The sequence below is a fragment of the Miniopterus natalensis genome, chromosome 8 (genome assembly GCF_054644295.1).
Source record: "Miniopterus natalensis isolate mMinNat1 chromosome 8, mMinNat1.hap1, whole genome shotgun sequence".
In the NCBI taxonomy this organism is placed as follows: domain Eukaryota; kingdom Metazoa; phylum Chordata; class Mammalia; order Chiroptera; family Miniopteridae; genus Miniopterus; species Miniopterus natalensis.
The window spans coordinates 48,145,393-48,289,571 of record NC_142088.1 but is presented as its reverse complement, the minus strand read 5'-3'; the positions used below and the strand labels follow the sequence as shown (position 1 = coordinate 48,289,571).

The 144,179-nt window shown below is 37.6% G+C and overlaps 2 protein-coding genes across 3 annotated transcripts; both read right to left on the bottom strand.

Annotated features, from left to right (window-relative positions):
• Window positions 1–49,584: 49,584 nt before the first annotated feature.
• Window positions 49,585–54,885, bottom strand: GCG (glucagon). Its single transcript, XM_016195658.2, has 4 exons — window positions 54,794–54,885; window positions 53,163–53,324; window positions 51,314–51,451; window positions 49,585–49,732 (listed from the first exon to the last, which is right to left on the bottom strand). Exons 1-4 carry the CDS (start codon window positions 54,883–54,885, stop codon window positions 49,585–49,587), a joined length of 540 nt encoding a protein of 179 aa, XP_016051144.1.
• Window positions 54,886–77,763: 22,878 nt separating this feature from the next.
• Window positions 77,764–143,835, bottom strand: FAP (fibroblast activation protein alpha). 2 transcript variants are annotated; one of them, XM_016197143.2, is made up of 26 exons: window positions 143,606–143,835; window positions 143,196–143,280; window positions 130,832–130,927; window positions 129,880–129,974; window positions 128,901–128,975; window positions 127,143–127,195; window positions 122,859–122,931; window positions 122,063–122,183; window positions 121,021–121,175; window positions 118,897–119,000; window positions 118,263–118,398; window positions 114,702–114,746; window positions 108,556–108,660; window positions 108,387–108,457; window positions 105,967–106,020; window positions 104,285–104,409; window positions 100,537–100,584; window positions 95,444–95,542; window positions 94,908–94,977; window positions 93,979–94,173; window positions 89,146–89,200; window positions 81,518–81,617; window positions 80,409–80,473; window positions 79,863–79,935; window positions 79,528–79,601; window positions 77,764–78,158 (listed from the first exon to the last, which is right to left on the bottom strand). In XM_016197143.2, the coding sequence occupies exons 1-26, from the start codon at window positions 143,609–143,611 to the stop codon at window positions 78,057–78,059; spliced, it is 2,280 nt and encodes a 759-aa protein (XP_016052629.2). In that variant the 5' UTR covers window positions 143,612–143,835; the 3' UTR covers window positions 77,764–78,056. The 2 variants fall into 2 exon arrangements, with proteins under 2 accessions (XP_016052629.2, XP_016052778.2); XM_016197292.2 differs by lacking the exons at window positions 130,832–130,927; window positions 143,196–143,280; window positions 143,606–143,835 and having other exon boundaries at window positions 122,859–122,929; window positions 129,880–129,969.
• Between the last annotated feature and the right edge of the window lie 344 nt (window positions 143,836–144,179).

Below are 144,179 nucleotides of genomic sequence, written 5' to 3'. Positions count from 1 at the left end.
CAAACTCCATCTATTCTGATGAACAGACTTGATTGGAAGTTGACAAGATTGAGATATGCATTTTATCTGGACTTTTGGGGCCTTTGTACCAAATACACGCTGCACACACCTCCTTCACTGCCCTTACATTATTATATCAAAATGACTGTTGACTTCCTGTCTCTCTTACCCTGCTTTGAATGTGGCAAAGGTGTTTTATTAATACTTGTATTTCCAGAAACTACAGCGGTGTTGGGCTGGAGTGAACTCACCAAAGCCACGAACACAGAAACAAATGCTTCTTCCAAGCACTCAACACACCACCTGGAAGGCAGCGTGAAGAGGAGGAAAAGGCAGAGATTTTAAAGTCAGACAAGCCTGGGCCCGCCATCCAATTATTACATGCCTGTGGGTCTTTTATTCTAACCTGCTTCACAGGGTTAAGGGGATTTAATGAGATAATAACTTAGTACTCTTTGCACCTCCTTGAAATTTTCAAATGCATCTGTCTGCTGATGACTTCTCCATAGATCTCCTTAGTTGGGACCTCTCTACTGGATTCTGAGCCATCTGGACATCCTGGCCTGGATGACTCAGAGGCCTATCAAAGGCAGTTTAGCCAAGAGTAAGTTAATCATTAATTATTGCTGGCACTACCCCCACTTATATCACCCTCCCCCCACACCCCAAATTTCCTTCTCACTGCTCCTCCCCAACCTTCCATATCTACACTGAGCTACTTGCATTTCTAAGAATTGCTGCCCACTCCTTTGTTTCCAGAATTTCAAACACAATGTTCCCTCTGCCTGGTACTCTATTCCCTTTGTTTGTCTTCTGGCAAAATCCTAGTCAACCTTCTGGACTCGAGTGCTATCTAAGAAGCCTTACCCACCACCTGTCTGAGTGACATGCTTTGCCTCTGCTTTTGCAGAGCATGAACAAATGCTCATTCATTTGTGTCTCTTCCTTCTGAAGGTCAGGGACTGAGTTTTATTCTATTTATTCCCAGCAGCTAGCCTGGCACTTGGCGCATCATAAAATTGTTGTGCGTGTCTCTCTATACATGTTCATAGCCACCCTGTGTTCTAAGATTCCATTTTGACTCTGCGTTTTCTTAAGACCTTGCTTCCACCCTATCATGCATTAACACACTTTGCTGCATGTTGATTTTTAGTGTGTAGAAAAAAGTCTGGTCAGCTGTTGCTTGACAGCTGGAAAAACAGAGCTGCGCTGGAGCCAAATAATTTTGTACCTCAGAGAAGTAGGGAGGAGAGCCTCCTGCCTCATAGGGTTGTGTGGGTGGAGGGATGAATCATCGAGTTCTTTGAGTTTCTTGGCAAAAGGTAATCAAAGGAATATTACACAACATGGAGAAATAGGAGAGTAAGCAGACATGAAAAATGACTAAAATGCTGAAAACTAAAATCTGCAAGGCTAAAAATAGTGGCGATCAAGTTTGAACAAGAAAAAGCTGTGGGTCAATGTTCCAGTGCCCTAGAGAGCCATGCACGAACAGGCTCCAGTTTGAAAGATGTTGAACAGATGTTCACAGTCCTCACGGAGGAGAGGAATGTGCAACAGGCGTAGACAGCCCTTTGAGGAGCTGAGACGGGGAAAGACAGCCTGGGCTTCGGCGAAACATTAGAAAAGAATGTCCTCAAGTTCCATGTGACCCAGGCAGAGGGGAAGGGGGTGCTTAAGTAACGATGGTATTTCTTAGGTAGCAGGTATATTTTGAATTTTTCTTTGCCAGTAGATTTAATATCCCAATAAATTTTTAAAACGCATTGCACAATTTTTCTGGAAATTTTGGAAACCTTGGGTGGAATGGGGCGTGTGGGGGGGGGCAGGCCAGACTTCTGTGGTCATGCAAACAAACAAAAAATTCTCATGCTTCAATCTCTGGCTTATTTGGTAGCTAACACTTGAGAGATAAGTTGGCATAGGAGAGGAAGCGTGGAAGAGTTGCTTACACAGGCAATGCCTCATTCATTGTCTTTTTTGAGCAGCACTTTGCAAGCAGTATTGTAAGGATTAAAGAGGTATACAGAATAAGTAAAACACTTACTGAAGGGTACTTGGTAGGCTCCACAACTGGGCATGGGGCTATCATTAGTATTATTTTTCACTAGCATTATTTTCTTAATTTTCTGGCTAGGATTTCTGAAGGTATTGCTCACCATGAGAAAGATTGATTTAAGTGGATCCCAAAGTCAGAAGAGCTTACGATTAGAATGAAGGGACTGAGCCAGTTCCCAGATAGACTCATTGGCTAAAAGGGAATTGTGGGAGTATTTTCATTCAACAGTTTGTTCCACAGCCCATGTTTGGGCTATTGAAGGAGGTGCTATAAAAGTATATTGTAATTATTAATGCCTTGTGGGAGGAGGGGAACTGTGTAATAGGATGTATGTTAATCTTTTCTGCCCAAGAAGAATATTCACATTTTATAGGCAGGTACCATGTCTTTTTTTTTCCTTTCTTTTTTTCTTTTTTAAATTCTCACCCCAGGCCATTGCTTTTCAGAGAGAGAGAGAGAGAGAGAGAAAGAGAGAGAGAGAGAGAGAGAGACATGGATTAATTGTGACTGGAGCCAGAGATTGAGCCTGCCACCGAGGTATGTGCCCTTGACCAGAATCGAACCCGAGACCCTTCAGTTTGCAGGGTCTGCAAAATTGGCAAGGGCTGGGACCATGTCTTCCTTTCTTTTTTTTAATTTTAATTTATCTTTATTGTTTATAGTATTACAAATGTTCCCTTTTCCCCCAATTGATCCTCTCCACCTTATACCCCTCCCCCCAGGCCTTCACCTCACTATTGTCTGTGTCCATGGGTTATGCATACATGCATATAAGTTCTTAGGTTAATCTCTCCCCACCCACCCACCCACCCCTGCCTTCCCTCTGAGATCCCTCAATCTGTTCCATGCTTCTATGTCTCCGGATCTATTTTGTTCATTGGTTTATTTTGTTCATTAGATTCCACATATGAGTAAGATCATGTGCTACTTCTTTCTCTAACTGGCTTATTTCACTTAACATAATACTCTCCATATCCCACCATGCTGTTTAATAGGGTAAGGGATCCTTCTTTTTTTCAGCTGCATAGTATTCCATGGTATAAATGTCTGAGAAGATGTTTGATATGATTTCAATCTTCTTGAACTTGTAGAGACTTGTTTTGTGTCCTAACATGTGGTCTGTTTTTGAGAATATCCCATGTGCACTTGAGCAGAAGGCCTATTCTGCAGCTTTGGAGTGGAATGTTCTGTAAATGTCAATTAAATCCATCTAATCTAGTGTACCATTTAGAGTCACTGTTTCCTTGTTCATTTTTTGTCTGAAAGACCTAGCCAGTAAAGTCAGTGGGGTGTAAAAGTCCCCTACTATGACTGTATTGCTGTCAATCTTTCTTTTAAAGTCCTCCAGAAGTTTTTTGTTTTTTTACAGCCGGTGTGTCCTTTGTTCTGAGGTGGGTCTCTTGTAGACAGCATATATTTGGGTCTTGTTTTCTTATCCATTCAGCTACCCTATGTCTTTTGATTGGGACATTTAATCCATTTATACTTAAGGTCATTATTGATAAGTACTTATCTGTTGCCATTTTATTTCTTTATGCCTATGTTTCTCATTCTTTCTATTTCAACTTCTTAGTATAACAGTCCCTTTAACATTTCTTGCATTGCTGGTTTGGTGGTGATAAACTCCTTTAGCCATTATTTCACCACCTATTTTGAATGATAGCCTTGCTGGATAGAGTAGTCTTGGTTCCAGATCCTTGTTTTGCATTACCTTAAATACTTCATGCCATTCCATTCTAAACTGTACAGTTTCTGATGAGAAATCAGCTGACTGCCTTATGGGAGCTCCTTTGTAGGTAACAGATTGCTTTTCTCTTGCTGCCTTTAAGATTCTCTCTTTGTCTTGAATTTTTGGCATTTTAATTATGATGTGCCTGGGCATGGAACTCTTTGGATTTTTCTCACTTGGGACTCTGTGCCTCTTGAACTTGTATGACTTTTTCCTTGACCAGGTTAGGTAAGTTTTTTTGCCATTATTTCTTCAAACAAGGTCTCCAACGCTTGCTTACTTTCAACCTGTTCTGGCACTCCTATGATGCAAGTATAGTTACATTTCATGTTGTCCCACATCTCCTTGTTTTTTCTTTTTGGTTCTCTGACTGAGTGATTTTTTTCTACCCTTCCTTCTAATTCGCTGATGCAATCCTTAACTTTCCCTAATCTGCTGTTCATTACTTCCTTTTTTTTCCTTTCTACTATGTGATTCTTAATTTCCTTCATAGTTTCTATATCTTTTTTCATGCTCTTGAACATCCTTATGATCAGTATTCTGAACTCTATATCTGATAGATTGCTTATCTCCATTTCATTTAGTTCTTCTTCTGGAGAATCTTTTGTTCTTTCATTTAGAGCTTGTTTTTTTTGTCTCCCCATTTTGGCTGCTTGTTTGGATTTGTTTCTATGTATTAGGTAGATCTGCGAGGACTCCCAGTCTTTTGGATGGTCTCTGATGCAGGTCAGTATCAGACAGTTTGTGACTGGCCTTGAGTACCCTGTTTGAAGTTTTCCACACTCCACAGCTTCTAGTTCCCTCTGCTGGGTCTGGGTGTGTTTGTACAGGATGTCTTTGGGTGTGTTTGCAAACCAAGATACGCACCAAGGTCTACTTTTCCAAGCTTTGTGTCCAGAAGCAAATCAGGCAAAGACTGAAAGCACCCAGAGGCTTTTATTCAGTCTCTTAATGAGCCTCAGGCTGTAGAAACTCCACAGGGTAGGACCAGAGGTTTTCCAGCAGGGTGGGGCAGTTGCTCCACCCCCAAGGCAAAAGCTGCTTAAAGGGTAAATGTCTGCCCTTTAAGAGGGTGCCTGCATTTCCAGCCATCTCTCCCTGGCAGACAGAAACTCTGCTGCTTTTCACAGCCAGAGGTTATGTGGGCACCTTTCTCAGTTCTGGTGCTCTGGCCTGAGGAGCCCAGCTTGGAGTTTAGACCCCAGAGTTCTCAGTGGGAACCCCCCAACAGCTGAGATATCCCTTCGGACCTTTAGCTGTTGCCTGTGGGAACCCCCCAGCCAGTCCTCATGAGCCTCCACACTTCCTACCAGTCTCTATGTGGTCTCTACTTTTCGTCCTTGGTTATGAGGGTGCTCTCCAGCTCCTCTTCAGTTGCAGGTGATTATTCAGGGTGGTTTTTCTGTATTTTAGTTGTAATTCCATTTTGGTCTTGAGAGAGTGTCAGTGTAGCTTCGACTCAACCCACTGCTATCTTGAATCCCCTTTGGATGTCTTTCAATTTGTATTTATAACCTTTTTTTTCCCCCTCAGAGTTTTCAAGAACTAAGAATGCACATATGGATAAAACAAATCCCTAATTTAAGCTACTTGTATTGCTAAACACATGTAGAATTTCACAAATTTAATTCATAAAAGGTATAAATGGCAAATATTTCTTTCTATCCAATGATTTTGTGTAACACCAGGTATGCTACACATAGTAGCAAAATATGGCAACCCTCTGCCCTGTGAAGACCTCCATCTGGTAGGTCTAACCTCCTTCCTGGATCTCAGAGGCTCAAGGGTGCAATGTGTCTACATCCTTACCCCCTGAGTTCTTGCTGACCTTACAGCTGCTTTGAAGCAGAAGTAAACAAGGCATTCTCACTTTTGAGGGGGAGTGAAATAAAACTGTCTGGACAAACCAGTTTCTCCAAGTAAAGTCCACAATCTTCCTGTTTTCCCAAGAGGAGCCTCTGTTTTTCTTATACTCTATTGAAGGCATTGCTGGTGGACAGTTTTCAGTTGCTTTCTCCTCCCTAGTGTTTTGAAAGGCATTGATTAACAAGTTGGTCATTTATCCTTCGAAATTACCCTTTGAAGTTTTATTCAAATACAGAATTTACTGTAAAACAAACCACTCTTTATTATTTTAGTGAAAATAATAAATTTAACTCAAACATACATAGAATTAGATTTCCAGACCTCTTACCTACCCAGTCATCCCTGTTGGACCTTAATTTTTATGGATGGGTGAACTACTTTTACAAGTGGTGAATGGAATATATGTTATAAAGATGTTCCTTTCTTTAGGCATTCATTTATGATTGGGTGACCATTTACTAATTCCTCCTGATAGTTAGTGGAAAGAGGTAAAAACAAAACAAAACATGTATGCAAAGATTAGATTTGAACAATGTGAAATTACTGATCCTTGAGCATTCTGACTTATTATAGTATGACAACTTAATATAGTACAACCTAATATGTCTGAGCTTTATTCATCAAACAACACATTCTACACTATGTCAATATAAAATTGACATTACAATACTAACAAGGAACACTTAGGAAGATAAGTTCAAAAATTGTTTTAAATACAACTGCAAAATAGGAAATTAATACCATGTTCCATTCTACAGTAGACCAGTGATTGATGAAAGACCCAATTATGTTTTGTGCCCAGTAATTAAATATTAGTTTTATAATGATAAAAAATATATTTGTTTACTATAAACACTAAAGTCCATAACATTTTGTGAAACAACTATTGCCTTGTCAAAGGTGAATTGTGTTGAGGAGGTTTAGGAAATCTTCCTCTATCTCACTGAAGTCTATGTATTTTAATAAGTAGTGCTTCAAAATTTTAAACTACTCTACACATGAATAAACAGTGCTAACATATGAAATTAATTAAAAATAAATTAATAAAATTATCAATAACTTTAATAAAATTATCAATAACTTTTATAATGAGAATTCCAAGAAAGATATGAAACATTTTTGGGTTGAAAAAGTTTTTACTGCTCAGCTGAGCATGGCTCAGCGGTTGAGCATTGACCTATGATCCAGGAGATTGCAGTTCGATTCCTGGTCAGGGCACATGCCCGGGGATGCAGGCTTGATCCTCAGCAGGGGGCAGCCAATCAATGACTCTCATCATTGATGTTTCTATCTCTCTCTCCCTCTCCCTTCCTCTCTCTGAAATCAACAAAGATATATTAAAAAAAGAAAAAGAAAAAGTTTTTACTAATGTCCAAATGTACCCACCCACACACCTCCTTTATATTTTGGCTTCAGGTTCAGTAATAATTCACAAGTCTGAATTACGCAAAAGAGCTAATGCTTCTTTTCAGTTTGTGTGCATGTAATAGTCTTAATAAAGGAGCATGGTGCAGCATAAACACAGGGAGAAAACTAACAAACTCACTAATCATGGAGTAAGTCTTTTTTTTTGGAAGGCAAGAAAATGCAAAATCTTGACTAGAGAGGAAAGAATGGCTTTTCTCCTATTAATTAAAAGAAGTTAGGTTAAGACCCCTAACCCCTTCAAAGATATATATCTTAAAATGCTTGAGTACTTCATTACTAGAGATTTTTCCTCTGGATACTGCAGTTTCAGATTTTTAAAGGAAGAGAGTTATACCTTAGAGCTCATGAGAAGCTTTATTTTCATCAATGGAGAGAATTCATTTATAGTTGTTTCCTATGGAGTTTTGTGTGATAGCATTTGACCAGTACTAATTGTTTCAGTGATTTCCTCTCAATATTCCTGAGAAAAAACAAATCTTATGGACAACCTACAGTGTGCTTTCCCTACCTCACATCCAATCCCTAGCCTTGGCCTTCCCACTTCCCAGCTCCAGGACTCCAGAGTGCAGGCAGGCCACTGCCACTTCTCTTAGTAACCTCCTAGCCTCAGAGTCCTTGCTCTTCTTGACTCCTACCTGTTCATTAGTTCTATATACTCCACTGACAGAGAATGTCCTCAAATGCAGGTGTGGTCTTAATGTTTCTAATCCTTTGGACATATCTGCAAATTCCTTTGAAACATTACCTCCCCTCCCCACCATTCCCATCACCTTCCCAGGGTGCCCTGTTCTTCATCCAAGCCTTTCCCCATTCAGTACCTTTTCTCCCCAGGAGTATTACCCATTTCCTGCACTTGGTTAACTCCTGCTTTGTGAAGTCTCTTAGATGCTGTTTCCTCCAAGTTGTCTTCCCAGACCCTGAAAATCTGAATTCCCTGAGACCTCTGCCCTCTTTCTCAGCATAGCACTGACCATGTTATATTACCATTGCCTTTTTGCTCTCCTGAAACCCTTTATAGTCTATAAGCTGCTCCAGGGCCTGGCTCCTTGCTTGTCTTTTCCTCACTGTATTCTCATGGCTAGCACAATGACTGGTTCAGAGTAGACACTGAATGTATGCTTGTTGAATGAATGAATGAATGAATGAATGAATGAAGTTATTAATACAGACAGAGTCAGACAGGCATACTGATATACAACAGTGCTTTGGGCAGATCTCCTATCTTTGAAAAGCTTATAGTTTGTTTTACTTTCTGTGCATTGGAAACTATATGGAATAATAAAAAGAACACACTTTTTAAATTAGATATGAATTTATATCCCAGCTTCACAATTTACAAGCCTTGTGAATTTGAGTAATTTATCCAACCTCCCTGAGACTTAACATATGAATCAGTATGTGGATAAAAGATGCGTATTCCATGGAGTTCTTCTAAGTGCTAAAATGAGATACATTAAACATGTGCTATAATAGGCACTTGAAAATGTTGGCTTCCTTCCTTTCCCAACATGCAGCTTTGCTTCCACTTAACACGAATCTCTGCTCACCTTTTCAGTGGACTAAAGATGCTCCTCCTTCATGTATGTGATCACAAGCCCATGCAATTATAAAAACATATTGAGAAGAGGTTAAGAGAGTTTATATTTATTAAAAACAATATTCATAAATATTATACATTAATGGGATATATATATCAAGAATTTATAAATCTTTAAAGCATTGTATGTCAAATATTCTATCTTACTATATAAAATAAATAAATTGAAAATTATATTTCAGCCCATCTTGTATGGCTCAGTGGTTGAGTCTTGACCCATGAACAAGAGGTCACTGGTTCAATTCCTAGTCAAGGCGAATGCCAGGGTTGTGGGCTTGATCCCCAGTAGGGGCTGTGCAAGAAGTAGCTGATCAATATTTCTCTCTCATTGATGTTTCTATCTCTATCCCTTTTCCTTCCTCTCTCTCTCTCTCAAATTAATAAAAACATTTAAAAAATATGTATTTAAAACTAGATTTCAATGGACAGAGCTCAGTTTTATGGTGTGAGGTTCAAATTAAATTTTGTAGTGCATTAATTTAAATATTAATTGTTTGCAATCGAATAAACTCAAAATTTAAAAATTTGAATGTATATTAAAAATGCAATATGATTATATTTTTATACTTGGTAATAATATAAATTTTAAATCAAAATTTTCTTTAAATAATTTTAGTAATTATTCATTTTACTTGCTTGCATAATGAGTTAAGAGATATGCAGAAAAAACTAAGAACTACTTAATTGCTATTATTATTATTTTTGTGAAAGTCTATACCCTAAACTAGGACACAACAGAGTGTTGAGATAGCCTTATTTTCACAAAATTTACAACCCATGGCTAGTTTTACATGTTTTCTTTGCCAGCTGAATTGTGGCTGATCATGGCCAAGTGTTTTGATGCTGTTGGTTTGGCTCTTAAATGAAATTGGATCCTGACAACAAAGTTCAAGAAGTATTGTCGGCTTCTCTGCATAACTTAGAAGAATCTCCAAAGGCATATGTACTATTGCCCTGGAAGACATATATACACGAGTACAGTATAACACCTCCATTCGCCTTGCTTGGCAAGTTAATGTGGATGTTCATTTTTATAGCCGCTAACTTATTAGCTGTGGATTAGGTTGTCACTTTGTGTGTTACATTTCCAAGCATAAGAAGTGTGAGTGAGTTCTAAGACATGTGAAATGAAGGATCAGCTCACAAAAGCTGGTCTTGAAGGCGTCAGAGAGTAGGGATAAAACTTCATCATGTTGTTCATAGAGCCTGCCAATTCTTTGATTGACAGCTCTCAGTATGGCAAATCTTGAGGGATTGGGTATTTAAATCTAATTACAAAAAAGTGTGATAGAATATGAAAAGTCATTCAAGGAAACTGGAAGGCTTTTAAGTAATATTTCTCTATTAATCTCATATACAGAATAAAATTTGATTGACAAGATCCATACAAATAGTGTAAAGGAATTTAGGAAATCAGTACAAAACTGAAAGAAAAATTTTAAACCATGTGCCATAAATGTGCCCTACTTTATAAATTAAATTGCCCCACAATCATATACACAAAAATAAAACATTAAAACAAGTTCTAATAAGATAAAATCCTAACCAGCCTAAACACCTAAAATCTCAGTAACAAGATTCAAACAAACAAAATGTAATATAAATAGCTGCTTTCCTTTGGGAAAAAAAATATCACAAGAACTTATTACAGAAAAAAAGGATCAGATTTCAAAAGATATAAATAAAACAGCTGTAGAGATAAATTTTAAAAAGTAAAAATTGAGAGACATTCAAGAACGCAAGTTATTATCTTGGTATTTATATCTTTGTCATTCCCTTATTAAGTTATTAATTCAATATACACATTAAAAGCCTACTGTGATTTAAACCTTTGCCAAGTGCAGAGTTTGAAGATAATGATGGCAAGGTCAGAGTCCAGTGGGAAAGCTCTCATAAAAACAGGTCATAGCAATAGAATGTCATTCAAATATAAATAAAAAGCCTGGATATCTTCTGTTCCCTCAGCCCCCATAGCCATGTTCCACCTTTCTCCACCTTGTTCTTTTCCCTGGATAGGCTGATTTGTATGGACTATATCAATAGGTCCCTTTGGCTCTGGCTGGGTTCAGCCAATGGGGACCTTTGCAGCAGGTCAGAGGGAGGGATAATTATGAGGTAAATTATCGAATCTCCTGGCTCTTTTCACAGGGGACTGCTTGCATATGTTGACCAGTCACAGCTCATTTCAGGAAATGTCTACAAACTACCCATGTGCATGTGCTGTCTGTTTCCTGGCAGCCCCTGATTGATACATTGTGGGAATATATAGGAAGGAATCCTATGGGGAATCTAGAAAGATATCACAAAGCAAATGGTACTTGAGCTGGGTCTTTAAGGAGGAGTAGGAGTTCCTGAGGAGATGGGGGAGAAGTTCAGGGTGGCTGGAACACAGGGCAAATGAATGAAGGCAAGGAAGGAACCAAGACAAACTTTGGGGTGGATTGTGAAGGGACTTTTATTTCCTATAGAGATGTTTAGCCTTAATCTACAGACAATAGGCAACAGGGTATTTTGGTGGGTTTTAAAGTAGAAGGTAGTTGATAATAGTACAAGGCAGTGTTTCACAAATCCAATTATTACATGCATTCTTTCAATGGAAGTATTTTTAAGAACTTTTTAAAGCTACCTTAATGAATATTTATTTGTATTCCGTAAAGTAGCAGTATACAAAATAAATATTCAGAAATCAGTTGCATTTTTATACACCAATAATGAGCTACCAGAAAGGAAAACTAAAAAAACAATCCCATTTGCAATTGCATAAAGAACAACACTCTAGGAATAAATTTAACCAAGGATATGAAAATCTGTACTCAGAAAATTGTAAGGCACCGAAGAAAGAAACTGAAGAAGATACAAATAAGTGGAAGGATATACTCTGTTCATGGATAGGAAGAATGAACATCATTAAAATATCCATTCTACCCCAAACAGTCTATAGATTCAACTCAATTCTTATAATGGCATGAATGGCGTATCATACAGAACTAGAAAAAATATTCCAGAAATTTATTTGGAACCACAAAAAACCCCGAATAGCTACAACAATCTTGAGGAAGAAGAACAAAGTTGGAGGTATCACTTTACCTGATATCAAACTATAATACAAGGCCATAGAAATCAAAACAGCATGGTACTGGCATAGAAACAAACATATAGATCAAGGAACAGAATAGAGAGCCCAGAAATAAACCCATGCCCTTATGATCAATTAATATTTGACAAAGGAGTCAAGAACTTACAATGGGGTAAATAAAGATACTCTATTCAATAAATGGTGTTGGAAAAATTGGACTGATATGTGCAAAAAAAACCCTACACAAAACTAGAAAACTAGACCACCTTTTTACACCACACACAAGAATAAACTCAAAATGGATTAAAGACTTAAAAATGTTGGGCTCGAAATCATAAAAATACTAGAAGAAACAGCCAGTAAAATCTTGGACATTTATTTTTCTGTATATCTCCTTGGACAAAGGAAACAAAAGAAAAAATAAACAACTGAGACTACATCAGACTAAAAAGGTTTTGCACAGCAAAGGAAACCGTCAACGAAATGAAAAAGACAACCCGCCGAATGAGAGAACATATTCGCCAATGATACATCTGATAAGGGTTAATATCCAACATTTATGAAGAACTCAACACCAAACAAACAAGCAAGCCAATTAAAAGTGGGCAAAGGACCTGAATAGACACTTCTCCAGAGGGGACATACAGATGGCCAATAGATATGGGAAAAGATGCTCAGCATCACTAATTATCAGAGAAATGAACATTAAAACCTCAAGGAAATATCACCTCACACCTGTCAGAATGGGTACCATCAATAAATCTGCAAACAAAAAGTGTTGGTGAGGGTGTGGAGAAAAGAGCACCCTTGTGAATGCAGATTGACGCAACCACTGTGAAAACAGTAAGGAGTTTCAGCAAAAAATTAAAAATGGAACTGCCTTATGACCCAGTGATTTCACATCTAGCTGTATATCTGAATAATCCCAAAACACTAATCTGAAAGAATATATGCACCCTTATGTTCATTGCAGCATTATTTATAATAGCCTCGATATGGAAGCAACCCAAGTGTCCGTCACTAGATGAGTGGATGAAAAAGCTCTGGTACATTTACACAATGAAATACTACTCGACAGTAAAAAAGAAAGAAATCTTACCCTTTGCAACAGCATGGATGGACCTGGAGGGTATTATGCTAAGTGAAATAAGCCAGTCAGAGAAAGACAAGCACCATATGATCTCACTTATGTGTGAAATGCAATGAATAAAATAAACTAACAAACAAAATAGAAACACACTCATAGATACAGAGAACAGAATGATAGCTGTCAGAGGGGATGGGGTTTGAAGGGCTGAGTAAAAAAGGTGAAGAAATTAAGAAACACACACACACACACACATACACACACACACAAACTCATAGCTGGGTCAGCGTGGCTCAGAGGTTGGGTATCCACCTAGGATCCAGGAAATCCAGGTTCGATTCCCAGTCAGGGCCCACACCCGGGTTGTGGACTCAATCCACGGTGGGAGCCGTGCAGGCGGCAGCCGATCAATGACTCTTATCATTGCTGTTTCTCTTTCTTTCCCTCTCCCTGAAATCAGTAAAGATATATTTAAAAAAACACACAAAAAACTCATAACACAGACAACAGTATTGTGATGACCAGAGGGAAAGTGGGGTGGGGGAAGATAGAGGACCAAAACTTTTTTCAGGGTGTATTGAAATTATTTTTATTATAATATGTATCCTATATATGTCAGCTTTAGCTAGATATATCTAAATTCCTTTTGCTTATCATTTTTATACAACTGAAGAACACGAATTTACATAATAAATAAAAACAAAACCATATGAATTCTAAAATTCAAATAACATTAACTTACGGATCATGTTTTGCTAAAATAAATTTATGAACAGAATGAATTTCATTAATCATAAAAGGGTGCCACATAACACAATACCTTGTGTTTGTGATGATTTCATTCTTTCACTTCTTTTTGCTGTTCCAACTATTGTGAATCTTTCATCTATACAACATGCTGTGAGGTCATTTGACTTTCATTTAATGTACTAAGTCTCCCTCCAAAGTTAGCTGCTTTAAACAACCATTTTATTATGCCTGCAGATTCTGTGAGTCAGGAATTCAGACTGAGCACAGTGGGGATGGCTTGTCTTTTCTCCAGAATATCTGAGACTCAGTTGAGAAAACTCAATGGCTGGAGGTAACTCAACATCTCCACTTTGGTAATTGATGCTGACTGTTGGCTGGGACCTCAGCTGGAGGGATCAAGCGGAGCTTCAACACATGTTTTTCCAGGCAGCCTCAGCCTCCTCCCTGCACGGGACTCTCAGGGTCATCAGGCTTCTTACATGGCAGCTCAGAGCTCCCAAGTGTTGCAGCTCACAAAGTAGAACTTGCCTCACGTTTTCTAACCTACCTTCGGGAATCAAGAAAGGTCATTTTCACTGTATTATTGGTTACAGGGAGCCACAAGTCCACCAAGATTCAGGGGGAGGGGACATGGACTTCGTGTCTTGATGGGGAAAATGTTAAAGAATTATCAGCTACTTTTTAAAACTACTATGGGCCATAATAATTAATATTAGTGAACACAAACAGATGTTGAACACTAGAAAAGCACTTTTTTTTTTTTTTTTTTTTTGCTTATTTGGTGGTCATCTGGATGATCCAGACAACTCTTATTAATAGAATAATAACTGGGATTTTGTTTTCTCCTTAGGCTCTAAAATTAGCAGTTAAGTTCCAAATCTGAAAACAAATGGGTGATATCTTCCATTTTAAAGGGTTTACTATTAGATATTTGGTACAGCATTTAAGATTTTAAAAATGGCGAAAAGACTCCTTTCCCATGGAAGACAGAGTGCCATGAGGCCCCCATAGAGAAGCATATAGCACTCGTTACTGTGCCACTACAACACATGCTCAGCATAGCGAAAATGGCACTCTGCCATCTGGACATCTACCTATATACTTCACCAGCCAGTTGCAGGCTCCCTAACCTTGGCAAAGGGCTAATATTGAACACCACTCGCGGATCACTCTGAATCTTCTCAGTTCACCACTTCAGCCACTATTGTGGTAAGAAGTTTCCAGACAGATTTACCAGCTTTCTACAGGGGCAACCTGACAGTTCCTTCCTTGAAACTCTCAGTGTCCCTGGCTTATTGACCCAGGGATTCTTAGATGCCATAGCCTTGGGCTCCTGTGAGAACCAGGTTGGCACTTATGCATGCACAACCTGGAGGTGTGGGAAAATGAATGCCCACTGAGCAGTCTTTTACCAAGAGGGTGGGAACTGATGGATCAGTGTTTGTCCTGTTCATTACCTGGCATTGTCCTGATTTGCATTTTTTTCAAAAGGTTCCCCAGAAGGTCCTGTGGGATTGAATGCCAGTTACCCATAATGGTGGCCAATTTACAAACACATCTTTTTATTGTCTTTCCCTCCTTTATTCTTCACTCTCCCAGGCCCTAACCTGAACTTACTTTCCAAATAAACTACCTGCATGCAACCCTTTGTTCCAGGCTCTTTGGGAAGTAAGTCCATGCAAGCCTTCAGAGATCCAGACTATGACAGGGTCCATGGAGCTGCTGGATGAATTCATAATGCAGGTGCCCAAGGAACATTCCCCCAACCCAAGACCAGCACTGGGGAGAAAGAAGGAGTATCAGAGAAGCCAGGCTGGGTGTTCTGTGATCTCGAGGCCCCAATCCCTGTCTATACCTATATTGGTCATCTGTCCATTCCTGGCTGTTGTGCTCTTTAGTGGCATGGAATCTAGACAAGGCATAAATGAGTTCTATAAACTAGAGCTTCATTGTCATTTAAAATACTTGTGTGTGCTGTCCAACTTCCAACATGGATCCTAACGATTCTTGTTTCTTTAAATTCATGCCCCTGCATAGTCCCCTCCCACTTTGCATAGGGCTCACTTGTGTAGCCAGTAGGATATTGCAGAAATGATAGAGTATGAAAGACATTGTGGCGTCCACCTTGTTAATATCTTGGATCACTTGCTGTGAGGGAAACCAGCTTCCATGCAATGAGCAGACATTTGTGGAGATGTCTGTATGGCAAGAAACATGCCTCCTGACAATAGCCGGCATCGACTTTTCACTTGTTTTAGTTTCTTATTGCTACTATAACAAATTACCACAACTGTCGTGGCTTAAACAATCCAAATTTAGTATCCTACAATTACCAGGGTCAGAAGTCCAAAATCAGTTTCACGGGCTGAAGTCAGGGCTCTGGCAGGGCTGGCTCCTTCTAGAGGTTCAGAGGGGAGAGTCTGTTCCTTTGCCTATTTCAGCTTCTCCGGGCCTCCTGCACCCCCTGCAGCCCTTCCTTGCCTCACTCCCACCTCTTCACTTTGTCTACTACTCGCCGTAATCCTTTTGTGATTACATTGGGCCCACGTGGATAATGCAGGATAATTTCCCCATCTCCAGATTCTTAATTTAATTGCAGCTGCAAAGTCTTTTTCTCCATGTAAGGTAACATATTCAGATTCTGGGGAGTTGAACTTGGACATCTTTGGGGGTCATTTTTCAGCCTACCTTACCACTCTGTGAGTGAGCCACCTTGGGAGCCGATCTTCTAACCCTCTCCTGAAAACCTGACTGCAACCTCCTGAGAGGCCTGAGGCACAAATGCCCCACTAAGCCATTCTTAAATTCCAGATTCATGGACACTGTGGGAGATAATACATTTTGGCATAATTTGTTACCCAGCTGTAGGTAATTAATACAAAATGGAAAATTTCAATAACATTTAAAATTCCATTTCCATGGGAGATATTAATATTAGATTTGTTAAGGAAAAATGCCTTTTGGATTCCTTATAATTTTATCTGTTGAAAATACTTGATTAGTTCCAAATAAATGGTTTTTAAATTTCTTATCATCTACTTAAGTGAATAAAGTTTTTGTTGATGTCAACTCCCAAGAATGTAAAGAGATAATCATTTAAAAATCTCACTGGGGAGAAGTGAGGAAGAATAGAAGGTGGCTGCTAATGAGTATGGAGCTTCTTTTTGGACAGAAAAAAAAGGTCTAAAATTAGGTCTTAGTTATGATTGCACAGTGTGTCAATACATTAAAAACCATTGATTATACAGTTTAAATGGACAAATTATGTGGCATGTGAATTATATCTCAGTGAAGCTTTTTAAAAAACAGTATTCAAGCATAACTAATCTATGAGGTTAGAAGTTGGGATAATGATTTCCTGCTAAGAGAAGCAGTGACTAAGAGAAGGCACAAGTGGGGCTCTGATGCTGCTGTTTTTTATCTGGCTTTTGGCAACATGGGTGTACTGACTTGGTGAAAATTTATTGGGCATTTGCAATTTGCGTGCCCTTCTGTGTATTGTACTTCAATAAGTTTTACTTCTTAAAAAGCGCACAAAGGAGCCTAAATGGTATTATGCAAATCCTAGTTCTCAGCGATATGTACAGAAGTACCTAATTGTCACTACTAGGTCAAACAATGAAGGGGATGCCTAGAAATGAGAATTGTAACAGGGACAATGACTTTCAAAGACTAGATAGAGAGTGATTTACTTACCAGTCCCGTAATGAGCCCTATTCTTTCATAATAAAATAATTTATTTTAAAAGGTAAATATATTAATATGACATTTCTAGAAATACATAATTATAATAGTTATTGTGGTAAAGTCTTGTTTAAAAAAAGCATGGGGCTACTTCATTTTAAAAATCTAATCTAAATATCATGTTCAAGGAAGTAAGCTCAAGTTTCTTAAGATTTTGAAAAGATATTTTGACATCTTATGGAAATTTAATATTTGGCATCCCCCCTCATGCACTGTGGTGTGTTTTTGTCACAATACAATGGCATAATATAAAAAAAAACATAATAAATTTTGTATCAATCTCCCAAACTTCTAGAATTCTTTTATGATACCCCTATGACTATATTGGTTTTATGAGTTTATGAAATATTAAGAAACCTCTAGGGCCATGGTTCTCAAAATGTGGATGGCAAGATCTAGGAAGGATTTGAGATTTATCTTACTTCAGGCTAATAAGTTAGCCTACCATGGTTTCATATATGCTGGTGGAAGACATGAGGCACTAGGGTCAGAGGCTAAGAACAATTTATTATTCACAACCATAACAACAGCAAAAGTATCATTGATTTTGTACTGAACTCACCAGACCTCAATTCTCACATGGCAGCATGAAAAGTGTCAGGTGACACATGCACCTGCAATGAACTGTTACAGGGGAGGAAACGAAATCTTTTATAATGGGTATTATACTGTTTTATAATGAACTTTGCCCCAGAGAAAGACATTTCTTTATCATATTTGACACTAAACAAAACTGCTCTTTTCTCTGAAGGGAGACACTGTCTCTATTTTCCAAGGTTTTCCACAATACAAACTTTTTTTAAAAAAAAATGTATTTTTAATGATTTCAAAGAGAAGAAGGAAGAGAGAGAGAGAGATAGAAACATCAATGATGAGAGTGGCATTGATCGGCTGTCTCCTGCACATCCCCCCACTGGGAATTGAGCCCACAACCCAGACATGTGCCCTGACTGGGAATCGAACCGTGATCTCCTGGATCATAGGTTGATGCTGAACCACTGAACCATGGCAGGCTGGGCAATATAAACTTTCTTGAAAAGATAGTGATCAAAGATGATTGCTGTCTATGCTGTAAAGATACAGAAACACAAGAGCCTCATGGAGAAATGTCCTCCAGCAGTTGATGGGAACTCTAAAGTTCCTTGATTCCTTACATGGGGGTGTCAATGAGACCAAAACATTAAATATTATTAGACATTATTTGCCTTTTTCACTCTTATTCTCTCATGAGTGTACAGTGGGGATTTTCAGAGGCAACATGAGATGAGATGATGTCATCACTGTGATGGCTAATAAAAGGTGTGTGTCAGTATTTATGTGTTTTAAAGATTTATTTGTTTCAATTTCAATAGAAGGAACCACATAAGTAAAAGCTCTTTGGAGGTATTTTTTTAAGAGGGAAAGGAGTCCTGAGATCAAAAGGTTTGAGAACTGCTGCCCCAGGAATATCATCAGAAAAACAAGACCTTGGGAGTGCAGTTTGTATATATCAGTCCTCCCCTCTGAGAAGAAAGGAGGCTCCAGGAAAATTGCTTCCAGACATTGAGGATGCCCTAGGAAGGGAAGATCAGTCTTTCCTGAGCTGTATGCCAGTTTAGGCAGTTGATTGCTGAACTGCTACGATCTTAATTTGAGCTAAGAGATCAGAGATTTGGAGAGAGATGACAGAGTAGAGTGAAGAGCCAGCAGTGCGGTTGTTGGCACTAACACCCTTTGGTGTGGCAAAGGCGCATGATTCTCCTCTGAGTCATTTGAACACCCCGTAGTCAGTTTCAACCATCTTGTCAGTACCCCACCCGAAAGGACTGGGGTGAAGAAGTTGCAGCAGCAAGAGGCTCTGGGGTAGATCACCGGGGAAAGAAAATGAAAGCTGTGGACATCTACTAAATACTTGACAACTTGATTGCCAAAAGAAAAGAAAAGAAAAGAAAATAGAACTGATTTGTAATTTTGGCCAATCTGTGTAGTGTGAATTCTCCCACTGTAGCTGATTTCAAGCTATCAATGGATTAACAACCAGCTCACGTAATTTCTGAAAACTTTAACAATTGGCCAATATGGGCTGGCTCCATAGGGACTGGAATAAGTTAAGCTGGATCAGATGTCCTATACCCAGAACTATACAAGAACACACCATGCCCCAAAGTGAATTTACACTGTGCCTCAAAAAAGGCAGTATCTGGGCTCCTGCCACATCCAAGGAATGGATAAATAACCAGTGTAGACAAGAGAGAACCACAACAGCACCCTTTAAGTAAGACCCAATCATCTCTTTCCATAATTCCTATGTCCCCGACTGCCCGCATTCTCACCTGAAATCTGAAAATACTAAGGAAAGGTGAGGATCACACTCCCTGTGCCCTTCAGGTTTCAGGCCATGGGGCAAGCAGCAGGGGCTGGGGAAGGGGAGAAGAACCCCATGAGAGTGAAGTTTTAATTGGATTAAAATGGACTGGACTGGAGGTAACTGAAAGTAACTGGAAATGAAAGGGTTTATCCTAGAACAAATGAATATGGGGATTGGAAAAAAAAATGTTTTAGGTTTAGGCTCCCACCAAGTTCAGATTGTTTAATAAATCATAGTAAATTGATTTGAGGTTTATAAAAATTATTAATCTTCTGGATAACTCACAGAAAGATGCTCTAGGAACAGACTGAAATGTGGAGGTGAATTAGGAAACTAGTAATTGTCCAGAATTCAAGGTTGAAAATCTGATCTAAGGAAGTGGTAGATGGAAGGTTGAGTGGAGACTGGGGACAGATTCAAGAGGCACAGTTGCCCCACTGGGTCATCAGTGTTGTATGATGGGCAGGAACCAAAGTGTTAAGATTGACGTCTATTTTCCAACTTGGAAGGCTAAATATAGTTTTGTGTTTTTGGAACTAAGAGTTTTTAAAATTGGCATGAATTTAGAAGATATTATTCTACATGTATATTGAAGTTGGAAGAATCCTATCTGAATAATAAACTAAGATGAAGATGATGAATGTGTCTCACAGTGTTAACATTTACTAAGAGCCATGCTAATAACATTGTTTTGCTTGTTTTAGAGCTTTATATAAATGGTATAATATTCTGTTTGGTCTTCTGGGACTTAATTATTCCACTCATTATGTTTCTAAGATTTATTCATGCTCAGTTGTGTGTAGCTGTAGTTCATTCATTCCCACTGATGAGTATTCTATGGGGTGAATATATCATAATTGACTTATCTATTCTTTGTTTGAGGGATATTTGTGTTGTTTTCAATAATGTGTACTGCTATAAAGATTCTCCTGGTGCCCACATCAGGGATAAGATGAAGAAGAGGACAGGGTGTTTAAAATATTTTAATTCTTAATTTGTGATGAACTTCATAGGTGTTTATTTGTATGATTTGTAATTTGCATATATTTGTTGTAGATTCTTTTGTGTCCACCAAAGACTACATTGTAAAAGAATAAAACATTGTTGTGGAGAAAGTAAGTGGAAAGGGGTGAGAGGGGATGTCGGGGTGGAGAGGAAGAGCTGCAGTGTTTCATGGGGTGGGCAGAAAAGACTCACTGGAAAGGGGACACTGGGCAAGACCCAAGGGAGGTGAGGGTGTGGTCATGAGGAGACCTGGAGAAACTGTTAAAATATAGATGCCGCGTAAAAAAAGGGAAAAAGACTTTAACAGCTTTTAAAAGGAATCTGTGGGGAGAAGGGAGGGGCATAGAATCAGTTATAACAGCTGTTCCCATCCTTCCTCTTGAGTTTCTCCCCTGGCTGTCCAGTTGGAACAGCTGCTGTTGAGTGGGATTTATGCTTCTAGAAGCAGACCTCTGCAGCTAACTTCATCAAAGTGGGGGAAATCCCCTTTCCTCTTAGCTTTTGGGGCACACACACACAGGCACACTCGCACAGACACACATAGAACTTCATCAGGATATGTAAACATAGAAATGGATCCATTTACAAGATACAATTTGTTCTAAAGAAAGTAAAATAGAGCCCTAACTGACCTCAGTATCACTTCTGTACTGAAAGTCAAACCTGTCTGGCAAACTGTACCCAAAAGTTCCTCCTTTGCATCTTTGAGTAATACCTAATTGAGTAATGTCCTAATTTCTGTTCCTCATTAATCCTCAGGCCTCAGCCTCTTCAGGCAAATGCTTGGGGCAAAGAGCTGAACTGTGGGCTTGCTTAGGTGAACAGATGCTTAGTAAGTTTGCAGAAACTTTTCCGGAGAAGGTATCCTTGTCTTCAAAACACATCAGAAATGTGTCCTGGCTTTCCCTAGATCTCCTCACATCACATGCTCTGTGGGAAAGTTAGTCCTTCCACCCAGTTCACTATGAAAAGTTTGATAATAGACCTTATAATAAGGCAATGAGATTTTTATGTTTTAATTTTTTAACCCTCAACCAACAGCATGTTTTTAAAATTGATTTTAGAGAGAGGAAGGGAAAGTGAGAGAAACATTGATAGTCTGCCTCCCACCCCCACCCTGACAAGGGATTGAACCCTCAACCTAGGTATGTGCCCTGACCAGGAATTGAACCCGCAACCTTTTTGGTATGCCGAACGATGCTCCAACCAACTAAGCGACCCAGTCAGGTGAGATTTTAAAATAAACTTTAAAAGGGGTTACTAAAATTATCATGCCTCTAAAATCAAGCCAAAGAGTTAGTCATTTTCCTTAAAAAGCACTGTAACAGGTACAGTTTCATTTCCTAGTAGATGATAAAAACTTTCCCATTTTTCTCTTATATTAACTAACAATGCTGCTATTGATAATAAGATATGGGAACACTCATGCAAGCAAACTCAAAGTCATCATAAAGGAGCCCAAGCATTTGTTGGTGGTAGAAAGATACTTTTGGCAAGAAAGCACCTGCAGGTCTACGGCAGGGAAAAAGAGGTAGAAGAATCACTCTTAAAGCTTGGGTTTGGAATTGCCACCTGGCCCTCTATTCATATTTCATTAGCCCAACCAAGTCACATTGCCAAGCATGATGTCAAATATGTCACAAGGTTTAATCCCACCATGGTGTGGGGCAGCCAATATTTGGGAACAACAATATAGCTAGTCATATTAAGTGACCTTGAGAGAGGCATTTCACCTTTCTGAGCCTCAGCCTTCTTCTGTGCACAGAAGATGACGTAGCCTTTTACCTCTCAGGGTTGCTTAGAAAGTAAAACGAAGTAATGCATTTAAATGCCATGTAAATGTGAGAGTTAGAGAGCTAAAATACTTCCCCAGAATTGCTATATCTCAAATATTATCATCTCAAAAAGCTGTGAAACTTTTCCCTCTTTACTTTCTTATTCAATACAGGAAATAATCATAAGAAAAAATATATACATTTTCAATAAAGCTGTTTGCACATGTGAAAAATGTATCTTGTCAACATTGAAATTTTATCTTAATTGTTTCACTTCCAAAAAAGTTGTGTGATATGGCAAACCTTAGAAAGGTAGTAGTCTTCTCATAGCTTTTGGCCTCTGACCCCTTCCTCCTGAAGAAAGGCATGGCAGTGACTGCTTGTTTTCTTCCCTTGGGCCTTCCAAAGAGCCTCTGCCATTGCCTACCAGTCTGTGGCATTGTGTTGCAGAATTTGAGAATCGGGACAGGCTGTACCTCAAGGTCATAAGGAAAGCAGAGGGTAGAGTGATCAAAACTCTGTCATGGAGAGGTGAGATGGTTTTCTCTTGGGAATTGAAAGAAAAGCTTTTTGGGACTGAGGTCATAGAGACTACAAGCAGGAGTTTTTCTAGGGGATTTCAGTAAAGGAGGGTACAGAAATGCAGAATGTAAAGGATTTGACTTTGAATCAGTTAAGATGACATTTGTCTGCAAGCACAGAAAAACCTCTGAATTATAGCAGCTTACCTGAGACAGCTTTCCTCAGTCAAGAACCATAGGCAGTTCATCACCATTATGGAAGTTCCATGATCATCAAGGACTCGAGGTCCTTTCCTCTTCTTGTTCCAACATCCTTAGTGCGCTCTCATGGTCCAAAGTTGGTGTTTCAGTTCTAGCCAAATCATCTGTACTTTTGCCAGCATAAAGGAGGAAGGAACAAAGAAGTCCTGCCAACCTCCTTGAAGGAAATTTTCCATGTGTTGCACCCAACACTTGTACTTAAACTATTGCCCAGAACTTAGTCACATGTCTACACTTGGGAAATGGTTTATTTTATTCCAGACATCCAGCAAAATCAGGAGTTCCACTTCTAAGGAAGGGAAGAGAAATGGATATTAGGATAAGTGACTAGCAAGTGTCCCATACAGAAGAGAAAGAGAATTTTAAGGTAGTGTTTTAAACTATATATTTTTATATTTTTAACAGTCCTTAAGAAATGCAGAACTTGAGTTATTTTGAAATAAAATCGTGGTTTCTGTACTATATTTCATTGCCCGTGACATTGATTTGAGGCTGAGCCACATTAGCCATGGCTCAGCACTAATCTGGCCACTAAGTTCTTATTTCTGGGGGCCACCCACGGGTTCCTCCCACTGAAATGCCTTTCTGTTTCCATCTATATAACCATCTGTGAGACAGAAAAGGACTTCCTCCCACCATCATTCTAATTTATTGGATTCCCGATGGATAGCCCTATCTCTTTTTTTCATATACAATGAAGACATATATATTTTATTATATTTAGTCTCTTACTGTCTTTTATTACTATAGTCCTTTTTGAAAACTTGGGACAAAGTCCTTCCGAGCTAGGTCAAATGATATCATAAAAGTATCATGGACAAAAGCATTTCTCTCCTAAGAACTTCTGTGTTCCAGGGCAAAGCCCAGGGACCTTGGACTCTCTCCTATGTGAACTTGTGGTTTCTGCTCATAGGAGAATTTACAAAATATCCTGTCGCCTTGCTCCTCTTATATAAGGTTATTAATGTTGAAGTCCTGTGAACCTCACCTCTAACTACCTTGAAGTCTTTATTTTCATTTTTACCAAGTATCATATTAGGAGTCTATGCGAATTTGCCATTTTCTTATGATAGTCTTGAAAAGCCCAAGTTTCACCAATAAGTACACAGATTAACTGTTTACATTTCTTTTCTCTCAGGATGTTGGTTATAAATACATTATAATACATTTTTTGTTATAAAAATACATGTTCAATGTAGGAAATTTGCAAAAGTATAAAAAAGGAAAAATCCACTCATATTCTAACCATCTTAACCGTGTTCAATGGATTCTTTCTAGTCTCATTTCTATGTGTTTCTATGCGTATATATGTGAGTGTGTATACATATGTGTTTTAAGCAAAACTGGTATAATATTCTACAAATACACTGTTTATGTGTTCTGCTTTCCACTTAACTTGAGCACTTCCCATCCAAAATATTCTTTGAAAGCATATTTTAAATTGCTGCCTAATACTTAGTTATATATACCACTATAAATCCACTTTAGTAGGGATTTTTATTTTTTGTTGTTGTTGGGTCTTTAAAAGTGAAATGACTTTAACAGCCACATGGCAAAGCCAAAATGAGTAGTCAGGATTACAACTCTAGTTTCAGTGTTTATTTAACTACTATAAGCTTCTTGAGGTTAGGAATCATGCTTGCTTATCTTGGCTACTCTCAATAGTTAGCCTCCCACCCCCCAACCCCCAACAAACCTCACCTCCCAACATTCATGGTCTTGGGTAGTCCTCTCCCACAGCGCATCTGGGCTTGTCCTGTGTAACCAATAGGATTCAGTGGAAGTGAGGCCAAATGACTTCTGAGGCTACACCATAAGAAGCCTTGCAGTGTCTGCCTTGGCCTTTTGTGTTCTGGAGGAATTCTTAAGTCTGACTAGCTGGGGCTGCTTGGCAGTAAGGAGGCCCATCTTCACTGTGCATAGGCCATAAGGTGAGAGAGACAAAGAAGACTGAGATAGGAATATAGAGATGGAGATATCAAGAGATATATATGTCTGGCCAAATCCAGCTGTTCCAGTCATCACAGATGTGAGCAAATGAGTCAACTTGGATATCCAGACCAATTAAGCCCCAACCACTATCTGACTGCAACTACATGAGAGACCCTCTGTGAGAACTGCCCACCTGAGCCCAGTCAACCCACTGACCTATGAGAGATCAGAATGAATTTTAATGTTAAGGCATTAAGTTTTGGGGTGGCTTGCTATATAGCAATAGATAATCAAAACTCTGCTATGTTAACTCCTGTATCTTTAGCATCTAGCATGAGTCAGCATACATGGTATATTGTAGATGATTGGAAAACATTTGTTACATAAGTAAATAAGCTTACGATATCACTTGCACACACATACACACACACATACTATAAAAGCAAGTCCCTTTTTCTGTTGTTGTTTCTTGTCTTCGTCTTATTTCTCGCTGGACTGAATCGGTAAGGACTGATAAGGTATTTGAAAACAGAATAAAGCCAAATGTAATAAGTGGTTCATTAGAAAATTTCCTTTCAAAATCATTTATTATTTTGTTTGGGAAGCTTGTTTTTTAGCAAGTACAACTTGGTTTTGCTTTGAAACTCCAAAATTAAAAACAAGAATCAGGCTGTGGAAACAGTGTCATTCCCTTGCTCGTGTTCCCACCACAGTACAAGGAGGACAGGTGAGGTGTGACAGTGGAGGTGTCACAGAGCCAGTGCACCTATAGCAGGTGCTTAGGTGGGTATGTTAAATATGGGGACAATTATGGTTTTACATGATTCTAGGACTTGAAATAAGAAGACAAGAACTTGAATTGTTTTCACTTTCCTTGCTCAACCCTATTCTTTACCCTCTTGTGGCAAAGGATGGGTTTTAGAAAAAGAGCCAAGGAAATAAGGTCAGAAGGGCATAGATATAGAAAGTGGAGGAACAGGACATTCTCCTGCAGTTTGCACTTTCTTTTTTAAAAATATAACCTCATTGATTTCAAAGAGAGGAAGGGAGAGATAGAAACATCAGCGATGAGAGAGTCATTGGTCGGCGGCCTCCTGCATGCTCCCTGCTGGGGATCGAGCCCGAAGCCCGGGCATGTGCCCTGACCGGGAAACGAACCTCGACCTCCTGACTCATAGGTCAATGCACAACCACTGGGCCACGCCCGGCCGGGCAATCAGCACTTTCTCCAAGGAAGAAACAATCACAGGCCTCACATGAAAAGCAGAGCAGTGTTTTTTCTGTTTCTCTTTTCTCCCTCTCCTCTCCCTCTGAAGCTGAAGTACAGGATACACTGCACGGAAAGTTCTACAGAATAAGAAGGGACAGTGGCCTTCCCCTGAGTTGTAGAAAAGAACTAGGACCTTGGCTGGGAGACAGAAGTGTGCTCCTGATGTGTCCTAAGTCAGGGGCTGTGGGAACAAATCTGTAGGCGTGACAATCAGAGTTTTTTTTACTTCAGAATCAGAAAGTCCCACTTCTCTGCCATAATAGGAAATAATTAATGCAAAGAGGTCAGCACAGAACAAATGCTCAACAAATCTTGTTACCCTGTTCACACAGCAGCACGAAGGAGCCTCGGCGCTAACTAGTGCAGCTGCACAGTGTCCAAAGAGGCGAGGTGCAAGCATGAAATATCATCTAAAAGAAGGAGTGTCCTTAGTCAATAACCCTGTAATAACTATGCATGGTACCAGGTGGGGTACTGGAAATATCAGGGGGAACACTTTGTAAAGTATTTGATTGTCTAACCACTATGCCATACACCTGAAACTAATACAAAATAACATTGAATATAAACTGTAATTGAAAAAAATTTTAAAAATTTGAATAAATAAGTAAATGGTAAATAAAATAAGGAACATTCTATGTATTGAATATCAAAGCCCCTTTAGCTCTGAGATAGGCCCATCGTGTCGTAGGGGGCATCCCTGCCACCCTGAACTTGTGCTGTCTTGTTCTAAACATTTAAAAACATAACAAGCGTAATAGAACTCCTAAAGAGTATTCTCATGACTGCAAATTTTATCCTGAGGGAAAATTTTAGTAGAAACTACCAGCAGCCATTTGAGACTTCTATAAAAACAACATGAAACGCCCTGAAAAAGGTGGGCCTGCTTAGGTTGCTGCCAACTTTCTAATTCACAAAGGGGCGTGCTCTTCTCAAGGTTGTTATTGAAGCCTGGCTGCTTGCTGTGTACAACTGGAGACACCTGGAGAGGCTCCTTCTCACTGTGAAATTTTCTAACTAACCCAATTCTGACTTCAGCTTTCAACATTACTCTGCTCGGATTACCCACTTTCAACAAACAACCCTCTGGTTCTCTTCTCCCAGGAAATGTGGGTGCCGAGTGGCTTTCCGAGGTGTGTGTTACTTGGTCTCACCCTGGAATAGAGGCGATTTTTGCCTTGTTCAACTTCAAAAGGCCCTGTTGATAAATTGATTTGGGGTTCTTACTTAAATATTGAACAATCCAGCTCATTATCACTTCTAGTTTGTTTTAAAAATGAATTTTTTTATTACACCCACTAAATTCACACAAAGAACGTCCAATTTCTCCTTAAGCAATTAAGAAAAGCACCCAGATGTAATGTACAGTATAAGATATAGGGTCAATAATATCGTAATAACTAGTTATGGTGACAGATGGTTGCTAAACTTATTGTGGTGATCAGTTTGTAAGGAATATAAATGTTGAATCACTACGTTGTACACCTGAAACTAATATTGTATGTCAACCATAATTAAAAATACATTTTTAAAAAGGATATATTTTCGAGCAAAAAAACACACAAAAACCACTCAGAGCACCAGCTGCAGGAAGGCTGAATATTGTGGCATGATGCAACGTTCAGCAATTGTCCCCTCTGTCTGGGGTCTTGCGCCTTTGTCCTACCAGGTCAGAATATTCAGCTGTCAGGCCACCTGTGGGGTCTTATTGCATAAACGAGCCAGATTATGTCAGACTAACTCTGAGTGATCAAACTCAGCAGGCTCATTTGTGAAACAGTGGGCCAACTTAAATAATTTACAATGAATCAAGTGCCAGGTCAGACCACAGAGCAACTGCTGCTAATTGGAATATTCCGTCATCCACAGAATATTTACTGATATTATGCCAAACATTAGTGTTCCTTCAAGCATAGTTTGAGAAATGCTGAGTTAGACAACATGCATTGAAACAATTTCATTACATTATCTCTACTCTAGGATTCAGCTAAAAATCACTCCCTCCAGGGGCCTTGCCTGACTTCACAACAGTTTACCTCGAGTGTACCACTTACCCTGGAATGCAATATGTGAGTTACCTGTCTCTGTTCCCCCTTGGACTGTGTGCTCTTCAAATGTATTAGCCACAAGTTTGGCTTTGTAGATTAAATGAATGAACAAATGAGTAAATAAATGAATGAATGAGTGTAGCGTCAGATGTGTATAATAATCAAAGAATATTGCACATGGTGAGTAGCTGTATAACCCAGGACTTTCCCTGCGTGGTGGTGATGGTATTACCCATCTTGCAAGGCTGTTGAGGAGAAAAAAACAACATAAGCCTTATTATTTTATTCAACAACCTTATAATTGAGTTGTCCACTGTAAGCCAAATACAGTGAAAACATTCCAAAGTGCTAACAAGTGATGTTTCTATTTATTTCATAATAGAATTTGGTTGGGAATGCCTCTAACTGTACATACACCACTAGGCAGGGCCATTTTCCATCGCTCTCTAACATCCTGTTTTGGGATTTTCCAGCTAGGAATTCACATTTCCTCATAGGTTACTGGTATTATTACTTTGTAGTATTATAACAATATGAATGGTCCTTTAGGGAACCTGGACCGTGAGCATTTTGATGACCTTACTTAGTGATCAAACTTTGTTTAATTTGGACATGACGCAGGAAAAAGAAAAGAGAAAAAAAATTCATAGATTTGTGTTTTAATAATTAAACATAATCATTTAAAGACACAATGCCATTCTATTTTAGTTTTTTTTTTTACTTTAATTTTTATTGCACTTGGTGTGTGCCAATAACCAGAGCTCAGTTTGGGTATGGAAAACAAGTTTCATGGAAATCTGAACTTATATTTTTTTGGCAGCTGCATATCTAAGAGAAATGTAAGAAACATTCTCAAGATTTGAGACTATTTAGATTTTTTTAAAGTATGTATTATGTAAGTTAATGTTTACATGACTTTAAAATGGCACACACACTAATACACGACTGAGGAAAAGTCAAGAAAAAAAGGCACCTTCACTAGGAACAGCTAAATTTTGGAACTAACAAGCATGGAGCAGATAGATAATTTAGTAATTATCGTGTGGAATAAACATACTATGGTAAAAATCCCCTTTACTTTGAGAATATTTCTATGTTTTTTAAAACAACTATAACGTCATTTTGTATAATGGATATGTTTCTTTCAGTGGTCATGGTTTCATAATTTGTAAAACCCAAAAAATGTCTCACCTTCCAGTTAGAATTTTTGTTTTTGTAGTTCTTTTCTAGTGTATTATGTCAGATTAAATTGCTTTTGGTTGAGCGTTTTAAATTTTGATAGATATGGCTCCCAGAGCCACTCACATAAACAGGTGGAAAGACAGAGTCATTGGCCTCAACAGCTACTCAAGTCAAAGCATGGACTTGTGTGTGAGTACAGACTGCTTTGTGGTCCTTCACTGATGAAAAGGCTGGGTTTCAAACACTTTGACCTTTGGGTCTCAAATCCTCATTTTCATAGAAAACCTGATATAAACGATTCATAAGTTCTGAAGGCACTCCATCAGGACAACTGAATGAACAGGGCTGTGGAAGGGTAACCCCAAATCTGAAATCTCACTTGTCTCATTGCTGAGTGTCCCTAAAGGGCAGCCCGTGGTATCAGGGCTGGGCAGTCTCAGTGGCCCTCCTGGCCTGCGGCTGAAGCCCTGTGCAAGGAGCTGCAGAGCCTTATGTGAAGATGGTTAAGGTCTGATGCTGGCAGAGGTGCCAAAGGCTGGGGCTGCTTCAGGCAAGGGGGGAGGTTTCGGGATCTGTCCCTAGGGAGTGGTGCTTGCAGTGCAGAGTTGGAGCTTTCTCAGCAACACTGAGGAGGACTGGTGTCTGAGGGGTCAGATGGTAGGCAGATGCTCATGGTGCTGAGAGAGGGTAGGTGTGACTGAGCTGCATGTCTTTCATAAGCTGTGTCTGTAAATTACACTGTTGTAACAACCACAAAACAGAGTGGCATTAAAAAACCTTCTATTATGTTCATGGATTCTTTGGACAGGGCACAGTTGAGGACAGCTTGTTTCCATGAGGTCTGGGGTCTCATCCAGAAAACTGGAGGCTGAAATTATCTGAAAACTTGCTTGCTATGTCTGGTGGATGACCTGGCTGCTGGCCCAGAGACTTTTCTAGGGCTGCCAGTGGGAAGAGCTACATGTGGCTTCTCCATGTGGCCTGGGCTTTCCCCCAGCATGGTGGCTGGTTGTCTGGGGTGAGCATCTGGAGCAGGGCTGGCTTCGTGGGCATATGACCAGTGTAGTCACACAGGGCCCCACACTCAAAAGGATCCTGAGCTTGGTTTGTGTTTTGTTGTCATTGTCATGAAATGTTTAATTTTTGAATAAGAGGTTACTTGTTCATTTTACACCGGTTTCCACAAATTATGTAGCTGGTCCTGATTGGGGGGGGAGGGGGCCAGGGGCGGGGCGATTGAAAGGGAGAACTGGCTAGAAACTATATTGCCCTTTTAAACCTAGTTAGGAAGTCAGAATTGCACTACACTGTTTTTTGTCAGAAGTGAGTCACTGTTATGTCCCATATTCAAAGACAGAAGAACATATTTCACTGCTTGACGGAAGGACGTCAAGATGCTGGGATAGTACATGGGAACGTGAATATTGCCATGGCAATTTTTCAGAAATACAATCTGTCACAGGTGCAACCTACTGGGTAGAGTTTTTATTTTGGATAATCTTGTGCAATAGAGTGTTAAAATTAAAGATGGAGACAGACACCAGAATCAACTTGGTGTGATAGTCCATAGCCAGATCACAGTATGCAAAATTTACATTCCATGACTTCAATCCCCCAACCCCTTTCAGATGGAAAGCGTTGATATGGAGAATTATAAATGAGTTCTCTGAAAAGAGCAGTTAGTTGCTCCATCCTAGGGAATGGTAGTGGGTATTATCTTTTTTACACCAACTTTACTAAGAGGAGACCCTAAAGGGTCCATGTTCCTTGCAGTTGGAATTCTCAGAGGACTAGTGCCCAACTTATACCTTGGAAAACCAAAGAAGGTAATAACAATAGGATAGACTGCTTATTTTTTATTAAAATCTTATACTATTAAAATGTATTATTTATTACTATTATTTTATTTAAAAGAACATTTTTATTTTTAAATTATGTAATAAAATTATTTTAGATTTTTAAAGGAAATCTAATAAAGTCTTTATGGTCACACTGTATAGAGTAAACAAGTTAGGTGGCTCCAGGTTAGGGCTATTTATGAGCTCACCATACACATCACAGGGGCTACATGCAGACTTGACCATATCCTTGAGGAAATGTATTTTCCTGAGGATCTCTTTAGCCATCACCAAACCCTCTTAGGGGTGATGGGAAGGAATATGTTCAATGGGCTCTGGGTACACTTGATTCTCTCCAGGAAAGGGGAAGGGAGTCATGGGGAGCTGCTTTCTCTGAGCATTTGGAGATGATCACTCCAAATATTTGGATTCAGGCAGGATGGAGGGTTTATACTTCCAGATTTCAAAGGAGCAAAGGAATATTTCCTGTGTACCAGATATGTGGGCAACTTGGGCCAGCAATTCAATGTGGGTTTATCATAGGCTTTGTCTCATAAAGCCCTAAAGGGATAAAGGGCCAGAAGCTAGAAGCTGGAATTGATACCAGATTATTAAGGACTATAGAAGTACCCACAACTAAGGTGACCCACCATTCTGATTTGCCAGGGACTGAGGGGTTTCCCAAGACACAGACTTTCAGTACTAAAATAGGGACATTCCTTGGCAACCCAAGCATAATAGCATGCATCTTCCCTCCTCCTTTCCAAGACCCAGGAATTGCAGGGAGGGGTCCAAGAGAGACCTTATAGACACGTATGAAAGTGTCCATGAAAGAAGGACCCATTTGACTCGGCTGGAGTGCTCAGTGGTTGAGTGTCGACCCATGAGCCAGGAGATCACAGTTCGATTCCCTGTCAGGGAACATGCTCCATTTGGGTTTCGATCCCCAGTAGGGGGCCTGCAGGAGGTAGCTGATCAGTGATTCTCTCTCATCATTGATGTTTCTATCTCTCTCTCCCTCTCCCTTCCTCTCTGAAATCTATAAAAACATTAATAAAGACCCATTTGTAAACATTTTAAACAAAGCCAGTTTCGTGATGGACATTTCCTATCCCTCTATCATTTTTCTCTATTCTCTTGGCTCTGGTTCCAACATGAACCCTGGCTAGCAAGCTGTGGGGAGAACACTGGGAGGGATGAGAGAAAGCACAAGGTGGAGAAAAAGTCATCCACAGAGAAGGAGCCCAAGCAAGGGGCCAAAAGAAGTTTCAGTGCTAAATCAATTCCCGTGTCTGATTGTATAAAATATTCTAATTACTGAATTTAAAAACTATTCGTTACTGTAGTGACAGATTGTGGGATGCCTTTGACCTGACAGACACCTGAGAGGATCTAGAAAAGTCCTGGATGTGTCTGAGTGTTCATCCAGGGGCAAGGGAAGGTCAACTTTACTGAACTCATATATAGGCAGAGGTGCTGTGATCTTGTTATGGTCATGCTAGTTCAATATCTGTTACAGTGAACATTAAAAAACCCCTCCTCTAACAAGAAGTAACAAATTGCATGTCAAGCAAATAATTTATCAGTTATTTTACTCCACTTTTTAAGAATTATGCATTTTCCATGAATTATTTAAAATCCTTAGGATGATGATCTGGTTAGATGCAGAAAAAATTTCCACTCATCCCATCCCTCTCTTAGCCCCCAATAATATCATATCCAATGGCCATCCCACTAATATTTGCTTCTACCTTAGTCCAGAGGTCAAAGAATGCCAGGAAATAAACATCAGATCTTCCACGTGAACTTTGGGTTCGCTTAGTCTCTGATTGTCAGAAATGACTCAGCTTCCTTCCCATCCACCCACCCCACCCCCTCAGTCAGGTGAACCCACCAACCTGCTCCTTCTACCTGTGCTCAGTTCATCTGTTTCTATTTGAGTTCTGGAACCCAGGAAATGCTCTTTCCTGCTGACGTGTCAGTATTTATGCTTATTCCCACCCAATCCCTACACCCACCCGTATCTGGCATGTGGTCTCCAGATGTGATGTTGATTCCTTAGTGTTTCTGGAACAAGCCATCTGAAGCCCAGACTCTGCTGCCTGGGATTTCTGTGTTAGGACGTTGGTTGCTGCTGGCCAGGCACTTCTTGGTTATTTTGGATCTGAATTCTAGCCTCAGTTCTGTTGATAATGCTCAGTATGATTTTAGACAATTGTTTTGACCTCTACAAGCCTATTTCTTCATCCATACAATTGGGATAAAAATAGCTGTATTGCTCAGGGATATTGTGAAGAAACAATAGACATGAGAGCAATTTGGACAAGTTAGGTAGTAAATACATGTATGAATGGTATCATTAGTACAATCTGGTTATCAAGGTGGAGATGGGATTTCCAATACTATTAACTTCTCTTTACCTTACCTATCATTACTGCGTCTCTTGGCCTTTACCTGAATCCCCTTTCCTCAAGACTTGATGTCCTAAATGGCAATATCCACCTGCCCACCTGGACCTTCTCCCTAGGGTCAGTGTCCTCCTATTGCAAGCTGTGGGGAGGACACTGGGAGGGACGAGAGAAAGCACAAGGTGGGAAAAAAGCCACCCACAGAGAAGCCGACTAAGCCAGGGGCCAGGAGAAAGTTCAGGGCTAAATCAATTCCAGTTTCTGATTGTATAAAATATTCTAATTACTGAATTTAAAAACTCTATTTGTTATTGCAAATGTGTCTATTGAAAATGTCAATTTCTTTCTTTCAATTTTCGATGAACCTCTCAAGTTATCTATATTTGACTATTCTCTCTAAACCAGTCTCTTCACAACTATAGATACCTGTGTAACCACCGCCTTCTTCCTTCTGCTCTCGTGGCAGCCAGTCCTACAGAAAAAACCATGACCTTTCTCAGGTCATAACTATTTGCATACTAATATTCAGATGTCATTTGTAGTTTTTGCTTTTTGTCTGATGAAAGCACAGTGGAGTTTTTCTAGAGGCTCCGTGATGTAGACTTAAGAATCCAGCTGTCTTCTATTAAACTAGAAATTAAAGAGATTTCAAAAGATATGAAATTGCCATTTTTAGAACACTTGTTCTGTTTGGGAAAATACTGTCATTTTTTCCATAAAAAATGTTATTTATGTTAATTCGTAAGGGGCTTTTTCTTTTCTTTTCTTTTCTTTTCTTTTCTTTTCTTTTCTTTTCTTTTCTTTTCTTTTCTTTTCTTTTCTTTTCTTTTCTTTTCTTTTCTTTTCTTTTTTCTTTTTTTCTTTTCTTTTCTTTTCTTTTCTTTTCTTTTCTTTTCTTTTCTTTTCTTTTCTTTTCTTTTCTTTTCTTTTCTTTCTCTCTCTCTCTCTCTCTCTCTCTCTCTTTCTCTCTCTCTCTCTCTCTTTCTTTCTTTCTCTCTCTTTCTCTCTTTCTTTCTTTCTCTCTCTCTCTCTCTCTCTCCCTTTCTTTCTTTCTTTCTTTCTTTCTTTCTTTCTTTCTTTCTTTCTTTCTTTCTTTCTTTCTTTCTTTCTTTCTTTCTTTCTTTCTTTCTTTCTTTCTTTCTTTCTTTCTTTCTTTCTTTCTTTCTTTCTTTCTTTCTTTCTTTCTTTCTTTCTTTCTTTCTTTCTTTCTTTCTTTCTTTCTTCTTTCTTTCTTCTTTAGATAATAAAGAAGATTCTGAGATAATTTGTACAGCTTACTGGATGATGGAGAAATCAGACACAGAAACAAAGACAACACACTGGTATAATGGTGTGATGATATCTCCGCCTGTAGGTATAGCTACATTTCCTACTTTCTGTTCCTTCTTCCCAAGATGTGCCTCACCCTCAGCCCCCGTCTTCTCAGAGCTGCTTTCTCACCATTTGAGGTCTCAACGAAAACATCCCCTTCTCAGTAAGGCTTTCCCTCATTCTATCAAATGAATTCTCTGAAGTATCCTGCAGCCAACCCCTTCCATGAACATAACTGAAGACACCAACCAATGGAATATGCCAAAGGTCGTGGGATATAAGTGAATATCTGGTTCTCTTACATATGACAGCAGCGCCCTTTGTACTGGAGCTGATTGTTCTCTCTGGGCAAGTGGCCATGTTAGGAAACCCCAAGGTGGCCTGGAGGAGTTGAGGGCAACCTCCAATCCACAGTCAGGGAGCAACCAAATCCCTGTCTTCACTGAGTTTGCCAACAACCTGAGTCAACCTGAGATTGGACACATATCCTTCCCAAGCAGAACCACAGAGGAGGCTGCAGTCTCAGTCAAAATCTTTCCCCGCGGGGTTATTGAGGTATATTTGACAAATAAAATTGTAAGTCTACAATGGGATGACTTGATATATGTATACATTGTGAGCGGAATCCCTCATGGAGGTAATTAACAATCCAAAACCTCACATGTATTTACTGTTTTGTTTTTGCTGAGAGTATTTAAGTTCTATTATGTTAGCAAATTTCAGTTATACAACACAGTGTTATCAATAATAGTCACCGGGTCATACAGTAGATCCTTAGAGCTTAATCATCCTATAAATGAAACTTTGTACTGTTTTGCCAGCCTCTCCCCATTTTGCCCACACCCTGCCCCCTTGCAATCACTTCTCTACTCTCTGTTTCTAAGGGTTTTATATTTTTTTACTTTTTAAAATTTCACATTAAAGTGACAACATGCAGTGTGTTTGTCTTTCTGTGTCTGGCTTATTTCACTTAGCATAATGCCCTCAAAGTTCACACACGGGGTTGCAAATGACAGGAATTTCATCTCTTTAAAGGTTGAGTAACTATCTATTGTAACATGTGCACCACATTTTCTTGACCCATTCATCTCTCGACAGACACTTAGGTTGTATCCATATGCTGGCTAATGACAAATGCTTCAGTGAGTGTGGAAATACAGATATCTTTTCAAGCTATGGTTTTGTTTACTTTGGACATATACCCAAAGTAGGCTTTGTGGATCATATGGTTGTTCTATTTTTAATTTTGGGGGAAACCTCCATAATGTTTTTCATAGTGGCTGTACCAACTTATATTCCCACCAACAGTATAAAAGAATTCCCTTTTTTCCACATCTTTAACAACATCTGTTGTCTCATTTCTTTTAATAAAGCCATCCTAACAAGTATGAGGTGATATCTCATCGTGATGTTGATTTGCATTTCCCTCATGATCAGTGATGTCGAGCAACTCTTCATGTACATACCTGCTGATGATTTGTATGTCTTTTTTGGAAAAATATTTATTTAGGGCCTTTGCCCATTTTTAAATTGGGTTACTTGTTTTTTGCTGTTGAGTTATATGAGTTTCTAGTATGTTCTGGATATGAAACCCTTATTGGACATGCTGTTTACAATATTTTCTCCCATTCCATGGGTTCCCTTTTCATTTTGTTGATGGTTTCTTGTGCTGAACAGAAACGTTTTAATTTGATGTAGTCCCATTGTTCATTTTAGCTTTAGTCGGTTTTCATTTTGGTGTCAAATCCAAAAAAGTCATTGCCAAGACCAGTTTTAAGGAGCTTACCCCTAGTGTTTTCTTTTAGGAATTTTGTGGTTTCATATCTTACATTCAAGTCATTTATCCATTTTGAGTTGAGTTTTGTGTATGGTGCAAGATAGCGGTCCAGTTTCACTCTTCTGTTTGTGATAATCTAGTTTCCCAACACCATTTATTGAAGAGATTATTCTTTCTCTGTTATATATTTTTGGCTTTTTTGTCAAAAATTAATTGACCATACCTGTATGAGTTTATTCTTGGGCTCTCTGTTCTGTTCCATTGATCTTTGTGTCTGTTTTTCTGTCAATACCATACTGTTTTGATTATTATAGATTTGTAATATAGTTTGAAATCAAGAAGTGTGATTCCTCCGGCTTCGTTCTTCTTTCTAAAGATTGCTATATCTATTTGAGTTTTTGTGTGTGGTTTTATACAAATTTTAGGGTTTTTTTTCTATTTCAGTGAAAAATGCCATTGTCATTTTTACAGGGATGTAGATTGCTTTGGTTATATGCACATTTAAAAAATGTTAATTCTTCTGATCTATGAGCATAAAAAACCTTTCCATTTATTTGCGTTTTCTTCAATTTTTTATCAATATTTTTTATTTTAGTGTATATATATCCTTGGTTAGATTTATTCCTTGGTATCTTACTCTTTTTGATGTTATTGTAAATGGGATTGTTTTCTTAATTTCTCTCTCTGATTGTTGTTAGGGTATAAAAATCCAACTGTTTACTTATTGATTTTGTATCCTGCAACTTGACTGAATTTATTAGCTCTAACAGGTTTTTGGTTGAGTCTTTAGTATTTTATGTATATAATATTATGTCATCTGCAAATAGAGACAATTTTACTTTTTCCTTGCCAATTTGGATGACTTTTATTTCTTTTTCTTGCATAATTGCTCTGGCTAGGATTTCCAATACTGTGTTAAATAAAAGTGGTGAGTGAGAATGGGTAAGCTCCAGAGAAGACTGCAGCCCATCCCTAGGTGTATGATAAATTAGAAGCCTGACCCTCAGGCAGCAGCTTTCAATGTTAGCTGATAGATGCCTTTTAGGGAAAAACTGGGTGGTGGGTGTTTTTCTTTGCTCCCTCTGTGCTGAGCTCTGGGAAGCTAGCTACAGCTAGGGCTTGCCTGCTTGTTAACTGTTGTTTTGTTTTGTTTTGATGTTGTAGTCTTGAGGCTGTCTTGGAAGCAAACCTCTTTGGCTTTTGCAGCAAAGTGCTTGAGGTCCTCAGGTGGGAGTCTTAAAAGTTAGGGCACCAAATGTGGGGTTCAAACCCTTCACTCCTCAGGAAGAAGTGGGAGCTGGGAGTACTCTCTTGATTGTATGTTTTGTGCCGGGAGAGGGCTTTATGGTGAAAGTGTGACTCAGCCTTTCCTATTAATTTTGATGCAAGCATGTTCTTGTTCACCCAGTGCATAGGAGTTACTCAGCTAGTTTCTGTATTTATTTCAGACATTTGCTTCATGTGTAGCTGCACCCTCTGCATGTCCATGGGAGATGAGGAGTTTAGGAGCCTCCAATGTTGCCATCTTGGTCAACCCTCATCTCATTCTTTTATTTTAAATGAATTAAATAAATATTTAGAAAGTTCTGTTTTGATTTTGAATATGTTAAACATTCAGAGATACAGTCTAAATAAATAAAAGCTCTTTATTTAAAACTCAATAATTTTTAATAGAGTAAAAGGACCCTGAAGCCAGAAAGTTTGAGACCCACTGATTTTTATCAGTTACTGGAAGGTGAAAACTTGCTCTCAGGGAAATGTTGAGAAATTGGACATATGCAAAAGAAATCGAGATAGATAGTCTAATAGAAATAAACTTTTGGGTAACTGTGACCTAAACTTGAGATAAGTAGCATCATCTCTCGGAGAGAACAGCAGGAAAAGTATGTAGAAAAAGTATCAGAAAAAGTCTATGGGAGGTGTCTTGATTTTGAATAATACTGAGAGTGTTTATTTAATAAGCAATTTTTATGATATAGATATATATGTCTATATATAAGAAAATTATATCTTTTCAATCCCATGAAACCCATTTGTTTCAAAGATTTAGAAGTTTGTGTTTCTTCTGATTATAAAAGCAATACATGCTCACTGTAGAAAATACAGAAAATTCTAAAAAGTGTTAAGAAAATACAAATTAGTTATAATTCTACCTCCCAGAGATGAGTTAGTGTATAATCTATTTTCTTCTGTCGTCCACTTTTTAAAAAAAGTTGTTATCATGTTGTATATATAATTTTACATCCACTGCTTTTAATTAATGTTTTATTATGAGCACTTTCTAATATAACAATCATTTGAAATGATTATATATAATGAGGTAAATATTCCATTGAGATTATTCAATTTATTTAGCCAGTCTGCTACAGTTGGACATGAGTTTTCCTCCCCATTTTTATAAAGAATATTTGAATGTGTCTTTCTCTGTATACTCATACACATGTCCATGCCAAGAACTCTGAATGTGTTCTTGTCTACATCACTGGTTCAAAAGCAGTTATTTTACTGAGGGAAGTAAATATTTCAAAAGTTTAACATCTTTCCAAATTAATTTATAAATATGTTGTTTTAGTTATAGGCAAGTCCAATAAAAGTGCCAGTGGATTTTTAAAAAAATGTTTAAATGAGTCCTAGGTTATGTGGATAAATTAACAGATAAGAAAGATTTTAAAATTGAAGACATAATTGAGGATGATGTTGGTTATAGTGAATATTAAAATGTATTATAAAACTAAGATAATTAAAACAGCATGGTTTTGGATTGAAAGATAAAATAACAAAATTGCCTGAAAACAGTGTAGCATATATAGAAATTTAGTACACAATTAAAGGCAGTACCACAAATAAGTAGTGACACTGAAGACTAATCAATAAATGGTGCAAAAATGCCATTAACTTTTTGTAAAACAATAAAAACAACAAAAAAAGCAAATCCCGTTGCTAAAAAGCTAGTTTGAAATAAAATTAGAAGGAAAGATGCATGGTGCCATCTAGTGGTTATATAGATAACTGCATAGAGATTGCTTAATGTAGCATCTATTGGCAGACATTTAAAACGGAAGGAGACTCCAGGGAGGTAAATTATTCATAAATTATTAATAAAAAGACTTATACCTCACAGTTCAGCACTAATTTAAGGAAACTTGTTAATACTAATAATATGCTTCTACTGTTTCAGGGAATATTATAAATGGTAGCCTGTATAGGGAGCCTAAGTAACAAAATAAGAAATTACAGTTGCAGATATCCACATAAACAAACATGCCAACCTGTCGTACTTTATAAAATAACACGAGATAAAAGAATAATTTAAGTAAAAAGAATTCTGACTGAAAATTCATGTGTGAGTGGAATGTGCCAGTACTTAGAGTTTAAATGAAAGCACATTCCCAGAAGCTGCCCTCAGGGCTGTGGAGCCTGACGCGGGCCCAGAGCTTGCCCTGGCTTGAGGCTAGTGTGGCTGCATAGTTCCTGGGCCTAGGGAAGGCTTCAGCCCCCTCATGGTCCCCAGAGAGAAGCTCCACCCATGCAGTCATCTCTGCACCGGCTCTGCCTCCAGGCTTCTGTCAGCCATTTCGGTGGCTGCAGGGACACAGGGGCGAATCCACAAAGAAGCCCTTCCTTTCTGGGAATAAGCCTCCTTCCCGGGCAAGTGGCCGAACCACTGGTGTCCTGCACCTCTGCTCCTCTTCCGCCCAGAGGTGAGCTCCTAGACTAAAGCCTGGCCTCGAAATCCCGGCCATTGGCGTTTTGGATTTAGGACTGAGAAAATCGGGCCAGTCTACCGCTGGGTTAGCTTAAAATTCAGGAGCTTTTGGTGACCATGAATAGAACGGGAGAAACAGAAAGAGCAAGTGAAAGAAATAAAGCCCAGGGGGCAGCAATGGGGAAGGAATGAAGAGCCCCCAGGCTCCCATCCCCAGCTCTGTTGCTCCTGACAAGTATTTTTCCGTTTGCTAATCTTTGACCTTCAGTTAGTTGAAGTCCTAACAGTCCTGATATCCTTCTGATAAACTCTTCCTTTGCTGAAGCAAATGTAAGTACACAGGATGTCCCCCAAAATGTATACACATTGTAACAGCTGGTAGCTCATTTTTGAAAATAAAATGTATTTTCATAAACACTGCCTTTATAATTATTCAAAGTGTGTGTATACATTTTGGGGGGGACACCCTGTATTTTTCCCTTGAATTCAAGTGTACTAATACATCTTTTGAAAGACAAAACTGATCGATATCTTTCAATGGCTGCTCATTTCCTTCACATCAAGTCCAAATTCTTCAGCATGGCCTAGGAAGCTTCTCATGAGCTCCCAAGCCTCACTGCTGACTTTACCTTGCTCTCTCCTTCCTCCCATGCACCCTTCACGCTCTTCCTCCACTTTCCATGCTCGAGCCATACCCAAAGACTCTCACCTGCCATACCCTGGCATCCTAGCAGCCTCTCGGACAGGCTGTTTCCTCTCCGAGAAGTACTCTTGCAAGACCCTCCTCCCCCAGCAATTTCTATACATCCTTCAGATCCCAGCTTAGGCATCACCTGCTCCAGAAATCCTCTTAGGTGCCTTCAAGCTGGGTTGGTTGTTCCACCTATGTTAGCTCTAGGTCTCTGACCCCATTATATCTTTTATTGCTCTGTATCAAAATGGTCTGTCTCTCTCAGGAGCCTGAGCTCCATGAGGAAAGGATAGGGATCTTCCCTGTTGCATGCCAATGCTTTGTGCATAACCTAGAATACAGTCAGCACTCAAATATTTGTCAATGAACAAAGAAATACACACAGAGAACTGTATCTGTTAAGTGAAAAACACTAAATCTCAAGTGAACTGCAAATCTTTTCAGAGAAAAGTGTCCAATCAGCCTCATTTCTACCAGGACAAGAGCCTGTAAATCTCTAGTAATGTTTTTGAAAGCTGCTGCCTCAGATTTCAAACCCAGACAAATAATTCTAACATATGTAACTTCCTCTTATGCTAAATCGAAGCTAAAGGCACATGAGTCAATATAAGGATTATCTGTATTTTGTGGACATGGGTGGTCCAGACACCTATGAGGAGATAAATAAATGTTTGAGGTGGGTCCTTCAATGATTTTTACAACTGATGCCAATTTGGCAAGCTTGACCGGTCCCTACCAGTGTGAGGAACCATGATTTTGGTATGATGTTGGGGAATTTGTGGCTTCCATCTGCTGGTTATCTCACAAAATGTGGAGCTGAGAAAAATCACATACTGATTAAATCATAGAATCCCACACTTGGAAGGGACTTCATGAGATGATCTGGGCCCGCCTCCTGAAGGTCAATGCATAAATCATCTTGTGCAGATGGCTGTTTATACTATTTTTAAAGCTCTTTAAGGATGGAGATTACACAGCTTCCCTTGGTAGTTTGATCTTCGTGGTCAAGAACTTCCTTTTTTAAAAGCCCAGCTTCTCACTGCAGTTTGGCCCATTTTCTCTTTTTTCCCCCAGCTCTCTGTGAATATGTTGAGTATATGATCAACCTTTCCTGCTAATTATCTCTGGCCCACACTCCACACTGTTGCAATTAATCATTAAGATTTATGCCATTTCTCTCCCCCTCCCAAACTACACAGTTGTAATTCTTTATTTTCCAGAAGACTTATTTTTTCCCTCTACAAGGATTTTTGTAATTTAAAAATTTTCTCCTTAGAGCCTATTCTATAGCTCACTATATGAAACTTGTAATGGCATTTCTGCTTAATTCCTAATCAGCTGTAAATAAATAGCAACAATTTCTTCTTGTCTTACCCACTATCATATTTGCTGTTTAAATTACAGCATTTCCTTTTTTGTTTCTGGGATAAATTGTGTTCCACAATAAATCTCAAGCATTTCACCTTCAAACTGCTACTTTCTACATGTCATATGTGTGTAATTTATATTGAATTTCAGACCCCCCAAAAGATGTTTACATCTGTACCCCAAGGCTTGTGATTATGTTAACTTATATGGGGGGGAAAGACTTTGCAGATGTGATTAACTTAACTATCTTGAGATGGGGGAGATTATCCTGGATTATCCAGTTTTACTCAAGTATTTATGTGTCCTTAGAAGAGACAGATAGGAGGATTAGGGTCAGAGAGAAAAGAGATATGATGATGGGAGCAGAGATTGGAGACAAACACTTTGAATATAGAAAAAGAGGCTATAAGCCAAGGAATGCAGGCAGCCTCTAAGAGGGTGGAAAAGGCAAGGGAATGGATTTTTCCCTAGGGCCCCTAGAGGGAGTGTAGCCCTGCTCACATTTTTTATTTCAGCCTTTTGAAACCCATTTTGAGCTTCTGACCTGCAGAACTGTAAAGTAATAAATGTGTGTTGCTTTAAACAATAAATTTATAGTGATTTGTTGTAGCAGCGATAAGAAATGAACAAAGCTTGATTCATGAAAATATCTGCACTTGTTTTGAACTTCATGGTTTTATTTAATAGATCATTTTTGGATCTATAAAGGTTTCTTTGTATTATGTTCCCATCATCCTAATTCACAACAAAACCATTGGGGTTTTACTAGACTATTGATAACCTTAACTTTTTATCAATTGTTTTGAAATAGTGTATGTAATAGAGGATTTCATTTATTAAAAGTGTTTTATGTGCCAGGTACTGCCTGATGAGCTTAGAGTGGGCTATCTTACTTAAGTGTCACAATAAAACCATCAGGTAGGAATTATTATCCCCACTTTGCTGGGGCTTGAAGTGAATGTCACTGACAAGCTGACATTCAAGCCTGATTATAAGGCCCATCTTCTCTCTACTCTACGTTGATCTGTCACTGCTCTATGCTCAATTTCTCTAGCTGGGGTATAATATTAAGAATCTGAAGCACCATGAATTTTCAAGGAAAATGTGTTACTATAAATGTATCTTTCTTGGGGGGAAAAAAGAGCTAGTTTCCTAGAAATGTCATGTATTTGTTCCAGATGTCAGATGGAAATTATTTCAAACATCAAAAGTGAAATTGTAATTGTTGGAAAAGTGAGAGGGATCACTCAAAAATATCCAGGGAAAAGCAAAAACTCTCTCTGTCTTGGCAGGAACCTATAATTTCCCTGGGGAAAAAAGTCATCTCTGAAGAGTAAAACTTTTGAATTAGTATCCAGCAAAGTTATGATTTAAACTCATATTCTGCCCATGAAGTTTTCTGAAACTGTAGTATTCTTCAGTTGATTTTTGTTACCTACATAATTAGACATTTAGGCAAGGACTGATGCTATTTTTACTTTTCCTTTGCTACCCTTTTCCTTCTCAGTTCTCTCTGTTTGAAGGAGTGGAGAGTGCAATTTCATTTTGAATACTCACTTTTCCCAACTCTGCGTTTCACGTGGCCTACTCAAGGCCAGGAGGAGATACAAATTTGTTCTCCAGGCATCTCCTCTGAACAAATTCACGGACACATATTAAATCAGCCAGCAACAAACCCCTGGCTTCTACCAATCAGCCCTCTTCTTCCCTCTTTTCCATCTGAACAGTTAGTAAGTTCTCTCGATTTTATATAATACATTTTGCAAATGCAGCGTCAAGTCCTACCCCTCCTCCGACCACACTGTCCTAGGCCCTCCTTATGTGTAGGGGCACTTGTCTTGGGAAAAACTTGAAGGACCACGAAGGCCACAGTGGTCTGGTCTGTGCTTGTTATCTGTACCCCTCATTGTTTTTGTCTCTTCTTAATCCACTAAAGTTGATCTTCATCATTGTTCTGTGGGACAAGCTTTAGTGGGTTCTTGTGGGGTAGGGATGGATATCGAAGCCAACTGGATATTCCTTTTTTATGTCCCAAACTAAACCTTCTGTTTCCCCTCCAGCCTTTAAAACCCCCTTCTCATCCAGCATTTACAGTAAGTTCTTGATTAATGTTGCTTCATCCAATGCTGTTTTGTTATAACATGGATGAGTTGACACAGGAATTTAACTCTTGTTTATATCAGTTAACCTATGGTAAAATTGGTGCTATTGTATGTTTTTTGCTTAAAGGCACAGAGCCTCAATGGCATTAAGTGTGTGTTATATATAATTATATATGTGTATATACACATATACATATATGCAGCATGTGTGGAGGTTATAATAAAAAAATTAGATGTCTTAATATCACATATTTACATCAATCGATTTCTTAATAATGAAGTACCCTTGACAATTTTGAAATAAATTGCATTTGGTCATGGTGTATTAATATTTTTAATATGCTTTTGAATTCTATTTGCTGATTATTTTTTAGGACTTTAAAATCAATATTTATAAGTGAAATTAACCCATAATTTTCTTTTTGTTTCTTCTATCTTTAACAAGTTTATGTTTCAATGTTATACTCACTTTATTAAGAGAATCAAGTCATTCTTCTCTTTTTTACCCCTACCCTCTGAAAGTTTGATAGAAGTTCCATGCAAAACCATCTGGATCTCATATCTTTTTATGAAATAGTTCTTTGATACTTTTGAACATTTCTTCTATGGAAATCAGTTTATTTAAGTGATATTTTTAAAAAAATTATATTTAAAAAGCTTTATTCTTATCTCCTAGATTTTAAAATATTTTTGTTTGGCACTTCCAGTAGTTTCAAATTTGTTTTAATTTCATTTATTTCAATGGTTGTTTCCCAGTTTGACTTATTTTATAAGCAGGGGTGGGCAAAAGTGGGCTTACAGTTGTAATACAAATAAATAATACAATAATTAATAAATGATAATACAAGCATAAATTCTGTGTTTCGTGTACTCACAATTATAAGCCTACTTTTGCCCAGCCCTGTGTTGTCTACTTTTACTCTTTGCTTAGATTGGCTAGTGGTGTTCTATTTTATTACTTTTCATAAAATCGTAATTTTGATTTATTATTCCTATAATAAATAATAAATACAAATTATTTAGTTATTTCTACCCAAAGTAGTTAAAGATTTCAACTTTATTATTTTTTTTCTGAGAGCTTAACAAAATGTTAATGGGTCTTGCATTAGGTGTGTCTGCTACATTTATTGAGAAAGATCATATGAATTTTCTCCTGTTTATTTATGTTAGTGTTGTGAATTACATTGATTTTTTAAAAAAATTGATAAACCACCCAGAAATTCTTAGAATGCACCTTGTTTGTACTGTAATATTTTTCTTATATATTGCTAGATTTGATCATTGATGTTTTGTATAGCATTTTTCACCTCTGTTCATGAATCAGATTGTTCTTTTATTTTCCTTTTCTGTAAAATCTTTGTCAGATTTTTGTATCACTATTATTCTGGTCTCATAAAATGAGCTGGGAAATATTCCTAATTTTCTCCTTATTTTGAAGAGTTTATGTAATATTGGTGTCTTTTCTTCCTTAAATGTTTAGAAGAATTCACCTGGTAAGCCATCTGGGCTTGAAGTTCTTTCTGGAAAATTTTTCAAAATAACACATCTAACTTTCATAATACACAGAGTACTATTAAGATTTTCCTATTATTTGTGTCTATTTTAGTAATATTTTTTAAGGAATTTGTCCATTTCATCTAATTGTCAACTTTATCAGGCATATAGTCTGTTTTCTTTTAAATAAATCTTTACTGACTTCAGAGAGAGGAAGGGGGAGGGAGAGGGAGAGAGAAACATTATTGATGAGAGAGTCATTGATCGGCTGCCTCCTGCACGCCCTCGACTGGAGATCGAGCCTGCAGCCCAGGCATGTGCCCTGACCGGGAATCGAACCCCGATCGCCTGGATCCTAGGTCAATGCTTAACCACTGAGTCATGCCCTGCTGGGCTATAGTTTTATATAATACATTCTTATTTTACTTTTATTATCTGTAAGATGTTTAGAGTTGTCCCCTTTTATTATAGATATTGGTAGTTTTTCTCTTTTTTTTTCTTACCTAGTCTTTCTAGGACTTATTAATTTAATTAACCTGGTCAAAGAACCAACTTCTGTATTTCATTACTTTCTCCTATGTTTTTTCTTTTCATTTTTAGCTTTTTGAGAGTTGTTTTTTTTTTTTCTTCAGTTTTTCTGAGGTAAAAGTTAAGCTATTTATTTTCTATTTTCTTCCTTACTAACAAATACATTTAAAGCTATGTTTTACCTCTAAACACTGCTTCAGTTGTATTTCTAGTTCGTATTTATTATATCTTCGTTATCATAGAATTCAAAACTATTTTTTATATTCTTTGTGATTTCTTTGTTTTTGATTTTTAGCTTAATTCCACTGTGATCAGAGAGCATACTCTGAATAATTTCCGTCATTGAAGTTTATTGAACATTTTTGATCCAGCGTAAAACCAATCTTGGTAAATATTCTATGTGTACTTAGAATATTAAATTTTATTATTATTAGGTGTAATGTACTATGAATGTTAAGTTTATTTTGTTGGGTTCATCAGTTCTTACTGCTTTTTCTGTCTGTTTGCTCTGTTGGCCATGAGAAAGAAGGAAATTCTGCCTTTGATAAAAATGTGAATGAACTCTGAGGGTATTGTACTTAGTGAGAATAGCCAGGCAGAGAATAAGAACCGTTGAATGATATCACTCATGTGTGAAATCTAAAAAAGCCAAACTCATAGAAACAGGGAGTAGAATGGTGGGTATCAGGGCCCAGGGGTGGGGGAACTGGGGAGATGTTGTCAAGGGCACAAGCTTGCAACTAGAAGATAAGTAAAGCCTGGCATCTAATGCACAGCACAGTGATAAACATTCACAAAACTGTATTATATACTTAACATTTGCTAAAAGACTAGATCTAAATGTTCTCATCCTCCCAAAGAAGTAATAGTTATATGACTTGATAGGTTAGCTGAAACTAAGGTGGTAATCATATTGCGATCAATAAATGTATCAAATTGGCTCCTTCTACAACTTAAACTTACACAATGTTATATGTTTATTGTATTTTAATAAAAAAAAAAAAAAAGAGAGGAAGGGAGTTGGCAATGCTGTATATAAAAACGAAAATCTCTGGCATGGCAATCGGCACCAGACTGACAGAAGAGACTGGACTTTGCAGGGTGGGGAGATAAGGGTACAGGGCATGACACTGTCTGCAGGTGCCAGGCAAGTGAGATGTATAAATAAACAAAGTGGGCAAGGAGAAAGTGCCTACAGGTGTGCATGGTGTGAGTGTGGGTGGGTCAACACGTGTGTGTGTGTGTAAGGGGCACAATAGTGACCTGTGACTCTCTAAAAGGAGGCAGCTGATATTCAGCTCCAGAAGAGATTTGTTCTGTGGGTTTAATATTGCCTGATGTCCTAATCTTTCAAGAGAAACCAGAAATCTATACATTTCTATAAAATACCAGGAGTTTTCAATGTTGGCTTCAAATGGTAGCATGGAGCCATTCACAACATGAAGCCATGCCTGGGCCCCAGATTTGGGTTGTGGGCTTCAGGCTCTGGAAGAAGAAGTGTTTGGAAGGAGTAGGGGCACTGCGAAGAGAGAAAACAGACACTGGCAAAGAAGCTTGAAGAGTTTATTTAAGTCTGTCTTTGATATATTGAAAGATGAACATTATTATGACAAAAGTTTCAAGAAGAAAGATCTTGTTTCCAGTTTCACCACTGTGGCTACCAGCCCCACCCTTATTATAATGCACGTATGTTGTGATCGGAATAATTTATATGTACAAATTATATCATAAAAAACAATTTCTTTGCTAACTGTAAGCGGGTTAGGGTACTTCATCCAAAATAAGAAAAAAAGAGATTTTGCACTTTTCTATTTTAAAGCTGACATTTTAGCAATATTTTGACAATGGTTTATTCCATTTATAATCTTTTGGCAACACAACGTTAAAAGATAATCTATTCATTGGCATGCAAAGCAATATGGCTTCAGAATACACCTCTTAAATTTACAGAACTTAACATTTCAAACATCCCACGTGGCTGGCAGGTGACGTTGTGAAGATGATCTTGAATAGTGACATACTTACTTCCTAAAGAAAAAACACACAAAAGACAGTGATGTAACAAAGCTGTAATACTCAGAGGACGTGGTTAAATTATCCAGGAAATATTTTAAACATTTATTAAGATAAAAATTGTTTATTAACCTTTTTATCTTACAAATCCCTTAGTCTTTGGAACTTTAAGATAAATCATCATTCAAAGATGACTTATCCTAAAGTTCCCCCATCGAGAAATATAAAGTGTATAAATAATTATAAAAGGCAATTACAACTCAACAAGATAAGTGGTTAATTTTGGTGTTTAGATTTTTTATTAATATACTGATTACATTAAGTATAAAATTCCAAATATACTGCTATTTCATTTTGTGTTAAAATTTCAACATACACAGCAATTGTAATATGACATTAACATGTGAATGACTTAACATCTCTCGATGTTTTATATATGTTTTAATGCTCTGTCCCTTATTGACATTCAGGAAATGTTTTTGGAGTAAGTGGGTGAATGGATAAAAGCATAATGATCTAAAACAAATATAATAATGTGCTCTTAAACGATTCATAATTTTGTTTATATGCCAAGAGAGTAAAGACTCTCTTCCCCACATAGGGAACAACCTGTAGCAGTATGATAGTATTTATGAAAGTTTTGATGATTTTCAGAACCAGCTAGAATGCAATCACCTGTCAGTAATTTTGGTTTGAATCAACCAGTTTATAAAGTCCCGGGTGGCAAGATTATCAAGAACTGTGTTCATCTCATCAGAGAAAGAGCCGTCGGCGTGTCTGCGGCGGAGTTCTTCAACGATGGTGACTTCATCTGGGAAACTGAGGGAAGGGGGAGAAAATCAGTATTTGGTTAATGCTTTAAATAAATGCTTACTGATTGCCTATCACTGGTAACGTGTGAGGGCCATTGAGAAAACAGTAAGTTTCTATTTACAGAGGGCCTGCTATGAGAGCTGCCTGGAAACCTGCATGAACTGGTGCATGTCTGAGTGGGAATTCTGGAGGCAGGAAAGAGCAGAGCTGGGATGGGAAACTAAGTCTGCATAATTCCATGCCTTTTTCAATGTCCCAGCTGCTTCAAAGATTTTTAGTATGTTGGCAACAGAGAAGTTATTATTGAGACCATTAATTTGTTTATAATTCAGAAAAATATATGATATGCTGTAAAACTAGTGATTATCAGAACAGTCTTGCAAAGTGCAGTTTAAGGGATTAAAACTTAATCTATATTAGATTTTCTCTTTGATCAAGTTAATTAGCAGAATTTTTGGTATCCCTTTAAAATAATATAAAATATCCTTAAGTGTAAGTTACTATTTCACCATTGATTTTGTAAATTGGATCATTAATGTTTAAAAAAAATCAGTGACGCCCGGCCGGGTGTGGTTCAGCGGTTGAGCATCGACCCAAGATTCAGGCGATCGGGGTTCGATTCCTGGTCAGGGCACATGCCCGGGTTGCGGGCTTGATCCCCAGTTGGGGGCATGCAGGAGGCAGCCGATCAATGACTCTCTCATCATTGTTTCTATCTCTCTATCCCTGTCCTTTCCTCTCTCTGAAATCAATAAAGATATATTTGAAAAAAAGAAAAAAGAAAAATCAGTGACAATACCAGTCCCCTTTTATCTCAAGATTTCTTTAAGTCTCAGTAAGTTTGTTTTAAATCTCACTGAAAAATTGAGTTGAACATGAATTTCCTGCTTCTCATAATTCAAATGTAAATCAAAATGGTCAGGAGAAAATGAGATGGTTCAGGGGTGTGTTTGGTTGTGGTAAGATCCAAGAAGGTACCTAAAGGTCCTAGCCTTGTTTTCAATGGTGATAATTTAGTGGTTATTTATATGACAGTCCCATAAAAAATGGGTATGTTGTTAAATATATGGGTGTTTGCACATGTCTCTATTTTGGGTGTCATTTCATTAAACATCTTAAGTTTAGTACCTTTCCGTCTTCATCAGATTTTTACCTAAATACTTAGTAACACAAATATATGTCAATCCCATATGTAAATATTTAAAGTCAAACTATAAGTCTTCAGCATTATTTCTTTTTTTCTTATCCTGTTTTTCTAGTTTAAGCTCATGGTCCTGGTATAGTTCTCAAAAGCAACCTATTCTCAAGTGTCTTAGAGAGACAAATTAATAGCCTAATTATAACAGAGCTCTAACTTGGGATAGAAATGTCACCTGCTTGACTCTATTATTAATACTTGCTACTACAGATAAAACAGATTAGATTCTTATAGACTGTGTCCCACCTATAGGAGTTATTTCCTTACGTTGTGAGATTATACTAATTGCTTCTCTAATTTAAATCTACATATAGATAACTGTAGTCTAACTTTTCAGCATCACACACACATGCACACACACAAAGTTAAATAAGAGTGTACAGACTTACTCTCGCCTTCCTCGGCCTTTCACCAGCCAAGCAATGAATTCCTTGGCAGCTTGGCCTTCCAAATAAGAACTTACATCACTGGTAAAGGTCCCTTCAGCATGTCTCTCAAATTTATCCTGACGTTTGGCAATGTTATTCCTGAAAGAAATGTGAAAGTTAAATTGAAGATCTGTCTCTTTAGCAATATGGTTCTCACCTATAAGTAGTGGCAGCTTGAGGTTGAGGATTCTATGTACAAGGGGCTTAGGGAGATTTGGGAGATGAGGGTAGCTAGGGGACTCATCTTGAAACTACATTAATTATCTGAATTAAAGGTTGATGGGAGAGGGGTGGTAACTATTAAAGGGGGCTAATGCTCCCCCATTCCACTCAGCACACCCACTTTCACCTCTCCTGCCTATCTGTGCTATTGATTATTAGCGCTGCATTTACTTCAGTCTCAGTGTACATGGACTCTCCAATGTGCTGTGCTGCTTGCAGACAAGGCAGCTGTTTGTTATTAGTACACATGGGATCAGAGATAGTTAAATGAGTCAAGGGAAAATGAAAGACCATCTCAAAATATCATCAAAAGGATCACATGATAATGAATGAAAGGAAACGTGTGATGGGACAGCAGTGAGGAAAGCTAAGATGATGACTCCATGTCATCCGCAAGTGGGTGCAGTGTTCTGTGAAGGTGGTTGACCAGCTGCCCGCAGTCTCTCCTGCATCTATTACCCCTGGAAAGTTTTATCGTAAACACACAACAGAAATCGCCTGAAAGCGAGGATTGTTTTATGTTAGTTTACTAAATTGTGGCATTCTCTTTCTAGAAATGAGAACAGTTGTTTTCATTTTTATCAAATTTGTGATTTCTCATATTTCACCAATGGCCACATCTGTAGTCTCTAACAGTGTCTTTGCTCTGACCATGACCACCATCTTTCCTGTCTTGCCCTCCACTTTAAGAACTTTTGGTAAACCACCTGTCTCTCCAGTTCTTCCTACTGACCCATATTCTCTCTCTCTCCCTCCCTCCCTCTCTCTCTCTCTCTCTCTCTGTTTGTCTTTCTCTCTCTCTCTCTCCATTTTATCCAGACAAATCTATGCCCTTATCCTGAATTTTGGATTCCTTCAGCTACTTTGTATGCATAACTCTCTTCCCCCGTGGGCCACCCTCCAAAGAAATTGTGAAATTCCACCATCCCTGTGAAACCCTTGTGGAAGATTTCCTTCAGTAGCCTACATGCATCATAAAACCCAACACTGTCAACAAAAATCCAACATTAAAATGTATGCCTTACAGTAGGCCTGTGTTCTTATTTTCCTTCTTCTCTCTTTATGCGGTAGAGCTAGGCTATAATTTTAAATGTGTATCTTGGATTGTATTCTACAAGAAAAAGACTGCATCTGTTTCCATTCCTTACCATGATTAACTTGGCTAGGGGTTACTTTAAATGTGATCACAGTCATGAGTTTGAACCCTACAGAGGAATGTTGAATTTTCCCTTATCTTTTGGTCAGAGATTAGATTCCTAACTTTGCAGGCCTACAAAAGCCAGCTTTCAATTTTAATAAAAAATGGGCAAGAGAATAAATGTTGCTAAGACCACAGTTGGGAAAATAATTTAAAGTCTAGGTTCCATTAGATGTTGGGGGTGGGGTTAGGCATTTGGTGGGGTGAGAGGTGGGACATTCAGAAGCATAATACAAAGGATAGCATCACCAGCCTTGAAATTCATCAAAACTGAAAAAGCTTATAGGTACCATTTGATGAGCATGATGATGTAAGAAAGTCAGGAGAAATTTTGGACATATTTAAGTAATATATTTGTGTGCACATTTTGAACTATGTTTAGATTCTCACTTGTTCCTCTTGGTGTTCATCAACCACTGCACGAAATCCTGGGCACGCCTGGAGTCCAGGTACTTGCTGTAGTCACTGGTGAACGTGCCCTGGGAATGGCGCTTGTCTTCATTCATCTGATCCGGATTATTGAGCGGGTCTGTCTGAGGAGCTGGGAATGAGCTGTGAAGAACAATGTTTGGTGCAACTAAATTTCTCCTCAAGAGAAGACTCACTCGAGGAGCATCTCCACATAACACAAGACCACAGGAAACTGGAAGGCAGGTGCCTTGAGCATTTCAGTTGGATCAGAGAAACCTTGTTTGCCATGGGAATCTCACAGTTTTATTAGAGTAAAATATACTCTGGTTCTGAATCCTAGTAACAGGTGTTTTAATTGGCTTCTTCTTTACTGAAAAAAGATTAAATAAATCTTTTTAAAACTAATTTATATACTTATGATTATGCTAATAATGATAGAAGAGAGCAATGACTTGACTATTTTAAAGGAGTGAAGAATCACAAATCATTTGGGCAGCTGACCTATGTTCTGAATTTTGTTTTGCATGTGTTAATATAAAAAAGTAGCTCCATTACCTGGTTGTATGATAGCTAATGATGAAAGAGAAAGACAATTAAAAATTCAAAGAATGGTAAGAAAAAGCCCACTTGCTAATTTCAAACTGCATAGTGGATAATCCATATGCCAGCAACCAACAGTTGATTGGCATGGCAAATATAGGGAAATATTCAATGTGATTAATACTCAGAAATAGAACTGAGATACTATTCTCACCTGTCAAAATAGCAAAGATTAAATACGAGGGAGGATATTATGAGAGGAGTATTTCTATAATGCTGATGGGATCGTGCATGTGTATAACTTTTCTGGAAAGCAAGTTGGCAAGATATTATAAAAGATTTAAACTTATTCAAACCCTTTGACACAGTAATTTTAGTACCAGAAATCTAGCCTCAGAAAATAGTAAAAAATGTAGGGAGAAAAGTTATTTGCAGCATTCTTCGTGGGAAAATTTAAAGAACTAAAATGTTCAATAGAAGAGGAATAGCTAAATAAATATTGTACATTTATGAGAGGTAATAGTATGCAACCATTAAATATCACACATTTAATAGATATTTGTAATGCTATAAGAAAAAGCTAACAATACATGCTAAGATAAAAGTCATAATACGAAGCTGTATAATGATCTGAGATATATTCTATATACAGTACATACATAGCATTTTTTGCATATTTTGTATCATGAACATGTATGACTTTTACAATTAGTAAGAAACAGTGTTATTTTTTAAAAGGAATTAAAAAAGAAAAAGTTGGTGTGAATAATTAAAATAATCTACTATGCAGTGTGTGAGTAATGAATGGATAGATAGGATCAGCTGAAGATTTCAACGAGCTATAATTTCCCATGTAACACATTTTTCAACATTGCCTACTCCTTTAGTTGTGAAACAACATACTCTAAACTGTATTCCAGAAACAACTTTATCACAATGATATTTTAAACTTTTGAAAAATTGTGCAGAGTATTTATTCTAAATTACTGAGACCTGCTCACCAATCGTAGTTTTCACAGGCTGTATTATAACCATAGTGCTATGATAATTCAAGTCTAAAGATTTAATACCTGGCTTTCTCCTCTGTGTCCTGGAGGGAACGTTGCCAGCTGCCTTGTACCAGCATTACCAATAATCCAGCCACTAAGTAAATGCTTCTCATTTTTGCTGCCTGTTGGAACCCGGAGTCAAGGAGAGATGGGGGAGGGAGACAGACAACCATATTTAAACATGACAGGCTCGATGAGTTGGATTTTGACTAAGTAAATATTATAAAGAAAAAGAAAAAGCTAGTCATCAATTGTATTCTGAGTATATTTCTAGCTTAGTTTTAAATAGTAGATTATATTTTCCCCCATATTTTTTTTTGGTGGAAAAAAAAAAGAATACCAAAAACGTGTACCACCATTAAGCTTTTTCATTAATGTAGGACACTTCTGTTAATAATTAGAAGGCTCATTTCCAGGCATGGAATTAAAAATGTCCATGATAAACATTTAAAATACCCATTGTAGATGTTATGCTACATATGGTTAGCCTGAATGCCACCTTATCCATAATGCACCCCCTTCACTATCAGTCTGGCTTTCAATTAATAGCCCTTCACTTCCAAGCATTTACATTATACTGCGTTTCAACCATCTTAAAGCAGCCTCGGGCTACAACTTGGCATACCAGCTGTCGGTTCAGATGTATTATTCATTTATATTTTAAATAGTGTAACTTGGTCTAGACTTTGTAATTATAAAGCGGCCAACAGATTTGAGGTATTTTAGGGTGCTTTGACCTGTTCTAAATTAAAGGGAAAAAAAATCATTTTAAAGACAAGCAATTTGCAACAAGAACTAATGCTTCTGGCAACTTGAACAATCACAACTAAGAAACTCAAGAGATCACTGTCATAATGAAAATGAATGCCTGCTTCTGAAGTCTTCGAAGTCCCCAGGTTGTTTTATAATTGGACTTAGTCCAGGACACGTCATTCACTGCTTGTGACACCCTAGGCCTGGCTGTAGGATACACCTGGCTGCGTGTCCTTGAACCGTAAGCAGGTGCCCTGTGAAGCCACGGGACGCCCAGGGCACTATGGCGCAGTGGGCAGGGTGGGGACTAACATGAATCTGGGGCAGAATGCCCCACAGGGCAAGCTCCTCTATTTTCTGAATAGAATCCTCAAGTACAACATTTGTCTTGGACTTCTCTCTGCTACTCAAGCCTGACCAGGCTTTCTTTGAAAAGTGGGGATTTCAATCCAAGTTTGATTATGTTTACCCGTAAATAGTTTCAATGAGTATTTTTAGCAAATGGCATTTGGTTTGAAATAAGGATTTTACAAATATTATCATTTCAAACTATCAATCTTTTCTTTAACATCCTGGCCATATTTACTGTCTATCTCTGGCACTAAAACTTGGAGACTGAACACCAGCAGTGATTTTTTTCTTTTCTTTGAAATATTAAGTCTCTTTAGAATAAATGGTCATTTAGACAAAGCAACACAATAGGAATACATATTCACCCTTCCTCATCTCTCAGCATTCAATTACTAATTTGGCATTTTTTGCTCTATTTCGGTTTACATAGTAGTCAAACTTTGGAAACTTTGCCATTATATGTAGGTAATGTCTTCTGATTGTATGTCTCAGTTATAAATCCATGCCTTAGAAATTTAAAAAACTGAAAGCAAACATTTCTTTTTAGAATTGACCACTGTTGCAAAGTCAATTTAGTCCTACATAATTCCTTCTATGCAAAGTCCCTTAAGGTTTTACAAAATCTTCTATTATATTCGACAGAGGCAGATTTAAAGCATGCTCTTCTGCTGCTGTGGGAACTGATGGAAGAGAAAACAGACATGCAGAAGGGATGTTCAAAGTCCCCTATAGGCAGTGAAATGAGTTCTACTGAAAGAGAAACTGATTTTTTAATCTCACTTATTCATTTGTAAAAGTTACAGAATTGTGAACATTTTTAAGAATAAGTTTAATTGTTTGAACACCACTACCCAGAAAGCAAATGTTTATGTTATTTTAGTTTCAAAATCTTCCTCAATAAGAGGAGAATTTTTTAGTTACTCCCTCCCCCCCACCCCCTTTAGGTAGCCTAAGGAGAGAATGTGTAGTTTTGTAAAAACCATACCTTTCTACTCAATTTAAAGGGAAAATACGGTAACAATAGTATTCCCTGTGTAGGAAGTCTTTTAGAAGGATTAATATTAGACATAGGCACAGTGACATTATATAATATCCCTAAATGTATTGGTGGTGTAGGCCAAGTAAATACTTTTAAACTGGTCAGCTCATTTGCTTTCATATGTCCTTGGCATGGGTGGGAAAACGCACCATTTAATCATACACCTCATTGAGGATCTTTGTAAAATCATTCTCTGTCCTCAAGAGCTTAAATAGGTACTTTAGAAGCAACATCTGATTTTGTTTCTAAAGAGATTTACGAAAATTTCATTTCAGAATGTGGACATTTTAGATATTTTATTTATTGCTATTGGCCCTCAATACATAGTAGATAACTATTAATCTGTGGTTTTACTCAGCTCCAGTCAAAGAATTCCCAATAATCGATATTTGTTCGCTGCTCCAAATGTACTGTCTTATTTACAAAGAGCTGATTTCATGGACTTTGATTTTTTGATAGACTTATCAGAAATTTGAATATTTGAAAGATGATGTTGATCCTGCTCTTTTGGAAAACTATGTTTTCATTGGTAAGGAGCAATTGCTATTATAGCCTGTCTAATGGATTTCAAAGGCGCCTTCTGTTCAAAGTAATATACACATCGATCAAATCCAAGGAAAATATTTATTTTTTTAAAATGTTACTCCTTATTTTAAAAGTGCAGTTTTCATAGCACTTAAAGCTGGTAACAAGTGCACTGATTTGAATCTTTGTTTTTCTTTCAACTTTATATCTTTTCATTGAATTATTTCTCTGACTCATTTTGCGGTTTCACTGTGTTGACCTTTATATAACATACATTTTATATATTTTTTCATCTCAATTCTGCCCTGTATATTATTAGCTATAAATTATAAGTTGAAAGAACAACACTTTAATTCATAATACTTTCCTCCCCTTAAAAATACTTAGCTGTACCCCAAACAGGATACACAGTCTCACTCCAAATGAATCTTACCTTCCGACGGGAGTGGAGCAGAGCAGGTGGAGAGAGCGAGGCCTCTCTGGAGCTGGAGATGCGCTGTGCCCTGAGCCCTGTACTCTTGCACCGACGCACGCTGCCTTTATATCCTCCCCAGTGCTGGTTAGCCGCGCAGATATTACGCTGACAATATAAATTTCTCATCTGTAAATAATGGGCTTTTGTTACAAGCGATTTCACTCACCCACTCACTTTGCTCATCTCATTCTACGCTTATGTTGGGTGGGATCTCAGAGGCCAGGAAACTTTATTTACTTTCGTACCGTTGTTTTTTTTTTCCTTGGGAATGGAGAGGACAGTTTGGAAATTCACCTTTCACTCTCAGTCAGGCATAAAAATCACTGATGCACTCTAAAGTGAATTTTAATGCTCAGGATGTGAAATTAGTTCGTGGCTAATGCCACTTTGAGGGTGACCTCATGCGAGGGTCTTACAAATCTTTCCGTTTTGCTGTATAGTTGTGATGCATTTATATGAATAGAATAATCAATTAATCCTTTTATCTACCCAAATAATAAATCATCCACTTAAAACATGCTTAGTAATCTTCTCATCCCCACTATGGGGGAATAATATTTGATTTTTTTGGTGGGCATGTTTAAAGAATATTAATTAGAACCTGATGTGTTTTGTTGCAATAAATTGGAGTCAGGACAAAGGACAAAGCAACATGAGGATTAAACATCCAAGATAGGTGATGCTAATAAGACAGGGTCTAGTATTTCTTTTTTCTTCTAATGGGTATTTAAAGGCTAAGTGTACTGATAAGAGAGCTGGACACTAACTTAGAAAATGATGAGGCATTATGCACACTGTCACATGTGTTTCCTGAGCTTTGTCATCTGCCACCTACAGCTTTAATGATCTATAGACTTAGCAGATATTAATCTGATCATTTCAGACAAGGAGAAAGTAAGAAGTGATCTGAACTGACAACATCAGGACAGTGTTAAGTGTAATTAGATTTTAGTCTGGCTGATGTCAACACGTTGCCTGACTGTGGTCCAGTCACATATCTCTGTGTGCCTCAGCTTCCCGATTTGTAAAATAAGAGGGTTGCTTAATTGACTCTTCTAAAATAAAAATCTGATTCTATATGACAAAATCACCAGAACATTTTCTAACTAAGTTTCAATCTCCTCATACCATCAGCAGCATGATGAAGCTGATGACCTGTACAGAAGTAAGTCATTGATACAACTGGGGAAACATTCCTAATGACCTTAAATTCTTCAGTTGTGGATTGGACCCATTGTTGGGCATGCAACTACTTAAGTGTCATAGAGATCAATTCTACATGAAATTTGGAAACCTCAGGAAGGGGTTTTTGTGCTGGTGATGACTGATGCTAGAAGGTGGTGCTATTCAAAGAGTGGTCTATGAGCCAGAATCAAAATGCAGACTCTGGGGCCCAAGCCCAGACTTTCTGAATGAGAACCTGCATTTTACCAGTCTGGCTGATGTCAACACATTGCCTGACTGTGGTCCAGTCACATATCTCTGTGTGCCTCAGCTTCCCAATTTTTTACCATTATTCCCAGGCAATTCGTATGCATATTAATGTTTGTGAATCACAGTTGCATAAAATATCCATCTCCTTTCTCCACTTCCTCCCTGGGGCTTGCTACTGTTTTAACCTGAGGACTACTTCTTGACACTACCAGCAGGAGGGGTGAAAGAGCAGAGAACAGTGACACTCAGGGACATCTCCATGAACACTTACTGATGGCTTGAAAGTGTGAATTAGTTGAATATATGATTAAATTGCTTTTCCCCCTCACCCTGATCCTCATGAGTATATTGGCTATATTTTATCGTTTGGCATTTAGTTCTACTTTTTTCCCTTTGCTTATGTGGCAGATGTGTCTTTGCCTCTCTGTGTCTCTTTCCTTTTCAGATGCTACCTGTTTGTGGAGCAGTCCTGAGAAGGGAGCTCTGCAGATGATGTAAAGATATAAGATATAAAGATATTACACCCTTAACACAGCATCTGGCATCTCAGTAAATGTCCTCTCCCAGTATCTCACTAAAACTTGGTTTTCCCTTCACCCCACTTTCTTTCTATTATTCCAAAAGTGACAATCCCAAGTTCTTTCAGAAAATTTCCTCTAGCTTCATTCCAGCCCACTGGCACTGATTCTTGGGGGTCCTCGACACTATAATTATAAGCATTCTGAGAATGCAGAAGCATTAAGAGCCCTACTGTATAGGGCACTGCTCTCCTCCCAGGAAGGGCAAATTTGGTTACTTAATGAACATTGTATTTTGAGAAATTAAGACAAGCATCAAGTGTGTTTTGAACTTATAGATCTTCTTCTAACAACTCTCCCAACACCAGCCTCCATTTGGCTTCCAAGTTCCCACCATAGCAGTTATTTAATTAGATGAAAGACAAGGAAAGTGGTGGCCCTGTATTTATATAACTAGTGTTAAAAAGCTTGTAGAGTTTTCCCATCAGGCTTCCTAAGGGGTGCCTGGTGATATTGTCATCCAGCCAGGATATGCTTTTCTGAAAGGTCAATTAAATTTTATATAAGTAATATAAAGCACAGTTACTATATGGAGTGGAGTGCAAAAATTTACCCGATTTTAGATAAAATAAAGTACTTATTCAGTTTTTTTTTTTTTTTTTTTTGCTTTTATTATGATATTTAGGAACAGGGTCAACACCCACGGGTTTATGACCTCTGTCATTGCATGGGGACACTATGAAGGTCTCCATACTTGATTTAATGCTATACTCTTATCATCTTGAAATTTTAATGAGTTTTGAACAAGGATTTTGCTGTTTTACTTTGTACTTGGCTCCCAAATTATGTAGCCAGTCCTGCTTAGCACCACCTCACAAAATCATGGGTTGTGGGTTTGTTGCATGTTTGTTTTCATTAGCTGTTCAGGATATTTAGGTTGAAATGTTTGAGAACAGCAAAGATCCAGGTACACAGTGCACTCTGGTGGCAAGAATATGGACAAGGGGGACTCTCGTGCATTGCTGATGGGGGCGCAACATGTCACAAATGATTGGAGACACAATTTGACAATAGTTTCAAAATTACAAATACCTATATCCCTTCGCCTACTGAGGCTAAAGCACCATTCTGAAAATTTATCATCCATATATATATGGCGTAGGTACAAGGTTCTTCATTGCACTGTTGTGTATAATAGTAACAGCTTGGAACCAGTCCAAGGGGCCATCAGTAGAGCAGTGTTTAGTAAAAGAATGAGAAATCTCTTTATTCACCAATATGGAAAAACTCCAAGGTATGTTGTTGGGTGATAATAGGGAGGTGCATTATAGAGATATAGTAAGTAGGCTCCCTTTGATTGGAGAAGATGAGAGGGGACAGACATGTTTATTTACTCATAGTTGCATTTAAAAATTGAAAGAATGCACAAGAAACTAATGAAAGTGTTTTCTGTAGTTTGAAGCAGTGGGCTAGACAAGAACAAGGAGACAAGAGTTCTCATTATACACTTGTTATGGTGCTTCGATTCTCTGACCATTTAATTTAATTACCAATTTAAAGCCACCACAAAAAAAACCACAACAATTTAAAAGGGGTGACAGTACAACCACTTTGGGAAAAAGTTAGACTTTAAAGCTAAAGGTACAACTGCACTTTGACTAGTAATTCCACTTTTGGGCATTTCACCCAAGAGAAGTGAAAACACGTACCCACAAAAATATGCACAGCAGCTTTATCTATAATAACTAAAAACTGGAAACGACCAAACTACCCATCAACAAAAGAAAGGACAGACAAATCATGGTATGGAATTTATCCAAAGGGATACTACTAAACAATAATAACAAAAAGGAACCAGTAACTGATACTGGCAGCAACACAGATGAATTTCACAGTGTTATGCTGAGCGAGAGAAACTGGACACAAAAAAACTACACACTGCGTGAACCAATGTATAGAAGTTCAAGGACAGATAGAACTGTGGTAAACAAAACAGAACGGGGGCTGCGTCTTGGGAGAAGAGGGGCAAGGATAGCCTGGGAGGGAACTTCCTAGGGAGACAGAAATACAGTGGTGCCTTGGCTTTTGAACATCTCCTTGATGAACATTTTGGGTTACGAACGCCATAAACCCAGAAGGAAATGCTTCGGTTTCCGAACACGCCTCGGGAGTCGAACCTGCCACGTGGCTTCCGCTGAGGGCAAGACCCTGAGGCCCAGCTGCGGGCTCCTGATCCCTCGGTTTTCGAACATCTCATAGCTCGCACTGGCTTCCAGAATGGATCACATTCCAAAACCGAGGCACCACTGTATTGTGTATTGTGTATTGTGTATTGTGTATTTTGTGTATTGTGAAAGGGGCGTGTGTTACCCAGGTTACCCAGGTTTGTTCGATTGTCAACATACTGTAGCTAAGACTTGTAATTTCAATTTATGTAAATTTTCACTGAAAAAAAAAAGAGTAAAGTAAAAGATGTGGGTGAAGGAACAAATGATACAAGCAGGGCAGAATTATTGAAACTGGCTGATGGATAAACAGGGTTTATTATGAGATCCTGCTTTCTTTATATATATGTTTGAAATTTTCCACCAGAAAGTTAAGACTATAATAAAATACATGTGGGGGTGGCGCATTAGCACCAATTAACCAGTTACTTTGGAAGCTATAGAGTTTGACCCTTCGGGTCCTAAGTATGAGGTAGGTAAATGTAGTCTGAAGACAGCTGGGAGCAACAAAGCTTGGAGGTAAAATAGTAACACAGGGTAGGGCCTGGGTAATAGGGAAACAACTGCAATGAAGAAGGGGTGAGAGTCGCCATTCCTTCCCAGATAACAGGATAATGACCGTTCCTTCGGAGATAACAGGGTCATGATCCCAGCTCCCTCTTTTTAATCTCCCTCCAGGCCTGTCCTGAGGCTGTGCCTGCTCTCTGGTCCAGGAGACTTAGCATGGCCAGTGAAACTCTCCTTATGAGTCTGAGGTCCATTCTTGTTTCTCGGAGGTAATTCTCTCAGAATGACTCGCTCCTCCTAGATTAGAACACTTCTCCATAACAGGGGTCTTCTGAAAATAAGTGTGAGCTTTCAAAAGATTAAAAAAAACACACAACTAATTAAAATTATGTATAGCACATGAGAAAAAAAGTTTACACTGAGATTTTTTTTTTAGCTGTGAATAAAAAAGTATAGAGAGTTATTTAACAATAACCTTTGAAAATTAAAAAATTGAATGCGCAGAATGTAGTGATCAGATGCCCTTTCCTTCTCTACGAGTGACTTGATGGGACCAGGGATCCAAGGGCAATAAAGGAAGAACTTCCAGAAGTTCTGAGTTTGCCAGAGGATGTGAGAAATATCCTGAGTGAGAGATATTTAAGAGACAGTTTGTGACCCACCCATCTGGAATATGGGGATGGGAGGAAGGTTTGGTAATCAGCTCATTGAAAGTCTTTCTGCCTTGAGGCTCTGAGACCCTGTAGAGAGCTCACAAGTCTGAGCCCGGGACTGTGTAGCATCATGGTTTGCATCCGTTGATTTTATCTTTTGCTAGATCCCTGGTATAATGAGATGTTTAAAATTGTTCTAAGTTTCAGTTGTTATTTTTATTCATAAAGGGAACAAGAAAAAGAAAAAAAAACAAAATCACATTTGTACAAAATAATCTTATCTCATAATTTATAACTAGAAAATATATTTATATGTATAAGTACATATATATCATTGAATACATGTGCTATGCTTCTATTTTTCACATATTGTAGCTATAAAAAAACAAGCCTTATGTCATTACATTTATCCAACCTCTTGCTCATCTGGAGAGACTTTTCCTTCTTCAAGCTTCTAAGAGTCTTTAATGTGAACCAATTTAAAAAATTGACATTTTTCAAAGGCTTTTGTAAAAGGAAGTAATTTCAGCCATTAGAAAATTTATAATTTGAAATCTGTATACTAAAAAAATGCAGAAAATGCAAACTGGAGTTATAAACACTTTTCCTTATTCATTATGCCTTGTAATCGGACCTGCCCCCCAACTTGCTCAGTGTTGCCAACTAACATTTTATCAGATGTTTTGTAAAGATATGCTCAGTTTTGTGTATATTGAGATGATATAAGCACAGAGAAAAGGGATAATTTATAAATCCCTATAGGCTATTATTTTATTTTTAAGTAGAGTTTTAAAAATTTATTATAATTCATTGTTTGGTTATTTTATTCTTCACACATAAAGAATTAATTTCTATAATTTCATTTTGTAATAAATTAATAAAGTAATTTGTTTCTACTCAAATACATCTATGGCCAGGAAGTCCTTTGTACTGTGTTCTAATCCTGACTCCTGCTAAAAAGTAAATCATTTCTCTGTTGCCACATTGTCAGAGGAAGTAAACACTGATTTTTCACTTTCATTTTAATAAAAAAAATTTTCTCTTCATAGAGCACAATGGAGTATTAACTGGGAGCCATTTCTAATGCTTAAGAAAGATACATTTTTCCTTTCTTTCTTATGTATCTGGTCCATGATCACCAGCATCCTCCATGAACACAGATCAGCTAAACCCTAGAACTCAGAGAACAAGGCTTGCACTTTTCTTGCGCCCCTTCCTCTCGACATTAGGCATAATGCTTAGCAGGAGATGATTCAACGAATATCTTAAAATTTAGTTTGATTTATTAAGCACCAATTTGCATCTTATGCTTTTATGGACTCTTGCCCTGCATTAATGTATCATTTAGGACAGTTGACGTTGATGAAAACAATCAAGTGTAAGTTATAATTTCAGGGCTGCATCTGACTAAACACCTGGATGAAAGTGTAATAGCTGTTCGTCTGTGGTTAGCACTAGTACCAAGCACCTGAGTAGGTGATTACTTTCTTTCATTTTTTACCTGGAATTTATAGGCAGACTTAATTGTAAGCAAGAGATACAGAAAACAATAATAATTTGAAGGGAATATAGAATACTTCTATTATTTAATTCAGAATTTTTTACTTGTCAGGAATGAGAGGTGAGTCCCCAGGTAATAGAAATAGCTACCATTTATTGAATGCCTGCTAAAGGCAAAACTCTCGAGTATGTTATTGTCTAATCCTCACAATACACAGTAAGTTAAATAGTTCTGCCTCCATTTTACCGATAATGAGATGAGCCTTTAGAACAGGTCACCAAGTTGTTTAAAGCCACAGCTGTATCCGAATCCAGGCCACGTTCCCTTTAGAAAACAAGACTCTGCAAAGCAGTGGTGGGAGTCCTGGCAAAATCCTCTAACCTCCTCAGAATCTGCCGTGACTGCTGTCTGAATCTATTCATAGCTGCCAGATGGGTAAGGTAGCAAAACATCTAAAGATTAAACAATTGGCAATCCCAGATATTTTATAGTTTAGCTTTTCTTTTTAAAGTACATGATTCAGTGGTTTTTAGTATAGTCACCATGTTGTATAACCCTCATCACTGTCTACCTCCTGAATGTTTTCATCGCCTCCAAAAGAAACCCTGTTCGCATCAACAGTCACTACCTGTGGCCCCTTTCCCAGCCCTTTATGACCACCAATCTACTTCCTCTCTATTTATATATTTGCCTAATCTGTACATTTCATATAAATGGACTCAGTCAATATGTATGTGGCCTTTTGCCTCTGATTTCTCTTACTTAGCACAATATTTTCAAGGTTCACCAATGTTGTAGCATAAATCAGTACTTCTTTTCCTTTTTTAAAATTAAATTTATTGGGGTAACATTGATTAATAAGATCACATAAGTTTTTCAGGTGTACATTTCTACGGTACACGCATGATCTGTATATTGTGTTGTGTGCCCACCACCCACAGTCAAGTCGTCTTCTGTCACCATATAGTTGGCCCCCTTTTCCCTTTGCTACTGGCCCCCACCCTCTTCCTTCTGGTAACCACCGTAGTATCGCCTGTGTCTAAGGGTTTCACTTTTACATCCCACATATGATTGAAGTCGCATGGCTTTTAACTTTTTCTCACTGGCTTATTTTGCTTAGCATAATATTCTCAAGGTCCATCCACGATGTCACAAATGGCAGTATTTCATCTTTTCTTACGGCTGAGTGGTATTCCATTATATATGTGTGTGTGTATGTGTGTGTGTATAAAATCACATCTTTATTTAATCTTCTATCCAAAGACACTTTGGTTGTCTCCATGTCTTAGCCACCATGAACAATGCTGTAATGAACATAGGGGTTGCATATATCTTTGTGAATTAATGTTTTTGAGTTTTTTGGGTAGATACCTAGGAGAGGGATTGTTGGGTCATATGATAACTCCGTTCTTAATATCTGAGGAACCACCATACTGTTTTTCATCGTGGTTGTGCCGGTTTACATCCCCACCAGCAGTGAATGAGGGCTCCTTTTTCTCCACGGCCTCTCCAAATTTGCTATTACCTATCTTGTTGATAACAGCCATTCCAACAGGTATGAGGTGGTATCACATTGTAGTTTTGATTTGCATTTCCCTAACTGCTAGTGAAATTGAGCATGTGGTCATATATCTGTTGGTCACTTGTATGTCTTCTTGGGAGAGGTATCTGCCCAGGCCCTCTGCCTAGTTTTTAATTGGATTGTTTGTTTGTTTGGTGTTGAGTTATAGGAACTCTTTATGTATTTTGGATATTAACCCCTTGTCGGAGCTGTTGTTGCAAATATTATCTCCCATTCAGCTGGTTGCCTTTTTGTTTTGTTGGTGGTTTCTTTTTCTGTGCAAAAAATGTTTAGTTTGATACTGTCCTGTTTATATATCTTTTGCCTTAACTTCCCTTGCCTTTAGGATCAAATTCATAAAATGTTCTCTAAGACCAAGGTCCATAAGTTTACTGCCTATTTTTTCTTCTATGTAATTTGTTGTTTCAGATCTTATATTTAGGTCTTTGATCCATTTTGAATTAATTTTTGTACACGAGAACAAACTATAATCTAGTTTCACTCTTTTGCGTGTGGCTTTCCAATTTTCCCAGCACCATTTATTGAAGAGGATCTCTTTTCTCAAGTGTGTGTTTCTGGCTCCTTTGTCAAAAATTGTTTGCCCATGTACATGTGGTTCTATTTCTGGGCTCTCACTTCTGTTTCATTGGTCTGTGTCTGTTTTTTTTGTTTTTTGTTTTGCCAATACCATGCTGTTTTGATTATTGCAGCACTGTAGTATAATTTAAAGTCAGGTAGTGTGATACCTCCAGCTTTGTTCTTTTTTCTCAGGATTGCTTTGGCTCTTAAGGGACTTTTGTGTTTTCATAAAAATCTGATGATTTTTTGTTCTATTTCTTTAAAAAATGATATTGGGATTTTGATGAGGATTGCATGAAATCTGTATACTCCTTTGGGTAATGTGGCTATTTTAACTATGTTCATTTTTCTAATCCATGAACACAGAATACCTTTCCGCTTCAGTGTGCCTTTTTCAATCTCTTTTAATAACGCTTTGTAGTTTTCAGTAGATTGAATAATATTCCATTGTATGTATAAACCACATTTTGTTTACTCAACAGTTGATGGACATTTGGGTTATTTCCATTTTAAGGCTATTATGAATAATGCTGCTATAAATATTTGAGTGCAAGTGTTCACCTGGCCTGTGTTTTTTATTCTCTTAGGCAAAGTAAAATTCTAGAAGAATTCTAAAGCAATAAAAATGAATGAAATCTTGCTATTTGCAACAACATGGGTGGACCTAGAGGGCAATATATACTAAGTGAAATAAGTCAGACAGAGAAAAACAAATACAGTATGGTTTCATTTATATGTGGAATCTCAAAAACAAAACAAATGAACAAATAAAACAAAACAAACCAGATGCATACAAACAGAGACCAAAGGATAGGTGAAAAAGGTGAAAGGGAATATAGTCGATAATACTGTGATAAGTTTGCACGGTGACAGGGGATTCCTAGAATTAGTGGGGTGATCACATTGTAAGGTACAAAAATGTCATTGCACTATATTGTACACCTGAAACTAATATAACTAATATAATATTGTACACCAACTATACTAAAATAAAAATTAAGATAAATAATTCTAGAAGTAGAATTGCTGGGTTATGTGATAAATCTGTTTAATTTTTGAGGGACTGCCAAACTGCCTTCTAAAGTGATGGTGGAGATTCTATTTTTAAAGAATCAGATCTTTGAGTTTTAGATATGTCACACAATGGACTTTTCACCTTTTCAAATGGCTGTAATTTTACTTTCTGCTGATGAAGATGGGAACATTAAAAGGGCATAGAATTCAGAGCAGGACCAAAGAGTGGGACAAGTCTTGGCAAGGAGAGCCCATTCCTACTGTACTGTTTTCTCCAGATTGATGTGAAGATGGAATGGGGAGAACTAAGAAGGAGGCAGCCTGAGTTTGGGTATTTGAAAGTTACTTTGGAGGAGCTGCTGTGCTGAGTGCAGCGGAGCAGGAGTTGGAAGTACAGAATTTGAGAGACAAAGGAATTTCCATATTTGAGAGGTCTGAGTGTTTTGAGTGCTCAGGAGGTATAAGGTTTGGATCTGTAACGATTGAAGGGGTGAATCCTATGGGTTTCTTCTCTTCTATATCCAGAGGTGTGATAGGGTTAACAACAACTGGTTAAAAGAACTGTAACACATTTTAATTTTATCTTTAAGAATAAAAGTATTTCTTTTACTGGAAATGAGGGTGGGTCAAAATAAATATTTATAAAATACCCAAGAGCTTAAGTTCCTGAATATGGTTTTCTCATATCAAAAGCTTAAGTCTACTGATTCTAGAAATAACGCCATAATTATTTATTTATAAGTAATCCAGGCAACTTATACTGAAAATTATTGTCAGTGAAGTTTTCTTAAAACAGATTTAAAAAAAAATTATTGAGATGAAATTTATATAACAAAATCAAACCTTTTTAAATGAACAATTCAGTGGCATTGAGTACATTCACAACGTTGTGCAACAGCCACTCCTCTCTACTCTGAAAACATTTCCTTCACTCCACAATATAACTCCCTATCATCACGCACTCATTTCCCCTTCCTGCATCCTCTGGCAAACACCAATCTGCCTTCTACCTCTGTGGATTTACCTAGTCTGGATATTTCACATAAATGGAATCATACAATAGCATTTTGTGCCTGGTTTCTTTCAGTTAGCGTGTTTTCAAAGTTTATAGACATCGTAGCATGGATCAGTAGCTCATTCCTCTTTCTGGCTGAATAGTAGTCCACTATATGCCTATGCGGCAATTTTTGTATCCACTTATCCTTTGATGGACTTTCGGGTTGTTTTCACCCTTTGGCATGCTTGTGCATGTATTTGATTGAGAGCCTGTTTTTAGTTCTTTCGAGTATGTATCTAGGAGCGGGATTGCTGGGCTCTATGGTAATTCTGTGTTTAACTTTTCGAGGAGCTCCCAAACTGTTTTCCACAGCAGCGGAACCGCTTTGCATTCCCACCAGCAAAGTACAGGCTTCCAATTTACCCACATCTTTGCCAATGCTTCTTTTCTTTTCTTTTTAAAGTAGCCATCTTCATAGGTGTAAATGGGGACCTCAGTGTGGTTTGATTTGCATTTTCCTGAGGACTAAGGATGCTGAGAATTTTTTCATGTGCTTATTGGCCACTTTTATATTTTCATTGGAGAAATGTCCATTCAAGTCCTTTGCCCGTTTTTAAATTGTATGGTTGAATTGTAAGAGTACATTATGTATTCTAGATACTGGGATCCTACAAATAAAATTAAAAATAAACATATATACACATACTTATATATGCATATGTATATGTAAATATGTATATTATACATATAAAACATACAAAATATGAATATGACCTATATGAAATTGTTAAAAAATGAATAAAATTCTAACGAAAAAAGTACATATCTTAATAAGTTACACATCTTAACAATTGCATTCCTTGTTTCCATGACTACTTATTTTCTGGGAAATGTGACACAAGGATCCTGTGACTATTGGTAGCTATTTATAAGGTTTACCACAAAGTTTTTACACTTTGATAATGATAAACTACCAAAATTTGGTAAGAGGAAATACCACTCAAAAGACTCTAAGTCTACGTCAAGAAACTGATATTAGGTTTCTTATTGCAGGTTTCACCGGGCAGGGCTTTTTCACCAAGGAAGATTATGTAAACAATATTTTATGACTCCTGACACTGTAACTTGTAAAAGTAAATAAAAGTACTCTGGATATGTTGCAACTGCTTTGACAACCTGGAGGTACATGAATTTTTTATTTATTTATATTTTTTTACAGAATACATTGACAGCCACTAACTAAAAAGAGGGACGGGATACAAAATACTTATTTTACATGGGGTTAGAATACTTTCCTTTTTGTTTTTCTAAAAAGCTAATCTGGAGGAACGAAACTTCAGGTTTACACGTTCATTGTTCTTTATTTCTGGAGCCTCTGCTTTGGCAGCCTGGGTGCTGTTGGCAAGACTCACCCGCTGCCAATTTAGGGACCATTCTCGTGTGATACCGTCAAAGCTTCCCCCCAGGCTGCCTCCTCCTGAAGCTCCATGGCCATGGTGTAGGCGTTGGCAGGAGAACAGGTGTGGGAAGGCACGGAGTAGGGGTAACATCAGAAAGAAGACTTCGAGAGAAAAATACTGATGAGTGGAGAAAGGTGATGGGAAGATTGGAAAGCTAATGTTATTTTGAGTCTAGTCACGAATTGGATTTACATATTGGATAGCTTGCCTGTACACACACAATAGTTTGCTGGGGACAGAAACAAGATGCAAACCTTGCAGAAGTTGCTAAGTTATGGAGGGAGGCACAAAACTCTGTTTTCAAAGCCACCCTATACATGTTTATTTAAGTAGTCACTTAACGGTTACTTCATTAGCTGTACTTAAATTCTAATAATGACTGATAAGAGCCTGTCACCAGGGTTGTTTGTTTGCACCCTGTATTCAACACTTGATTAATGACGGTAATATGGGACAAAGCCACCCGAAAGGGCATTCCCATACTTCTGGAGTGCCTGGCAAATGGTATTGCCCGCATCACGTGGAGGCCTGGTGGTGCTGGGAACACCACGGGATGACCCTGAACCTGCGGAATCTCAGGTACGTTTCATAACTTACACCTCATTCTCCTCATCAGAAATACACATATTTTCATTTCTAATTTACAGAGTTTGGATAATTAAATGAAACAATGTGTGTGGAATACTTGGTATACAACTGGCATCCAAAATAGAAATTGATAGCCACAGGTTAAATCTGGCACACAGACCAGTTTTATTTACTCATATATTAGCTGTCAAGTGTTCAAAATTGAGAGTTTACATTTTAAATTCCAGTTTTCTGATTTCTCTTGACAAAATTCAGGCCAGCAAACAACAGGCCCATGTTCCCACATGGCAACAATTTGAAGCAGTAGGTGTCTCTTTAGCTGTGCTCACCAGCTTGCCAGTGTCCCGCCCTTAGGTTATGAGAGAACGTGCTGACACCTCCTTGGTTTGTTCCATTTATTCTGATTGCCTGACTGGCCTCAGCAGTTGTTTGAGATTGGGAACTGTACGCTAAGGCATCTGTTACATTTTTCCGATACAGGATTTGCAACCTTTAATTAAATCATATAAAATCAATCTCATTAAGGAAGATGGTAGATGGTGTTGGTGATGACAGTTATTTTGAGAATCTATATCTATACCTATCTATCATCTATCTCTATCTCTATCTATCTATCTATCTATCTATCTATCTATCTATCTATCTATCTATCTATCTATCTAATCTACCATCATCATCTATCTTCTATCGTCTATCCACCCCCTATAATGGCTTATTTTTGACGACTCTAAATTTATAATCTGAATTTAAAAGAACCAACACACCAAACATTCAGGGTCTGAACTTATGACCTACCTGATCCAGAGATTGTGTAAGACATGGGTATCACTGTTTTATAGTGTGAAAGAAACCATTAGTACTTGAAATATATTTATTAAGTAAAATATATTTTTTAAATTACTGGTTTTTAAAAAGATAAAAGCTGCTAGAATAATCGATAGCATTCCTGAGGTTTACCTGGCTTTTTCCAGTCTGAATATTTTTGCCAAACTTTCTCAGGCTGCGGTGTCCTGACAATTCATCCAGAGGCAGTGAGAACTGGAGGCAGGACAGCACAGTGAGCTGTGTTGTCACTTCCAAAGCAAAATTACTTTTGTTGAAAGGACCAACCTCTTTTAGATTTCTGATGAAGATTCATGTCCTAACAATTCTCCTGACTGTGGGTCACTTGCTGCTGAGGAATTGTTCTCTCTCTTTGCTTTGAGGGGGAAGCAGCAAGTTTCTATTACATACTGATTTCCAGGAAGGGTGAGACTTGTTTCCACTGTGAGATCACACATAAGGACTGTAGTTTCATGGCCCCTCGTCCACAGAAGATGGGAATACAGTCAGCAAATATTTATCAAGGACTGTCTCACCTTATTCCAGGACTGTCTAAGCCCTGGATGCAGAGATTTTAAAAGACAGAGAGGGTCACTGCTCATAGGGAGCTTATATTTGAATGGAAGAAACAGGTAACAAATAAGCACATATGTAAGTAAAATAATTTCTGATGCTCATAAGTGCTATCAAGAAAACACAATTAAATACTGTGGTTGGAACCCTCTGGATGTGGTAGAAGACAGTGACCAGAGACGTCCTTTCTAAGATGGTGACACATGAGCTGAGGCCTGGATGACAAGGACATAGCCAAGTGAAAATTTGAGAAAACCACAGTTCAGACCCCTAAACAGAAGTAAGCTTCACACACACACACACACACACACACACACACACACACACACACACACAGAAAAGAGACAGTGTGGCTGGCCCTGGGAGAGTGGTAACCTGGGGCCAGAGCAGAAGGCATGTGTGGTGCTTTGTAGGTTGTGCATGAAGCTGGGCAAGTGAACTGTCCATGTGCTTCAACCACATGTTTCCCTGGCCTCTGTCTTCCCCAAAGGTGTTTCCATCACTACTATCAAATATCTGACTCCTCAGACAGGTATTGGGATCCAAGGACGAACAAACTCATTCAAGATAAAGTATCAAGGTCAATGAGCTTTCTTGGACACTCACTACTTCTATATTGCTTATTCCTAAAAGGCCACATCCTTTCAGAAAAAGATAAAGATTAATTTATAAGTGATTGATGATTCTGATGCTTATATTAAATTCACTGATATGGGAAGGAAACTATTGGCTTCTGAATCAGACTGTTAATCTCTTGAGAATTAATTTACTGAAAATGCTAACTAAAATGTGGTTTACTTTATGCATCTAGCAAACCCTTACAAAATACTTACCATATGCCAAACACTGTTAGTTCTACAAATAACAACTAACTTAAACCTGCAAACAACCCTGTGGGGTAGGAGCTATTATTACCCCCCATTTCACAGATAAGGAAACTGAAGCAGAGAGGTTTGAAAACTGAGCAGTCACACAGCTAGTGTGTTACTGAGCTGGGACATAAACCAGATGGTGTGACTTTAGTATCGTGCCCTTATCTACAATATTCACTACCTCTAAAATGAGCTACAATGAACATACTATATTGAAAAGAATTGACATATAAGCTGTCTTGTATTTCATTTGAAAGGGAGCAATTTGCAATATTGCGAAGTACTACTTTAGTCTTTTGAAAAAAAAACCGAGAGACACATTGTTCCCTGTTAGTATATAAATTACTTGTATATATTAAAGAATCATCACTTTTTATCAACTCTTAAAGCTAGAAATTTAGCTTAGTTCCAGTGTGATATAAGCAAATTTTATGACATATCTAAAATATCTATTATGCCCATGAATATCTAAAGGAACATTTTATTAACAAACTGAAGATGTGTGAATGGATAGTAGTTTTTTTAACAGAAAAATAGTTTTATATCCTTTTAAATGGTTCATTAAGACATTTATCTAAAAAACTCACCTTCTGCAACAGTAAAAAAAAATTCCTGCCCCCCATAATTAATGGCTAGCAAAGATGCTCCTGTCTTTACTTGTCAATTAACAGCAATTATGAAAGAGAGAAAATGAGTTGTCAAACCACTGTGGCATGACCTTGGCTTAATTACCGCTCCCTTACTCACGGGAAACAGACTCTCTGTAACCACAGAGTGAAGGCTGGGATGCCGTACCAATAAATATTTGTGAAAGCAGATACTGTCAAAGCAACTTTTTAAGTAAAGTAAGTAATGGAGTATTAATTAGAGGCTAATAGAATGAAACCATATTGCTCTAACTTGCCAAAGACATTACCTGTTTGTCAGAAAAGAAGTGTTTATGACCAGCATGTTGGAACAGCTAGCCAATAATCTGAGCAGGTGGTCATTAGAGACTTTTGCTAGAGGCCAGATCATTTTCCCCATGAATAGCTTGGTAAGGTTCAGGCACTTATTTCTCTCTGAATTAGAAATTATTACACTTCCAATTGCAAAGGTTCCTGCCCATCACGCCAAGGAAGAGTTTTAGCATTTCTCCTTTCACCGGCTGAGAATGATTTGCTGTGTTCACAATTTTTTGATCTGTTTTATTGGATAAACTCAAAATATCTGCTCTGCTGGATAAATTTCAATTATCTGGTAGGTGCCTGCTTTCTTCTTTACAAACAGCATATTTGAAAGCATTGTTTTGGTAGAATCTTCTCAGAAGACCACATAATCACTATTTAAATTAGCTCTAATTCATTTTACATTTGCTTATTTTACTGTTAACTTTCCCAGAACTGTATTTTTTGTTTTACAATTAGAACATCTGAATTTTAATTACATTACCATCAAGAAGCTCATTAAAGTCACTTAATTGGCAACATTTCCAAAAAAACCTTAGCTGGGTTTAATATATTTTAAAGAGTTACTGTCAAAGTATAATTTCACCATTACAAACAGCTTGGCAACAACATTTGCATAAAGATCTGTCAGTTTCTGAAAAATGCTCAAATGTTGGGAAAATCAGATTCGTTAAGTCGCCTTCACTGAAACAGTCCGGAAATGGAGAAATTGTCACAGAAGTCATCTTTGTGACCCCTGCAGTGTGCAGAGCGCTGCTATGCACAGCATAGATATCCCAAAAAGGTTTCTGAAGAAATAAATCATACATTTTATCCTTTGGGGTAGATTTTTTAGAAAGTTAAAACCTCAAAAAACTTCCTTCGTATGTGTTCAGTTTAACAAAATACCCATTTTCTTGCTGCTTCTTTCTTACTCATTCTAAGAAATCTTATTTTTTTAAAAACGCCCTGGCCAGTGTGACTCAGTTGGTTGAGTGTCACCCTGTGCACTGAAAGGCTGCCGGTTAGATTCCCTGTGAATGCCCAGGTTGGGGGCTCAATCCCGGTCAGGGTGGGTGCGAGGCAACCGATTGATGTTTCTCTCTCTTTCTTTCCCTCTCCCTTCCTCTCTCTAAAAAAATCAATAAAAACATGTTTTAAAAAAAAGAAAAGAAATATTAGGTGGTCACTTAGAATTTTGAAACATTTAAAAATAGCTCTAAGGTCAGCATTGTGGGACTAAGACATGCGATTATTTTGAGGTGGTATAATTTTTTGTGGTTTCCTTATTGCACACACTAGAATCCCACCCCTAGAGTACTGATTTCATTTGAACTCGCATTGTAGTTATATTCATTTCTCACTTTTACAAGACTTTCAGCTCCTGCCTACAGACAGGCATCCTCTTTAATATATGTGTCTTTTGGGGGAAGATGGGGTAAAGCTGCTAAAACAGCAGCTTACAATTGCATTTGTTGAATAAATGAATGAAAATCTCAAGTTTGTAAGAGATGAAGGATCACTGTGCAATAATAGAGTGTTGGGACACCCTGCTCCCCAAACTTCATGTGCAAGAATAAAATGTGATAAACGGTAGTTTTTATGATTTGCTCCCTACAAATATAAAAGGTAAGATGTTTGTCAATCATCCCTTCTAGTTTGGTATTTTCTACTGAAATCTTTCCCCTTTGTAGTTTATGTACCTCTTATCTTCCAAGCCCCCCCCCCCCAATCTAGTAAAGCTCTACAAAATGTGAACATTAAACCAAAAAGAACCCTCCAAAACTCTGCCTCTTAAGTTGCTGCTTTGCTCTCCACTGTATCCTCAAAGTCCTGCAGAGCGTCTGGTACATAGACAGACTCAATAAATGTTTGTTGAATAAATGAATAAATCCGTCCTCACACGTGGACAGTCCTGAGGAGCATCTGGGCGATTCTGCCGCAGGGGGCCAGGGAAGGCTTTATCGACAGTAATGTAGGAAACCCGAGGCCTCCAGGACACAGAGGCATTCAGTGGCCCACCGACTGGTGAGCTTCTGTCCTGGGCTGTGTTCCCGGGTACGGTCTATGAAGATTCCTTGAGGACACAACCATCCAATAGCACTTCTTGTGACAACAGCAATGTTCTGCATCAGAGACCTACACCATGGCTTTGTAGACCCTGGAGAATCACTGGAGGGTTCTCCATGGGAAAACGACACGTTTAGATTTGTGGTCTTTTAGACCTTGCCTCTGTGACAGTGGGAACAAAGGCCCAAGGCTGGAGGCCACTTCCTGCGTGATGAGACCAAATGGCAGGTTTGCAGATCCCACCAGGCAGAATACGCCTGAGAGCAACAAGGTTTTCTATTACTTTGATTGCCCTGTCGTCGTCCTGGATAGAGTTAGGCGTGACTGGTGGTGCTTCTCCTCTCCCCGCTGCTGGAGAGAGGGGATGCTCAGGAGATCTCCCGGGCCTGCTCCGGAGGCTGCTCCGCACTGAACAGAAAGGGACGTAGTAGCTTCTCTCGGACCCTCAGGGCGTCGGCCGTCACCGAGGAGGCGGCCGGCCCTGAACCTGTGAGGCTGTAGCCCAGGCTCCCTGACCGCCACAGGGCACCTGAAGGCGGAGGCTGAGGGCAGAGGTGGGACTCTATGGCTTGGGTAGGAGGTGTGATTTCAGAAAACAGTTGTGGAACGAGTCCTGGGCTGAGAAAGCTGGAACCTCTCGAGGGGTCTGTGTTGTCCGGCCTTCGGGCCCTTCCCGCTGCAGCGTCTCGTGCCCGGATTGCTGTTCGGGCTGCGGGGCTTGAGAGGAGGCACCAGGGTCGCCCACCCGCCGCTGGGCAGTCAAGCTAGGGATGGGGAGATCATCCGGCACAGCCAGGGCTGGGGAGGATGTCCATGAAAAGTGCCCTAGGCCGTGGCTTCAGGGGTGCTTCCAGCATTCAGTTAATAAATAGCTTCTGCTGACCTGCGGTGGCTCCTTTAATTCTGTGGTGATCACAGAGACGGGAGCAGCCCATACATTTCTCATTGATGGGGACGGTTACTGGCAGAGCACTGCCTCTGTGATTTCAGTCATTGTGGCTTTTTTTTTTTTTTTCAAAATGAACTCTATAGTGTAGAAGTCCAACCCCAGAAAATCTCATAGCTAGAACATTTTTCCTTTTCAGCTATTGATGTCCATTTTACTTAATTTTTGGCTTCGCTTAGGTTGGTGTGGTTTAGCAATCTGAAGGCAGTTACTATTGCTAATTCAAAAAAGGGATACAAAATAGGAAGGTTTCCAATTTGGAAGCATTTCTTAAAAGGAGCCTGAATTCAAAATTCTGACTTTATCTTTATCAAATGCTCTTGGCAATGTTGAAGAAATCTTCTGGGGGAAATTTCATAAACATTTCTTGGAGGGAGAGCACGGGTGCAAACATCAGGGTTTCTCTCCGAATGCCTCTCCGACTTGACTTCTGCACAGTGATCCAGCGCTGGAGCTCTAATCACAAAACCTCCCAGCCTGCTTCCGGACCCTCCTTCTTCATGACCAGCCACCCTAATATCATTCGTGTCCTTGCCTAGCAGAATCACTTCTTTGTCCCCCAAAAAACAGAACTTGCAATCAGTGAACACAGACAAAATAACAGCACTTGAACTTCCTTCTTTATTTTTTGCATCATATAAACAGGTGATAAAATACCGTGTACAAAGCAAAAGGCTCGCCCCCTTTTCTCTCCTTTCACAGAGGAACAGGAAAAATGTAAACCATGTTTCCGTTGAACTCCTGAGTCCTCCCAATTTTTTGCCAGCCATTTGAACAACATTCACTTGTTTGTTTATACCAACGTTTAACAGCATAAAGAGTAACACAAGCAAACAGCCTGAGACATTTATCTGACGTGTTCAGATGGCGATACAGGCTCGTATCGGCACCGTTTTCAGTCTGACAAAGAAAAACACTGCTTTAGGAAGTGGGTCATGTGGGTGTACAGGTGCTTCGTGGACAGGCCGGCGATGCCGTGGTTCTGGTCCGAGTACCACTGAAACACAAAGGGAAGAAGCCGCCTTATTCCTGCGGCCTTGGCTTTTTTATTCTCTCAGGACCTACCTAGCTAGCTTTTCTAATATTATAGCTGAAATTCTACCTAAGAACACTCGAGCACACAAATGTAAACATTTAGAATGGGGCAATGTAAAGACCTACTAAGCTTCACCACTGTTTCATGTGCTTGAAACCATTTTTTAGATCATGGTGGCTAAGCTTTGCCCCGGGGATCAGGAGGCGGGCTCAGGTCCCAGGGTTCGTGGCTGGGTCTGTTGCTTTGCTCCTCTGTAGCTTGGTTTCCTCGTTTGTAAAATGAGGGGCCTGGATTTGATTTTCCTTAAGGTTCTTTCTAGCTCAGACATTCCACGAGGCTTTTAGTCTCTGACTCTAAATCTTCTCTGTTGCAGAAAATCCACAACACATAAACATAAACATCCTTTATAGGAGCTAAAAATATCATTAAAAAAACAGAAATATGGTATCATAGATTTAAACTTTATTGTTGGAGAGATGCTGGTAAGATTATTGTTTTCACTGAATAAAGCTGGCTAGTGGTCATGATACAATACTATAGACTTAAACACTGAATTTACTTTGCGGGGGTGGGTCACAATAAAAAAAGACCAGAAAAATCTCACCTCACCCTTTGTACATTATTTAAAAAAAACCCAAACAAATTTCAAAAAGGTGGGGGTTTCCTTTTCTGGATTGTTCGATATATAAGCAAGTGAGAGAGAATTTATGCTTGCTGAAGAGGGGGAAAGATAGGTATTAGAGATTGTCTCCCTTGCCTTGGTTTTTGCTTTTTTCTCTCTGCTTTCATTTCCCATTCCTCATGCAAACTGGATTTTACAGTTAGCTCTTTCATTCATTCACTCAGTAAAAACAGGAGCTCCTGTGGTGGGCCAAGCATATGCCAGGAGCTGAGGACATATAAAAGAAAAGATTTTCTAACTCTGAGTAGAGCTGCATGACTTCAGGAGCCTCCCGGGTCTCTGACAACTTTCCGCAATTGCTTCTTATGGAATAAACAGACCCCCAGGTTTTGCAGGTACTCTCAGCACACGGGATCACAGAACTAATGGATGTGTGAGCTAGAAGATCATCTAATCCTGTGGATGCCTTTATTTTATGCATGATTCAGCTGGGATCACCAGAGGGGCCATGGCTTGCCTAGTGTCCTTCAGGGAATTAATGAAAAAAAATCAAGATTCATTTGCTAATGTTATGATGTTACTCTACCCTCCAAAGTCTTTGTCAGATTTTAGTAAACAAACAAACAAACAAAACAAAACAAAGATAAGATTCCTCCTTTTAGCTGAGGGGTCTAAGGCCCTGAACACGAGTAGAACGAAATTATGTACCATTGCCTGGAAATCCACTTGTGCATTAACCAGAGCTTTAGCAATCTGTGCCGAGTTTTGAAAGTGCACATTATCTGCAACAAAGAGAGAGAGTGAAAGTGCTGTGAAATACCAGGAAGCGCAGAGTGACAATGTACCGCCTGGAAATGAACACCAGCAATTATCTAGTCGTGCCGTTGACACTGTCAGCCGTGCGCAATCGCACGCGTTCATGGAAACGTCCCCGACTCCTAGGTACTGACCCCGCGCACGGGCACAGGAGATGCTTAATGTTTCTTAAACAAAGTGATGCTGGCTCAGTATTTTTATGTGTAAGAGCCTTGCTTAAACCTCACCATCTGCTGTTCCGTGGATGAGAAGATAGTCTACGTTTCTGAAATATTCTGCTCTTGCCATCACGGTTGAATTCTGGAAAGGAGGAAAAATTAACATTTTAGTTGCTGCAAGTTCTAATAGAAAACCAGCTAAATCATTGTGCAATGGACTTCGCACCGATACTGAAATTATGTATTGCTTTGGTTGATAAATATTTAAGAGTCAGAGCAACACATTTCCTTCATCATTTGCATTACTTCCATCTGATTCTTGGTTTGAAAAACTGAAAGTTTATGTGTCATATGTTACATATGAGTGAGACCTTAGGCATAAATGATGCCTGCTCAAGCTGTGTAGGGGTTGGGGGTAGGGAGGGGGAGGGAACAAGAAAGAATACAATCCAAAAGGAGTGAATTCCTTTCTAGTGAGGTGTTTTGCAGCGAACAAAAGATCATCACGTTTGCTTGGGGGACCCAGCAGAAGTGGAAACTCTGTATGACAGCTTTAAAATTATTTTTGCACATTTGCAATAAATCAATAGCCTACATAAAACAAAAAATTCTTACTTTATAGTGCTCGAGATTATCATCCTTTGTTGGGAGACCCATGAATCGCTCCGTGTAGATAGATGCTATAAAATATATAAGAAGATGCTGTTTGCACATGGCATGTATCATTGCATTAACCAACGAGACCCCCTAGTTGGATCGCTGTTCCTCGGCTCTCCTGTGTGCAGCTGCTGGGGAAGGGCCTTGCTCTCCTTTCCTGCAATGCTCCACCCAAGGCTATGGCTCTGCAGTTTGCCTCGATAGGGCCGGAGAGTAATAGAGGAGAAGATTGTGGAAACAGGAGCATCTATCATTAGAAAAGGCTGATGTTTAGTTTTTCCACTTCTACCCAAAGCACGTCAGTGGAGGGAATGTTGAGATAGACATGACCCTTGGAATGACCTCATTATTTTTAAAAGAAATCACAAATGCAGCCACCTGTATTACTTTCCTTAGTGTCTTAAATAATCTGGGATGGAAATACGTGCGACAAATTCTCCTCCCTCAACACACATATACATTATTTTTCTGAATAAAGAGTCCCTGTAAGTCACAATTATCTCATTTCCAAGCCAACACAAGGAAGAAGACCTGATGAAAGCTAATTTTTGTACAATTATTAGAGTTAATTCCAAATAATCATCTTGTATTGATATTAATCATAAAAATAGGCAACCTGGGGAGGTATACTTCTTGAACAGGTATTTATTGCTCTGCTTTCTGGAGCAATGGAGCTGGGAGCTGTAAGTTGTGGTGTGGAGATGAATTAATTGGCCTTGGTCTGACTTGGTATAGGATGTGCTTAAAAGCCAGCTGTGCAGCAACTGTGCGCCTGCAGGAACACAGTTAGCTCTGGCTTTAAAGGTTTGGTTCAGCAGGAGGAACAAGGCTTCTGGAGAAAATAAGATATATTGGATTTTGGAAAAGTCCTTCCTCACTCTAAAATTTCTTTGATTGTTACAACATGATTATAATGAATCCTATAAATAACCTTGTTTATACATTGTATTTCCCCCAGTGATGCTAAGGTGAATTTTACAGCATAATTTGTTTTCCTAGCAACCTCAAATATAGAGTAATTATGTGTTAAATGTTTCCGCAGCAACATTTATGAAATGTTTCCATACCGTAGTATTCCCAGCTGGAGACTGGAGCTACTGCTATCCCACATTTGAAAAGACCAGTTCCGGAGGCAAGGGCCAGTGATGAAACATAACCACCATAGGACTGTAGAGACATTGGTATGAGTTAGTCCTACATTTACTTTCATAAACTCTCCTCTACATTTTTACAGCAACTTTACTCACAATAAGTGCTGATGGGAACTGGGGAACACGGATAAGGTAGATTAAATGTCTACCTTACACCTTTGGCAGCAAGCCCCACCAGACGTGAGGGTAATTTCATCCCCAGTAAATTTTAAATACTTGGTGTGCTGATCAGAACATGGTAAGAGCAGTTTAAAAGATGGATATAATTGCAATTTTTCTGCAAAAATCTCTCTTTTTCCCCCTCTTCTATATTTTTCCAACCAGGGCCTTGCTACAGCAAAAACAGGATTCGACTTCAAAGAAATGCACCAAAAAAGATGCTTCCCAAAATGTAAATGCAAGCTACTTCCCATAGCTTGCAAAAGTCCTTTTGAGGCAGAACTTGTATCTGTGTATTTACTTATTTTCATCACAGAACAGCAAGGGAAGGACATAAGAACCTTCTAGATTGTTTAGGACATGGCCAGGGTTTGTGTATAAGGTCGCGTTGCATATTCCGTTTTAAGGATTTCTGGCAAGGCAGCTGAAAGGAGGGAAAGCCACTGGTGTTTTAAAAATGTTACATACCCTCCCACAAATATAATACAAAACAAAGAAATACACAAGGGAATACACCTTTCAGAGTCGTCAAGAGCAGGTTTAGCTTTCATCACTTTTCTTCCCCCAGGAATCAATAGGTAATTCCGAAATGTGACCCTAATAACATAAGGAGGTGCTTGTTGTTTGGAAAACTGAACCTTTTTCTAAAAATGAAGAAAGAACCAGAGCATCACAATTAGCCTGCATCCCCCTGGACGGCACCTCTGATCTGTGTACACAGCTGGGAGAGGTACTGCTCCTGGAATCACGGACTAAGCAGTATTCTGGGGACTCTCCAACTAGGGACGTACGTATCTTGTTTTTAAAATATTATTACCACACATTTCTGGAAATAATTTCCCTCAGGTCAGGAGAGATCATATCACATTTTGGTGCAGAAAGGTCCATCTTTAGAGAGGGTGAGAGTGAGAGGAGAGCTCTGCAGAGCAAGAGAGACAGACAGACAAACATGACAACTGCAGCAGGTCAGTGGCGGGGGTCTAATCTTAATCCATAAAATACATGAAATGGAGGAAAGAGCTAAACAATCTTGCTGAATTCAACAGTTAAAGGAGGAATTCTCTACCTAATTTACAGTTTGATTCATCCAGCTCTGGGGAGTTTTACTGAGGACCCCGGAGTCTAAAACACAGAATAAAAGAGGCAGTTCTGATTATACCATGGGCTCTTTTTACTACACATGGAGGAAAACGAAAACATGTTTTAATAGGGGAAAATAAATTTTAAAGATAGAAGAAATATTTTGGGCTTCCAAATCATTTTGGTAAGTGAAAATTCACCGTCAGGTCCAAACTTTCACCTACAATACCAAAACAAATTTCTTTTGATGAGTAGGTTAGCCAACAACCATTACTGAGACAGAATATATTTTCTTCCTTCTTAATTTTAGGTTTAAATGAGAGTAGAGTAAGCCTGAGTCCATTAGAAAAATCAGTAATGCTCATGGTTTTACTGCAAATAACAATACCGGGCCCTTCTCCTCTCCTTTGTCCCAGACTAGGAAACAGCATGGAGTGAGATTGGAAGTCAAAAGCGTTTGCATATAGTAAAAAGGTTTTTGAACATTTCTGTTCAAAATCTTAGAAATCCTTGACCTGTACCTACTCGGTGATCAGATAATAGTGCTGCATCGAAATAAAATGTTCATGTTTTCAGGGTGAGTACAAACTGTCTCTAAGACTGTGTAAGAACAACACTGCTGTAGCAGCGGCACAGCGGAAGGTGTACTTTACACTCTCAGGCGGCCTAGCAAAGCTGTTCCTATTGTAGAAAGGAAGAGAGAAAAAAGCACCGGAGTTCACTTTTTTCTGCTCTCCCCTGGGTGGGGCTCCAAGGCAGAGTGGGTGGCTGCCGCGAGAAAGAACCCACGGAGCAGATTGGCCATGAGAATTCTAGAAGTTTGTCCTTTGCACTTAGAAGCTTTGCCATTTTGCTTAGATGAAGGATGTCTTTAAAACATTTTTAGAAGGGCACAGAATTGTGAGGGGTTTATGGAATATTCTTATGCGAGCTCTCCGTGCACATGGGAACATTTTACCTCAGGCGATAACAATGAGCTAATGTTTGTACGGCCACGGTTATTGCAAAGGTCCTTGTGGTCCCACACAATCTGTCTCCCTTCTCTCACCTCCCACCTCCCCCTTGCTCACTGCCCATGTTCATGTTCTTTGAACTCTCCAAGCATGATCTAGCCCCAGGACTTTTGCAAATGATGTCACCCTCTGCTTAGAATGCTCTTCCCCGAGAAATAATCTGCATGGCTTACTTCCTCCCCATTTCAAGTCTGAACTAAAAAAAAAAGCTCACCTTTCCTTCTGATCTAAAAACCTACCAGCGCTGCACACCAAGCTCCTTTCGTGTTTTGTTTTTCTCCAAAGCACTAAACATCCCTTAGCATACTAAACATTTTACTTACTTATCTTTGTTTATTGTCTTTCTCCCAACCATTCCCAACTCCAGAAAGGTAGAGATTTTTGTCTGTCTTGTTAATGATTATATATATCCCCAGCACCGGGAATATGACCTAAAACACAGTAGGGATATATTTTTTAATATACAACTTTCCTATTAACTCCTCTAACCCTCACAGTGACTTGGTGAGAAAATTATTGATGAATTTCCTGAAGAAACTGAGGCTCGAGGTCCACTGAGAGTAGTTACGTAGTCAGTAAGCAGCAGAGCTGGGATCAATCCCAGGACGCCTGGCTCTACAACCCATGCTGTTTCCTCTGCATCCCTACACTTGAGCAAACACCTTGGGGAGCTTTAAGTTTAGAATATAATATAGTCTCGTTAGAGGTGCATTGGTCCTACTTTTACATCGTTGATCACACATAGCAATTCAAATTGCTTATAATTAGTCACTGGAAGAGAAAGGAGCTAAGATTAAATCATGAACTAATGCTTATTCAACACCACCTGGCTAGGCCTATATTAACAAAGCAAAGCCCATAAATGAGGTTGTTATTCTAATAATTTAGGCAAAACCCCCGCTGCTCTTCAATTGTCAGAAAATAATTGCTCCAAGTTTTCTCCGCATAAACCAGGGTTTTGCAACCTCAGTGCTATTGACATTTGGGGCTGGGTAGTTCTTTTTTCGGTGAGATCTGTCCTGTGCATTGTGGGATATTTAACAGCATCCCTGGCATCTCTTCACTAGATGCCAGGAGTACTACCCCAATTGTAGCAACCAAAAATCTCTCCAGACAGTGCCAAATGTCCTCTGAGGGACAGAACTGCCCAGTTAAAACCTCAGTAACAACAGACACTTCCTAGGCACAGTACTAGGGGCATAGTGGATATCTAATAAGCAGCTAAAAATAGGACTGGACTTTGGTTTGTGTGAGCCAGGAAAAATGAAAGGGTAAGATAAAAATTCCTCATCTCGTCTTCATCTGAATAGTGGAGGGAAACATAAGATTTGCAGTTCATTGACCAATTGACTCCAGAAAGTGTTATGTGGTTAGCTATGGTATATTTCTCAGCCCACTAACATGCCTAACACTTCATGGAATCAGAAACTTCCTTCCCAAATATGGAACACAATAATAGCTAAATAGCTCTCATGGCCATTCCCAGTGTCTTCCTCTTACCTCTCTCAGTTTCCCCTAGGTCCCTGATTATTATACTATAAAAGAGCACTCAGAGCTATGACCTCTTCCCACCACCTACTTCACTGCCTAAATTCAGGTCCTTGGTATTTGTTGCTGGCATTATTTGTCTCCTAACTCCTTGGCCCGCTCCCTCCCAGCACCACAGGCCATCTTTTACTTCACAGCCAAGAATATCTTCCTGAGACACCAATTCCACTTCCTGTTGAGTTCAAGAGCACTTCACAAAAAGGTATCCCTGGAATCAAATACTTTTTGGTGACACTGTATTAAAATTTAAATGATTCTTTAACACTGCTTTCCTAGAGCTTATATATAGTATTATACAGAATTTATGATTTACCAATCAGAGGAGAGAATCTTTTCTTGAAAAATTTCTTGGCATTAATAGAACGCATTTGGGGAAACACTGATTTATAAGGTTAAATTCAGTTTAAACAACATCGTAGATGTGTGACATGGCCAAGTATTGTGTTAAACAAAGCTAAAAAAAGACAAAGTCCATTCCCTTGATGAGCTTACATTCCTGTGGGAGAAACCAACAGACAGACAAGATAAAACATTGTAATTCCTATAACAGCCGTATAAAGAGCTATTGGAGCACAAAATGTCATATCTGCGTTGGGTCTTAAAAAACACGTAGGAATTTTCCATTGTGGAGAGAGGAATATGTGGGGAATGGAAGAGAATGGATATTGCAGGTGCAGAGAACAAGACTGACAAAATCACTGGAACGAGGAAACACAGACATAAGTCAAATTATTCAACAGGTGTGAGGAAAAGTAGAGATGAGGCTGGAAAACTAGGTGGCAAACAGCTTGCCAAGAGCCTTGCACACATGGAATTATGTTTGGGTGCTAGATTGAGGTCAGTATGTAACCCTACAAAATATATAAGCAGAAAAGCAACTTGTTAAGAGTTGTTTTGTAACAATAACTTCATTAGAAATATTGGAGCTTGTGAGGACAAAGCAGTGAGGCTAGTTAATAGGCAATTAGAATAGTTAAACTGGTACCACACAATCGATGGTCTGTGGACCAAAAGAATCAGCCTTACCTAGAATCTTGTTAGAAATGCAAATCCTGGGGTTCTACCTGGAGTACTGAATCATAATCTTAGGTAGCAGGACCCTGGAAACTGTGTTTTAACAAGTTCTCCAGGTGATGCTTATGCAGGCCCAAATTTGTGAAGCTCTAGTCTAGATCACATATGAAGAAACTGAACTAAGGCAATGTCAATGGGGATGATGAGAGCAGATTTCGATGTTTGAAGGTAGAATTGACAAAATTTACTAACCAACAGAACACTTGGAGTCAGAGAGCAGGGAAACTCGAAAATAGCTCTGAACTTACTAATTTGGGTGACTATGTGTGTGGTGAGGTCCTTAATAAAGATGAGGACTTGTTTTAAAATAGACTGTAACAAATTTAGCTTGAGAAAGTTAAGCTTGAGGCCCCTCTTACTTGCAAAAGTAAGACATTTGCAAGAGGTCGTCAGCAGGTGTTTGAAAGGTGGAGCTCAGGAGAAAGATGTGGGCTAGTGGTAGGGATCTGGCAGTCATCATTAATCTTGAAACCACATGGTTTTCCCAAGGAAAATGAAAAACAATGAGAGTCAAGGCCCGACCCAGAGAAACACCAACATTTAAAAAATGAATGGAGTGTGATGACCATAGAGCCATAGAAAAATGAGAAGAGAAATATGCCACAGAGCCATGGAGGAAGCCCATTCTTCTTTATGTGGCCCAAAAGGACTCCTGTTACCTGGCTATCTACCTACTCAGACTCACCTATACCTTCTTCATCATATGCCTTATATTTCTGAAACTTCAGACATCCCTAACCAACTCAGAGTCTCCTCCACACCATACTTTTTCTTACCTTAGGACCTGGGCAATGTTTTCTTCACTCTGCCTGGAATGTGCCTTAACTAACCTCTCTTCAACAAGTTCAAACACTAGCTCATTTCTGCATCTCTGCTTAGCTCTCATTCTTCTCCTTGGTATTCTTCACAAGTTTTATTTCACTTAACACTTGGAACATTTCCTGAACAATTCTTTTCTTGCTCTCTGTTTTCTCTACTAGAGGTCCAGGGAAATAACTTACTCATCTTTTCACCCTCTAAAGAGCCTAACAGAAGACCTACTTGAAATCCACTAAAATTCTGGTATATGGAAGAAAGTATGAATGAGTCGATGATAAGATGGATGGATTAATAAATATAGATTGGTCTTAAACTCAAAGAATTGACAAAAACAGTACAGTAATAAGGCCTTTTTCCTTCAGGAACTCCTAGGTCCTCCTGCTGATTAAAGGGCTGCTCAAGTGTTATATCTGTTAGCAGTTCACTCATTTCTTCTCCCACACATGTTCTTAGGGCTTACCCCACAATCACTGCTATGTTGGAAAGTAAGCAATAAAGGGGGCCTAATATACTATTCTAGAAGCATTTGCACAGACATGGTGTGAATCTCTTATTGAAGAATTTCAGACTGATATGGATGTATTTTTGGGTGATGAGTGGGTTCCTCAAATCATCCCACATAGATGGTTCTCTACCAAGCTAATACTTAGAACATTCCGGAAACGAAAAGTTCCACTTTATGGTTATTTCAAACCCTACAATGAAAGCAAAATAAAATTCTAAGAGAAATGTTAATGATTCTATGTAAGTGTGCAGCTTGAAATTTGAATCTTTCAAGGATTTACTTTAGGAAACTTCATCAAAATTGATTGTAGGAAAGGTCTCATCTGAAATATTTCACTATAAAAAATTTTATTTATTTCCACCCTTTGAATCTCATTCTGTTTAGGTATTTAACATATGATAATTTTAAGAAGCACCGAATGGCCTGAAGTAACAACTTTCCATAAATTCATAACAGCTCTTCACCTGGTTACTGAGCTGAGACTTCAGCTGAATTCTGCAGATTCCCTTTGATATTGGGTTTCGTTCCCTGCATCTTGTGCAGGCCGCTCTCGCAGAGAACAGCCAAGAAAAACAACCCAAGCACAAATGGCTGCAAATTGACTTGCAAATGTACAAATTCAGACCAAAAAGTGAAACAGGAAATCTTTCTTGAAAGGTAATTATCATAATTTATAGTGGGCAAATCTAAGTTCTTTCCAATATTTCTCTAAACTTTTCAGTGACTTCATTGCCCATAACCGATAACTTTTACTACCCACTTTTAATGTGTATTTTAAAGACCTGCACAATTCCTCAAACATGGGAATTATTGAGATGACCTATAACTAAGAAACTAATTAATACCTCTCTAATTAGCACAGATTAACAGTAGGTCTGATAAAAAAATGTGATGACCTCTCTGCCCCCTCAAACAAGATATGACTGGGATAGAAAATATACTAGGGAATTGATATTCTTTAGCTTAGCTTTTCATTAAAGTAAAATGATAAAATATAAAATAAAAGATATATATTAACCTAAAAATAATAAAAAGAATTCAACATCTGATGAATATAGTTCAGTTCAGTAAAATATAATCTAATACCAAAAAATTAAATAAAACTGTGTCAATCTTGAGTTAATTTGCTACACAGGGAAAAAAACAAAATGATTGGAAAAAAAAAAAGAAACAAATACTTATAGCCATCACTTTGAAGCCAAGATTATTAAAATTTGACTGTTTTCATTGACAGATTACATTATGTTGTAACATTAACATTTCATGAGAAACCTTATAAGCGAACAATTTAGAAAATGATGATTGCTGAACTGAATCACAGGCATAAAACATATAAAACAACTCACCCAGCCCCATATGGCTATTCTTTTTTCATCAATGAAACCCATTTCTATGAATTTTCTAAAGTAAAAGAAACAAATTTTTAGAATTTTAAGTGTGTACACATGACATTTACTTCATTACACAAGCATATTTAATCCAAAAACTTAATAGAAGTGCTACATTTTCTTTGTTTAAACACATGCATAATCAGGCTCCATTTACAAATAATTAAAAGAATATTATCATGTTTTCTGCAAAGGATAAAAGCACCCTCTAGACTCTGCTGTACTTCTATTGAGTAGTACTTTTTAGGGCTGGAAGGCCTCGTATCTTAATTGTGTAGGTGAGTTACGTGGGACTCAAAGAGGTCAAGATACAGGCTCACAGTAACACAAGAAGTAATAGCACCATGACTAAGAGCATATTTCCAAATCTCCAGCTTTTGAAAAAGAGATTTTTGTTGTTGTTATTTTAAATGTTATTAATTTTTCATGACCTTGTTTGCTTAGATGTGAATAATCACCATCTCATTTTTGGTCACATCCATCCATGGAAAAATATCCACCCTTCTCCCATTTCATACTCAGGTACCCTCAATTTATCATGGTGTGAATGATGATATGTATCTTTTAGGATATGGTCATGATTCAATTGAGCTCCATCACAGATGAGCCTCCATTTGAAAACTATTTTGAAAATAAATCTCTCCTTAGGAGCAAGGGGCATGCTGAAGGGCAACCTTTAAAAGTCATAGGAAGACCTCAGCAATGTAACTTTGCAAGGCTGGCACACAAAAAAGAAAAAAGAATGTTTTAGGCTAATTTATTCCATGCTCCCTTGAGGGCTGGTGTTTGAGCAGCAGTTGTGATTTATTTGGGGAATTATTTGATAAAAACTCAAGAAACTCTCAGAGAATCAGAAGCAATGGAAGAAAAAAGCAAACTGGAGGAGCCATTGCAGAGGTCAGGATGCAACAGTAATGGGAAGGAAGGGAGGAGACAAAGTGGCGTATGGCCCCAGAAATGACAATTTTTTTGTTTCCTTCAGTTAGTTAATGCTCTTCCTGATTTTTCTTCTAAAGCAGGATGGAGTGGTTTCAATAGCTAAAAAACTGTGTTTCTTCACAGTGACCGTTTTGCTCGTTGCATTGATTCGACGTGTACGTCTCCGATGCATAGAGGAGTTGGGCAGATGCCCGGGACAAACAGATGGGAAGAAGCCCCGTCAGTCACAGCTTACCCAACACTGATTTTGAGGGACACAGCCGTGTACAGGGAACAAATACAGTAGCAAATGGAAAGTTGCTACCTGTGTGGATGCCGCTCATGGTAAAGCAGAGAAAACGTGCAGCCAATTGTGGCATTTTGGCAATTATTCCACAAACTTCAAAAACCCAAAGAAAGAAGAAAAGGTCCACTTCCTTTGTTAAAAAAGTAAGCTTGCCACTACAGCTCGAAGACAGTTCTGAGCCATAAAACGAATTGTGATTTTTACGATCTCCCAGAAGCTAGCAATCATATTGCCTTGCATCTGGGGTAAAAGCAAATAACAGGTGATACATGGGAACAGGAAATTCTTAACAGCTCCCTTCCTAGGTGTATTCTGAACCGATGACATTTACAGGAAATGATAGAGCAATAGTTAAAATGGAAATGAAACATTAACACTTAATGTGGCAGGACTAGGTGAAAAGGTTACCTAGATAATGTGAGCACTTTGAGACCAACAAGGTTCTATAAAATTTACCTCAAATTCTGAAGAGCTTCCCGGAGGGTTATCAGAAATACTGTTGATAATGTGGTTAAATCAACAAAATGTTAGTAACAAATGAAAAAACATGTTTTTCTAATTTGGGATGCTGGACTGAACTTTACAACTTTTCTCTCATGAAAATGGCCCTACACCAAAGGTCAACTTGGAATTCTAATCATCAATTATTATTCTCTTTTGGAAATGTTCTTATTGATATCACATATGACAGTATATTTTTATCAGATAATTCTTCTTTAACATTAACCCTCAGGTATATAAAATTTCAAAATTTTGAGAATGAAAAAAATACCAAATATACCCCAAATGAGCAAGGTTGACTTTATAACTACTGGAGTTTTAAGGTTCTCACATTCGCAGAGAAGCCCAAAGAAACTAGGTTCCAGTTTCACTTATTCTTTGACCTCACAAGCATCTCCTTTGAAAGATTTCCTTTGTACAGTCAAAAGTTGCAAGGTTGTGTGCTTTCTTTTTAATTTTTTTCCTGCTTTTCTTTGTTTGAACCTATTTATTGACACTGACTAGTATTTACTGTTGTTTCCAAACATGTACATATGATTTTCTTTTGGTATTCAAAAAAAATCAGCCAGATTGAATTTTATAAGAGATTCATGGGAACAAATTTCATTCTTTTGTGGGGAGGTAATTTGAGGGCTACTACAGAGGGATTACAATCCCAATTCCCTCAATCAGACGTTCAGTGTCAGATTCTTAAAACACTTCTTGGGGAGACATGTGGTTGAATTATCCCCAAGATTATCATTATAAATCTATCCTTTTTAACTTTTGTTTTCTCAAAGCATTGAGTTTCAAGACTTCCCTTTCACTTTTGCAGAATAATGGTTTCAAGCAAAGCCAAGGCCAGCCCCAAAGGGCATCTCCACTGTTTCCTATGTCCTTTGTGTGGGCCACGCAGCAGCCCCTTGTTCACTGGGATGCTTACAGAAAATTTTCTCGAACAGCACTGTTGTCCCTTTAGAGTGCAAATGGTTTATCCACTTTCCAAAGACTGCAAGTTCATTGAAAACAGAGATTGTAAACTGCACAATTTCATACAGAGTGTATTGCAATGGTGTGTATTAATATTTGATCTTGTTGAATGGCTGAGTAAATGAGTGAGCATATGCCTGATCTCTAGCTGGAGACTTTCTTTAGGTTTTATCCTAAAAATGGATCGTTGAAGATAAAGGCAGACAATTACCGTCTCTGGTCCATCTTCAATTCTAAATGCCAAAGGCATTTATGTTATTATGAAAATCAGTAGACTTTGTGGCTTCCAGTGCCATACGTTGAACATCAGAAATAATATTTTTTGCTAAGGTTTATACATGGGCCTCTGGTTTAAATTTTCATTCCATTCAGGAGCACATTAAGAAGCTATCTGTTCAGTTTCTTGAGGAATTCTTAAATGTGACCTCTGCGTTTTTGGTGGTAAATAAATGCTCAGAAATATAATGCCGCATTTTGTTGTTATTGGTAGGTTGTGGTGATGAAATGATGATGATAGTGAGATTTTTAACCAATGCCAAAACAAACCACTTTTTAGCCCTATTAATTTTGGAAAATATCTAATTGAATTATAAGTAAGGCATAATTTACATCTCTGTCTTTTGATGTAGGCCCAGGATTACATGTCCTTGGTGTTTATTGCATGGTTTAAATACAAATAGATTTGACCTGTAGTGTGAAAAAATATTTAAAGAATTAAGTCTATAATGCTGACAATTGTGTTAATATCCCCGTTAAGACACAGAAAAATCTTTTATGAGAAACTGATCTCCTGTGTTTTTCTTTGAACTATCTCTGTTTCTCTCCATCAGGCAGAAGACGCTCCCAAAGTTAATAGTGGAAAGGTCGAAAATCTGGATTAGTAAGAAAGGTGGAACTTTCTACTAGTTAAGCATGAATGATTCCTATAGATAGTGTAGTGTTATTTGATAATCTACTTATTAATTGTAAGATTTTACTCAAAGAGTGCTTTTAATCATTTTTGGTGTGTATTTCTGTTCACAAATGGAAGAAAAATTTGAAAGCATATGGGTTATGATTACTTTTCTACTTTAAAAAATAATTACTTGTGAGTCTAAACTTTTCTGCTTTGATTACAGACAAAATACAGAAAAGTGTTGTCTGGGCCTGGCTCCTAAATGTTAAATACAATCTGTGTTGTATATGCTGAATTAAAATCAATATCTATTAATAACATTAAGATGATAAAAGAAATGTACTAATGAATTTTCTAAATTGCTATTTGGTGTGACACAGTGTTTGACCTTTAGCTGTCACGCATGCATACACATCCATGACTGAGGGTGCAAACAACCTGTGCTAGCTTTTACACTTAGAAATTATTATTGTCTCCCTTCGTCTACTTACACCGTAGTAACAGAAACCCAACAACTATAGAGGGATATCCAGAAAAACCCAGAACAGTGTTTTCAAATAAGTAGCAGTATTGGTGACTATAAATTTTTTGTTTTAGGAAAAGATGATTGAGCCATAAATTGTGGTTGAGAAAGTCATTGGGGAAAAACCTGTCTTTTCTCTGAATGTTTTCATAATAAAATTTCTGTAATTTAAAATGAACTTTTTGTCAAATGAAAATAAGGAAACACTTTCACAGTGACACAACCGTGCTTCACAGCTGGTTTAATAACAAATAAATACTTAACACCTATAAGTATATAGTGTTGATGAAATCTTGACCTATTCCTAAATTTATTAGGTAGAATCCACAATGCTTGAGCAAATTCAGCTGTTTGGCTTCCTAAGGACTATACCTAGGCTTTTACAAATTTTTCTGTTAATTGTGAGCCATGTTAATAAATGAAAAGATATTAGAATAACAAACATCGAAAGAGACTATTTGTCACTGTCACTATAAATCATTTTTCTACACACTTATCAGCTCTCTTTTATGAATAATTTTTTATCATATTGGACAAAAATATGCCTTTAAGATTAATGACAGATTTAGATGAAGTAAAAATAGACCAAAAAAAAATTAAGTCATTAAGGATGAAAAGCTTGAGTACTTGAGTGACTTTTGTTGCATATCAATTTCCGTTTGAATGACAGATGCTCACCTGACGGCTGTGATCTGGTCCTCAACTTCATAAACACCCAGCTTTCGATATACTGCATACAGGTGTTTGTCCCCTTGGAAAGCTGTTCCTCGCCCATCCACCAAGGCAATGACTATCCCTTCCTTGCTCGCGAGATAAGATATCCAACTAATAGCAAATACAGACCTTACACTCTGACTGCAGGGACCACCATACCTAAAGGAAAGAAAAACACAGAATCTCTGATTCCTTTGTAAAACTCAACTCCCATGATGGCCAAGAATTGCCTTAAGTGTTCGTCAGTACATTTGTATGATAAAATTTCAATAACAGTGGCATTAGAACTGGCTCAGAACCAAGAGAGGACCAGGCTTTTCCCAGAGGTTTGCTATAAGGAAGTTGTTTTGGGACACAGCCTCTCCTATTCCCCAAAACGGATACATCTAGGGTTGGCATTTCAAGGAATATGTGTGGGTTTTTCGTCATTTCTGCCACCTGCCACTTGCTAAAAGCAGACATAAGATATACTAAAAAAAATGCATGGTGTTTTAAGCAAATTGTGTGTAGGTCAGCACTGATTTTGGGTGTGATTCCACTAAATGTATTCCATTCCCTTATTTCATTTCTAACTCAATTACATAAGATGCTAAGATGATTTACAATCTATTTTTTTTGGCTGCAATTTATCTCAAAGGTATTCTGACACATTCGGCAATTTGCCATACAAAGGAAATTCAACACAGCAAATGCAAGCAAGTCCATCTAAAATCTCAAAACTTCCTCTATTTAAATAGCCATATTTTATTTACTCCTATTAGTGGAGGAATATATGAAAACAGCATCAATAGGAAATGTTACTAAAGAGAGTGGTTCATTCTATCTCATAAATGTGTATTTAATCCAACATATTTTCAGTAAATAATTTTTACACTGAAGAAAATATTACATACACTTGAATTAGCAAGGGATACTTCTTTGATCTGTCAAACTGAGGTGGAAGAATCATCTTGTACCATAAAGCTTAGAAGAAGAAAAAAAAGAAGAAAAATCTTTATTCTACTATACTCACAGAATTATTTATTTTCTTTAATAACATATATAACATAAAATAAATTTGTCACTAGTAAATTATTAAGAATCAAAAATATGTTTTAAATTGATTTTTTTACATGTTTTTGTTTAATTTATAAATTATGAGAAATCTTGAATTATTGTTTTTCTAACACACATTCTAAAATTAAGTAAGCTCTTCTTTAAAAAACACACACCTGTCTTGAAGTAGAGCTATAGAAAAGTATAAGATCAATTCTATTCCCAAACATATTAAAGATATTTCATGAAACTGTAACTACTGTTACAATAAGATTGTTTTAAGACCCTGTAATATTGTAATATCTGCACTATAGTACTTACCCTATCATTTTTTTAAAGCAAGACAAGTACTCAACTTCATATCTATAAATGAAAAGTTTTTAAAAGAGCTTACTAATTTCATCCACTTCAAGTTTCTTTATTTCCTCTTTAGGCAGCTGGATATTTTTCAAAGCATTTTCCAATTCCTTGTTTTCTTCCAGGATTTTAATTTCTTTAAAAAAAAAAAAAAAAGCCCATCTTTAATTAGTAGCATTTCTTTAGGAAAATTTCTTTCTAAAAATGCCTTTGGGTTTAATATAGATGAAACTGAAACTATATAAGGATTGCTTGAGGAGTCTCACGTCGGCAAGCATATTTTTAATCCAGCCCCTAAAGCAGGTATGAGGTTACGCAGAACAGCGATCATTATCACCTAACCGGATTCTTACAGGATCAAAAGGCATTTTGAGCAGAATCACAGAAGCAAGGATGGTTATTAAGCCCTATTTTCCCATCTCCAACTTTTCTTTTTTAACGTGAAGTTATGGCCTCAGTTGGTGACAGTTATTTTATCATTCAATGAAAAAAGTAGAAGTAAACCCTATATTTCTGAAACCTCAAATTGACAATTGTTTAAGTAGTTATAAAAGTTGTTTTAAAATTTTTAGAATTCAAATATACTTTAAATATATATATATTTCTTAAACCTTTCCTGCTGTAAACTTGATTGATATAGGATATTCTTTTTTTTTGGTATTGAATCTAATTTCTTCAAATTCTTTCTCTCATAGTGGTTACATATTTTACTAAAACAATAATACAGTGATCTCTTTCTGTCTTTCACCTTAAAAGATCCTCTAAAAAACAGCTGTTTATATTTGAGTTTAGTTATGCTTCACACTTTAATCTTTGAAACTGAACAAATCCATTTACTCCCTGATGCTGTAGATTGTGTTTCCAGCAACAGAGGGCTGTTTGTAAGCTTTATTTTAAACTGGAATTGATATCAGGCATCATCTAGAGAAAAATTAGACCTTCATAGAATGCGTATAGTTTGTAGCTTTATTTTTTAAAAGAGGGTCTGAAGGATTTCTGGAATATAGAGGTTTCTACGTAAGACATCCTGTGAACTTCTTGTTTTTGTGCCTTTTAAAAAAGTGGTCCTTGAAGATGGGGAACTGGAGCAGGAGTACTTGGAGCTACACTAAGTTTGCCAAACCACTTCCCTTGTAACTCCCAGTTTTCATGTATTCGTGGCATTTTGCTCCAACATGTTATATTTAATCTTAGAACAATTATAGATGTTTTTGGTATAAGTTGTATAAGATACATAACAAATTTCATTTTAACTTTGGATAATCCATCAGGAAAGAAATACTTATGTCATCTTAAAAGTTAAAACCAGCCCTGGCTAGTGTTGCCCAATGGTCGAATATAGGCCTGAGCACTGAAGGGTCTCAGGTTCGAGTCCTGGTCAAGGGCACGTACCTGGGTTGCAGGTTCAATCCCCAGCCCCCGTAGGGGAAGGTGCGGGAGGCAACCAATCAATGTGTCTCTCTCACATTAATGTTTCTCTCTCTCTCAAAATTTCAGTGAAAACACATATCCTCAGGTGAAGATTTTTTTAAAAAGTTAAAACTAAATAAATAAATGGAGTACACAGTTCCGAGTACAATGAAGCCTGCTCTTCATTCTCCCTGTGTGGGTTTTATATGTTGAGCTGTTATGAATACAGGGAATCCTGTGTGGAGCAAGCACACAGTGTGACTACATTGTTTATTCATTGATTACTATTATTATCATTTTTTCAGCACTGGATATTGAAGGCAATAAGCAGGTTTTTCCAGGTTGGTTTGACTTTGATTTTTTTTCTCCATTCTGTTCCTAGCTATTGAACGTTTCTGGTTCATGACTTACTGAAATGCCACATTTAATTTAAAAGTTTACTAATCTTTGTACAGTCGAAGGTTGCATTTTTACTAATAAAAGGGTACTCTTTTCACCCCTTGGAACAAAATAAAATTTCATAGGCTGTGAGGAGAGGAGGGGTGGCAATTGGGCTTCTCTATGTGGCTTTGCATTAAAAGCCTATAATCTGGCAAAGGAGTGCCATAGCCCAGACTGCACCTTTTTAGCTTGTTTCACTCATTGTATACTCAGTACCCAGCATACTTGCTACCTCTTGCCTGACATGCAATATGCCTTCTCTACATAGTTGTAGACTTTTTGTTATGATAAAATTAAGTGGTAAGAATGCTAGATCATGTATGAGATTTTTGTTTAAATCGTATTAACTACCATTTATTCCCCATTAATTAAATTATGTGAGGAATCTGTTTAAAAAGCTGATAAATGAGGTCATTCTATCAGTCGGGTAATTTTAATGAGCACCTGCTGTGCCTGAAGCAACTAATCCTCAACAGTACCCTCGGTGTCAAGTGCCAACTCTTGTGAGTTTCTATAGCATCTGGTTCAAGTACTATCTGCTGTTTTCAAATGACCTTACCCATTTCTCAGAGAAAATGAAGCTGTTGTACTGTTTACTGCAATGCCCTCAAACTTTCATACAATTGCATCCATAATTCTTCATTTTCTCTCATCACAAGGCCAGAGATTAATCCCCCCGCCTGTCTCTGGACTCCGTCTCTTCCCAACTTCTCAGGGACCTCCCTCTTTTATGTCTTCTACCCTTCTTGATCTCCTAATTTCTTCCATCAGCGTTAAACCATTCTCAAATGTTCACCATCTTTGAAAAACAAAATTAAACGTCTACCAATCCCTTCCCTATTGAAAATACTGTCTCTTCTTATTTACCACCTCTGCAGGCCTAAATTTACTTCAGTCTGGCTTCCACTTCCCTTGTTTCACTGAGATGGCTCTGATCAAGCTAATGCTAATCTCCTTCTTGCTAAACTCCTGGATTTAAAGCAGGCCTCTCCTCACTCTCTGTAGCACTGGACACAGGTCCTCTCCTGCCCTGCCCTGCCCTGCCCTGCCCTGCCCTGCCCTGCCCTGCCCTGCCCTGCATGATGAAATCCTCTCAAGGTTGTCCTCCCCCTTCTGTTCCCTCTTGGTCTTCTTTACAGGTTCATTTTTTCTCTTTCCATTCCTCGTGCTGGTGTTCCACAGAGTTTTAGCCTGGGCTCGCTCTCCACCCTCATTTTCCCCACTCTGCTGTCCAACCCCATTCATGGCCGTAGTAACCATGTCATTAATGTTCATAAATGAATGACTTGATTATTACCTTCAGTCCAAACCAATCTCCCAACATCCAGATCCAAAACTACCCAGGACAGCTCCACTTGGATATCCCATCAGTACCTCAAACTCAACGTTCAAAACAAAATTTGTCCTCTCACCCAAAATGTTCTCTCCACTGTGAATCCCCCTTTTCAGGAAACAACATCAGTATCGTTCCACTGACCAAGCCAGATGTCCAAGCAGCATCAGCCCCTCCATCATATTTATAAGCCACAAGTTTGATGCAGCTATCATTAAGAAACATTTCCTAACCCGAAACCCAGGTGAGCTGCCCTGCTTATGTGCTTGCTGGGCTCTCTCTGTTTCCCCTGTATTAATACTGTACCCCACTGTATTGTAACTGTCTATTCACACATTTGCTTTCCCCCATTCATCTATAATCTCCTTGAGGACAGAGACCATATCTGACCCAGTATCAGTTCATTTTTAGGATCCATTATCCAGCACAGCATCTGATTTAATGTGAGAGGTGCTTAATAAGGATCTGTGGAATAAAGATTTCTGGCACCAAATGCAGTGGAAAATGGATGAAAAAACTACAAATAAAAAGAAGAGAAAGCATCTGCTGTAAAATGCAACTCCAAAATTTGTATAGGAATTTATTAAAAATACAGATTGCCTAACCTAACCCAGGATCTATTGAATTGAATTTTCTGGGAAGAGCCCCAGAGTGTTTATAATAAACATCTCTGGAGAATTTCATCATTAGACAAGTTTTCAGAACTATGCTCTAAAATATTCCCATTCTATTTTGCAAGTTAGAAAACATATAAATACATATTATATATATATTTGTAAGTATTAGGTAAAGTAATAAAGCTTTGTAATCCCTACTTCAGTAATCAGTGTCTGGGAAAAGGGAAGCTGACCTTGACTTTTCAGTTATGGAAAAATGGAAATTATACATTTCATAGTGATTCCCATTAAAACAAAAGGTTACAGATTTGAAAGTAGAACTGCTGTAAGTCCTGAAGATTGAAATGAGCCAAACTGAGAAATACAATCAGTTATTATCAAAAGTATTTCATTATTAGACCCAAAGTAAAACAAAACAAAATGAAACAAACAAACAAACAAAAAAACCCTTTCAAAATGAAACCAAATTCACAGTCCCATTATTACAATGCCTGTTCTACCCAGAGCTGCTGAATCAATTCTGTTTTCCTCATTGCCTTATTTTCATCTATCCTTGAGCCATTGAACTGGCTGCCAAACTAATCCCAAAGCGGCCTCCTGACTTGTCACCGAAGCTGCCCAGGGATGATTGCAGGTGCTGAAGTCCCTCATTGTCTCTAGTCACCATCAGCTTCAACATCAAAGATCTAGAGAACCCCAGGAAGAGTTTCAAGGCAATTATACACTTGGATAACTCTGTTGAGAACAAGAAGGGTTATCTGTAATTTGTGAACTATTCTGAACCAATATCACAAATATAGAATGGATGTGGACTATCTTGGTAGCAGCTGAAAATGGAAAGCGCCTCCAAATTTGGGGGCTTTCATACGTGGCGACAGTGTGACATAGCTGTTAAAACAAAAAAGCTAGCGTGATAGTCACCCTCTGCTTTGAACTCAAGTTATATCTGGAACTTTTCTCCAGTTTGAGACATTACAAAAAAAAACAGGAATTCTTATTTGGGAGGGAGGTTGTACTAAATATCCTCAATTTCCTTCCAATTCTAAGCTTCCGTGCTTTTTATAAAGCTGATTGGGGAAGACAGAATTAATCCTTCTGATCTAATTCATCTGTGTTATGCCAGGTTCTTCCTGCAGATAATTATTAAATTTCATATGACCTGGTTTGACTCAAAGAATATCCAGCTCCGTGTGATAATAAGCTAGGTGATAACAGGATTCCATCTCACGTCCCCTTGTTGGTGGGGAGAAACTCCCTTGCTTCCTCAAGTGTGGTGTCACTGAGACTTCAGGCTGTCTGCAGACAGGATAGCAGCACATGAGAGAGTACCTTGATCGGTGCGGCCATCGTGAAGGGTGGAAATCGGGAGGCCGGGGCCTGTGCACAAAAGTGAACAAGACATGACTTAGTTTTAAAATAACACTTAGTTTTCAACGGGAACTGCTAGTAGTATTTGTGATTAATATCAGGCTCAAGTACATCTTTTAATTCTACAGCAATTTTTCCGCCATAGAGAAGTGAACATCACCTTTTAAGTTACATTGAAACAACGCATGAGATCAAAACCCACTCAAAGAACAGATGTGAGGGAAGAGCTGCTGGTGCACTTTTCCAACAGTGATGCTGAATAGTTCGGATCTAACTACACAGATGGACCCCAGAAGTAGCAGTGATACATGGCCTTCTGGGAAGATGTCATGCTGTATGGGCCAGTTTTAGCTGTGTCTTTATTATCAAGTAACCTTCACCAATATCCAGACTATATTTTCAATCTGGCTTCTTGGTTCAGTTTATTTGGTGGGTAGAATCCAGCATCTTTTTCTTAAAAGTAATTAATACAGGAAGAAATTAATTTATATAGATTATGTTGCCTATTCAAATATGCTGTGGAGGGTCACATTCCCTAGGAAACAGACCCAGAAGGAGTTTTGGGGGCCAGGCGTTCATATGGGGGTGGCGGTGGTGGTGTTAGAATACACACCTGATGAGAGGGGAGGCAAGCTGGGGCAGCAAGGGAAGGTGGGCTTTAGTGCAGTCACAGTGGGGGCCTCAGCCGACCCCCAGAGAGCTCTGGAGCTGGATGTCCTGCAGAGGTGTCCGGAATGGGGCCAACGGGGCTGGATTTTATCCCGAATAATGGAGCAGTCATTGGATGTAGCCTGGGTTGAGAGCAACCCCCGGGGGATGAGAAGGAGGGCTTGGCTGTGAGCTGTCAGCCACCAGCACTCTCAGCAGCTAAAGAAATGAGTGAATCAGTCGTGAAGTTGGGAGGTCTGGGTGGCACACCAGTGTCCACTGTATATTCCAACATGGAATTCAGGTTTTCTGCGTAGAAACTAGCCATTTCAACAAGATCTACAAGTCCTTACACAGTGTCTATCACTGACTTGAGCTATAGAATAAAATAATACCCGGAAATATACTTTTAAAGGATGAACTTGCTCAGGCAGCTGATGGGTTAAGAGCAGTACACCTGGGGCTAGGAGTGGCGGCCCACGCCCCTCCTCAGAAGCTCGCCTCCTTTGATGTGGAAGGAGGATCATTAGAGCAGCACTCTTGGTCCCAAACAAGCAGAGGGAAGTGACCTATTTGGTGAGGCCCATGAAGACAGGGCATAAGTAACGCCTTGTCCTGCCTTGTTCCTGGCATTTTGCAGCCTGCAGAAACCCGCTTTTGCTCTGATCCTCCGTGCTCCAAGCATGGCCATGCCAGGCGCCGTGGCGGAAGCCTGTGGCATCCAGTTGTACTCACATTTATGCGAGTAGCTGTAACTCTGGGCTGCAATGTTAGGAAGCGGCACACCTTAGCCACATTTTCCAACCAACCTTCTTGGTAATAAAGCTAATATTTTTATTTCCTTGTCTAAGCTGGTAGTAAGGAGAAGGGATATTATTTATTCGAATCCTTCAAAATCCAGCAGTTCTTTACTGTGTGGCGTCTCAGAGGTTTATAGAATTTCATTTCAGAGGCTTTCATTTTGTTCTGCTCTCCTTCCAAGTTATTAAAAGGAACAGGCACACATTATATTTTTGGTCAGGATGTAAGGAAATGAGACATAAATCTGGATTTCTTGACTTTAGTCAATCAGTATCCGCCCTATGGAATTTTCATGGGTATGCAGTTCCAGAAGCGACAACTGGCACATCTTTTTTGGCCCAAAGTACAAGACAAACTAATGACTGACTGCCTGTGACACAAGTGGCCCGAGGGTGTGATCTTAGTGGCGGAAACATCAGAAGTCTAGAATTCCTCCTTTGCATTGCTTTTGTTCCATCAGCCTGATAATCGTGATTTCACCTATTTTAATCCTAATATGTGGAATTTACTCACCGTCGCTCTTGGAGAGTTTGAAGTTACATAATGAGGCTTTACTCTTAATCCTAAAGGGAAAGATTTCAAGGTTTTTCTTATGATGGTGCGGTGACTCATTTTACTGGAGCTTCAAAAACACCAGACGATGTGATGCTTCCCACACAGTATATTTTTTGCTAAATGGGAAATTACCATACTGCCGAGCAAGAGTGAGTGTGGAAAAGTCAGGCAATTCAAGTTCTAGAAAGGACTCTTCCACCAACTTTTGATGAGAGCTTAGTCTTTGTGCCCTTATGCCCTTATCTCTTCAGGGGGCACTCAGGCTTGAGCAAATATTAAGGAGACAAAGTGATATAAAAAGTGGTGTAGTGCTTTCAAAAAGGCTTAAAGCACTGCACAAATGCAGGATGCATATAAATATAAATGTAAGTATATATACGCCACTGATACCTTTATCAGTAAATATATCTGCATAAGAATGAGTTTTTTGGTGGACTTTGCAAAAGACAGCAATGATTTGATCTTTCTAACACTTATGTTCATTCAGCAAGCATGCAATGTCTATTATGCAGTAGCCATTCTTCTTGGCCTTATGATGATAAAGGTTTAAAGAAAGCAGCCTCTGCCTTCAGGAAAGATAGACAACTCAGCACAGTTAGTTCAATGATACTGCATGCCTGGTATGTAAGCTTTCAATATACGCTGCATAAATACATAGTTTGAATTGAAAATGCTGCATGTAACTTGAGAGAACATTTAATGTATACCTTAAAATGCCATAATCACACATATGGTCATGAGCAACGATCTCTTAACTTTTCAAAGATGTCATTGACCAAACATTGTATGAAGGTGTTGTATCAAACTGACTTATTGAGAGAGCATTTGGGTTAAATTCTTAGTCATTTCCATGCAGTAAAATGAGCTGGGGCTCATGTTCTGGGGACAGGTGGTTAGGGTTAGACAAGTGGCATGTCAGGTGCCTTCCTTCTGGGAACTAAAGGGAACCTCAGGGTCCTCGGCAACTAGTCAAGGATCTCAACCAGTCAAAGATTCCATTTGTTCTCTTAGCCGCCCACCCCTACATGGGGAGTTGAAACCAGAAACAGGGTAATGGCAGGCATTTTGTAATAACCTCCTTTCTTTTCTGTGCCTCAGCGAACTCAGGGATTAACTGGGAAACAGGACAGAAAATGAAGGAGTAGATATTTCCCAAGTCTGTTTTCTAAATCCCCAGGACCCCAGCATAGCTCATTAATCCACTCATCGCCTAACCTAACCTATTTTATTGCTTGTCCATGTTCAAGATATAAATAAAATTTTATGCATAAAATTGAAATTATTTGGATAGAAATCATTCACTAAATGTACACATAGCCTAAGAAAGCCAGAAATACTTAATTTATTAACTATGATTTTTAAAATATTTGAATGATTACTTATTATGTTTCCCAAATTTAGAAAAGACATGCTAGGTGACAAAAGTTCATTTTCCATCCCCATTGAAACTACATTTTAAAGAATTACTGGCCTCTCAAGGAAAAGCTCTCCTAGGCCATCGTTCTTTCCCTGGACTGTAAGAGTTTGACATTTCTCTAGGCAAATGGATGAAGTCCAGCAGCCATTTAACCAGAGAACACTTCCTCTTACAATATTATTCAAATCCTGCTTAATAATCTGTAGCTAAGGATTGATTAGGTGGTGGTGACAAGGGTGATGACAGTGGCTATGAAGTGGTAAAACTTGTGTTCAGTCCATTACCTACCATAGCAGACAAGTGCATAGTACTTGGAGTAGTCACTGAAACTTGCTGTGTAATACTGGCACCTTTCTTGCCTTAGATGGCAAGTAATGCACTTCTTGCTTGGAGGATAGTTTCCAATGCTAATTCTAGAGGAAAATAAAAATAAGTTCACATTTTAAGATTGAATTTATCAAAATATACTACTCCCTATAAAATGGCTAATTAATATATTGACATCAAACCCACTCTATTTTTCTGGTGTCAATGTCACTGAAAGTAAGAGGGGATCTTAGCATTTTTATGTAGCCTGATTTTCAATTGTTGCCTGAACTGGCACCAGGCTTGAAAGGGAAGCCTTCTGTGATTTTCCTGGGGTGGGAGAAATATCTAACACCACGGATGGGCATGAGGTAATCACTCTCACAGCCACTCATCTCTGACACTTTACAAAGTGGTTGGGAATGCGTAGCTCTTCATCTTCCCTCCTCTTTTTTTGTATTCCCACCAGTAAAACACACAAGGGGAATCTGGCAGTCTCGTCAAGAAATGGACTCCTGTTCTTATGATGTGACTGAAAGGAGAAACAAGAAACCACAATTTATGTTCCTTCTGTGCCTTTCATTCCACCAGGCAGGCAATTTGGGCTCTTCCCTGGAATGTTCACTCAGCACATTTCTACACAAGCCAACCTGCACCTACCATGCTGGGCCCCTCTCTCCTCAGCAGAGCCCTCTGCGTGGTTCCTGAGTGGGGTCATTGACTTAAACACACATACTCCCGGGCCGTGTCGGAATTAGAATCTTTTCTAATTCGGGACAGATATGCCAGGATGGGGGCAGGGCCAGAAGCACAGCATGGACTGTACGATTTCCTGTGGCCTGGGCATGTGCCTTGTGCTGCTGACCTTGACTTTGCTAGAGGGGGGCCAGAGACATTGCTAGGTCCATGGAGGGATTCTCCCCAACAGATAAGGAGCCAAGATCCACCGGGATCGGAGTGAAAATGCCTTATTTCCTCGGTTGGGTAATAGTCATGTTCGTATTTTGATGTGATCTTGGAGATGTTAGGTAGCCATTAGCAGTAAGGGTGCAGGGCAGCGTGCCCAGGTACAGATCCTGGCTCCAGCAATATCACCTGCCTCAGAGTTGTTGTGGGAATTAAATAAAATCAATATATAAAGCAGTTGAAAAGGTAGCTGGCAAATTGTAGACTACCAGCCCACAGTAACTATTGTTATTTCCACATCTATAGAGGCTGTTGAGGGCACCATTTCAATCACCAAGGGGACCAGAGATGAATTCCTTCCAATCATATAATACGCTATGCCAAAGTGAATGATGTTAAAAGAAATCACACATCATGGGAATAAATGGAATAGGTATATGCAATAAATGTGTGTAAGTGAATAAATGTCCTCAATTTCCTGTAAAATTAGTTAAATTATTTAGCATTATGCTTATATCTGCATTAAAAACTTGGTTTTTCTTTTTGAAAACAAACATTTGAGTTTGCTAATATTTGCGGGGCATATAACTTTATACTGATGTAGTGTAAAACGTTCTCTGAATGTTTTATATTAATTCATAAATTATTCCTATTACATTTAAACCTTTTAAAAATATCCTATATATCCTGAGAACTATGACAGATTTTTATTCAAATATCAATATATAAAAATACTAAAGTGCATTGACATAAATTACCTGTAGATATTTCTTCTTCCAGGGTAACCTTCAAATTCATTGCTAGAATAAAACCTGAAAACATATTCAGAATTAGTAAATAAGTATCAATAACTTAATAGTGATAAGGTTGTTAGTACTAATACTGATGTATCAAACAATGAAGTCCAATTTTCATCTAAGCTATTCTATTAATAAATAATAAATGAACTATTGATTTATAGACTAATAATAAAGTATTAATAAATAGTTCATGAAACTATTTATTGATTTGTACTTATATACATAATTCTCTACTGTTTATAACTGAATTTTGTATGCTTTTTTCAGATCTTAGAGGATTAAATTATGCAGAGTACTCTTTTTTATTATAGGTATATTATATTCTGATTCATTAGCTATGAGCCACAAAAAATAAACTAAGAGATTTGATTACTGCCACCCACTTCTTTTTCCTTTGTTAACAGTTTAGTGGTTTCTCTATGCCATATTATTTTATTTTGTCTATGATTCTAAACATATTTGGATTTATTTTATAGACACCCTGGCAAAAGATGAGTTTGCTATAAATCAAGAAACTCATCCAAACTGGGATTCCACACAAAGGAGCATGTTAATTTACCCAGATGCAAAACTAGTCACAAGAAAACATACTTGTTACTTAAGGGTCTGGGTCCCAGTTCTAACCTGTCTTAATATAGCCATGAGGTGGAAAATCCTATTTAGCAGCATGACTTCCACTCTTCTGCGAATTCATCTGAATATTACAAAGTAACTGCCCTTTTTTGTTTGTGTGTTTGTTTGTAAGAACATAATAAGGTGTGACAAGTTTGGAATAACCAAGGTTTGGTACCAATTTTTAATTCTCAGGACTATTCACCAGCCCAGGTACTTCTCTGTCTTCATTCTCACAAGTCTTGCTGTTCCCAAATAACAGGAAAAGGCAAGAGAAGACAACTCACTCCCAGTGTTAAATTTATCTCCTAAACCAGCATCCTTCCACATGTCTTTACTAACTTCACACGACTCCAGTCATCACTTGCACTTGCCTTTCCCACATCATCTCAAATTATTTGTGAATAAAGTACTCAGTATCTTTTCCAAACAGCCCCCTGCAGTTTTCTTATGTCAAAGGTTTCACAACTGTCTTCGTCTCTAACACTTGCAACAGCATCCACTTGCCTCTTTTCTTCCCCTTCTCCCTCCCAGCCCCTAACTCACCAGGCCTGTTCAACCTCCATCTGTCTGTACTGTCTATCTACCCTTCCCCTCACTCATTTATCAAATATTCGCTGAACTCTGGCTCTGTGTCAGGCACTATGCCAAGTGCCAAGGATGCAGGGAAAAAAAGAGGCATAGTTTTCTCCTCAAAGAGCCCGTATCTTACTGCCGCTAGGCTAGTTCAGGTCTCCGTCACCTTAGTCCTAGATTATGTCCACAGCCTGCTCTTCCTGCCTTCAGTTTTCCCCGACCTCCTAAGCATATTACTTAGAAATCGCCCATCCGTTTTCATCTTGTCACTCCTCTTACACTGGTGATCTTGATGGCTGCTCCATATAATGTCTAAACTCCTTACTGACCGCTCAAAGAATTTCACAGGTTGGCAATAGTTTCTGAGAGATTTTAGCCATGAGCCTGAACTAATGATCTCCCTCTTTTGCTCCTAGAATTCCAGTTAATGGCAGGCAGGTTATAAGAGAGCACCCTGAATTTGGACTTTATGAGTGAGGGAAAGGAGCTATACATTCTTGATTAGAGAGGTGTGACCACAAATGATTATTTTTAAAGTGGTTTATTTAAACTGTATGCAGGATGGACTGAAAAGGAAAGAACTGAAAAGAAGAAGTCCCATGTTGAGGTTAACAGTAAGGATGTTAGATTTAATGTGCTCTAAGATTGAATCCTAGCTCTGCCACTAACTGCGGCCTTGGCCAAGTTAAGTTTCCTAGTATCAGTTTTCTTATCTGTAAAACTGGGATAATCATTTCTACTTTCCAGCATGTGGTACACAGTAATTGCTCCATAAATAATAGGTGTTACAGGTAATAACAAATTTATATTGCAGTGAATCACTACAAAAAATTTTTTACATCTATGGGCTGCCCTCAGTGGACTTTTCAACCTTGCACATTGCTTCAAGTGCTGAAGAGTAAAATCTATCTTTAGAACCAGTTACTACTTTTTAAATTTATATTTTTTATATAGTTATCTATCAAGTATTAGAAGAGAAATAACCACCTATTTTATATTTTTTCCTAAAGAAAATTGTGTTGACTAGTTATTAAAGAATGTGCAGTCTTAAGAAAACCACAACTGTCTGAGCTAAACTATGGAATAAGTAATGAAAATGCTCTTAACTGAAGGAGGTGGTGCAGGATCACTTGTCCATCCATCGCTTAATTAAACCCTGATTGGGGCAACATGCTTCATGCAATACTCACAGTGAATCCCGTGTTACTCTGAATATATTTATGGCTTCCCACTTGCCACTTGTAATTTGAATAGCATTTTCCTATAAAAAGACAAACATTATGTTGTGTGAAGCTGAACGTTACTTGAGCAACCTCAAGTGAATGATCTTTGAGGAGGTAAATCTTGGGAGGAACATACCACAGTGTCTTTGACGTAGTGAATATGTTTGTAGCCATCCTTGTCACTAAATATTTTGTAGTATGAAGTGGAATCAGAGCTGAAAACTGGTGCTGAAACAAAAAACTGGAAAACACACACAAGAGGTTATGTTCAAAAGAAAAACCAAACTAAAACTATAGATTTTTTGAAAGAAATGTATATAGGAACCAGAATGCCTTCCCTTCCCTACCTTCTGTTACATCTGGAGTTCCAATTTCTCAGGTAGACAATTTTTCTAGTGATTCTAAGTCCCTTGCACATTCCAACTACTGTTTAATTGCTACTACATACCCCTGAGTTTAAAATGTTTAACTTAATTGAATTTGTGTGTTCTGAGATTATGTGCTTTGAAATAGAGTTGGAAGAATCACACATGAATGTTGATATTTAACTACCTCAATCTTCAAAATTTGGTATTTGACCAAAATGTGACTCTTATGAAGACTGATGGCCTTGGTGGAGGGGGTTGATGGGGGGAAAAAAGAGAGGACATTTGTAATACTTTCAACAATAAAGATAAATAAATTTTAAAAAGACTGATGGCCTTTTAAATTCTTGATTTGTATGATACCAAGTACCTAATACCAATGATTCAATGAAGACATTTGAAAGATTAAAATATCATGGCCTGCTAGCCACGGTTTTAGGGAGAAACTTCTGGACTTGAGAGAAAAATGTTACCCAGGACAAGCAAGTGAGGGGTTTAGTCCCTGAACTCAAGGAGCAGTGCAGAACTCATTAGCATCCCTGACTTCTTCCCAGGGACCCTGCTGGGCATCTGCTGGGTAACTCCTTAATGACCTAAGGAGTACCTGAGACTCAGCTCTGGTGTGTCCTGGCGCAGAGCCAGCCACAAGTCAACATCCTGAATGGTACAGATAACTAAAATCCTGCCAATGTCCTCACACCCAGTTTTAGCTGGTAATTTCTCCCATTAAAAATATGGACTCATCTTACATTTGTTGGCATATTTACAATCCTGGTCAGCAGGTTTTGAAGGGCAGTAAAGTGATGAAAGACCTACATGAGGAAGGAGCTGCTCTGCAGTCACTCAGAGTAGATATTCTCACAGATAATCCAAATCCAGTTCTCTCTACCCTAGTGCTTCCACATGGCAGTGAACCACGCTGTTCAGCTCCTGTAGAACTGACCAAGCAACAACAACCAAAAGACGTCCAGTATCTTTTAGCTACAAATACCTATCCTGCTGTCACCCAGGCTGAGATTCCCTTTTGAGCAAGAAGAGCATGGAGAAAGTGGATGTTTGCTTCTTTAGTGATGGCCCATGTGTGATCTGATACTTGATCCTTTTTGATAAAATTTATTATGATTGTGTGATTTTAAAATGCAGTTGATTTGATGTGGTGTCTGTAGTGTTCTGAATAGTGTTCCCTAAAATTCACTTCCATCCAGAACCTCAGAAGGAGACCATTATGGACTGAATGTGTTTCCCTCAAATTCATATATTGAAATCCTACCCCACAATAAGATACTATTAGGAGGTAAGTAGGGTTAGATGGGGTCATCAGGTTGGAGCCCCCGTGAATGAGATTAGTGCCCTTACATAAATCACCAGAGTGCTTGCTTCTGCTGCTCTGCTCTCTGCCACGTTAGGATACAAGAATTTGGCAGTCTGCAACTGGAAGAGACCTTCCACCAGAATGTGACTATGCTGGACCCTGATCTCAGATTTCCAGTTTCCACAACTCTGAGAAATAAATTTCTGTGCTTTATAAGCCACAGTCTATTGTACTTTGTTAAACAGTCCAAACAGACTAAAACAATGACACTACTTTAAAACAGAGTCTTTACAGATGGAGTCAAGGTAGGAATCAAGATGTGATGACGCTGGATTAGGGTAGGCCTTAAACCCAATGACTGCAGTCCTCCTAAGAAAAGAAGAGGAAACTAAGAGATACAGAGAGATATGGAGATACAGGGATTGGAATGATGTAGCTGCAGCTCAGCAAGTTCATGGGTTGCCAGCAGCCACCAGAATCCGGAAGAGGCAAGGAAAGATACTTTTCTGGAACTTTCAGGGAGAACATGGCTTCACTGACACCTTGACTTTGGACTTCCAGCCTCCAGAATTGTGAGAGAATGAATTTCTGTTGTTTTAAGCCACCAAGTTTGTGGTAATTTGTTATAACAGCTCCAGAAAACTAATACAATGTCCTAAGTCTTATCACTTTGGCATAGAAATGATAAATCTCTAACAAAATGAAAAATGCATGGTCCCTTTATTAGTTTCATTAGCAAGACCAGCCGTGGTAGGGTTTTGTGCATTGAGACTAGTGCCTCTTAGTGAAATTGAGAGCCAAGAGTCCCAAGAATAGACAATTCTAACTTGCAACTTTGTGGATGGAATTTCATTAGTGTATGTCTGACAAAAATCACTCTTTTATTTTAGAAAAAAGTTATGCCTTGTTAGCAATGATATACTTACTTAGTAGTAACCATTTTACAATGCCTCCCTCTCACTCCACAAGGTAAAAATCAGAAGCTGGCTCTACGTTGTCTTAACTGCTAAAGTGGAACCGGGGTCACAAAATATTTTAAGGTGCTAGAGTAAAAAAATATTCTCCTCACATCTGCAGTTAGTTGGAGAACTTGAAGAAAAGGTGTGTTTTAGATTAAAAGTTAAACTTTCATTTTTGTTGAAAATTAAAAAAAAATAGGGTAGAGTGTTATGTTCTAAGATACTAGAATGAGACAAACAGGAAGAATATTTTTGCTAAGCAAAGACTGTTATCTTCTCTGCTTTACTGCACACGTCAAAGACAGCTGCTTTAGATGAACAGGTAACTTGGGTGCGGTAAAGAGAGTGTGAAATATGTCATTCACTTTGCCAGGGCTAGGTCCATAATTCGTTCTCACTTAAGTGCTTCTGGCAACAAATCTTGCCTTCACCCTAGATAGCCACACAGAACTAGGCGATTCTCAGTTTTAACTAGGTCTCTTCACAGGTCCCTTTATCTTGCTTGGATTTTCTGATAAATTACTCATCTCTATGTGCAAAGCCATTTAAAATGTTTTACTTGGAAGGTAAGATTATTTACCACCAGATAATTTCTTGCCACGGTTGGCAAATGGCCTGATGTCCTACTTACTAGGGTTGATGCCTAAACTGAGTTCACATTTAGTCAAAGCACAGACTTTCAAGCATCAAGTAGAACATTTATTTTTCCAAATGGAGGGATTTTGTCAACTGCCTAAAGGAGGTGTAGTGTATTGCTTAATTATTTTGAAATAATTTAAACGTGGCTTTACAGTCTAAGCATTATGCTTTGTAGTGCTTGTTCTCTAAAGTTTAGCGGTTAAATACCAGATTCTTTTATTAACTCTTCCTTTTTGTCTGCTTTCTACAAATATTTAAGGTAAATTTGTTGTTGTTATTTTTCTGATCAAATACAGAAAAAGTTAGGCTATTTTCCCCAAGTTAAGACACTGACTATTTCACGCTGGAGGAAAGAAAGAGATAGGTAAAGTTCTCAAGAAACTATTTGCTAGTTTTGTGCCTGCAACTAAACAGATCTTTTACTTTTAGCAAGTGATTTAATCTCACTTTTCTAGTTCTAAGGTAATCTCCAAAGGTCTTTTCAGTTTAAATCTCTTTGACCAGCTCTAAAGGAAGAACTGCTCTGAAGTTGCTCTTTAAATTTATACTAACATGACTAGCCTGTACACTTTGTCCACAAACCTCATAAATATTACCTGAACAAATGTCAGAAAGACATATTTCTGGGTGATTTTATCAAGTCACTGGTTTGATTATCAGTCAAAGGAAGCCATAAAGCATACTATGACAAATGAGCTATGACTATATAGAGTTGTGCCCCGATTTTTTCAAAAGAGATGTCTGATTTTATAAAATCTCATGAATGACCTCTTCAAAGCTGTTGCCTTAGGAGAGTGTGGACTTACTCTTGAAAGCTATCATTGCAAAGAATTTCTGACAATTCCTCTTCTGGCATTTATAAAGTTTACTGACTATTGGATACATTTTAAGAGATTGGGATTAGTAAATAAGAAAAATAATGTTTCTCAATAAAATTCTAAAGCTACAGATATTAAAATGATCTAGCACAAAATCATATGTTGCGACAATTTATTTACTCACTAGATTCATTTTGGAATGACTTTGCATTTAATGCATTTAATGACTTTGCATCTTCCCTAAAAGGACACATATGTCCCTCCACTGAGGGTATTTAAAACACTGTTCTACAGCTTTAGAAGTAAATTTTATTTATTTATTTATTTATTTATTTATTTATTTATTTATTTATTCGCCCATTCATCCAGCTGATGTTTGCTGATCTCAAGGTTGGTGCTATACAGATTGTAAAAATTGATAAGATGCAACTGTAGACCTCAATATGCTTATAAATAAGAGATGTCAAAAGATGCACTATAAATGTTTTCAAATGTGTTGAACGCTGGGAGCATTTTCAGAATATATGTGTATGGATTCCTAAAATCATGTCTTTGAGAAGGTTGTTGGTAGCATTGTCTATCCGTCTGTAAAATTACTTCATCCATGCCATTTTATAGTAACCTGAGTTATATTATCGGTATGGAAAACACAACTAAAGGAAGTTTCAAGCCTTCTCCCTGCCCCTCATTCTTTCCTGGAAGCTTTTATAATGGGAGTGAATTCACAGATTAACTTTCCCCTTTCCTCAAGCTTTCAAGTGCTGATCTAGGAATTACCTTTCTGGAAGGTGAGCTTCTGATGAACCAAGAATCCACAAAATATAGAAAATCCTTTTCTTTGTTATTTAGGTCAGGGACAAAGTGTAAATTCAAATAGAACTTCCCATTCTTTTTCTTGAATTACATTTATCCTTGTTGCTTTGATATTTTTAGAGTATATTTACATTTACTGTATATAATGAATAAAGTAATAGCTGTTCTTTAGCTAATGAACAGGAGACTGAGTAAACATATGTGAGCTAAAATCATTGGATCCAGAAAAGTGTACAAGAGAGTTTTTAATATCTGAAGATTTTTACTTTATAATTTACTTTCTCCCTACCCATTTTAACTCTGAATTTTTACAAGACTTACCATCTTAGAATTGACTTCTGAGTTATTTATTGTCCTTGTAATATGAGTTAATGTGTTAAACTAAATCATAAAAGTTTCCCCTTTCTTTGAATGTGTCAAAATCTCAGAAAAATAGCCTTTTTAAACCCAAATGCTAGTTGAATTCAATCATATGTTTGTGTTAACTGGCAGCAACCATGCAGCATTCACTTATTCTTATTTTATACTTTTTATATAGGTTGTAAAATACAATTGATATTTCCTAAAACAATTTTTTACACTAAAAATCCCTATAAATCACTGAATAAACCTATCCAAAAAAAATCACAAACCATAGCAAAACCCACATTTCTCTATTTGCTACCACTTTATTTAAAAACTAGAATGAATGTAGGTATATATGTAAATAGGTTCATATACAAATTCATTTATTAATTTTAGTTTATAAAAACATTTAATAAGAGGTAGATTGTCTCTAAATTACAAAGGATACCTCATTTATTTACTTTTTCTGAATTCAAATGACTAATGATTATTAAGACCATTTTAAGCAAATTTTGTTCCCTTTTTAAAAATTTGTTTAAGAAGTAATATTAATTCTGAATATCAGAGACAGTTGAAAAGTTAAGGTTGGAACATGAGGAATATGATTTTTTTTTCTCAAAAGAATTCTAAATAGATATTAAAATTGTATAGCCCAGCCAGCATGGCTCAGAGGTTGAGTGTCAACATGTGAACCAGGAGATCACGGTTCGATTCCTGGTAAGGACACATGCCCTGGGTTGCGGGCTTGATCGCCAGTGAGGGGCATGCAGAAGGGGGCAGATCAATGACTCTCTCATCATTGATGTTTCTATCTTTCTTCCTCTTCCTTCCTCTCTCTGAAATCAATTAAAAAAAAATTGTCTGGCACACAATTGCTGAAGGGGTCACTATCTTTGTGGTTTTTACCTTGATATTTTTTTCTAGAAATTAAAACAAGTAGGGCCAATTTGAATACATTTCAAACAGTCCTTTGATAGCTGAGAATCTGTCAACTTTCATGAAAATATAAAGAAAAGATAGCAAAATCATACTCCACCAGCCCATCCAGTTCTGCTTTCTTCTATATGTTCCTGGGTCTAAAAGAAAAAAAGATTATATCAAGTATAGTGTTAGGAAGACAATTTTTTCTAAATATAATCTGGACATTTGAACCAGTTAAGCTGCCTCATCAGAGTGTACTATTGATAGTCAACTAACTTCACACTTGAGTTTAAGATGACTTTATTCAAAATCTTATACAACGATACTCTTGCATGCACATGGATAACTAAAGGCTGCATTTCATTGCAAACATTTCATAATTCTGGTTAAACTTCCTATGACACAGCTACTGGAATTATTACATCAGTGGAGGCCTAGCACAACCCAAGCACTTGGTGTCATATAGGGAAAAAGCATTTCATAGTGGAGTTTAGGTTAAATTTTTCTTTTCTCAGTCTTATGAAGTAGCTAGGAATCTTAAAATTTGCAATGAATCTTATTTTGGTGTGTATTTTAGCATAATACAATCAATCGTTTATTGAACAAATATTTAGTATGCCTAAAAAAATGAATAGGCTTATCTAGACAAATAATTAGAGAAAGAACATTCTAGGTAGAATGAACAGTGTAGAGACCAGGCCAGCTAAGTAAACTAGAGGTGGTTCAGTGTGCTGTGTGAAGGGTGACTAAGGGAAAGAGAAGATGGGGGGGGGGGAACCCAGCGGTATCAGCAAGACCTCTGAGAAACTTTTATGCCACCCTAAGAAATTTAAATTTCTCCTGTCACTAGATCCTTTGAAAGATTTCAAAATCACATTTTGGAAAACATAATTGTGAACATGATACAGAAAACATATTACAAGTGGATAAAATAAAAGGAGGCAGAGAGATTGGTTTGAAGGCTACTGTACTCTTTGGAAAAGAATGGTAAAGACCCAAATCTAGGTAGCAGTAGTGAGGATGGAGCAAAGAAGATGTAGCCAGAGATCTTCAAAGTTCAAATCCTCAGAAAGAACTAACAACCATTTCTTGTTCTTTTTATTATCCTTGCCCGAGGACATGTTTTACTGATGAGAGAGAGGGAGAGGGAGATGTCGATTGGTTCCCTCCCGTGGGAGGCCCCTCTGGGGACTGAACTCACTACACTACCTTTCAGTGCATGGAATGATGATGCTCCAACCAACTGAACCACCTCAGCCGGGGCCATTTCTTTTTTTTTTTTTTTTGCTAGAGCAATAGCAAGACTACATTTCCCAGGCCCCCTTCCAGTTGGATGTGGTCATGTGATAAGTTGTAACCAAAGGTGTAAGAGCAAAAGTGACTCATGCTACTTCTAGGCCGAATCTATAAAAGCCTGTGGTACCTAAAATTGTATTTTTTTCCCCATTAGATGGACATTGATGATCAGGTTTGAATAACCTTGGGCTAGCCTTGGAAGTCACTGGATGAAGATAGCAGAAATGTCATCAAGCCGAGTTCCTTAATGACTGTGTGGAGCAGAGCACCCCATCCTCCATCCCCTACCCAGTCACCACTTATCTAGACTCATTATTGGGTGGGTACATAAATGTGCAAAAGTTTCTACTCTATTAATCCACTGAATTGTTACAAGTATTTTGTTGTTTTTGTTGTTGTTACAATAGCTAGCCTACCTTGCAAATATATTAACTTGGAGAAGATTAAGATTTCTAGAGAAGTCATAAGGAGAGCTGGAAAGGAGAACAGTCAATGAGGTAGAAAAGGGACCATGAGAGAAGTGCTGTCATAAAAAGCTAGGGAGTAATACGTTTCAAAACATAGTTTGTATTTTCTCTTATAGGGACAAGCCAGTGCCTCAGAAAGAACAAAACTCAAAAAAAATAGTGAAATATTTTGATTCAAATTCTTTCAAGTTATTATTTCCAGTTTCCTTTTCTTCTTTGTTTTAGGTATGACTTCCAACATGAATAAAATGTTGCCAGGTCACTTAATCTTTAATGTTATTTGTTTTAAACACACACACACACACACACACACACACACAAACACATCAATCATGAGTCTGGTTGCTGGAAAATTTAATACTCTGTTGTTCTTAAATTTTAAAATGTGTTCTTTGTATTTGTCAGATTATTTTGAAAAAAGGATTGTTTTGAAATTCTAAGGTTATTCAGACCTCGTATTATAAATGTAATCAATAGTTTTGGCCATTAACTAAAGTTAATATTTTAGGGAGTTCCACATTTTATTGAACCAGCATCTATATGTTCTGTCAGTTTGGATAAAAGTTGTCTCAGATTTTGGTAAATTAGAACTGTAGATTCCAAAGCAAAAAATGGTATATAAATGACCAATTTTATAGTTTTAAACTAACAAAATTAAGACAATAATTTCTAACACCCAGATTCGATGAAAACATCAGAGCTGACTTATCAGACCAATTGTTTCTAATTAACTCGCACAATCAACTTTATTCTCTTTTTTTGCCTATGACACTGCATTGAGGCCAACATCTTTCTGCTTTGTACATTAAAATATAAATAAGATAAAAATAGGTTTCTAGCATATTCCATCAAAATTAGTCAAGCTTGTTACAGACACAGTAGTGATTTAAAAATATATATTTTTAGCCTGAGTAACTTGACTATTATAGTCCTGATATATTTCCAAACAGATTCACATGACTTTTTCCTTGCAAAACATAATGTCCTAATTTCTAGATAGAATTCAGCGATTTACTTTGATTGCTCTGTGCTTTTTTTCTTACTTTATAAAATAGGTTTATCTTATATTTGGTTTAATGAAACATCTCTTTATAATTAGAAGTCTCATGAAATGTACCCATCAAATTTCCTATTTAAAGAAAACATTTGCGTATTTCTTAGTCTCTAACGTGAGTACTTATGAACAAGCTTATTTTAAAGCTTTTAGATTGGTGAAGTAGTTTTCTGACTCATTAAGTCAACAGATTATGTTTGAATTTGAGCAATAAGAACAATTAAAACTCAACAATAAATCTGTGCCTAGTTTTCAAGTTTTTTTCCCCTCTAAAATTAGCACAGTATCTCCTAAGATAGGATTGTAGGACAATTTGATCTAATATTTTATCTCATACTCTCAGTTACCTACTTTTGATTTTAAAATAAGAATATTTGGCTTTCTTTTGATAATACCCTTTTCCTTTAGAATTTTTATTTGTCAATTTTGGCATTGAATAGAATGTGCCATCATTTGCATATTATCAGCTCTTTTGAACAGAACACGTCTATTTCCTTAATGACCCAGCTTATCTTTTCATCTTCATTGTTTTGTTTTTTTGGACCACCAAAAGAATGGATTTCTATCCTAATTCAGAACCAGATACTTGATTTTTCCAATTTTACATTGTTTGATTTCATTTTTTTCTCTATTCAAAACCAATGCTAAAGTCGTTCAAAGAAACAAGAGGTATCTTATTTATTTAATAAAAATAATGAACTTGTAAAAAGAGAGAGTTTTGATTTGTTTTGCAAAGCTATCAGATGTTGAATGCAGTAATTCTCGCTTTATAATATAAATGTTAGCTATGTAAGTCCCTAGTCTTGAAATTCCACCTTCAGAGAAAACACTTCCGTGGTTTTAATATACCTTACCTTTGGACAATACCATGTCTGCCAGCTTCCCTGGAAATCACATATAGACAAGACTGAAACATTCTGAATTCTTTTCAGCCACTGCAAACATATTCGTTCATCAGTAACCCACGTGATCCAACTGAAATAATAATCACTGCAAATAAATCAAAACCGGCAGTCACAACCATAAACCAATATCACATTCAAACAATTTCTGAATTTCTGTTTTCTAAAGGATGTATTTTATTGTTATTAAATATTTGTTTCATAGACAAGGGAGGCAAAACTTTCCTTTCTCTGCAGAGTAAGTTTAAATATACCTGCTGAGTTTTAAAGAATATCTATAAGATATCTATATATCTACACATATAAGAGAGCTCGTTCATCTAATGGGATTATTTTATACTTCAGTTTGCTCCCCATTTTATATTTTTATATTTTAGAAAAGAATTTAAGACATAAAGCCAAAGCTACTGGTCAATGTACAGGAGAAAAAGCATTAAATTAGCTATTTAGCATAGGTAAACTCAATTTTTGCTTCTAGTATATATATATTCATCATTAACTCACTAGAAGTGAAGTATAAACACCTATTAAGAAATCTATGTTAAAATTCAATTTCAAAGGTGGAAAGCATCTGAGATTAGTATACCTTGAGGCTATCATTGCTGGAACTGGCACTTCTACGGGACCTACGTGCTCAGGGTAAGTGGTATCGACAATAAATATCCGAACAACAGGATTCTTAGCTCCAGCCTGCCAAAAAAATAGAGATAGATAAGCTCACATAATGCTAATTATCACCAACATTTGAAAGACACTTTAGGAATTTAAGCATACTTTTATAAGCTAAAAATGTTAAGTATATTTCTGTTGAAAACATTCTAATTATAACATGACCAGGAATTTTATTTTAATTTTACTTTCAGGGAAATTATAAATATTGTGTCAACCAGTGTGAAAACACATATTTTAAGCAATTTATGAGGCAGCTTTGATTCATAGAAAAAAATATTTTAGATATGGAAATGTAGTTCTGTAATCGATATTCTCTTTTCTGATTTTTAAGACAGATATTTCCCATTATTTATTACTATTATTAGTAGTAGTATTTATTATTATTTCTCCCTCTGCTAGGGATAGTACAGAGGTAGACTGGTGTTGGAAGGAGAGTGTAAAAATAAGTAATAAAATATTCTTTTTGCTTTTACCCTATAATTTGGTCCAGACAATCACCAAACACTCAGTCTTCTAGCTGGTTACATTACTACTGCTATCATCCCTCCAAATTAGGGAAATTTCACCTCCAAATAAAGGTCTATGGAATTTATACTTTTCTTGTTTTGTGCTTTCTGTGCTATTATACACCCTAAATTGATACAACAGTATAGTTCATGCCCAAACAGCTTCTTAGAGTTTCTTGTTATTTTACCACGGAAAAGGAGAATCGTGTAATTGTTAAATAACTTAAACCCACAATTTAGGTAAGTCATCTTAAATGATCCTGTGCTGCTTGGATTTACCTAAGAAATTGCCCAAGCTTTCCTCTGACCTCCTTGCTTTACTCAAGGCTCCGCTGGGACATCTTGCTTCTTCCAAGTAGTCTCACCTCTCAGTCCAAAGTCAGATGATTCAGCAAATTTAGTCTCCAAAGAAACAGGAATTTGGGTCCCAACTTCTCTGTCAGTGTTGGTCACTCCTCAGTTCTGGTTTTCTTCAACTCTTCCTGCTCCCTTCCACCCTCCTACCGATCCAAGTCCTTTTACATCTTGGATACCAAATATTACACCTCTCATTTCCAAACATCTCCAGCTTTCAGACTTTATATATAGCCCTTGAGAGGTCTCCTACCGCAACACTCATCTCTGTCCCTTGATTTTCCTCAAATGATTTTAAACATAAATTTTAAACTGTCTGGAATTTCTATTTCTGTCGTTATGGCCACTTTGGCTCACTTCAGAATCCACTTGTGTGTAGGCACACTCATCTCATTTTTGTCACATAGGGACCCACTGGATCCATCCATGACACTGTTCCCCTTGGCAAGTAAAAACAATAGGGACAAAAGGACACTGAACTACATTCTAAAATCACTTTCACTCCTTGTGCAAGAGGAGAATTTGTGATTCGATCTCCTGTCAGATTTCTTCTCTAAATTAAATTAGGATATTATGTTCTCAACTATGACTTGGCCATTCTCCAGCTGCACATACAGGTCTCTTTAGATGTGGGAATGAATGAAAAATATATACACTAAGACTTCTAGAATGTTTATGCAAATATCTTTTGGCTCACACCCAGCCTAATTCACTCAAGGCTCACAAACTTAAGCTACCTTGCATGTCCAGAAAAGATCATAACTCATGCCTGCTTTTCCTGACAGGAACATCAAGTTCAACATTTGTATTTCCCATTCTAGTTTGCATTTACATGAGAATTCAAGAAGGAACTGCAAAACAGAACTTTACCCTGAATTTGGAGCATGAAATATGAAAAAATTAAATTTAAGTTCAGCTTGTTTTTCCTCTATGATCTAGACCATATGTTTTTCAAAGACTCTGCAATAGGATTTAGCAAAGACTACTTCATCCAGCACAACCAGATGTCCAAAGCAACAGATGTCCACATAAATAATAGATCACAGTACAATGTTTGCTTTACAATGCACAAGGATAAGAAGCTCTCCAAACTTGTTGATCCCACCTCTTTTCATGGTATTGGTTGCTCATTTTGACACTACGGAAATAAAAGCATCTGCTAAAAGTATTCAACATACCTTTGGATATGGAATATTTATTGTTCTAGGATATTGCTCATCACCATAATAAGAATAGGCAATAACTGGTATCTCTGTGTCATTAAACTCTGCATATGCCAAAAAATTTCCATTTGGAGACCACCAGAGAGCATATTTTGTAGCAAGCATTTCCTCTGAAAAATAAATACAAGCATATTAATTACAATTAAAGCTTACTCTTAAAATCATTATAAATACTTCAAAATACATTGTACATATTAATTTATTGCCTGAAATAATTTATTTAATGTAGATTTGACATATGCCATACTTTGGTTATTAAAAGATAAATAATCTGGGTTTAGAGGAATAGTTAGCCCTATACCCCTTATCAGATAATTAGTCTTCTTAGGATTTGACATTAATCAGAAATGTAATTTTAAAATTAAATAATAAACATATTAACAATAATTATTTTTTACAATAGTTCTTATAGTTCTTATAGTTACCTAAAATAGCCAAAACAAGGAAACTATAATTATACTACAGAGTGATATAAACATTAAATGCTGACTTTCTCTCTTGGGAATATTATTTTAAAAAACACTTAAGTTATATATATATTTTTTTATTTTTTTTAAAATAAAAGCAAGAACCAGAAAACCTTTTAAAGTCAATTAAGTCCTAGATCTTACAGGACCTAGAAAGGGGACAAAGTTCACAGAAGTATAAAAACAAGAATATTTTCCTGCAAAATAATATAGACAGTTGTTTAGTTTGGGGAAAAATATTTATTTCTCAAGAAAAAACAAACCTGAGAAAATGTACTAACAGCATTAAACTTCTTAGGATATAAATTATCACTACCACTTTATAAGGCTCATTAAAACTAAACTTTAAAGTCTAATAAGATTTTGTTCTTTCAGAATGTGCCTGTCCTGTTCAGAACATGGATAACAGCTTTCAGAAATGCCACCATTCATCTCGGTAACATACCACTCATCTAAATATTACTAAATGTATGCAATTATTTTCAATTAAAAGTCTAAAACAGCAACAGTAGAAAAAGAATACAGCTTACCTTCATAAACCCAGTCTGGAATTCCATTAAATATTTTATTTTCTTGTCCATTATACGTTATTTGAAAAGGTGGGTTTTCTGGACTTTGTTTCAAATAGATATTGTTTTGATATACATATGCCTGGAAGTGGTGGTAAGCTAGTTAATAAAGGGAAATGCCATAAGAAATGCAATTAAGTCCATATATTTGTGTTAATTATTGACCTAATTAATTTTAAAAGTATAGCAATCCAGAAGCAAAAAGACTTGCAACTACAATATCATTTTAATAGGTCGAAAAACCCAACCAACTCACATTATCATAGGTTGTCATTTTTAAAGTCTATATCAAATAAAGAATAAAGACTACTATTTTTGCTAGTGGTTTTATTACCAAGTAATTATGTATATTAACAGAAAGTAAAATAAATCTCTGAATATTAATAGCTAGCCAGATCTAATCTTTATTTAGAGTCCTTAAATAAGAGCTTGGACAGAATTTCATGTTGTCTGAAGCTAGTCTGGGAAACTTGTGAAAACCATATTTTCCCTGAGCTTTCTGGCACAGCGCATCCTGGCTGCGTGTAAGGATAAAGTTTCTGACTGCGCTATTTAAAGAGTCTACCCAGGAGCTTGAGATTTTGCGGAACTCTCAGATGCGTTTCAATTGATCAGAACTCTTCTTGTTTTTAACCACTAAAAAAAATAGTAATAAATGTATTTCTTTCTTTTAGGCAAGGGAATTTAACAGAGGCAGAAATCAAATGGCTCCTCTTTTATTTAACTGATTAAACACTTCTGCAATTTAAACACTTACTAATTTACTCCCAACAGGAGACCAGCAAATATACTGAATTGGATGAGGAAGCTCATTTCTTCTCACAAAATCTCTAGAAGGGAAGAAAGACAGGAAGGAGGAGGGGGAGAAGAAGAAGGAGAAGAAGGAGAAGAAGAAGAAGGAGAAGAAGAAGGAGAAGAAGGAGAAGGAGAAGAAGGAGAAGGAGAAGAAGAAGAAGGAGAAGGAGAAGAAGGAGAAGGAGAAGGAGAAGAAGAAGAAGGAGAAGAAGAAGAAGGAGAAGAAGGAGAAGGGGAAGAAGAAGGAGAAGAAGGAGAAGGAGAAGAAGGAGGAGGAGAAGAAGAAGAAGGAGAAGAAGAAGAAGGAGAAGAAGGAGAAGAAGGAGGAGGAGAAGAAGAAAAAAAACCTTGCTGTTCAATGCAAAACAAAACAAAACAAAACCAACAACCTGTATAAACAGAAACAATAAGCAAACAATAAAAATGAAGGGTCATCCTCTTTGCTTCTTCAACCCAAATGGAGAGAATGCAGCCCCTGAGGACTGGAGCGATGGGGCAGTAGTTATAGTTCTTTAGTAGTTCCTTAGAAGTCATTTAACTTCTCTGGGTCTCCGGGTTCTGACCTTTGTAGTGAGGTGAATGAATTAAAGATTTGTAGGCTGTGAAAGTGGGAATAGCTCTAGAAATCATCTAATGGAACGCCTTCGATTTATGGAAAATAAATGTGAGGTTAGAGGAATTGCATGACTTTTAAAAATCACACTGTTAGTTCTTGGCAGACCCCCAAGTTAAACTCAAGTCTCTAACCCTCATTTGTACACACCAGGCTAAGGTGGTTGCTGAGGTGCCTTCTGTTCTGAAATTCTAGAGTGGTGCTGGAGCTTAATGCATACCCCTGCACATGCCCATTCACAACCCCCATCTCTGTGGATGCATATGCATTTCGAATTTTTGAAAATAAGATGGCATTGGACAATCTCTTCAGGAATCTGACTTGAAATAAGGAACATCTTGTCTCAAACTAAACTGAGAAACAGATCATATACTGGGCAGTATGACTTAAGCTTGAAAAGTCCTACACCCATGGGGAAACTTCAAATATCCTAATTAGCCAAAAATCTTGCTCTTATCCTCACAGTCACCTTACAAATACCCAATGAACCGACTTGTCCTGTGGAGCTTTTGTACTTCTTCAGCAGGAACGTGTTCCGATTTTACGTGTTTAAGAGTCATAAGATGCCATGCCTAAGTTTTAATTATTATCTTCTTGAAGATTGTATTAATAGCTTCGTTTAGATTTGGAAGCAGCCCATGAGTGAATTAAAAAAAGCTGTGGTACATTTACACCATGGAACACTACTTGACCATAAAAAAAAAAAAAAAAAAAGGAAAAAAAAGGAATTCTTATCCTTTGAGACAGCATGGATGCACCTGGAGAGCATAATGTTAAGTGAAATAAGCCAGACAGAGAAAGACAAATGCTGTAGGATTTCACTTATATGTGGACTCTCATGAACAAATTTAACTAACAAAATAGAAACAGACTCATAGATAGAGAGCACGCTTCCAGCTGTCAGAGGGGAGGGAGGTTTGTGGGGGCTGCGTGCAAAGGATGAAGGGATTGAGCAAGGAAAACAAAACACAAAATCCTCATAGAGAGAGAGCAGCACGGTGATTACCAGAGCGGGAGGAGGGTGGGGAGAGGTAGGATAAGGTATAGGGGGAATAAATGGTGATGGAAGGAGACTTGGCTTGGGGTCGTGAGCACACAGTACAATATACGGATGATATACTGCAGAATTGCAAGCCTGAAACCTGTATAATTTTATTAACGAATGTCACCTCAATAAATTCAATTAAAAAAAAGAAAAAGAATGCTTCTGTGGAGACCCAAAGCAAGACACACATGGGGAACATTTGAAATCTTGCTCCCTGGCATATGTCACCAGTTTGGCTTAAAATCTCAAAAAAATGAGGGGGGAAAGAGACCTACCTCCCAGGTGTAGTGTGAGAAGCCTGAAGAAACTCCCTTGTTTCCTTCTCCAAAACAATGTCTCCAACCTGGACCTAACATATACTTGACACGTTTTAAACTTTGGAAACTGTCAAGAGTTGTAATATACATTACCCTGATTTAAATGATTAGGTCATGCAGCATGAGGCCTAGTGAACAACGGGGGAACATGGCACTGGACAGACCAGTTTGGATTGGAGAAAGGGTGCGCCCATGGGGGAAGAAGAGCATTGGTACCGCAATGGGAATCCTGACTGCCAGAGAGCAGTTCATGAGCACCAGGCCCCTGGAAGGTCTGGAACAAACTGAAACACATACGAGGGCACAGGCAAAGAAATGACCCAAGGAGAAAACGTTCTTCACCTGGTTTACAATCCTGTCTCACGCCAGTGTTCCTGTTACCTCTGACATTGTAACGCTTCCTGACATTGGCACATGCTGTGGAATCATCTAGGCAATATGTAGACAGTGCCAAGCTGAAAATCTCAGCACACAGTCTCTTCATGACTGGCAAGTCACCACAGTTGCCATTTTTTGTGCTTTCTAAATAATTAACAGAATGAGAGGAAGTGGAGGAGGCTGTCATCTCCTCAGTATTCCTTCCCTTCCTTGAAACCAGAACCATCTTCATTTTCTCTGTGGATTTTTATAGACTCTTCCGAGGCACGTAGAAGACTTTGTTAGTCATATGCAATTTTGTCTTGAATCTCAACAAATTTGTCACCCCTCACTTTCTAAATTACTGTATATTTACCTAACAAAAAAATCAATCTGGTAAATTAATAGTTGTGAAGGAAAAACTCCAACAACAATGATTTGATTAAATTCACTGCACAAAAGCTAAATATTTAAAATTATTCTAGGCCTTAAAGCTTATGTAAACCATGATTAAAATAGTATTGCCATATTCTTTTGGAATTCTGTGTAATTTGGTAAACTTCAACATAGGTAGGATTTGGAGAATTTCAAAATTTTTAAAAGAAAAATAAGAAAGTGATTAATGTTTTTCCTAAGGCATTAATTAACTCAGTACAATTTCTTAATTTTATTGAAAGAGTAGGTTTTCTCCTCATCAGTCTCAATGTTTCCTGAGAGTAGGGTTGGTGCCTTGAGCTCATTTGTATCCTTCCCTATATGCTTTTCACAAAGTAGGTGCTCAATAAATATCTCTTGAATTTGGTGACAGTGGATCAAAGAAGAGAAAGAGTGCATTTGATGACTTTAGTTTCTACTTTACGTGCCAGTTCCTGTTTCTTAATTTGACAGCTTAAGGAGATCAGAAAGTTTAAAAGAAGTAGATAAGTATTTTGTTGAATTTTTGTGCTCTTGCTAAACAAAGGGGGAAATAGACCATAAGATTTTTAATACCTCTTCAAGACATATAATTATTTTTCCCTTTTATATAACACAAATAGGATATCACATTAAGATGAGTAACTAAACCAATTCATTGTCCAGTCTTAGTCAAAGTGATTTTTCTAAAGTGCAAATGTGATCATGTCATTTCCCATTTAAAACTCTTCAGTAATTCCCTATTGTCATCAGAATGAAACCTAAACTCCTTTTAATAGTTTCCTCGTTATTATTTGGCCCACACTTCCTGGCCTCAACTCTTTCCCAACCTTACACCACCGCCCAGCAGTCAGCAAGCTCTCCTCTAGTTTCAACTCAACTGACCTACTTTCAGTTTCCTGAACACTCCACCCTCTCCATTCCCTTTGTGCTTTTACATAATATTCCGTCTGCCAGGAATTCCCTTTCTCAGTCCTTCTCCTACTGACTTATTCATTCATTTTTTTTCTCTTTGAAACTGTAAATATTTCAAATAGTTAAATATACAAATAAAGAAAGAAAATAATATAATAGATGACAATTAACATTTTGCAATTTAAAAAAAAATTAATTAAAAATTGACTAACGGGGTACATGTTCAGATACAACTAATGCTGTGCTTCCTTCCCTTCTGCTTCCTTCCAATGAAATAGCCACCCTCCTAAAAATATACATTTATTACATATGTTTATATCCATAAATAGTATTTTTGTAATTTGGTGTTCAAACCTAGGGGGGAAATATATTGTGTATAAAAATGCAAAATATTAGCCAAGCAAAAAGATGAATATTACATAGAAATATTTCCTTGAATTTCTTAATTTATGAGTGCACATATATTGTAAAGAAGTAAGGAGCAAGCTAATGGAGATAATGGAGTCAACCTCAAATCAGAGTTTGGAATGAAGACATCTATATATTAGATTTAAGTAGTATTCATAAGTAGACATGAAATTTTACCCATTCCTAAGGTCATAGATGTGGTACGTTGCTGTGTAAGAGTATCTCCAAAGCTGTCAGAAAGAAGAGAGGCAAACACAAATTTTAATTTTTTAAAAGCTTATATCAGGAATGTATAATCATAGATCATTCGATTCTAGGTTCTGAAATAGTCCTTTCATAAAAGGACTATTTTCACAGGGCACCAGGAAGGTTATGTTTCAATTCCTAATTAGTCTTCATTTAAATAATTTTACTGTAGACTTTTGTGCTGTTTGTCCAAGTTCCAGAACTCAGCAGTGATTCAACCCTCACTCCAAAGGAACCATATTCAAAGAAAAACCTTTCTTAAGGTAACAAGTTTTTCTTTGACACATTCTAGCCTAAGACTTTTCCCTTTATATTTTACCTTGATTGAAGTAAAACCACTGTGGTTTCCATGGCCCATGAGGATTACCTTGCACCTGAGTAATTGGTTATCATGATATCCATTAAAAGGGGGTAAATAGAATTTCATTCCACATATGATTTTATTGCAAAATGCTTGCCTTTCTTTGAGTATGGTTTTTTAAATTAATAGAAATTGGGGGGAAAAAGGACATATATAGCTCATAATCCCTCCTTAAAAAACTGCTGTGTTTTTTTTTTCTCATATTTATATTGTGGTTAGTGAATAATGCAGGTATTATTTTGGATTTCATGCCTTGAAAAGGTGTTCAAACTCTTGGCAAAGAAGTGCCAGAAGGCTGAAACATGTCTTTCTGGAGAGAGCTGGTACCAGGACCCAGTCCTATGGAAAATAATCAGTTGACTGAACAACTGGAAGGGGCAAGATGAACTTTTCATTCTGAATTTTTTTAAAAATATATCTTTATTGATTTCAGAGAGAGGAAAGGAGAGGGAGAGAGAGATAGAAACAATGAGAGAGTCATTGATCGGCTGCCTCCTGCACTTCCCCGACTAGGGATCGAGCCTGCAAACCGGCCATGTGCCCTGACAGGGAATCGAACCCCAATCGTCTGGATCCTAGGTCCAACGCTCAACCGCTGAGCCACGCCCGACCGGACTTCATTCTGAATATTAAGGGAGTTTTGCATCTCAAGTAGGATATGAAAATGATAGGTAAAACTAAAGGTTCTTGATCTAAAAGTAATTATTAGATGTTTAATTCAATAGTAAATTCCCTTGACCTTTTGCAAAATTAAGATCATCTTGAAGATGTATAAGTAGAAAAAAAATAAGTTGATTAACTTACCCTAAAACTTCAGAAATGGAAAATTAAGTAAGAGTACATGGTCTGGCTTGGTGGATTCTCTTACACTAGGCCTTTGAAGACACAGGCTTAAACCCTGGTCTACCACTGACTGAATATTATCTTGCTTGGGCAAGTGAGTTAAATAAGTTACATCTTGATTTTTTTCATTTTAAATCATAATAAACTTTTATGAGGTTAAAATGTAGTAATTAACTAATAATTTATGATTTCAAATAGCTTTAGAAATACAAGGATAATTCACTCATTTTTGATAAATATCAGTGCCCCCAAACAAAGTGTTTTTCCCCGAAGGAAGGTAGTTTCTACCACTTGCTGATATCCCAACAAGTAAGCTAAATTATTTGTTTACTTTCAGTTATGCTTTCTGGGCTCATCTAGAGTCCACATTAACTTCTTGAATATTTAGAGATAAAAACAGACTCTTGCTTCTTCTTACATTTATAAAGCAAACTGTGCATTAGTAGGAGATATAATCAGATACACCCAAATTAAATAGGCAATACCTTTGAATAATCACTTTCCAGATATGCAAATTGACGATCAGGTGATAAGCCAAAATTTGAAGCATTCACACTTTTCTGTAATTATGAAAAAAATGATTAGAATGCAGAAAAAACAACAGAGCCATGTTAATTCATAATTCTAACAGAATATCATATCTTTGATATATCCCTCATGCATACATCTTCAATGCAATTTTTAAATGTTTATGTAGTACCTACCATATACAAAGAAATTTACTAGACACTATGGGAGTAGAATATAATAAAGACATACTTTGTGATTTCAAGAAGTTTATAATGTTAAACTTGTAAACAACATATTACAAATTAGTTTTATAAAAGATATACATAGAGCATGACAAAAGCCTTAAGGAAGAAACGATTGAACCCACTTGCACAGAGGAGAGCGCCATCTGTGCTTGGCTTTGAAAGATTCGTGGGCTCTTGAGGGCAGAGGAAGGAGAAGGATTCAGAGTCCAAGAGAAGCAAGTACCATGTGCCTATGAATCGCAGCTACCATTTATTGAGTATTTATCTATGTCGGGCACTGTCCTGTGCACTTTCAAATGTTGCTTCACTTAATTCTTATATTAATCCAAAGAGGTGTTACTTTTCCTACTTTACAGAAGAAACTGAAGTGTGATGATGTTAGTGCAGTGTGGAACCTTACCCAAGTTTCCACATCTGGTCAGTGACAGAGCCAGGATTTGAACCTTAGTTCGCCTGACTATAGGGATTGAGTTCTTAACTTTTACCTCATACCGTATTATTTCCACAGGGGAAGAAAGATGCTAGGTGATTTAGAGGAGGGCAGGGCAGTAGTTTAGTGTGACCAAAAGAGAGAATTAAAGAAATACAGTGGGGATGGAGCTGAGAAGGCAGGTGGGGTCCAGATCAGTTGGGAAGAGTTGGGACTCTTTCTTGATCAGTGAAGAGCTGGCAAAGGCTTTTGAGGAGGAAGATGACGTTGGGTACATACCATGGTGGTATTACTCAAAATGGTATATGATTCTCCTGTTTCTATGTTATAGAATACTATATTGTTATCTGTAGATTGATGGAGATATTCTTGCCCTTTAAACAAGAAGAAAACAACACTTGAAATAATCTTCCTTAACAGAAAAGACATTTATAACAGAGACACCGCTCTTATTTCACAGGCTTACTTTGTTTTTCTTCTTTGTCCAGCACATATTACTTTGTCAGATTTAAATAGTAAGTAAATGGTAAGGGGAGAAAAGAATACTTTTTCCTAGTTTCCACAAAGAAGCCCTGTTAGTAGCAGCCCTATTCTAACCAGTTCAGGGTGTTGGAATAAAATTGGATTTTATCTGAGTTACAAAGAGGATAAATTAGTTTAAAATGGTTAAGTTTCTTTTGCAACAAAAATACATTTAATTTTTCTAAAGAGAAAAATGAAAAATATTCTATTTTGTTTAGTGGCACTTTAGACAAACCATACTGTCATAAATAATTTACTTGACTTTATTATTTGTTTGATTAGCCTTATTTGAGAACATCCTACTTTATAAAACTACATGTAAATATCAATTTTATGGCCCTTAAAGGATTTGTTTTTAGATAGAATTTGCCCATTTTTGTGATTATCCAGATCAACAATGGATTTCTTTTTTGGTAAAATTCTTATGACCTCTCTTAAATAAGTACTTATCTTCCATTCTGAAAAGCTATACTATATGTTCAGGTTATTCTAACAATTCTTAGCTTTTCTGGCCTCATATTTCAGGGGAAATCTGGTCTAAATGGTTCCATCAAAAGTGCTTTGCTGGCCACTTGATTTATCTAAATAATTGCTCTTTTTCCCCCCATGTTAACTGATATAGCTTCTGTTACCATAGAGATGCACTGGCACTAAAAGCAAAAACATACTTTTTTTTTAATCCAAAAGTAAAAAAAAATAATTCACCTACCTGAAATCCAGGTTGGGAAAAATGTCCTATAAGAAAATGTCCCATTTAAAATATCTTTCAGTGTGAGTGCTCTTGTATTTCCTTCAGAGTTGTGATCTTTGGGGGAAGAAGAAACATATTATTATAAAAAAGAAGACTAATAACTCAGGTAAATTCTAAGCCTCTCTCTCATCTGTTCTTTCTCATATAATAAAAAAGATCTGACATTTGCAAAAACACTTGTTTAACTCCTGTCTGAATAGGTAAAGTATCATCTCCTTTTTTTATAGACAGGGTAACTGAGGCTTAGGTTGATGGTTTGATTGACTGGAAGGGAAAACTGGTGGGAAAGTATTGAAGAGTCTGCAGGGTATGGAGGGGGATGATGCTGGGCAGTGGGGTCATTATTCTTCAGTCAGTGAAGAATTGTTAGAGATATTTAAGAAGGAAACTAAAGTGAGGTTCCAACTCTAAGCCTTGCAAAGCTGGGATTGAAGACCGTGTGAGTTTGACTAAAAACCTAGCCTCTTAAGCACTTTACTGCATTTCCTCACATATGCTTGGCTTGGATTTCTACTGATTTATAAATGATGTATTTAGCAGCCTAGTTGGTCAGGTGAGATCAGCCAGAATCCTTACCTTCAGACATCTCAAGAGAGGCTTTAATGAATAGAGATAATTGCTTATCCTGACTATGGATTGTTTAAACAGAAAGTGGATCAGAAGAAAAGAAAACCACATCATCTGGACAAATAATCTTAGAAATTCCAAGAGTACAGACATTTTTTCATATAAAAGCTAACCTAAGGTAGCTTATAACCATGAGCAAATTTTACCTATATTTAAATTGCCCAATTGTGTTTTTCTAACATGAGTATTCTCAGAGCCCTGAGACAGTCAGATGTGTCAAATGGATAGTATGGAAACCAACTTTCCATCTCCCTCATGTCTGTATTGCCATTCTCTACCCCTCCCGCTGTACCCCCTTCTCCAGGCCATCACTTACAGAACCAAAACTTAGAAAAATGTCCTATACCTTGAATAGCATGCATGAATCTCATATTTGCCCATGTAAAAATAAAACTGTTGAATATGAGAGTTTCATCTTCCTGCTAAAATCTTCCATATCTTTCCATGACTGTTAGAGTAAAGGCCAAAAATGTTAGCCTGGACTATAGGCCCTAGCTGGTCTGGGGCTTATCCCTCCAGCCCCTTCTTGTTCCCCTCTCATTGCTTTCTAGACTCCAAACATACTAGGTTTTCTGTTCCTCAAATACTCATTTCCTTCTCCAGGGTTTTGGCACATTTTCCCACCCTCTCCCTTCTTCTCATAACTTCTGTTCAGCTTTTAGTACTCAATATAAGAGCCACTTTCTCTGGGAAACCCTTCCTGACCCTTTGGTTTAGGTCTGGCTCCCTTATTACACATTATCATAGGCTATGTTCTTTTTAAACGAGCACCTGTCTTGGTTTGTGATGATGTATGTACTTGAGTGATTATTTTATTAATATTTTTCCACCTCCCTTTGTCTTCTTGAAACAGAGGCTATGTATGTGTAGTTTTACTCATCACATCCTTAGTGTCTAACACATAATAGGCATTTAATAAATACTTGTTGAATAAATGCATATATGAAATGAAGGATGGAAAGATGGATGAATGGAGGGATAGATGGATGGGGTTTGTGCGCTCTTCTTTACAGAATGATCTACTGCTATTTCCTCTATGGCTTCGGTAAGTCAGTCTCTGGCATCACAGCTTTCTCACCTGTAATATAAAGGACTGGACTAGAAAGTGTCGATAATACCTTTCAGTTCTACCATGTTAGATTTTTAAATTTGAGGCACAATATACTCTACTAGTCTTATAGTTACATAAATATACTGCCATGTGAAAAGAGCCAATTGACTAACTGGATAATAGCATCTTCTGCTTTTTTAATTGATTAACACTGAAGTATGTATTCCCCACACAATTGATTAGGACCATGAATTATTTTCTTAATTTACTAAAAATTATTCGCCCGGCCTGGAAATGCCTCAGCGGTTGAGCGTCGACCTAGGATCCAGGCGATCGGGGTTCGATTCCTGGTCAGGGCACATGCCCTGGTGGTGGGCTCGATCCCCAGTCTAGAGGAGTGCAGGGGGCTGCCGATCAACGACTCTCATCATTGATGTTTCTCTCTCTCTCTCTCTCCCCCTTTCCTTTCCTCTCTCTGAAATCAATTAAGATATATATATATATTTTAAATTACTCTGGTGGCTATAAGAACACAAGTTACTGATGAGCCCCTTTGCAACCAAATAGTAAATACTTAATAACATTAGTTTATTCTCTATTTTAAAATGATCATCTTCTTACATTCTTTTTGCATCCTGAGGTTGAACATGCCATATGATTACTTATAATGAAAGCTTTTCTATTTAATTAAATGATTTTGTGCAAAATTCATATCACTGATTTTATAATTCCTAATAAATGAATAAAAGACAATTTTACTAAAATAGCACTAGAAAAATTGCTGAGCATTTTAATTCAATGTTATTTAACTCTTCTAAGGACAAATTGCAATCTGTTTCTAATGTTGTCAAGGAGAAATACTAGCATTATTATTTGCAGTGAAAATTATTATGTTTTTATTGATTTTTAGAGAGAGATGAAAGGAGAGAGAGAAACATTGATGTGAGAAACTTCAATTGGTTGCTTCCCTTACACACCCTACCAGAGACTGAACTGTCAACCTAGGTATGTGCCCTGTCCTGGAATCGAACCTGCAACCTTTTGGCATATTGGATGATGCTCTAACCAACTGAACCACCCAGCCAGGGCAAAAAATATTTTCCTTTTGAGATAAATTTAATTTGTGTCTACACAATCTGGAACATACAAGATATAAAATTCAGTGAATTCGTTTATTGTGAATACCAAAAATTACTAGATAATCTATATAGAGAACTAAGCATATGTCATATTATGACTCAAATTATCTGCATAGCAATTTTAATCATGTATTAATTATACTACTAATTGCCATGATGATAATAAGCCCCACCAACACTCAAGAAGTAATGAGTAGATGTACAGAAAATACACCCAGAGGAGCCAGCCTTATCTCTGAGAAAACAGGGTTCAAACACAGATTTGGGTTAGGCGAATACTCCTGACCTCACATGTGGTTCAGGCAAGGCTCAGAAGGTGTGATTATGCTGGAGTTGGGTGGGGCGCAGAATGAAACCAAATCAAACGGGAAGGCTTTCAATTAGTCATTCTTCTCTTTCTACTGAAAATTACCGCGTGTTCATAAGTGTAATGAAGTAATGTGTCTGCTCTGAGATGTTGCATTAGGTCACATATTCAGAGTTATAAAACATAAAGTTTACTTAGAATTTCCCATCCAAGCTCTGGTTCTTTGTATATTTAGAAAGATTAAAATGTAATAATGTTTTACTACACTGCCAATGCTGACTGACCCCTATGATCAGCCATGAGCAGAAATGACCTTCCATTGAGCTCTATGAAAATGCTTTTGGCTTATTGCTATCTCAGTTTATTGAATATAAACATTTTTTGTCTCTATATGTATGTGAATTGTATAAGGCACATGAGAGTAGAATCTGTGTTTGATTTTTCTCACTATTTTATGCCCAGTAGCTAGGACAATGCTTTACATATGGTGGGAGCATGATGAATATTTTTTGAATGAAAAAAATAAATCAACTTGACAGATTTTATGTTAACTTGTTTTCACTAATTTTCCCCCAAAGACATACCCGCCCTTGCTCTCTATCCTCCTGTCCATGTTGTAAGTTTCAACCTGGACATGCTTTCATTTAAAAATATATCCAAATTTAGTCCTTGGAGTCACTTGAGGTGCTTGTTTGAAAAAAAGATTCCTAGTCCTTACCTCAAACCTAATAATTCAGAATCTCTGGGGATGAGGCCCTGGTAGTTTTCATTTTTTACCAATCCCCCCAGGGGATTCTTCTGCAAAGAACCCAAATTTGGTGATTTCACTGAATCTATTCAGTGAAGTATACTTCATTGTATGCCTGAGCCTATCATCGGAATCGCTCCTTGACTATAAACTCTTAGTATGTGGGTGGTCATGGCCTGCCCAGCAATCCAATCCATATCTCATGGACATAGACCCCCCAATAACTAAGTGTTGATCATAGCCTTCAACTAATGCTAATGATCTCCTGTAATGTTTATTTCCCTATGCAGTCCTCTTTGTTCACTGTTTTTTTTGTGTGTGTGTTTTTTTTGAGGTTATGCCCAATTGGATTCTTCTTTAAGTACATTCCCTCTGCTGATCCTTGAAGAATGGAGAAAGGACAAGGGGACTGATTCTGCCCAAGATCAGATTTAAGCAAGATTGCAGGGAAAGCATTGAGGGTCTTGTTTTCTAGTGTCACAAGTGTGTGTGTGTGTAAATCAGAATAAAATGTATCTCTATGGCATCAATCACACTAAACAAGTTCCAATAACCTGAAGAAGATGCCACTAATAATTATTGAATGAATAATTGGATTTTCATCCCCCTTTGTATTATTTTGAAAGTTTAGTTTTGTCATGTATAATTTTTTAAAAATATTTTTTTATTGATTTTTTTAGAGAGAGAAGAGGGAGAGGGAGAGAGAGAGAAACATTGATGTGACAGAGAGATATCTCTCTGAATGCCTCCTGCATGTACCCTGACTAGGGGACTGAAATTGCAACCTGGTTTGTGCTCTGACTGCGAATTGAAAAGGCAACATTTTGGTGCATGGGACGACATTCAACCAACTGAGCCACACCAGCCAAAGCGATATGTATAATTTTTAAACTCTAAATATTTGAGCATAAGTAGAAATGAATTCTGAAAACATATCTGTTGTCTAGATGTAACTGATACTTACTTGATTAACACTTAATTACTGACAGTGTCGTTATAGTTAATTTGGCCCATCTTTAGCACAGTTCCTCATACACCACTTAACCACTGTAATTACCTATTATTATTTGCATTTCAACTTATTAAAGCAAGCTGAAAATTATTTCAATTATGAATTCAAGAAATTACAATTCACAGAAACGATTCACAAGTAATGATTCACTATTCCAATTCTTTCTAAAAACTTTGTGCTCATTCTTTATTAAGATTGTTTCTATTTCTGCCATTTAACTTTCTAGTCGTGGAAAATTGGGAATAAGTGTCAGAGCAGAGGCATTTGATGTTAGCTCTAATATTTATCACAAACTAAATAAGAAAATATGGTTTATTAAAATAGGCACACAAATGGTTTTGTTTTTTCCATAGGAGATATTGGTCTGTAACTATTACTGGTCTATAACTTCGTTTCTTGTTCTATCTTTGTATGGTTTTGGTATCACAGTAATATTGGCCTTCTGGAATGAGTTGAGAAGTTCTCTTCTCTTCTATTTTTTGCAAGAGTTTGTGAAGAAATGGTAACAATTTCTCCTTGAAAGTTTGATAGAGTCGACCAGTGAAGCCATCTGGGCCAGTTTTGCGTGTGTGTGTGTCGCGGGGAGGTTGTGTGCGTGTGTTTTGGGGAGAGGGGGAGTTTTGAAATCACTAAATAAATCTCTGTTATAATTCAATGCAGGTTTTCCATTTATTCTTAAGTAAATCTTGGTAGTTTGTATATTTTTGAAAATTTGTTTCAGCTAAGTTATTTGGTTTTTGACATACAGTCTTTCTATGCCTTTCTTTCTTTCTTTCTTTCTTTCTTTCTTTCTTTCTTTCTTTCTTTCTTTCTTTCTTTCTTTCTTTCTTTCTTTCTTTCTTTCTTTCTTTCTTGCTTGCTTGCTTGCTTGCTTGCTTGCTTGCTTGCTTGCTTGCTTGCTCTTTCCCTCACCCAAGGACATGCTTTAAAGAGAAGAAAAGATAGAGAATGAGAGAGAGAGAGCGAGAGAGAGAGATTGGGAGAGGAACATCGATGTTGGAGAGAAACATCGATGAGGGAGAGAAACATCGGTTGGTTGCCTTCCATATGTGCCCCGATAGGAAACAAACATTCATCTCAGGTGTGCCTGACCAGGAAACAAATCAGCAACCTTTTGGTACACATGACCACACTCAACCAATTGAGCCAGGAGTATTCTGTTCTTTTAAAGAGTCCTATCACATACGTTTTCTACCAAGTATAAAATCATAATCTATATGAAAAAATTTAATTTAGACACTAAGAAATTCTATTCTTTTTATTATTAATAGGAATAAAGGTTAAAAAGGATAAGTTATTCTGTTTATACTACATAATTTTTGTTAGTTCCCCAGGATACTATAAAATAAAGTTCTTTCTGCTTAAAATAGGCAATACATTTTTTTAAAGCTAATTAATATTTGATAATCCTATGAAAATATCATTTCAATTTGTGCCTACTGTATTAGTTATTGCTATATTTTAAAGCTCTGTATGACTTTCTTTGTTTCTTAAGGACTTTTATCTCTGATTCTACATCTCTGGTTTGAGCTTTAGAACACGTATTTCTCAAGGTATATCTATGACTAGATATTCTTGTATAAATTTTAACACAGCTTGCTTTAGAAATCAGAGACAGGTAGCCTCCTTTGTATTATGGAAATCATCCAAAGATTTGGATTATTTTTTAAGTTACTTAGAATTTGGCAAAACTCAAAGAAAGTTTGCCAAGATTCATCTTCTGTGATTTTAAAATCCAAGTGCAAATTAGAGAAATATAATCTGCAAAGTTGATTTATTTACCCTCAACTCAAAAGCTCTTTTATGTTCATGAACTTTCTAAACCCTTTAGACTTCTCCATAATTTCCTCCAAAAGAACAGTGAATAAATAAGCTTAAAACTCTTAAGATGTTTGAAGGAGTCTGTTTCACAGTTCTAAATGTTGATACTGGGAAGATTTCAAGCCTCAAAAACATGTTCTCATCTCCTTTGAAGATGGTTTCATCTCACATACATCTTCTTTTATAAAAAGTAGTTGTTGAGATTATAGTAGTAGTAATAGTAACAATAATAACAACAAAGGATTTCTGCCTAAAATACAATCTAAATGCTATTTTTTTTTACAAAATGTTGTTTTCTATCTAAATTGTCTCTGATTTTATATATCTTCTGAAATAAATTATATAAGGCATTACTTAGCTAAGTAAGCAATTACTATAATTTATATACAGGGTGGGACAAAAGGAGGTTACAGTTTAAGTACACGAAACACAGTTTATTCGTGTGTTATTACTAATTATTGTATTGTTTTCCATATGAAAACTGTAAACCTACATTTTCCCAACCCAGTATATGTCTCTAATCATAAATACATATGCATGTGCATATTTTCCTGCATTCATTTGTTTACATAATTTTGGCCTTACAGCTATCAGTCCGTTTTTGTTCCTTGAACTTTCCAAACACGTTCTTGCTTCTAGGCCTTTGTACCTGCTTTTCCTTCTGCATGGAAGATTTACCTCACAGCTCATGTTCTCCCTGTCATTAAGGTCTCAGCTCAGATATCATATCAGAAAAGCCTTCCCTGAACACCCTTGTTATGAACTGAATTGTATCCCCATTAAATTGAAGCTCTAACCCTCAATATGACTGTATTTGGAAATAGGGCCTTTAAGGACGTAATTAAGTTTGCATAATCATAGTGGCAGAGATCTAATCCAATATAGCTGGTGTTTTTATTGAAAAAGGAAGAGACGCCAGGAGAGCATGTGCACAGAGAAAAGACCATGTCAGGACTCAGAAAGAAGGCAGCCATCTACAAGCCAAGAAGAAAAGCCTTTCGGGAAAACAAACTTGTCTACATGTGATCTTGGACTTCCAGCCTCCAGAACTATGAGAAATAAATTTCTGTTGTGTAAGCCACCCAGTCTGTGATATTTTGCAATCGCAGTCCTAAGTAGCTAATACAGCCCTCACTCTAGTTGTTCTTGACAGCACTTTTAAGAATTTGAAATATTTTGCTAATTTGTTTACTTGTTTATGATCAAACTGTTCTTTCTTAATGGTAGAGACCTTGTCATTCATGCCCTAGACCAGTGGCTGATATTTGGAAAGTACTTAACAAATAACTGTTGGGCCCTAGTCGGTTTGGCCCTAGCCTGTTCTAGTGGTTAGAACATCAGCCCGCAGACGTAAGGGTCCCAGGAGTGGTCCAGCCAAGGCATGTATCTCGGTTGCAGGTTTGATTCCCCCCACCCGGGTCCCTTCCACTCTCTCTGAAAAGCAAGGGAAAATATCCTAGGCTGAAGATTAAAGAAAAATAAAAATAAATAAATAAATAAATAAATAAATAAATAAATAAATAAATAAATAATTGTTAGACAAAGCGTCCAGGAGCCACAGTGGACTGGACATTGTGGATAACTGATGGTTATGAGATGCTAATCTCAGTTTTTTTCATATTCAGTAGGTAGTTATTTTTAATTTCAGGAGGCATCGTATACTTTTTTTTCAGTCCAAGGGTTAAAAATCCAATGTTTATAGAAGTCAGGCAGGTATTATGAATGCTTATGGTATTATGGTATCTTGTACATAATAAAATAGAAAGTGGTGGGAGCTGTGGCAAACTGGAGCAAGCATTGCCCATCTAAAGACACCTGCTTCTCAGCTATTACCATGGGCCCAATGCTGCCAGATCTAATATTTAAAGAGAAGCCAAAAATCTAAATATTTATATGAAATCTTATGATTTTTAAAAATTGGCTACTAATACAAAGTTTTATAACACACAGCAGGCCCAAAACAACAATAATAAAAGGCAAAGTGTTTATAGGTAGGCAAGAGGCTAGACTAAGTGGTTCTCCTTTCACAAAGAGGTACCGCAGGCAGTGCCCAGGAGACGCTATGGTTTGTCCACACTGCAAATCCCCTCTCTTTTTTTTCTTTCACTCAACTTTTTCTCCACTCCACCCTTCCTCCAGCTCCCTTTATCTTTTTTCTTCCTGTCTTTTCTTTTGCTTTTGCCTCAGAACTGCTGATGTCTCTTATGAGTTCCTTGTACAAAAAAGTTTCTAAAAACTATTTGTTGTTTTTGATCAAGGAGACGGGGAATAAGAATGGGAGTGATACCCAAGGATAAAGACCCCACCCCTCAGAATTAAGAACATTGTTGAAATTGAAATCTATCACACAGAAGGGCTTGGTTCTCATCTTTGTGTGTGTATTTATATGACGATGAAGTACACAGTAAATTCTAGTTATCACTTATTAAGTAGCCACTGCATGTTAGAAATTGTAGAAAAATAATAGCTGGCATTTATTGAATGTTCGCTCATCACCATGTGAGAAACTCTACACTCAATGGAATTCAAAGAGAGAGCAGATAACTCTTCTGTTTTCTTTCACAAATGAATTTCACAAAGGCAGATCCAGGAATTCAGAAACTGTAAATCATAAAGCAAGACCATATAGAATTTACTTTGGAAACGCTGGAGCCCCTGTCACTTTCCAATTGGAGTTTTCTGATTGTTTGTTTTTTGTTATTGACACCTCTGTAAATCTCTTGAAACAAGGCCTGTGTGTTTCTCTTTGGGGTTGACGAACTTGAGGGAAAGGTGTGAAGCTCAGTTTCCATTCTCGGCCTGGTTGCATCTTCACCAGGGAAGAGGTGATGCTTGGGAAGACCAGAGAAAGAGAACAGAGGCAAGAGACTAGAAAAGGGATCGGCTGAGGGGGAATAGTCTGAGGCCAAGGAGGACAGCCTGGGACTGGGGGGTGGAAACCCATACATGTTTTCCATTTGGTGAAAATAAAAATGGGACATTTTGAAAGTTCCAAAAAAAGATTGTTTCTTATTTTTATTACTATGTGAGTGATCCAGATGGATTGTTCTCATTTCACCACTACATCTTCCTGTTTGTTCCTAAAATTCCACCTAAATTCTCCACAGCTCTTCGAATCCTGAGGCTGGTGTTCTGGGACCTCTCTCTCCATAGAATAGCCCCTGTCTTTTCTTCTTTCACCTAGGCCTGGTGGAGAGCGACAGAAATCCTGATCTCCTATTGGTGGTGAAGGCCATGCATCCATGCTGGGTTCTCACCCTGACTTTCAGAGGGAAAGTCACTGCTGCACCTTTGTTTCCCCAACAGAATGACAGGCAGGTAGTCAGTGGGACTTCATTCCATAATATATAAATAAACAAACAAATGCTTCTGAAGGGGGTCTTTAAGTTTCACAGAAGAAGACTGTTCTTATGTTAGGTTAGCACATAATCCTGGGCTAGGAACACAAGGGCATCTAGCATAAATATGAGGTAAAGGGATTTCTGAGGAAGCTTGAGAAGGCCAACTAGAAGCTTCTCTCGCTTTGAATTCTCTGTTCCTTCTCCACCTTCCTCCTTCCCTTCTCCCGCCTTCCCACCTGAGATCCTATTCTCACCAGGCACTGGGCAGCTGTGAGAGTGAGAACTGGACCTGCAGCTCTGGACAAAGGGTGACTGAGGAGTGGGGTGAGGGAAGGAGGGGAGTCAGAGGTCCAGTTCACATCAGGGCTGCTATACCCTGCCTGGAGGGAAGGAGGGCTGCAGCCCTGGTCTGCTGAGGAGAGCAGGGCAGTGAACGGTCCCCTGTACAAGTCATTTAAGTGGCATTCTGAGAAGTTCTTCAGCCAATTTAGAATAGAAAGAGAATGATATTATGGACAAAAAACATAGTTCTCAAGTTTTTAATAATTTTTCTGTTTCTGAATGAGTACTAAAATTTCTCTTGAAGTTTAATTTGATTATTTTACTCAGTCAGGGAGACTACTTTGTTCTGAGAATTATCCCATTGGTTGAAACAGAAAATTAGGTTTTAAATGACACAGGATTTGTATAATATACATATTTTAATACATGCATTTATGTGCATATTATATATGTCTAAACATGGAGAGGAAGTAAGAATTGGGGTTCTATATGATTACATAAATATCTATGTGGGTACATACTTACATATTATTTGTAAAGGTATAATTATAGTATATTTCTTATTAGAAATTATGGTTCAGATTCCAAAGTACAAAGGCAATCTATCCTTGCCTGTGGACACAGAAGCAGGCTTACAATTTAGTTCATACACTTTTGTCCTCAGAATATTTACTTTTGAGGGAGAAAGTGTCAATTGCAAGTACTAGGGAGTTTCTTTTAAAATCAGGAGCTAATTTTGAATGGATTAGCATTTAATGGGTCAGTGGGACCAAATCTGTCACCTGACACTTTCTGGTATGAGAGAAATATGGCACCCAAACCACCGAGGTGAAACACTGACCTGAAAACAATTTTAACTTGAAAAAATATAAAAAATATGGATGCACACAATACATCTCAACAGCCTAAGAATAACTGTGTGCTGGCAGAGAGCGGGAAATGGACTGAAAATTAACACTGAAGATACAAGTACATTGCCTTCATGTTATTGGTTAACCTCTTCATTTTGTAATCCTATGAAAATCCCATGAGCATTTTGAATTTTTCAAAATATTTTCTGCATTTTAATGTTCAAAACAATAGATCATTTAGGACTCATATTCTTTAGCTAAAGGTTTGTCAGTGATTTTCCTTTACTGACAGTTAACTTTTAACCAAAGGTATTTCCCACCTTAGCTATTACAAGCTTTTAATAATATTGGTACAACCTTTTTCCCTTTCCCTAGACCCCTGTTATTATTGTATTTTTCCCCTGTTTTAGAACTTGAGCTTCTCTTCATAATAGTTTCATAGAAACCAATTCCTTTACTATTGCTGGATAATTTATAAATAGAACCTTAATATAAATTTAAACTGCTACACTATCAGTCCATATTATCTTCCAAATTTCAGCAAAGGGAGATTAATGTTAACCTAAACCCTTCTTAAAAGAAGTCATTTATCATTAAACATGATACTCGATGAATAATATTTAGTGTTCTAATTTAATTGCACTTTGCTACTGCATCTAGAACAACAATTTCAGTTTTTCTATACAGCTATACTCAGGATCTCTATTCTGGACTCCCTTCCAAAATTTTTGGAAAAACTCGTAATAAAAAACACACATATAGGTTCTGTTTTAATTTTTCCATTCATATTCGTTTTTACTTTCCATGAGGCAATCCAACAATGAAAAGCAATGTTAGTTAAAAATATTGCCTCTACAGGCCTGTCAAAGCTTGTCATTTAGCATACATTTGGAGGAGTGGTGGGAATGATACAGAAAGTGCTTAGATTTTTCTGTTTCTGAAATAATACTGGGAATCTCTACTCGTGCCTTAAATTCCTTATAATTTCTGGCTGCACGAGAACATATCTGTGAGCTTTTAAGTCTTCTTAGAAATAACAGACTTACTTTGGAAAATAAGCACTTAGGAAATGTTCAATCACTCATGACCACGTGTTAGTGCATTTTCCAAGGACGACAGAGCAAATTAGAGAAAAATTCTTACCTCTGGAAGGACGTAAGACAATGCATATCACCAGTAAAGCAAGCACAGCAGAGGTGGCAATTCCAAATACAATTTTCAACCATGTCTACATGGAATTAAAAAGAATTAGATATACACACAGTTTCTGCTGAGTAGTAGAAAAGGCAAGATTTTGTTCACAGTTAAATCTTATTTCTCCTTCCCCACAAAACTTTTGTCTTCTGCTGGTCTGGCTATAATTGCTGGAATCTTTCCAGCTCCAGAAGGACAAATGTTTCTACAGTATATTTAGAACAATCTCTCAATCCCAACCCACTCCAGGAAGTACATACTTACGGACAAATCCTCACCTTCTAAACAACATAAAACACTGTTCGCACTCAATTCTGCCGGCCCGCACGTTAGCAGCACCTGAGTTTGCATATACTGACCTTCATTTCTCCAGATGTTTTTGAAAGTTAGCTAATTCTGACTTCAGAGCGTGGGTCACTGGATCTGTGAAAACCGTTGAAAGGAAGCAAGTCTGTCTTTGGAGTTGGAAGCCGAAGCTAGGACAAGGTTGTTGTTTTTTTTCTTTCCACGGACTTTTCGATACCGTGCCAAATTTCAAAAGATTTCTGTAAAATTAGAAACAGATTTTGGGGGCGTTCTTGGCCTTGAAATGAACCGTGAGTGGCTCAAGGGAGGTTTTGCAGCCTTGTCATCCTTGTAAATTCTACACCAACATCTGCTTACGTTGACATACAGAGGTTTGTAACCTTTTTTTTTTTTTTTTTTACAAGTTTAGTTTTGTTTCATTTTCCTCTAGAAATTTCTCACCGATGACTTTGGCAATTTCTTGGGTTTCATATAATCTTTCTATTTGCAACCAAAAGAAATATTCAAAATAATACAAACTTCCAGGTATGTACACTATACATATTCTAATTTTGAGGAGAGGGAGAAAGTTACAGCCATGTAAGATTTTGTGAGAAATGTAACTGCACTATTTTCTTCCTCTGAGAC

Bases quoted from the DNA above. Each gene is read 5' to 3' on its own strand.
- GCG (XM_016195658.2), bottom strand. From the start codon at position 54,885: ATGAGAAGCATTTACTTAGTGGCTGGATTATTGGTAATGCTGGTACAA. The intron at 53,325-54,793 runs GTATTAAATCTT...TGTTCTTCACAG, and splicing joins GACACAGAGGAGAAAGCCAG to CTCATTCCCAGCTCCTCAGA. The intron at 51,452-53,162 runs GTGAGAATCTAA...CATTTCTTTCAG, and splicing joins ATGAACACCAAGAGGAACAA to GAATAACATTGCCAAACGTC.
- FAP (XM_016197143.2), bottom strand. The intron at 95,543-100,536 runs GTACTCTCTCAT...TTTTTTTTAAAG, and splicing joins CGATGGCCGCACCGATCAAG to AAATTAAAATCCTGGAAGAA. The intron at 89,201-93,978 runs GTGAGCATCTGT...CTTTTACTTTAG, and splicing joins GACCAGATCACAGCCGTCAG to AAAATTCATAGAAATGGGTT.